Below are 144179 nucleotides of genomic sequence, written 5' to 3'. Positions count from 1 at the left end.
TAAGCGCTTACAATGTGCCAAACACTGTTCTAAGTGCTCGGGTAGATGCAGGCTACTCAGGTTGTCCCACATGGGGCTCACACTTTTAATCCCCAATTTATAGTGTAACTGAGGCAAAGATAAATTAATAGACTTGCCCAACGTCACACAGCAGACAAGTGGCGGAGGCAGGATCAGAACCCACATCCTCTGACTCCCAAGCCTGTGCTCTTTTCGCTTAGCCACACTGCTTCTCTAACCCGGGCTCCCTAAATTCCCACACCCCTATTCCAGCCAGAGCATGGGCCTGGGAGTCAGAGGTCACGGGTTCTAATCCTGGGTCTGCATATGTCTGCTGTGTGACCTTGGGCAAGTCACTTCACTTTGCTGTTCCTCAGTTACCTCATCTGTAAAATGGGGATCAAGACTGTCAGTCCCAGGTGGGACAGGGACTATGTCCAACCTGATTATCTTGTTTCTACCCCAATGCTTAGAACAGGTGCTTGGCATATAGTAAGTGCTTAACAAATACCACAATTATCATTAGTATTATCATTACGGCTGAAGTTCATGTGTCTTCCCTAAGAGGTAGCGGTCATCGGGACCAACCCTACCATCCCACTCCTAGGGCGGGCAGTGGGAAGATCCCAGACAAAGCGCTCCCTCTCATGCCCACGGCTCCCAATCCACGTCTTCCCAACCCCCAAAGCTTTGCCTCCAGTCCCTACAGCGGGGAGGAACACTGAGATAATAATAATAATGATAATGTTGGTGTTTGTTAAGCACTTACTATGTGCAGAGTACTGTTCTAAGCGCTGGGGGAGATACAGGGTGATCAGGTTGTCCCACGTGGGGCTCACAGTTTTTTAATCCCCATTTTACAGATGAGGTAACTGAGGCACAGAGGAGTTAAGTCACTTGCCCACAGTCACACAGCTGACAAGTGGCAGAGCCGGGATTCAAACCCATGACCACTGACTCCCAAGCCCGGGCTCTTTCCACTGAGCCACACTGCTTCACAGGGTGTCCTAGTGGACAGAGCACAGAAGGACCAACATTCTAATCCTGGCTCTGCCACTTGTCTGCTCTGTGTCCTTGGTCAAGTCACTTCACTTCTCTGTGTCTTAGTTACCTCATCTTCAAAATGAGGATTAAGACTCTGAGCCCCATGTGGGCCAGGAACTGTGTCCAACCTGATTACCTTTTATCTACCCCAGTGCTTAGAACAGTGCCTGGCACATTCATTCATTCATTCATATTTATTGTGCCCTTACTGTGAGCAAAGCACTGTAGGAAGAGCTTGGGAGAGTACAATATAAAAACAGACACATTCCTGCCCACAATGAACTCAAGCACTTAACAAATACCATAAAAAAAAAAAACTTGGGAAAAATCAATCATCAATTTATCAATCAATCAGTCAGACGATTCATAAAGTGATTGGTGGAGACTGCTGGCTGTCCCCTCTGCCCATGCAGCATGAAAAATCATTAGCATTCATTCTAGTTGGTATTATTTCCGAAGAGACTTTCTTCTGAAAACCTTGGGAGTAATTAACATTTCTGCCTCCCTGCATTCTCTGAAAGAGGAAACAGATCCTAATCAGGGTTTAGGAAATTCACCTTATCACAATCTACAGACACTATCCCCCAAAATAAGGACTTTTCACAGGAGCTCCTGGCTGAAAACCAAGAACCACCAAATGAGTTGGCATCCAACTCACAATCCTCAAGTATAAGAATCAAACCAGGAAATACTTATGAATTCATACTTCTGATATCCTTGCAAAAAGACAAACACCAGAAGCTGCTAAATTTCCCCCTCTGGTTGAGAGCCAGGGCAAGAAGAAAACATTCTTGTGGGTGTCAGGCTCAGGAAGAAACAACTTTTTTAGCTTTCCCTCTGAGAGGCAGAAAAGCATTCCTGGCCTAGCAGTGAGAAAAGCATGTTTAGCCAGAGATACTTTTGTGATTTCTACAGATATCCCAAATGCGAGACTATGATCTTTAACAGGGCAAAGCCCAACTGCTTTTGGAAGAAAATTTCAAGAAAGTCAAGTTTTAGCCCAAAGTAGCACAAGACAAATTTAATGATGTTGATGGTATTTGTTAAGCCCTTACTATGTGTCAAGCACTGTTAATTTAATATTTAGTGTCAATTGATTTTGATCAGGAATTGCCCTGTTCAGAAAAGATGAATGCTCTTAGAACCATGACCAGTAACCCCATCTTGGATTCCACCTTAGAGATCCTCACATAACCATGCCCATCTATTTAATAGATGTCATTTAAAGTCTTCCCATCCTTCAACTCTGCCCTTCACCCTAATATTGCTCAGTAATATGCTAGAGCAGTCCCTCTGCCACCACTCCCCACCCCCTCAAAAAATAGTGGCATTTGTTAAACCCTAGGGTGATACAAGCAAACTGGGTTGGACACAGTTCCTGTCCTACGAGGAGCTTGCAGTCTCAATCCCCATTTTACAGATGAGGTAGCTGAGGCCCAGAGAAGTGAAGTGACTTGCCCAAGGTCACATTGCAGACAAGTAGTTGAGCTGGGATTAGAACCCATGACTTCTGACTCCCTGGCCTATGCTTTATCCATTATGCCATGCTGCTTCTCCCCAGGAGCTGGGTTGGTTTTTTGTTGGTCTTTGTTTAGTGCTTACTATGTGCAAAGCACTGTACTGAGTGCTGCGGAAGACACAAGATAACCACACGTGGCTCAGGCTAAGTAGGAGGGAGAAGAGATATTTAATTCTCATTTTACAAAGAGGAAACTGAGGCACAGAGAGATTAAATGACTTGTCCAAGGTCATCAATCAGGCAAGTAGTACAGAGGTGGGATAAGTACCCAGTTCCTCTAGGCCATGTTGCTTCTTTCTTTTTAAATCGTATTTGTTAAGTTCTTATTATCTTCCAGGCCCTGTACTAAGCATTGGGGCAGATTTAGGCTAATCAGTTTGGACAGAGTCCATGTCCCAAAATGTCCCAGTCTTAATCCCCACTTTACAGATGAGGGAATTGAGCCACAGAGAAGTGAAGTGACTTGCCCAAGTTCACACAGCAGACAAGTGGAGGATCTGGGATTAAAACCCAGGTCTTTCAGATTCCCAGGCCATGCTCTATCCACTAGTCCACACTGCTTCTCTCAGTCAGGTGGGCAAGCAGCAATTTCTAATAAACCGATTTGTACATTCCAAGCACTTAGTACAGTGCTCTGCACATAGTAAGCGCTCAATAAATACTATTGAATGAATAAACAATCGTTCAGATTGTGAGCCTCCTGAGGGGCAGGGGTTCCCACTTGTTTAATTTCCATCTGTGTATTCATTCATTCATTCAATTGTATTTATTGAGCACTTACTGTGTGCAGAGCACTGTACTAAGCGCTTGGAACATACAAGTCGGCAACAGATAGAGACAACCCCTGCCCAACAACGGGCTCACAGTCTGAAAGGGGGAGATAAACAGCAAAACAAAACAGGTAGACAGGCATCAATACAATCAAAGGTTTCAGCCTTAGTATATTGCCCTGCCCACAGTAAGCCCTTAATAAATACTATTACTACAATTGCTATGATGAATTGGGCATATTTCCAAATCAGTCATTATTCATTCATGCAATCATATTTATTGAGCGCTTACTGTGTGCAGACCACTGCACTAAGCGCTTGGAAAGTACAATTCGGCAACAGATAGAGAAAATCCCTACCCAACAACAGGCTCACAGTTTAGAAGGGGGAGCAGACAAACAAAACAAGTAGACAGGCAACACTAATAATAATAATAATTATGGTATTTGTTAAGCGCTTACTATGTGCCCAGCATTGTTCTAAGCGCTGGGGTGGATACAAGGTAATCAGGTTGTCCCACATGAGGCTCACAGCTTTAATCCCCATTTGACACACGAGGTAACTGAGGCACAGAGAAATTAAGCGACTTGCCTAAGGTCACACAGGAGACAAGTGGCAGAGTCAGGATTAGAACCCATGACCTCTGTCTCCCAAGCCCCTGGTCTTTCCATTAAGCCACGCTGCTTCCCTACCATACTACCATCAAAATAAATAGAATCATAGATAAATGCACATCATTAATAAATAGATCAATAAACATGTACAAATATACACAAGTGCTATGGGGAGGGGAAGGGCGTAGAGCAGAGGGAGGGAGTAGGGGGAAAGGGGAGGGGAGGAGGGGCAGCAGGCTCAGTCTGGGAAGGCCCCCTGGAGGAGGTGAGCTCTCGGTAGGGCTTCATTAGGCACAGATGAAGCTGCAATCACATTTCCACCTCATTTTCTGCCCTAAGAGGCTGAAGTGAAAATATATAAAAAACAATGGGAGGAAATTCCCCTATCACATCGGATATGACATCCCAGACTGAGCTTCCCCTTTTCCCTCTGCTCCCCCTCTCCCCCGCTTCACCTCCCCTCAGCTAAGCCCCCTTTTCCCCCCTTTCCCTCTGCTCCTCCCCCTCTCCCTTCCCCTCCCCTCAGCATTGTGCTCGTCCGCTCAACTGTATATATTTTCATGACCCTATTTATTTTGTTAATGAGATGTACATCACCCTGATTCTATTTATTGCTATTGTTTTTGCCTGTCTCCCCCGATTAGACTGTAAGCCCGTCAAAGGGCAGGGACTGTCTCTATCTGTTGCCGATTTGTCCATTCCAAGCGCTTAGTCCAGTGCTCTGCACATAGTAAGCGCTCAATAAATACTAGTGAATGAATGAATGAATCCCTGAAGCGGGGAGTTGTGTGGTGTGAATGATGTGCTTATCGTTTTGACCACTAGAGGGCCTGTTCGCAGCAGGAATCCGAGCACTGGGGTGGCCCAAGCTAAATGCGGAAACCACAGCAATCCGTCAAACGGTGGTATTTATTGAGCGCTTACTATTCATTCATTCATTCCAATAGTATTTATTGAACGCTTACTATTCATTCATTCATTCAATAGTATTTACTGAGCGCTGACTATGTGCAGAGCACTGGACTAAGCGCTTGGAATCCACAATTCGGCAACAGATAGAGACCATCCCGGCCCAATGAAGTGTTGAAGTGAACTGAACGGCTTTGAAGATTTACCATATAAGATGTGCAGGTCACTGTTCTAAGCACTTGGGAGAGTATGATACTAGAGAAATTAGCACATTCCCCGCCATAGAGAAGCAGCGTGGCTCAGTGGAAAGAGGACGGGTTTAGGAGTCAGGGGTCATGAGTTCTAATTCCAGCTTCTCCACCAGTCAGCTGACAGTGCCTGGCATATAATTAAGCGCTTAACAAATGCCATAATTATTTTAGAGAAGCAGCCTGGCTCAATGGAAAGAGCCCGGGCTTGGGAGTCAGAAGTCATGGGTTCGAATACCGGCTCCGCCGCTTGTCAGCTGTGTGACTGTGGGCAAGTCACTTCACTTCTCAGTGCCTCAGTTACCCCATCTGTAAAATGGGAATTAAGACTGTGAGCGTCAAGTGGGACATCCTGATTACCCTGTATCTACCCCAGCGCTTAGAACAGTGCTTGGCACATAGTAAGCGCTTAACAAATACTAACATTATTATTATTATTAATGAGTTTATCATCAAGAGGGATGAGCACGGCTCCGCCACTTGTCTGCTGTGTGACCTTGGGCAACCCACCTAACGTCTCTGTGCCTCAGTTACCTCTTCTGTAAAATGGGGATTAAAACTGTGAACCCCACGTGGGACAACCTGATTACCTTGTATCTACCCCAGCGCTTAGAACAGTGCTTGTGGCACATAGTAAGTGCTTAAATACCATATAATCATCATCATCATCTTTATAATAGTGGCAGATCTCTGCCACTACTAGTTCTGTCCACTCTTCTCTGGCTACTTCTCCTTTCCCAGGATTGTGGCAGTCTCTGGTTATGGACAGAGGTTTCTCAGTGGATCCTGGGAGTGGAGTATTTGAAGGAGAGTTTATTCATTCATTCACTCATTCAATGGTATTTATTGAGTGCTGACTGTGTGCAGAGCACTGTTCTAAGTGCTTGGAAAATACCATTCAGCAATAAAGATAAACAATTCCTGCCCACGATGGGCTTATAGTCCAGAAGGGGGGAGACAGACATGGAAACAAGTAAACCGGCATCAATAGCATCAATATAAATAGAATTATATTTATATTAGAAGCAGCATGGCTCAGTGGAAAGAGCCCGGGCTTTGGAATCAGAGGTCATGGGTTCGAATCCTGACTCGGCCACTTGTCAGCTGTGTGACTTTGGGCAAGTCACTTAACTTCTCGGTGCCTCAGTTCCCTCATCTGTAAAATGGGGATTAAGACTGTGAGCCCCACGTGGGACAACCTGACTCCCCTGTGTCTACCCCAGCGCTTAGAACAGTGCTGGGCACATAGTAAGCGCTTAACAAATACCAACATTATTATTATTATTATATATATACACAACAAAACAAGGCATTAATATAAATAGAATTATAGATATATCTACATGGAAAGAGCCCGGGCTTTGGAGTCAGAGGTCATGAGTTCGAATCCCAGCTCTGCCACTTGTCAGCTGTGTGACTGTGGGCAAGTCACTTAACTTCTCTGGGCCTCAGTTACCTCATCTGTAAAATGGGGATTAAGAGTGTGAGCCCCACGTGGGACATCCTGATTCCCCTGTGTCTACCCCAGCGCTTAGAACAGTGCTCAGCACATAGTTAGCGCTTAACAAATACCAACATTATTACATAGGTATAGGTATATTTGTACATATATACACAAGTGCTGTGAGGTGGGGGGTAGAGCTAAAGGAGCGAGTAGATGGGGAGGGGAGGGGGAGTTTAGGAAAAGGGGGTCTTAGTCTGGGAAGGCCTCTTGGAGGAGGTGAGCCTTCAGTAGGGCTTTGAAGGAGGGAAGTGTGATTGTTTGGTGGATTTGAGAGTTGGTAGATAGGGGTCCTTTTGGGCACACAGTTCCTTCTTTCTCAGAAGCTACTGCCTAATGGAAAGAGCACGGCCTGGGAGGCAGAGGCCATGGGTTTTAATCCCCGCTCTACCACTTGTCTGCTGTGTGACCTTGGGCAAGTCACTTCACTTCTCTGTGCCTCAGTACCCTCATCTGCAAAATGGGGATTAAGACTGTGCACCCCTTAAGTTGCCAAACTAATTCTCTTCCCCTCTTCAAAGCCCTACTGAGAGCTCACCTCCTCCAAGAGGCCTTCCCAGACTGAGCTTCCCCTTTTCCCTCTGCTCCCTCTGCTGCCTCTCTACCCCCACCTTCACCTCCCCTCAGTTAAGCCTCCTTTTCCCCCTTTTCCCTCTGCTCCTCTTCCTCTCCCTTCCCCTCCCCTCAGCCCTGTGCTCATTTGCTCATTTGTATATATTTTTATTACCCTATTTATTTTGTTAATGAGATGTACATCCTCTTGATTCTATTTATTGCTATTGTTTTTGTCTGTCTGTCTCCCCAGATTAGACTGTAAACCCATCAATGGGCAGGGCCTGTCTCTATCTGTTGCCGATTTGTACATTCCAAGTGCTTAGTACAGTGCTCTGCACATAGTAAGCGCTCAATAAATATTATTGAATGCATTGAATGAATGAAAGGTAACCTGATTACCCCAGCTCATTGTACAGTACCTGGAACATAGTAACTTCTTAATAAATGCCATTAAAAACCAAGTACAGACCTCATGTTGGAACTACATCGAAGCAGCATTCCTGATCGTGTCTACCTATGCTGTTGCAATGTACTCTCCCAAGAGCTACGTCCAGTGCTCTGCATACAGTGAGCACCCGATAAATACCATTGATTGACTACTTGATGACATGCTTTCTTTCCTGCCAAATGACATTGGATTTATTCAGCCCCCATTAAGGGATTTCACAAATAGCATCCTAATTCCTATGTGGCAGGTAGTAGGTTTTATCAGCTACCCTGAAGCAGATTGACCCAATAGATAGAGCACAGGCCTGGGAGTCAGAAGGACCTGGGTTCTAATTCCGACTCTGCCACTTGTCTGCTGTCTCACCTAGGGTGAGTCATTTCTCAGTGCCTCAGTTATATGATCTGTAAAATGGGGATTAAGACTGTGAGCCCCATGTGGGACAGGGACTGTATCCAATCTGATTAGCTTGTAACTACCCCAGTGCTTAGTATAACGCCTGCCATACAGTAAGCACTTAACAAATACCACAATTGCTATTATTATTATTATTATTGTCATCAGCATCACCTATGGTCTACACTCAATCCGTCAACTGATCACATTCATAGAGCACTTACTGAGTACAGAGCACCAAATGGGAAAACTAGATGGGCGATGACGAGGTCCTGGAATGTAGTCAGCCCACCAGGACTGTCTCAATGCTCCCAGCAAAGCAGCTGCTTTGGGCGGGACATTTGAGAAAATTGGACAATGGCAGGATATCCCAGCAGCTGTGGAATGGGGAGACAACAGGGGACACATGCCTGCAGAGGAGGAAGAATAAACCATTTCAAAATGGAGTCAAATGCCGTTTCCGACAATGTGATGTGGCGGTGGGCTCTGGGAGAGCACTGCAGCGGATAGACCAGCCAACTGTTGTGACAGAAGTTGCTCTCAATCGGCCAACCCGGCAAATAGTATTTATGTAGCACTTACTGGGTGCAGAGCACAAGATTAAACACTTGGCAGAGTACAGTGGGCAGGTATTGTCTCTCTTGATTGCTAAATTGTACTTTCCAAGCGCTTAGTACCATGCTCCGCATACAGTGAGTGCTCAATAAATGCGATAGAATGAACAATGGAGTTCTTAAACGGAGAACCCCATCAAGAATGGGAAGAATGGGAAGCAGCATGGCCAAGTGGTTAGAGCAAGGGGCTGAGAATCAGAAGGACCTGGGCTCTAATCCCGCCTCTGCCACCTGTCTGCTGCATGGCCTTGGGCAAGTCACTTCACTGGGCTTCAGTTCCCTGAAAAAGGGGGATTATGACTGTGAACCCCAAGTGAGACAGGGGCAGTGTCCAACCTGTTTAGCTTGTATCTACCCCAGCGCTTAGAACAGTGCCTGTAAGCACTCAACAAATACCACCCTCCCACAAAGACCAGGAACCATGAGGTGGGTTTGAACACTGAAATAGGCGGGGTGGATGGTAAACCCAGTGGCACAGCCAGGATCTTTCCATTCTGGCTTGTAAACATTGTATAAGGGATTGCTGGTGCTCTTCCCAGCTGAGTTTCCAGGTCTGCACTTTCGAGGCATCATCTTTTTATCTTTTTATGGTATTTGCTAAGCGCTTACGAAATGCCAGGCACTATACCAACCTCTGGGATATATACAAACTCATGATGTTGGACATATATCCTCAGGCTCACGGTCTTAATTGCCATTTTAAAAGCACAGAGAAGTTCATTCGTGCAGTCATTCATTCAATCCTATTTATTGAGCACAGAGCACTGTACTAAGCACTTGGGAGAGAACAATATGAAAACAGATACATTCCCTGCCCATAGCAAGCTCAAACGAAGTGACTTGCCTAAGGTCATACAGCAGTCAACTGGAAGAGCCCGGATTAGAAACCCAGGTCCTCTGACTCCCAGGTCTGTGCTTTTTCATTCATTCATTCAATAGTATTTATTGAGCGCTTACTATGTGCAGAACACTGTACTAAGCACTTGGAATGTATAATCTGACAACAGATTGAGACAATCCCTGCCCAATGACAGGCTCACAGTCTAATCGGGGGAGACAGACGGACAAAAATAAGACAACATAATCACGATAAATAGAATCAAGGGGATGTACACCTCATTAACAAAATAAATAGGGTAATTAAAATAAATACAAATATATACAAGAGAGCACAGTGCTGAGTGGAAGGGAGGGGGGAGGAGCAGAGGGAAAGGGGAGGGAGCAGAGGGTGGAGGGGGAGCAGAGAGGGAGCAGAGGGAAAAGGGGAGCTCAGTCTGGGAAGGCCTCTTGGAGGAGGTGAGCTCTCCACACTGCTTTTCATTTTCAAAGATGGCTGTGCGTATGAGAGTGAGCCAGCATGTGTGTATGTTTGTGCATGTGCATGTGCACTATATTTCACATTCTCTTTTTTTTTTTAAAGATGGGGAAACTGAGAAATGAAGAGGTCAAGATTCTTGTTCATTCATTCATTCATTCATTCAACCGTATTTATTGTGCACTTACTGTGTGCAGAGCACTGTACTAAATGCTTGGAATGCACAATTTGGCAACAGAGACAATCCTGCCCAACAATGGGTTCACAGTCTAAAGGGGGGAGACAGACAACAAAACTAAACAAATAGGCATCAGTACTATCAATATACATAGAATCATAGATATATATACACATCATTAATAAAACAGAGTAGTAAATAATATATACAAATATGCACAAGTGTTGTGGGGAGAGGGAGGGGGTAGAGCAGAGGGAGGGAATAGGGGAAATGGGAGAGGAGGAGGGGCAGATGGAAAGGGAAGGCTCAGTCTGGGAAGGCCTCCTGGAGGAGGTGAGCTCTCAGTAGGGCTTCGGAGAGGGGAAGAGAGTTAGTTTGGCGGATGTGAGGAGGGAGGGCATTCCAGGTCAGTGTTAGGACGTGGGCCAGGGGTCGATGGAGGGACAAGCAGGAATGAGGCCCAATGAGGAGGTGAGCGGCAGAGGAGCAGAGTGTACAGGTTGGGCTGTAGAAGGAGAGAAGGGAGGTTAGGTAGGAGGGGCAAGGAGATGGACAGCTTTGAAGCCAAGAGTGAGGAGGCTTTGTTTCATGCGAAGGTTGATAGGCAACCACTGGAGGTTTTTGAGGAGGGGAGTGACATGCCCATATCATTTCTGTAGAAAGATAGTCCGTGCAGCAGAATGAATTATAGATTGGAATGGAGAGACAGGAGAATGGGAGATCAGAGAGGAGGCTGATGCAGTAATCCAGTCAGAATATTATGAGAGCTTGTCCTTGGGTAGAAAGGACGAGAACCTACATCTATCAAATGCAAGTCTAATCAGCTTTTCATTTTTAGACTATTATATTGCCTTGAGTATGTACTAATTAGTAAAGTCGTGCAATTCAGTACTTCTCTCACTAGTATCTGTGGGAGTACAACAATATTTAGATCACTCAATCAGTGAATGGTATCCACTAAGAGCTTACTGGGTGCAGAACACTGTCCTAAGTGCTTGGGAAAATACAGTACAATAGAGTTGGTAGACATATTGAATTGTACTTTTCCAAGCTCTTAGTACAGTGCTCTGCACACAGTAAGTGCTTAATAAATACAATTCAATGAATGATTATTCTCTGCCCACAATGGGCTTAACAGTCTAGAGTGGAGACAGACAATATAAATAATTTATGGATATATGAATAATTTACAGATATTTCCTGACTAATTAAAAAGATAGGTCTTGTTATTACAATACGTCTAAGCAGGAAGATCCAATTATCACCCTCTCAATGTTCTAAAGAAGGACACCAAGCCTCAGAGAGGTAGAGCTACTTTTCCAATGCACACAGGAATCACCGTAGAGCAGCTAATTTATTTTAGCGTCTGTCTCTTTCTCTGGACTGGAAGCTCCTTGTGAGCTGGGAACATGGCTACCAACTCCATTGTATTGTACTCTCCCAGACGCTTAGTACAGTCCTCTGAACACCATAAGCGCTCAGTAAATATCGATTGAATGATTCATTGAGTGCTAACTGTGAGTGGTGGGAAGCTGGTTATGAGACTAAATGCTTGCATAAATTCTTAATCTTGGCCTTTTGCGACTTTGGAAAAGTGAGTATGGTAGTAAGTTTGGGGATTAGAGGAAGTGTGTGTGGGATCTAACGGGGAAGGCAAAATAATAATAATAATGATAATAATTGTCATTTGTTAAGCACTATTCTGTGCCAAGCACTGTACTAAGCACTGGGGTAGATTCAAGCTAATCAGTTCCCAAGTGGGGCTCGTAGCCCAAGTAGGAGGGAGAAGAGGTATTGAATCCCCATTTTACAAAATGAGGAAACTGAGGCACAGAGAGGTTAAGTGACTCGTTCAAGGTCCTCAAGCAGGTAAGTGATGAGGTTGGGATAAGAACCCAGGTCCTCCAGGTCGTGTTGCTTCTTTTTTAAAAAAAGATATTTGTTGAGATCTTAGTAGGTGTCAGGCACTGGGCTAAGCCCGGGGATAGATACCAGATAATCACATTGGACACAGTGCCTGTTCCCCATTTTACAACTAAGATAACTGAGGCACAGAAAAATGAAGTGACTTGTCCAAGGTCACCAGCAGACAAGTGGCAGATCCGGGAATTAGAACCCAGGCCGTCTGACTCCCAAGCCCAGGCTCTTTCCAGTAGGCCACACTGCTTCCCAGGCCTGAGAGCGGCAGGTGATCGGACTCAGGGCTGAGCAAGTCCCCCCAGCTGGACCAGGGTGTTTTGTCCGGGACTAGTTAGCTGTGCACTAAGCCTTGTGCTGGAGAGAGAGCTGCCCCTTCAGACCACTGGGATGGAAGGAGCCAGGAAGAAGCATTTGGCAAGGTAGCCATCACGTGGAGGCATGGAGGCTACTGCAGTTTCCCCCCTTGGTCACAGTCCTTCCCACTGGACGGGCAAGACCTTCTGGGGTGAACAACCTGGGGTGGGGAGGGTGAGCACTGGGGAGCCTCTGGGGAGACAGGGGAAAAGGATGGATAATAATGTTCAGTCCTGGGTCCCGCACCCCCTTAGCCCAGTGCTGTTGGGAAGCATGCACGCATCCATACACACAATATCATGTTCTAGTGGAAAGAGCCTGGGTTGGGGAGTCAGAGGATCCAGATGAGAATCCCGGTTTCCCCATGTGCCTGCTGTGTGACCTTGGGTAAATCGCTTAACTTCTCTATGCCTCAGTACCCTCTCCTGTAAAATGGGAATTCAATACTTATTCTCCCTTCTTAGACTGTGAGTCCCATGTGGGACAGGGACTGTGTTCGACCTGATTTTCTCATTTACTCATTATTATAATAATAATAACAATGGCATTTGTTAAGCGCTTACTATGTACAAAACACTGTTCCAAGTGCTGGGGGGTGGAGATACAAAGTGATCAGGTTGTCCCAGTGGGGCTTACAGTCTTAGTCCCCATTTTACAGATGAGGTAACTGAGGCACAGAGAAGTTGAGGTAACTGAGGCACAGAGAAGTTAAATGACTTGCTCAAAGTCACACAGCTGACAAGCAGCAGAGCCTGGATTCGAACCCATGACCTCTGACTCCCAAGCCCGGGCTCTTTCCACTGGGCCACGCTGCTTCTCTACATAGTAAGTGCTTAACAAGTACCACAATTATTTTTATCATGGAGCTTGTCTGAGGACGCAGATAGGTTTCAACCAGTTCTTAACACTAAAAAGAACTGCTTTTTATGGTATTTGTTAAACACTGTTCTAAACACTGTGTCAAACATTGTTCTAAGGACTAGCGTTAATTAGGTCAAACAGTCCCTGTCCTACACAGGGCTCACATTCTAAGGACGAGGGATAGCAGGTATTCCCACTTTACAGTTGTGGAAACTGAGTCCCAGAGAAGTTAAGTGACTTGCCCAAGATCACACAGCAAGTAATTGGCTGAACAGGGATTAGAATCCAGGTCCTTCTGACTCCCGGACTGTGCTCTCTCCACTAATTAACTAGGACCCAGGTGGGTTTAGTGAAAGAGCTCACACTTGACCAATGCCTTCTCTCCAGTCAGGCAAAAGACTCTTCCTAAAACTATCTTAGATCCCAAAGGCCCCCTGGGTCTCAGACCCCAAAATGAGGATTAGACCAGCCCCGGGCCATGCCATAGGAGAGGCAGAGGCCACTGCAGCAGTGCAGCCCATTCGGGCCCTTTGCATCCTGCCCTGGATGTTGGTAACTGCCACCTCGGTGATTCAGTGACTTCCTGAAAGGGTGCTTCCTCTTACCCTACCAAATACAAACCAGTGAGCCTCTACCTGGAGAGTCCCATCGAGTTAATAATAATAATGCTGGTATGTGTTAAGCTCTTACTATGTGCAGAGCACTGTTCTAACTGCTGGAGTAGATACAGGGTAATCAGGTTGTCCCACATGAGGCTCACAGTTAATCCCCATTTTACAGATGAGGTAACTGAGGCACAGAGAGGTCAAGTGACTTGCCCACAGTCACACACTGACAAATGGCAGAGCTGGGATTCGAACCCATGAGTTAATAGGTCTGTGAATTCCCCAGGCCTTCCCAGACTGAGTCCCCCTTTCCCTCTGCTCCTCCCCACTCCCCTTCCCCCCCACCCTCTGCTCTTCCCCCTTCCCCTCCCCTCAGCACTGTGCCCATTTGTATATATTACCCTATTCATTTGTTAATGAGGTGTATATCTCCTTGATTCTATTTATCTTGATGATGTTGTCTTGGTTTTGTTTCGTACTGATTTGCTTTGCTGTCTTGCCCCTTTAGACTGTGAGCCCGTCATTGGGCAGGGATTGTCTCTATCTGTTGCTGAATCGTACATCCCAAGTGCTTAGTAGAGTGTTCTGCACATAGTAAGCGCTCAATAAATACTATTGAATGAATGAATGAATGAACAAAGGCTGCTCAGGCATCCTGTAGACTATAAGCTTGTCGTGGGCAGAGAATGTGTCTACCAATTCTGTTGTGTTGTACTCTCATTCATTCAATTGTATTTATTCATTCATTCAACTGTAGTTATTTGAGCTTACTGTATGTGAAGCACTGTACTAAGCACTTGGGAGAGTATAGCACAACAACAACAGGCACATTCCCAACCCACAACGAGTGCTTACTGTGTTCAGAGCACTTTACTAAGCACTTGGGAGAGTACAATGCAACAATAAACCGACACAGTCTCTGCCCACAACGACCTTACAGTCCAGATGCGAGGGAGACAGACATTGATGTAAATAAATAAATTATAAATCTGTGCATGAGTGCTGCAGGGCTGGGCGGGGGCCGGGGGGAGAACAAAGGGAGCAAGTCAGGGTGACACAGAAGGAAGTGGGAGAAGAGTAAAGGGGGGCTTAGTCTGGGAAGACCTCTTGGAGGAGATGTGCTTTCAACAAGGCTTGGAAGCTGGGGACAGTAATTGTCAAAGTTGGGGAGGGAGGGCATCCAGACCAGAGGCCGAATGTGGATGAGGCGAGACAGATGAGATCGAGGCGCAGTGAGAAGGTTAGCATTAGTGGAGTGAAGTGTGTGGGCTGGGTCATAGTAGGCGAGTAGGGAAGTGAGGTAGGAGGGGGCAAGGTGACTGAGTGCTTTAAAGCCAATGGTGAGTTTGCTTGATGTAGAGGTGGATGAGCAACCACTGGAGTTTTTTTGAGGAGTGGGGAGACATTCCCTAAACGTTTTTGAAGAAAACTGATCTGGGCAGCAGAGTGAAGTATGGACTGTGTGGAAGAAAAACCTTACAGACTCTGCACTGTGTTCAGAAAAAGGTATGTCAGAGACAAGTTTTATTACGACTAGCACTTCATCCAGCACTAGTAGGGAGAGACATTGAGCAGCAGAGATACCCTGTTAGTCAAGACCAGCTGAACTTCAAGCAGTATAGAGATTCCTTTTATCCCATTAGTACAGCATTCATAATGATCAGAACAATACAATAGGAGAAATACTTTAAGATGGAAAGCAGTGAGTTCCCGGGGCATTTTCTGTTTAGTCTTGGACCTCCTTTGATAAAGTGATAAGTAGGGCCAGGGGCTTGATTGGTTCAAAGGCATGGTTTTACCATGTTGTAATGTGCTTGACTGAGATCGAGTTTCGCTACTTAATTTGAGTCAATCATGAAACCAAGTTATTGAATCAATCATATAGACGAGTTATTTGAATTAATCAAATGGCTGGGCTTGGCTTTTAGTAAATCAACTAACCAGGTAGTTTGGCTTAACCAAACTACTGGGCTTGGCTTGACTGAATCAAGTATCCAAGCCTGGAATCACTCAACCCATCAGGCACACCTAAAGTGGTCAAGTGGGCCTAGGCAGAGGGAAAGGACAGAGAGAAAGGTGGACAAAATGCAGGACCTTGACCATTGTGTTTCCACAACAGGAGAGACAGGAGGCTGTCTCTACCCAATGCTTAGTACACTGCTCTGCACACAGTCAGCACTCAGTAAATACCATCGATTGATGTATCACTGAGACCCCTTCCAAAACTGAACATATTGATGGAAATTAAAAAAACAACAAATTCTAATAAATGAGCCCTTGAACAAAAAGCTTTAGACCTGAGCACAGTTTAATGGAATTTGTTGAAACATGTATGAAGACAACTGGAGAAAGTAGCAGGATAAAATTGGAGCAGCCCAGAAACAAAGCTCCAGTTCCCTCTCCCCAGGATATGGAAGGCTATGTTCTCAGAAACCTCCCCACCTGCCCCCCAGGTCATGCTCGTGTCTCCAGGCAGGAGGAAGCCTAGTCTTCCCACCTTCAAAACCTTCCTAAAATCCCATCTCCTCCAAGAGGTCTTCCAGGACGAAGCCCTTCCGTGTGTCACCTGTGATTGGCTGTGTATCCCTTAAGCTCTTTAGTACTCACCCCAGCTCCCAGCACTTATCTACATATCCTTATTTTTTTTCCATTTTTTCTGGTATTTGTTAAACGCTTACTATGTGCCAAGCATTGGGCTAAGATACAAGATCGATTCAAGATAATCAGACGGAACCCAATCCATGTCCCATATGGTGCTGTCTTAATCTCCACTTTGTAGATACTTTACTTTTAGTCTATATAAGTAGTATATAATATACTACAGTAGTATATACAATTAGTAGTCTATATGTTAGTCTATATATGTATTATATAATAGATATGCTATATATGCCTGTCTTAGGGTCGTACCTGGAGAGTTTCCAGTTCTCTACCACTCTCGGCTATGGAAGGGAGAGTCAAGCAGAGGCCTGTCCATTCCATTCCTAGCTTGTGAATTGGCTAGTGAGTGGAAGGCAATCTGCTATACGTCAAAACTCACCTGTGCTGGGCAACAGTGGCATGGGAGACAGTCAAGGGTGGAGACTCAGGTTTACTGTGCGGAAGGAGGCAATGGTAAACCACATCCATATTTTTACTGAGAAAACTCTACGGATCCACTACCAGAACGATTGCAGATGGAGACAGGACGTTCTGGGAAATTTGTATCCATGGTGTCGCTATGGGTCGGAGACGACTCAACACCATAAGACATTATCTATAACATATATTATTTATACTGTACTATTTCCCCTGTCCCCAATCTCTTTTCATTCATTCAATCATATTTAATAATGTTGGTATTTGTTAAGCGCTTACTATGTGCCGAGCACTGTTCTAAGCACTGGGGTAGACATAGGGGAATCAGGTTGGCTCATCTTCCTGCAGAAACGATCTGGGCATGTCACTCCCCTTCTTAAACAACTCCAGTGGTTGCCTATCGACCTCCGCTCCAAACAAAAACTCCTCACTCTAGGCTTCGGGGCTCTCCATCACCTTGCCCCTTCCTACCTCTCCTCCCTTCTCTCTTTCTACCGCCCACCCCGCACGCTCCGCTCCTCTGCCGCCCACCTCCTCGCCGTCCCTCGGTCTCGCCTATCCCGCCGTCGACCCCTGGGTCACGTCCTCCCGCAGTCCCGGAACGCCCTCCCTCCTCACCTCCGCCAAACGGATTCTCTTTCCCTCTTCAAAACCTTACTTAAAAATCACCTCCTCCAAGAGGCGTTCCCAGACTGAGCTCCTCTTCCCCCTCTACTCCCTCTGCCATCCCCCCTTTACCTCTCCGCAGCTAAAGCCTCATTTTCCCCTTTTCCCTCTGCTCCTCCACCTCTCCCTTCCCATCCCCACAGCACTGTACTCGTCCGCTCAACTGTATATATTTTCGTTACCCTATTTATTTTGTTAATGAATTGTACATCGCCTCGATTCTATTTAGTTACCATTGTTTTTACGAGATGTTCTTCCCCTTGACGCTGTTTAGTGCCATTGTTCTTGTCTGTCCGTCTCCCCCGATTAGACTGTAAGCCCGTCAAACGGCAGGGACTGTCTCTATCTGTTGCCGACTTGTTCATCCCAAGCGCTTAGTACAGTGCTCTGCACATAGTAAGCGCTCAATAAATACTATTGAATGAATGAATGAAAGGTTGTCCCACGTGGGGCTCACAGTCTTAATCCCCATTTTACAGATGAGGGAACTGAGGCACAGAGAAGTGAAGTGACTTGCCCACAGTCACACAGCCGACAAGTGGCAGAGCTGGGATTCAAACTCATGAGCCCTGACTCCAAAGCCCGTGCTCTTTCCACTGAGCCACGCTGCTTCTCTATTGAGCACTGTGTGCAGAGCACTGTACTAAGTGCTTGGGAGAGTAGGATTCAACAATAAACAGACACCTTCCCTGCCCACAACTAATTAAACAGTCTACAGCTTACAGTCTAGTCTCTTTTAATGTTTGTGTCCCCCGTAAACTGTAAACTCCTTCTGAACTTAACTCTGGTCTACCATTCGATCATATCTATTGAAAGTTTACTGTGCACCAACTCTGTCATACTGTACTCTCTTAGTAATAATAATAATTGTGGTATTTGTTAAGTACTTACTATGTGCCAAGTACTATACTAACAGCTGGGGTAGGTACAAGATTATCAAGTCCCTTATGGGGCTCACAGTCTAAGTAGGAGGGCGAGCAGGTATTGAATCCCCATTCTGCAGATGAGGGAACTGAGGTTCAGAGAAGTTAAGTGCCTTGCCCAAGATCACACAACAAGCAAATGGCAGAGCTGGGATTAGAACCCAGATCCTCTCACTCCCAGGTCCACTCTTTGCACTAGGCCAGGCTGCTTCTCCAAGTACACAGTACAGTGCACTGCTCATGGTAAGTGCTCAATCAATCAATTGTATTTATTGCGTGCTTATTATGTCCAGACACTGTACTAAGCGGTTGGGAGAGCGCAATCCAAGAGAATTAGCGTTCTCTGCCCACAATGAGTTTAAAGACTAGATGAGGAGACTGACATTAATATGAATAAAATAAATACCATTGATTAATCGATTGATCCTAGGTAGTCAGCTAGAGCCCTGCAAGGGTGGAAAATTTGGGACCCAGACTGGCTATCCAACTCAGCTCTCTGAGCTCCTGTTAGGTGGACCGGTAGCCTGCTGGACTGACAGGAACTTGGGCTCAAGCCTTGGTGCCACATCTGCATATGCAGGGCTGCTGGGATTGTAACCCCAGCAAGAATGCAGAGATTTCTCTATTGTCCTCTCCCAAGCCCTTAGTACAGTGCTCTGCCACTGTAAGCACTCAATAAGTACCACTGGTCAATTGAACGTGCACCATAGTAACCCAGCTGCCGGACTTCCTGGGGAGCACAAGCTTCGTTTGGCTCAAGGAGACCCCAAACCAGGAGCTTGGTTGGAGGGGAAAGGTAGGGACAGAGCCAAGGGTAAACAGGAATACCACACTGAGGCCACGGAGAAGGCTGGAGGAGTACAGGAAACAGAAGGTCCAATGACAAAGGACACTCATGAGATTGAAAGGCAGAAGAGAAAGCCACGAAAGGGGATTAAGGAAGGAGCAAAAAGTAGGCAAGTGGAAGCAGCATAGGTCAGTGGAAAGAGCACGGTCTTGGGAGTCAGAGGTCATGGGTTCTAATCCCAGCTGCGCCGCTTGTCAGCTGTGTGACTTTGGGCAAGTCACTTATCTGTGTCTCAGTTACCTCATCTGTAAAATGGGGATTAAGACTGTGAGCCCCACATGGGACAACCTGATCACTTGTATCCCCCCAGCGCCTAGAACAGTGCTTTGCACACAGTAAATGCTTAATAAATGCCATCATTATAAAATAGGAGAGAGAGTAGGTGCAGGGACACAGGATGTAGGTATAAGCAGAGTAATGAGATTTATTATATACTTACCTTCTGCCAGTTGCTGGGGTAAGTACGAGAGAATCAACTCAGACCCACAGCACTCAAAATTTCAGAGGCAGAAACAGGTAGAGTGCCAATATCCAGGATATTACAAGAGAATCACTTTTACTATGATAGTAGTGACAATCTTCTGGAATTGACTTCATTTTATATCACTGGAAGAATAAGCCCTTAATGAGTAATTATTTTCAAATCTCTTTTGGACTGTGTCCAACTCCATTGCTCGTATCCACCCTAACACTCAGTACAATCCCTGGCACATAGAAAGTTCATTCATTCATTCAATAGTATTTATTGAGCACTTACTATGTGCAGAGCACTGTACTAAGCGCTTGGAATGTATAGTTCGGTGCTTAACAAATACAATTATCATTATTATTTATCACTTTACTGTATACGCTGAAAAGATAGCTTTTTCTTAGCCATGGCCCGTATTATTTCCTTCCTTGGGCCCAGATGCACGATTCTGTGGCTGGGAGCAGGCAGGGATGAGAATTGGATTGTGACTATCCAGTTTGGATACATGCATTCATTCATTCAATCATAGTTATTATGCACTTACTGTGTGCAGAGCACTGTACTAAGCGCTTGGGAAGGTACAACAATAAACAGTGACATTCCCTGCCCACAACAAGCTCACAGTCTATGGAGGGGGGAGGCAGACATCAAATGGCCCATCCCTGCCACCCTCTCCCCATGCTGAAGTGATTTACGTTGCTCCCAGGACAGTCCCAAACACCAGGGAAAAAGAAAAAAACAAAAATCCCCATCCCTCCATGTCTCATGAAAAAAAAAAAGCAAACAACCATAGACATGCAAGTCCAGAGCCTGACTCAGCTATATTTCAATCAACATTATTTATGGAGCGCTTAGTGTGTGACAAGGACTGAATTAGGTGCTTGGGAGAGAACATTAGAATAGAGTTGGTAGACATGTTCCCTGCCCACACAGGGAATGGGCAAGTATAAGGATATGCACATAAATGCCATGGGACTAGGGTGACTATCAAGAGTTTAAAGGATGGTGCACAGGTAACACAGAATATGGGATGGAAAGGGGATATGAGGGCTTAGTTAGGTAAGGACTCTTGAAGATGTGATTTTAGGGCTTTTAAGGAGGGGCAGAGGTAGCCTGTCAGAGATGGAGGAGGAGAGAATTCCATGTCAGAGGCAGGATGTGGCCAAGGGGATTATGTCAAGATAGAGGAAATCAAGGTACAGCAAGTAGGTTGGAGTTAGAGGATTGAAGTGTGTAGGTTGGGTTGGAATAAGAAATAAGGTAAGGTAGGAGGGGACGAGCTGATTGAGTGCTTTAAATTCTAACTCTCAGTTGATGCAGAGATGGATGGGCAATCACTGGAGGTTCCTGAGGAGAGGGGAGGCAAAGATTCAACGTTTTATTCAGAAAAATGATCCAGGTAGTACAGTGAAGTATTGACTGGAGAGGGGAGAGACAGGAGGCAGGGAAGTAAGCAGGAAGGCTGATGCAGTAGTCAAGGAAGGATCTGATAATCAATGGCATTTATTTAGCTCTTATCGTGGGCAGAGCACTTGGGAGAGGATAATACAAAAGTTGATGGGCACATTCCCTGCCCACAAGACATTTTGTCTAGAAGGGAAGACAAACATTAAAATAAATGATATGGATATGTACCTAAGTGCTGCGGGGCTGAGGGTGGGGTGAATAGCCAGTTCTTTAAGGGTGCAGATGCAAATGCAAAGGCAATGCCAAAGGGAGAGGGTGGAGGGGAAAAGAGGGCTTAGCCAGAAAGGCTTCTTGGAGATATGATTTTAATAAGACTTTGAAGGTGGGAACAGTGGTGATCATTTATCCCTTCCCAGTCCCCTAGCACTTACATACACATCTGTATTTATATTAATGTCTGCTTCCCCTTCTAGACTGTCAGCTCGCTGTGGGCTGGAAATGTGTCTGTTACATTGTTATACTGCTCTGCCCACAGGAAGCACTCAATAAATATGATTAACAGTCAGTCGTACATGGAGGGGGAGGGAGTTCCAGGCCAGGGTGTGGACCAGGGCAAGGGGTTGGCAGCGAGAAAAATGAGATCGAGGTACAGTGAGTAAATTGGCATTAGAGGAGGGGAGTGTGCAGGTGGCGCTTGGATCAACGTGGCAGTAGCTGTGGTGGAGGTGAAGGGGCGGATTCCAGAGATGCTGCGAAAATAGAATCAACAGGATTTAGTGACAGACTGAATATGTGGGTTGAATGAGACATACGAGTTGGGGATAATGCCAAGGATGCAGGCAGGGGGAGCTGGTGATTGTCTACATGACTGGGAAAGTTTAGGATCCATTTCCTTCAACGTTTCTTGCTAGACACTTCTCAATCTTAAAGATCACTGAATGGAGGTGCCGAGCCTAAAGATATTACTCTTCCTTCCTACTTTTATCCTTTCCTTTCGCTCTCCAGTTTTAATGGTGAGTAAAAATAACACAACCAAAAATATATCCGCTTTATTTACCAATTTTCTAAATGCAAAAAAGTCATAAAAAGTAGACACAAGCAGTAAATTAATATATTGCACTGTGCACAAAAATCATGGTTTGTGGGTGAATAAACCACCTGCCCATAAAAAGCATAACAAGAAATCATTGCAGTTTCGGAACTACATAAGCTTTAACGTGGAGGCTCAGTTTAAAAATCACTTAGGTTTTTTGATAACACCAATGTAAATACATACACTTTATAAAAAAAAGTGCCAGTCTCTGTTCTTGGCACTTTGTAAACACAAAATGCTTTAAATACCTCTCTTTCCCATGACCACATGTTAAGTACACAGTTAAAAATATCAATTAGTTAAAGAAGAGGAAAGCATGCAAATGGTGATGCACTTCTTACATGCAAGCTTAAAAAAGTTCTTGAAAACAATGACTGCAATTATCCAAGGGCTGAAAATGACTTTCTGGAAGGAAGTTGGACACTTTGGGAGGAGTATTATCTTTTCACGGGACGGGAACTGCCTAATTCTGTTGTATGCGTTCATTCAATCGTATTTATTAGGTGCTTACTGTGCACAGAGCGCTTGGGATAGTACAATACAACAATAAACAGTGACAATTCCTGCCCACAACGAGGTCACAATTGGGCGTGGGGGTATTGTACTCTCTCAAGTGCTTGGCACACTGCTCTGCACACAGCACTCAATAAATACCACTGATTGATCGATTGACTTCATACCACTAGGGGAACCAGACAGAGGCGGCTAAGCCTCTCAGGTGGAAGAACGGGCAGCAAAACCCATAACATAAGTTGGCCGAGAGGCAAAGATCAAAATGTGAGTGGTCAGATGCCAGTGGAAGGGGATGGGGCAGGAAAAGAGACGACCTGCGAGAAAGCTGGGAAGTAGAATGAATGCAGCGGTGGACAAGACACCAGGGGAGCCGGGCGGGTGGTTAGGCTAATAATAATAATAATGTTGGTATTTGTTAAGCGCTTACTATGTGCAGAGCACTGTTCTAAGAGCTGGGGTAGATACAGGGTAATCAGGTTGTCCCACATGAGGCTCACAGTCTTAATCCCCATTTTACAGATGAGGTAACTGAGGCACAGAGAAGTGAAGTGACTTGCCCACAGTCCCACAGCTGACAAGTGGCGGAGCCGGAATTCGAACTCATGACCTCTGACTCCCAAGCCCGTGCTCTTTCCACTGTGCCATGCTGCTTCTCTAGGCTAGGGATGGGCCCGGTGCCATGAGGACGGGGGGATGCCTCCACCAGGGCAGGGCTGTCCCAGTGGCCCATCATTGCAGCAGTGGAAATTAACCAGAGACGCCACAGCAAGGGTTGACTGGCAAGAGGCTCGAAGCCGTGCAGCTGGGCCACCCCTGGTTTAGTTGGCTTCAACATCCACTGGGAATTGCACACCACAACACACTAAATGACTCTCCCGTGCCCTAAAAGCACTATGACTTCTCCCAAAGCTAAAGGGACAGTGTTACCACTATCGGATAGTTTTAGGCACCGGGAGATCAGGCTTCAATCTATGTGACCTAAGTCACATACGATCCTAAAGGATGGGTTTTCCTTCCTGGTGTGGTCCACTGAACTTCCTGGTCATTTAAAAGGCAGAGGGTGAATGTGGCTGAGATTTAGTGAGGTCTATGACTATTATTTACTCTAGCTTATTAATACTTTTTTCAAAAACTGGTTATTAGTTTTCACAAACAACAAACGTATCTAAGTCCAAACTGTTCTGACTAAAAAGCAACCTAGATTCACAACCTCAGTGAAGCAATAGCTGTATCTGTCCAAATCAAGACTTATTTGGAAAAAGACAAAATCTTGAACTCAGATATTGAGTGAACAAACCAAAATATCTTTGCTTTCAATTGAATAAGAGGGGAATTGCAAACCATTTTGTGGAATAATTTTTGTGGATCGACTGCTTTTTGAAATACTTCAATTTCTCCTCTTTCTGGTGAGATTTTGTCCTGAGGCTTAGTTCCTGAATGGCCTGGGTAGGAAATGTCTACAGAGTGAGGTTTTAAAAAATAAGGAAAAAAAAAGAAGAGGGAGAATAGAGCCCCAGCAGATCTTGCATAAAAGCAGGTAATTGCTCACCTCCAGACTTTACCTATTAGTGGTTTTCCACCAAGGAAATCATTTTTTTTTAAAAGCAGAGACTTCACACCTTTCCCATTTTAGTCATTCACTTCTTTCTGCATTTTTAATATACCATGGGCAGGCCCCCTTGAGGCTAAGGCTGCAATCCTGCAGGTTTCCTTAAAACTCTGCAGGCGTCATTTATTTAACAGGGCATTTGTTTTCTCAGAACTTCTTAGGTGGCTGTGGGTTAAGGGAAAGAGGGCTAAGAGGGTGGGTGGGGGGCAAAGACTGCTGTGCAGTCTATCAATCAGAAAAATACTTATACCAGTATCGGGATTGCTGGGATGGTCCTTGAAGTGGAGCAGTGGCTCCAAAAACAAAATGGTGCCCACTGTCTCAAAAAGCATTCTTTCACCACTTAATAAAACCACGAATGGGGTATGCTAGAACACAGTTTTGATGGCTACACATTAGATAGGACATAACAGAATCCACCAAGAGTATTTCTTAAGTGCTTGCGCCAGACAGAGCACAGAACTAAGAGCGTGGGAGATACAATAAAGCAGGTATTATCCCTACTCTCTAGGAGCTTACAATCTAACATGGTAAAAAAAAAAAGCTACAGGGAGAACTAGAAAAAGTACATAAGAGGACAACCACGTTGACTGGAGTGGAAGGATTGGTTGGAGCATAAAAAGAAAGAGGAAGGTTTAGGAGGGACACAGACTTCCTGGGGTGTGATTTGGTAAACAGTATGAGGAGCTATCTGACAAAGCTTGATTCTTCAAGGTTCAAAACAAATGAAAAAACACCTTTTGATGCAGTGGGGCAAAGATAAGGAACTTATTGCCATAAAGTCATAGGGACTAAAACTTATCACTGGTTCAAAAGTTTAGAAAAATTAATGGATGAGAGATCCATAACAGGCAGTTAGAAGGATACAGAAAGAAAGGTTAAGACTAAAATGGAACATCCCTAACCATTAGGATGGATACCAAGGAGGGCAGCTATCCTTCCAAGTACCTTTTACTGTCCCTGTTGGCCACACAATGTGGGGCTAAATGGACAATGGACTTCACCCAATAATGTTATTTCAACTGTGTTCTTACTGGCCTGCTTGGATTTTCCACCGGAAAAGAGCCAACACTTCCATAGCACTTACCCATGGTAGGTAGCCAGCCACTGGCTAGGCCTGCAGAGCCAAGTGACATGGAAGATTAAGACATTTTTTCCATCTGTCTGATCCATAAAGACAAACCAAAAGGAGAATTCAATCCTTCGCTTCACTGACAATCAGCACATCCCACATTAATGGAACACTCTGATTAAGAGAAAAGTCACCAGAAGGAAAAAAAAACCATCTACTCACAAACTCATTTTTGAGCCAGCATTCAAAGTAACCTTCTCACTGAATTTCGGGAAAATACATTCTGAAAGAATAAACTGATTCTAAGATGTGCTGTGTTTATGCGGAAAACTAGGGGTAGCCTGAAGTCACTAAGGCATTAAGCTCCAGAACAGCTAAAACCCTGTGAAGAAAAATGTCCTTTATCCTGTAACATAACCCTGACTTTCAGCGTCAGACTGAGACCCAAGACAAATTTCACCAACTCCAATCCACATGGTGTACATGATTAAAGAAGGCAGAACAAAATCTAATAATGACATTTTGGTGCATAATCAATCCACAGGCATGAAAATAACTTCTGATCAGTATACTTAAGCTGCAGATTCAGTCACTTGAGAGAACAGTTAGTTTCATAGTTGCACAGACACATAAATGGACATCGCTATCCAGACAGCCATGTTTTCTGATGAAATAAAAACCATTTAAAACCATTCAACACTGCACGTAAAAGGCTGGGGTGAAAATGGCATTGAGCAATAAGAAACTTGAATGGCTCAATTAGGTTGAGGTTAATCTCCTGACCACTAGGCAAAGAAGCAAATCATTTCAGGCACTAAATGGGGAGGCTGAGTTTTTAAAATTTTTTCATTAATGCCTACCAGTATTGGACAAGGACCTCTAGTGGTCTTTCCAGGCACATTAATTCCCAGGATGATCACATACGAGAGGCTGAGGATGTAGATATGCATATACATTATATCCCTCGATATTGTTAGGCTTAATGAAATCCGAAAACAGACCCATCAACAGACTCCTTCAAACATTACAAAAAATACCAGTTAACTGGAGTATCAAAATAAATGGTAGAAATTACTGTCGTAAGTGAACTCCTAAAGGAAATTTAAAAAGATTACAGACTGTCACCAGGCAAATAAAAAAGCCACCATGACTAAATTGTACTTTAATGAAATAAAAAAGAATAATTGAAGTGGTGGATTTTTCATCAGAACAATTCTACAGCACCTACTTTTTTCTCCTTTCAGTGGAAAGGCTTAGCCAAGTTGTCTGCCTTTTATTACGAGTCATTTTGGACATTTACTCAGGTTCTAACTAGTGTCATTCAATCATTAACAAGAAATACATGAAAAATCTTAACAGGACATACTGGGATTACAAAATTAGAAAGCAAATGACTTGTGAAAGCTCACATGACAAATAAAAAGGAACATTTTGAAAAATGACTCTAAAGGACCTGGCATAGTTAAAAACCAAAAGCCTTGAAAAATCTCCCACAAATCTATATTCAAATAGTAGACAATTCTTCCCCTTAGCTTTAAAGTGATTCCTACAGATAAATTACCTTTTTTCTAAAACAAAAAAAAAGTCCATTCTGTAAATGAGCATATTCATTTCATTAGAAACAAGTTTAAAAATCTTAAACTTTCATGCACTGTCTAATGTAGATCAATGCTTATTTATGCCTGGTAGCAGGGGCTACGTCTGTTCTTCATTTACACGGTTTAAGGTGTTTACATTTTTCTCTCCATCAGTTTCAATCACTTCATTCGGCTCCATCGAATGGATTTCTTCATCATACGGTGCAAAAATCTTATCTTTTGTGGTATCTTCACAGTAAATGCACTCCTTTAAGTGAACGAAAGGAATCTTAATGGATGGCATTGAAACAAACCGTAATATAGACTGTAAGCTCATTGTGGGCAGAGAATGTGTCTGTTATATTGTACTGTCCCAAGTGCTTAGTACGGTGTTCTCCACCCAGTAAGCCCTCGATATAGACGATCGATTGATAAACAGTCTAGAGAAAAAATACTTTAAACAGTATGTGACAGTTCGGGAAAAACTAAGAAAGCAATCAGTGGCATTTACTGAGGACTTAATGTATGAAGAGCACTTTGTTAAGGGCTTGGGAGAGTGCAATATAAGAGAGTTGGTAGCTTAAGGTTTAAAAAACTGCACCAGAAGCTAGTGGCCTACCCAATTTTTTATTGGCCACCTTGATGACACTAAACACCATAAATGATTTGAAAGGGAAAAGCAGGAGAAACAGCAGGAGGTACTGCAATTAACAAAGGGCCTGAGCTTCCAGTGGGTTTTGTGGCCTTCCTTTTATACTGGAGGGCATCATATAAGTAACAAGTAAAGAGATCTGGATGCCAGAGTGGATGACAAATTGAACTTCTATTATTAAAAAAACCTTCTAGATGTAAAAAAAAAAAAAAATTCCAAATTGTATGGACATGTACTAATAGAAGCATGACAGAAGTTGGGAAGTATTTTTTTCCACTAAATTCAGCCTATTAAAATAAGGATGCAAAAACGGAATATGGTGTAAAGGAGTTATGGAAAAATCGGAATGGTTCTAGAAGAGCAACAAGGATGAGTTTGGAGTCTCTCAGTAAATGTGTGTTTTTTTAATCACTCTTTTTCACGGGACAGGCTGAATACTCAGAGCTCAATAAACAGCTGTGATGGCTATGCCAAGGAGCCGTAGTAGCAGGGCCACAGTGGTCCTAATCCCAGCTCTACCACTTCTCTGCTGTGTGACCTTGGCTTGCGTCATTTCCCTTCTCTAGGCCTCTGTAAAATGTAACTGTAATCTGTAAAATGGGGATTCATTCAATCGTATTTATTGAGCTCTTACTGTGTGCAAAGCACTGTTCTAAGGACACATAATAAATAAAGAGATACATTTCCTGCCCACCACGAGCCTTATGTGGGACAAGGACTGTGTCCATCCTGATTATCTTGTATCTACCCCAGTGCTCAGTACAGCGTCTAGCCCCACAGTAAAGTGCTGAATAAATACCATAAAAAAATACCAACCCAACCATGGATTCCAAAGAATTCTAATGTTGGTATGGTGAGTTTCAAATGCCCCTCCAGCTCTGTCATTCACTACATCCATCCTCTACTCTCCTGCCAGCCCACCAGAGAGTCTCTGCCCACACCAAATGCTCAATAACTACTATTGACTGGTTCTGGTGACCTGGCAGTAGGGTGGAATTAAACACTTAGAGGCAGGAGAACGGAGCCAGCAGCACTCCCAAGAATCACTCAATATAGCCCTGGATTTATTAGTAGGCAGGCCAGCACAAGAAGCAATTTCATGGACTGGCTGCCCAAACAACAGTCTCAAAGTGGGGTGAGTTCAACTGCGCTGAGAACCATTGGTTTGGAAATGAGGCAGGGATAGCTCCCAGAGGTAAGAAAAAAGTGGCATCTAACTAGTCTTCTTTAAAAAGTTACACTGGACTGAAGTTTATGGTAGCTTTTCTTCTTTGTCAGCTTCTTTGCTTGTTCCCTTATCCCTTCTTTACGTCACCTGTCTACCTCCATCCCTCCTCCCTCTCACCACCACAACCTCAGCTACTTGCATGACATTTGTTCTCCCTAAATACAGGAAAATCTTCTTATCCATGAGTGACAGACAATGGAACAGGTTAGCCATAAATCATGACTGTGGAAATTTTAACCAGCAAGTTAACTAAAGTGGGAATTTTAATCAACCATTTTAAAATAACAAAGGTAAACTTACAGATACATTAACTGCTTTGGGCAGCCCACCCTTCTGAATCCATGAATGAACTTCGTTAAGCTCTCTCTTTTGTTCTTCTGTAAACTTGGGCTGGAATTTCTGCATTCGCTTCAATTTTTCTCTGTCTTCTTTCAAAACAGCTTCCAAGTTTCTTAAAAAAAAATCAGCAACTGTGAGTTTCTGCTGGGCTTTTTCTTTCTGTAAGGATCCATTTTATTCTCGAACTTCCATGGTTAATATGAAAAGTACAGCATTTGTCTACTTTTAAATTTAATTCTCCCCTGCCACATTCAAGAGAGCCAAAATTTAGCATGAAATTATTTCATCAACAACCTTCCAGTCCTAAGAGATGATCTATTAGTCTTCTACTCTCTCCCCGCTTTTAATATCACCCTCTCTAGACTGTAAGCTCCTCGAGGGCAGCAAATGCACTTACCAACTCTGCTATATTATACTCTTCCAAGTACTTAGTTCAGTACTCTGAACACATTAAGCATTTAATGAATACTATTTATTGAATATCAAACAGAATTTGAGCTTTCCCTTTCATATAACTTAATAAAAAGTCCAAACTTGGTATGGAGGAGGCATGATGTGAGTGCAAAATTCTATTATTATTCTTATATTGGCCCCACATCTTGATACCCTACGGGAAACAAAAACACAGCTACTGCTTCAATCACTGTGTCACTTTAATAGTCTTTCCAACAGATGTGAGCAATTTAGCCAATTTCTTACGAAAACCAGTTGCCATCCAATACTTTCTTAACTATATGGAGTTAGTCTACATTAGATAACTTTTGTGTTTTTCGATTTGTTTATCCTCCTTCTCTGCACAGGTGTGTAGAGTTACCAACCATCTATAGCTGCCCCATCACTCTCCCTGCTACCAATCCCCAGGGACCCAGCCGTGAAGGAAGGACGCTGTCCCTCCCTCAGGACACCGGTGTTCCCACAGTCCCTAGCTGCAGGCTGGGGAAGGATCTTACTAGAACATTGAGAGGGTCCCCAGAGTGTCACAGCTGTGACTTATGGAACTGCCTCTCTCAGCTCTGTGGAGCCCAGAACTGTGCAGCTACTTTCACGCTTGGCATCATCTACGTCTTTGGTCTCTCAGTAGTAGTGAGAGTATTTTTTAAGTGCTTGGTATGTGCAGAGTACTATACTAAGCGCTGGGAAAGAATTTACTGCTGGGAATTTGATCCAGCCCATCCCTTGAGGGGGGCTCACAAGCTCATTATGGGCAGGGAATGTGTCTATTAGAGTGTATTCTCCCAAGCGCTTAGTACAGTGCCCTGCACGTAGTCAGTGCTCAATAAATATGACTGACTGATAGTTGACTGACTCATAATCAAAGGACTTAGTCTGCCTTTCCTTACATGTCTGTTGTCAATGCCTCCCCTCAGTCCTTAGACTGTGAGCCCCTTTAGCCCAGGAACTCTGTCTAGATCTCATCTATGCATTTCTATCCCATAGCTTAGCACAGTGGTTCACACATTGTAAGCATTAAATAAATATTATTACTACTATTAACCCCAGGACATGGCCATAATAAGTTCCTCTAAAACATGGATTAATCGTGGATGGTTTTTTATCACAGGTTGCATTTTTCCACAGACTCACAAGAGCCTTCTCCCTCTTTCACTACTACCTTTATTTTCTTGGCTTAATTTCCCGTTTCTAATCACTCCTAGCTCTCAGTCAATGAATGGTATTTACTGAGTGCTTATTGGGTGCAGAACACTGTACCAAGCACTTGGCGGATTACTATACAACTGAGTTGGTAGACATCCCCCCTGTCCACAACGATCCTACAGTTTAGCTTACAAAGAGTTTATCCATCCCAAACTCCATATTCCCTTATTTTATGACTGTGAGACCCTGGAGGCCCATCACCCTACAGGAATTCTCATCCTCATACTTCTTCCCAGAGCTCAGTACAATGCTTGGAATACAGGAGGCATTTGACCAATTAATGAATTATCATTATCCCTACAGATATGCAAAGGAACAGTTAAGATAGTTACCTGGATGGGATCTGATAAGTCATCATAACCGTTTCATCTGCATTTGCCATTAATAACCAAATAGGATCCTGAAGAACATATTTAATGAAATGCTCACGTTCCTCTTTGTCTGTAATCATTTTTACTTTATGATTGTTCTCTGAGGAGTCAACACTTCCAAAGTATTTGCTGGTATGACTTGTCTCACTACTGCCTTTATAAATAGAAAATGTAAGAAGTGTTAAAACACAGATAAAATTCAAATGGCAAAATACACATTGAAAGTCAAAATATAAAATTAGTGGATTTTATGGTACGATTATACCTTACACTAGACTGTCCCACTTCCAAACTCTTATTTATTCTGTTCCCTGGCCTAGAACTCTCTTTTCCTCAAATTTGCCAAGCAAAAGTGCTTCCCATCTTCAAAGTCTATCCTAAAATTCACCCTCCTCCAGGAATGCTTCCTCAATGAATTCCCACAACGAGTCACATCAACTCAACAGCCATCCCTTGTATGCGATCTACCGATCAGCATGTACATGTTTACATGTATTCTACTTGGCACACAAGTGCTTTTGCTACACATTTAGGCTAGAAGGCAAAGGTAAAATTAGGAAATTAGCAAGTGAGAACCCTGGAAATAATGTGTCATATGAGAAGAAAAGGTCAGGTGTTATGTAGTGTACTCGTATATACAATGTGAATCTTCCTTAGTATGAAGTTTTACAAGAACTTTTTTCTACTAATCTACATAGCCTATTTATTTACCTCATTCTTCTTTCCATACTTTTGCTATTACCACTTAGAGCTTTGTTCCTTCTCCTCTGCTCACTACTGCCACATAATTTATGTCTGCCTCTCTCATATAGATAATAACTTCCTTGAAGTGAGAAACCAGCATGGTTAGAGAAGCAGCATGGCCTCGTTGGAAAAGCACAGGCCTGAGTTCTAATCCTGGTTCTGCCTCTTGATTGCTGGGTCACCTTGGACATGTCACTGAATGTCTCAGTGCCTCAGTTTCTTCATATGTCAAATACCCGTTTCCATCGTACTTAGACTGAGCCCCCTATGTCCAACCTGATTATCTTGTACCCACCCAGTGCTTAGTACGGTGCTTGGAATATACTAAGTGTTTAACAAATACAACAATTATTAATTATAACATGTCTTTTGCTCTTGTCTGCTCTGCATGCAGTGAACATTAAAATATTACTGATTGATCATAAACTGAAATCTCCTCCATGCCTTTGAGATTTTTTATAGAGAATGTCTGTGGTTACTGACTTTTTGTAATTATAATAATAATAATGAGGGTAATTGTTAAGCACTTACTCTGTGCCAAGCACTATTCTAAGCACTCAGGTAGAGACCGTGAGCCCATTGTTGGGCAGGGATTGTCTCTACCTGTTGCCGAATTGTAAATTCCAAGCACTTAGTACAGTGCTCTGCACACAGTAAGTGCTCAATAAATACAATTGAATGAATACAAGGTTCTCAGGGTGGACACATTCTCTGTCCCACTTGGGGCTCACAGTTTTAATCCCCATTTTACAGATAAGGTAACTGAGCTACAGAAGTGAACTGACTTTCCCAAGGTCATATCAGACAATTGGCAGAGCGGGATTAGAATCCAGGATTTTCTGGCTTCCAGTCCTATGCTCTCTCTCCACTATGCCATCACACCACGCTGCTTTTTGGTTTATAAGTAAAACTTATAAACCAAGAAGGACCTCAAAATTGGTTCATTTTTGAAGATGAATGCCATCCAATGAAAACTCTGCTTCCTGCAGCATGGTTTAATGGAAAGAGCATGGGTTGGGGAGTCAGAGGACTTGGGTTCTAATCCTGGCTCTACCATTTGTCTGCTGCCAGACCCTGGGCAAGCCACTTCTTTGTGCCTCAGTTACCTCATCTGTAAAATGGGGATTAAGACTGTGAGCCCCACATGGGACAAGCTGATTACCTTGTATCTCCCCAGTGATTACCTTGTATCTACCCCAGTGCTTAGAACAGTGCTTGGCACATAGTAAGCACTTAAATACCATTATTATTATTATTATTATTGTTTTCTACTTTGAAATAGGGAAAACATAAAGATGAATAATAGAAACTTGGTATTTGCCATCGTCCACACAATATTAAATATATCTTTTCAGCTATATACTTTTCGATGATATGCTTTTTAGATGAGGTTACTTCTCCTTCCCTTCAGACTCTAAACTTCTAAAGAGAGGGTAGGTACAGTGACAGTCAATCAATCATATTTATTGAGCACCTACTGTGCATACAGCACTGTACTAAATGTTTGGGAGAGTGCAATTATGAGACTTTGTAAACACGTTCCCAGGCCACAATGGGATATACAATCTGTAAAGCCCTTTGCACACTGTGGTCATTCATGGAAAATTGTGAATGGTGAATAAATGAATACCAATAGTAAGTAAATACAGATGTGAAGTGCATTTTGAAAGGATAATTCTTTGTCAAGCATCAGGAGTCGGTGATACCTTCTTAATGCTCATGGAAACAAAAGACAGTAGGGGACTAGGTTTTATTCTAAAACAATCCAAGAACTCAGATAATAAATCTGAGCCAGAAATGGCATTTCTACCATAAGATTCTTTTTTTTTTTTAAAATGACATTTGTTAAGCGTTTACTCCGTGGCAGTTACTGTACTAAGCACAGGAGTAGATACAAGCTGATTACGTTGGACACAGTCTATGTCCCATATGGGGCTCTCAGTCAATCCTCATTTTACAGATGAGGTAACTGAGGCACAGAGAAGTTAAAAGACTTGCCCATAGTCACCCAGCAAACAAGTGGCAGAGCTGGATTAGAAGCAGTGTGGCTCAGTGGAAAGAGCACGGGCTTTGGAGTCAGGGCTCATGAGTTCGAATCCCAGCTCTGCCACTTGTCGGCTGTGTGACTGTTGGGCAAGTCACTTAACTTCTCTGTGCCTCATATCCCTCATCTGTAAAATGGGGATTAAGACTGTGAGCCCCACGTGGGACAACCTGATTCCCCTATGTCTACCCCAGCGCTTAGAACAGTGCTCGGCACATAGTAAGCGCTTAACAAATACCAACATTATTATTATTATTATTAACCCAGTCCTTCTGACTCCAAGGCCAGTGCTCTATCCTTTACGTCACGTTGCTTCTCACCTCCCCTTATCCCAGACCACCATACCCCAATTCGGACTCCTTATTCAACTTCCCTCTTCCTTGATGCGCAAATCCATACCCTCAATTCTGTCCTTTCTGCCAAATTCAATTTCCTCCCTCTCTCCCTGTCCCTCTGCTGAACTAGGATTCTCCACTCCCCAGCCCTGGATCTCCTGTAGAGAACACTTCCTCCGCTCCTGAGCTCATGCCAAGGAAGGCTATTCTAGAAACCCCAGAACTAGGCCTATTTTTCTAGGCTTATGCCGTTGAGTCGTTTCCGACCCACAGCGACACTACGGAAACATCTCTCCCAGAACACCCCACTCTTCATCTGCAATCGTTGCAGTAGTGGATCCATACAGTTTTCTTGGTAAAAACACCAAAGTGGCTTACCATTGCCACCTTCAGTGCAGTAAACATGAGTCTCTGCCCTCGACTCTCTCCCATGCCGCTGCTGCTCAGCACGGGAGAGTTTTGACTTGTAGCAGATTGCCTTCCACTTGCTAGCCACTGCCCAAGCTAGGAATGGAATGGAGCCTTATTTTGGCTTCTTTAAATTCCGCCTCACCTGCTATAACTGCCCTACTCTCTGCTTAAAAAACACTATTTCTCCTCTCTTCCCTCTCTTATTTTTCCTCTCCTCCCCATTCCCACTTATCTCACCAACTATTCCAGACCTTTAGCTCCCTCTTGAAATCCTAATGACCAGACCTCTGTGTTCTCTCATGAAATTATCCTGTCATTTTGCTTATAAAACTGAAGCCATCAGGAGTGATATTCAAAACTTACTTCCCCAGCTCCGTCCTGCCTCCACCAATCCAATCTCAGCCTTCTCTCAAGAAATCACTCACCTGCTTTCAAACTCTACGCCCTCCATCGGTGCCTCAATCCCATCCCTTCACACCTTATAAAAATACCCATCTTCTCTCCATAACCGCAATCGCTCTCTATTTCTTCTCCTCCAATTCTCTCCTTGAGCACCCCCCCCACCCCCACCAAAACTGGCTTCTGTCCCCTTCACTCCACAAAAACTACCTTCTCAAAGGTCACAAATGATTTCCTTCTTGCCAAGTCCTAAGGCCTCCACGCCAACCTAATCCTCCATGGCCTCTCAGCTGCCTTCGACACTGTTGACCACTCCCTTCTCCTGGAAACATTATCCATCCTCAGCTTCACTGACACTGTTCTTTCCTGGTTCTCCTCTCTGGCCACTCATTCTCAGTCTCTTTCATGGGCTCGTCCTCTGCCTCACACAGTTCAGTTCTGGGTTCCCTAATATTCTCCACCTACACCCACTTCCTTGGAGAACTCATTTGCTCCCATGGCTTCAACTACCACCTCTATGGGGATGACTCCCAAATCTACATCTCCAGCCCTAATCTCTCACTCTCTCTGCACTCTTGAATTTCCTCCTGCTTTCAAGACATATATAATGGATGTCCTGCCGCCATCACCTCAAACTTAACAAGTCCAAAACAGAACTCCTTATCTTCCACTCAAACCCGGGCCTGCCCGACTTTATCACTGTAGATGACACCACCGTCCTTTCAGTTTCACTAGAATCTGGTGGTTATCCTTGACATCTCTCTCATTTAACCCACTTATAATAATCTTGGTATTTGTTAAGCGCTTACTATGTGCAGAGCACTGTTCTAAGCTCTGGGGTAGATACAGGGTGATCAGATTGTCCCACGTGGGGCTCACAGTTTTAATCCCCATTTTACAGATGAGGGAACTGAGGCTCAGAGAAGTGAAGTGACTTGCCCACAGTCACACAGCTGACAAGTGGCGGAGCCGGGATTCGAACCCCTGACCTCTGACTTCCAAGTCCGTGCTCTTTCCACTGAGCCACGCTTATTCAATCTATCACTAAATTATGTTAATTAAATCTTCACAACACTGCTAAAATCTGCCCTTCCCTCTCTAGCCAAACTGCTACCACATAAATCCAAGCACTTATATTCTCCTGGCCTGATTACTTTATCGTCCTCATTGCTGACCTCCCTGCCTGCCCAATCCAATTCATACTTCACTCAGCTGCCCAGATCACTTTTCTAAAAAAACATTCAGTTTATGTTTCCCCTCTCCTCAAGAATCTCCAGTCGTTGCCCATCCACCTCCGGATCAAGAAAACTCCTTACCCCTGGCTTTAAAGCACTCAATTACTTTGCCCGCTTCTACCTTACCTTGCTGCTCCTCTACTACCATCTAGCCGGCACACTTCTTTCCTCTAATGCTAACCTATTCACTTCACCTCATCTCATTCAGGTCCATGTCTTGCCTTTGGCCTGGAACACTCTCCCTCTTCATATCAAAAAGACAACTACTCTCCCGTTCTTCAAAGCCTCAATGGAGGCACATCTCCTCCAAGAAGCCTTCCCGCACCCTGCTACTCCACTATAACCCAGCCTATACACTTCGCTCCTCTAAAGCTAACCTACTCGCTGTACCTCCATCTTTTGTATTTTGCTACTGACCTCTCACCAACAACTAGCCTCTGGCCTGGAATGCCCTCCCTTCCTCAGAGCCAACAAACAGATTACTCTCCCCCACTGAAAAGGCTTATTGAAGGCATATCTCCTTCAAAGAGGCCTTCCCTAAGTCATCTTTTCTTTTTCTTCAACTCCCTTCTGTCACCCTGCCTTGCTCCCTTTAACCATCTACCCCTACAGCCTGTACATACATATCACAATTTGTTGATTTTTATTAATTTCTGTCTCCACCTCTAGACTGTAAGTTCATTGTGTGAAGGGAATGTACGTGTTATATTGTTACTCTCCCAATGGCTTAGCAACCCAAATCCCAGCCTGCTCAGAAGCAGCGTGTCTCAGTGGAAAGAGCACGGGCTTTGGAGTCAGAGGTCATGGGTTCAAATCCCGGCTTGGCCACTTGTCAGCTGTGTGACTTTGGGCAAGTCACTTAACTTCTCGGTGCCCCAGTTACCCCATCTGTAAAATGGGGATTAAAACTATAAGCCCCACGTGGGACAACCTGATTCCCTTGTGTCTACCCCAGCACTTAGAACAGTGCTCGGCACATAGTAAGCGCTTAATAAATACCAACATTAATAAATACCAACATTAACATATCTTTATAGTCCATTGCTTCCTTTTAGCCCTGATTTATTTTTGTGTCTGTCCCCTTTGCTGGATTTGCAGGCTCCTTGAGTTCAGGATCATGGTTGTGATTAATTCTACTGTACTCTTCTAAGTGAGCAGTCCAGTTCTCTGCACATGGAAGGAACTGAATAAATATGACTGAGTTTACCGGTTCCACTTCTAGATAGGTCACAGACATTAGATCCAGATCCCAGAGATTCAGAAGCGGCAGAAACTGCACTCCCAGTTGAAGCAGATCCAGTGCCTGAACAAACATCTTCATTCAGTAAAAGATCAAGAAAGTCACTTGGCATGGAGAGTGCATCACTGTTATGCGTATCCATTGGTGTGTCCACCTTAGAAAATAAAGAAAATGATTAAGCTTTTTTTTTTTTTTTGCAAAATCTTCAGTCAGTCCATTGTATTTATTGAGTACTTACTGTGTATACAGCACTGTACTAAGCACTTTGGCGAGAACAACTGACACATTCCCTGCCCACAACGAGCTTACAGTGTAGAGGGGGAGAGAGACATTAATATAAAGTTACAGATCTATACATAAGTGATGTGGGGCTACAGCTATCCAGAACATATTATCTTGCATCTTATTATGAAGATATTATCTTACATCTTTTATCGACCTCACTATTTTGAACAGTGCTTGGCATATAGTCAGTACTGACTAACAAATACCACTATTATGATTATTAGTATTGTTACCAAGCTGAAGCTAGAGTATTTTTCTTTATTACAATGAAAAGAAAAGAACATAAATAAATTACCCATTTTCTACAGGGAAATAAGATTTACAGCCTTCTTATACACTGCCATATTTCTAACTTTCAGTTCAAAGTGTACTCTCATTACCAACTCTGAAAATATTTGTTTTGTTCATGGGAAAAAAAATCATCTATAGGATCCCTAGGGAAGGAAGAACACAATATATCCAGTTCTCTTATACCACAAGGGTTGCATTCTTGCAAAACACTGCATTAAGGAAAACAAGTAATCCATGCATGCAGAATCCAAAGAGATTTGAATTGTTAGAAGAATGTTCTCAAATACCCTAACAAAGATCCAGCCAAAAAGTGTATTGAAAACACATGCTTTGGGTAGAGTGGACTGTACTTCCACTTCCTTGTCCCCTTCTTTTTCTCCAGCCAAGCATTCAAACCATACGTCTGCCCTAAGACATTTCTTACAGCTGTAATCTGTCCTGAAGGCTTCCACTTCGAGGGGAAAGGAGATACAGTACTCACTTTCTTGAGTGCATCTGGGAGAGAGAAGAGTCACTGTAGCTCAGCTCCTCTCAACTCCCAAAAAACTTTGGAGCTATAGGATGGAAATGGGATGGGGCTCAGCTGGCAGTTACTGCTTAGGCTTTTAATATAGGCCACCTAAATCCAAAGGCTTTTTCAAATGATGATTTTAAGCAGTGCAGTTTAGACGATAGAGCACGGGCCAGGGAATGAGAAGGACCTGGGTCCTAATCCCGGCTCCACCACTTGTCTGCTATGAGACCTTGGGTAAGTCACTTCACTTCTCTAGGCCTCAGTTACCTCATCTGCAAAATGGGGATTAAGACCGTGAGCCCCATGTGGGACATGGACTGTGTCCAACCTGAGAAGCTTGTATCTACCCATTTATTACAGTGCCTGGCACTTAGTAAGTGCTTATTAAATATCATTAAAAATAATCAAGGATTAAGTCACATTTGTATCCTAAAATTAGAATGGCACTACTACATTTAGTTGTGATCTTTTCTGGGAAAATAAACACGAATGGTTTGGGATAGTCTGCTGTGTTAAAAAATACAGCTAAATCAACTCAAAAAGTATGATTCATTCCCAACACTTGTTTACCTAAAATTACTAACTTGAACTCTAGTGGAAAGATACTTCAATAGTCATCTTCAAAGCTAGTAAGACAAAGGGGTGGATGTTCAAGATGGGATCCAAAGCCAAAAACATTGCCAACTACATAAAATCTTCTGTACTTCTTTATAGAAAAATACTTACGCTCGGAGTTTCTTTTCTTTTGCAGTCCACAAACTTTACAATTTTGTTCATCGGACCTTCACTTAAAACCCTATGTCCTGCCAACATTCCCGAAAGAGCAGCAGCTCCTTTTTCAGTAGTCCTGGGTGTTTCTTCCAACTGAAGAAGGTTTAACTGTAAAGGTGAACTGCACCTTGAATGAAATAAAGGAAGTGAGACGTGGCCTTGTTGAACAGGAGACTGTGGAGTGGTGGAGCGGGACAGGCCATCTCGTGATTCTATCCCAGGAGGCTTTTCACTTTCTGCTGGATTGAACTGAAGTGGCTGCGGGGGGAACACAGCCTCTGATGGGAAAGGAGTCGGAACAGGGAACTGAGGCTGTGCTGAGAACATCATCTGTGAAGAGAACCCAAGTTGTCCAGAGAAATCAGGCTGGCTGGAGTAAAATGACTCCGGTAAATTAGGGTTCATTTGAGGATATGTGTAATTGGGCATGACGAGTGCCAGGACTGGGGCGACAGGAGTAGCAAATTGTGGTGGCTGCATAGGAAAATTATTTTGAGAACACAGAGGTTCATTAAAACCAGTCTGGGAAGTTGACGGGGCTGGTGGCATAATTTCAGGTCCTTGTACGTTTCCTGCTGCTGAAAAAACTGGCAAAGAATATGCAGGCATAACTGATGGAAAAGGAATTGCGGGATAGCTGGCTTGAGAATTTTCTGATGGCGACCAAGCTGTTGTGTTTAGGCCTATTAGGGGAGACCTATGAGGGAGATTTGTACTTGAAATACTGCTGTCTGAGGACTCATGCGGTTTCATTCGTTTTGATTTCTGTTTGCGGTTCTTCCCATTTTTCTTCCATGATGAATCTATTCCAGAAGCACCATTTCTTAGTACACGAGTGACTAAAAAGAAAGTGAATTAAGTGAATTAGAACTGCTTTTATGATAATAAACAATCTCTTGAAAAGAAGTTATGGCAGGTCATTTCCACAAAAATACTGACAATGTGTATGAAGGAATGGATATTGGTGGTTGTTAGATTCCTTAATACGAACTCAATGTCTCATTAAAATGTACTGGATCTGAATAAAAGAGTCACTGAAGTCTGAGGAAAAGCCCAAAAATGCATAACCTTATTTGCTTCTATCCACCCCAGTGCTTACTATAGTGCCTGGCATACAGTAAGCACTTAACAAATATCATAGTTGTAATTATTATTACTATAAACAGAGAGGAAACACCATAGCACTAACTAGAGGATGGATTAATTGGGGGCTCAGGGAGCAGTTGACTGTAAGCCCCATGTGTTCCTTTTCAGACATGCTCAAACACATAATAAGTCAACAGATCCATCTCTAAGAAGATCCAAACATTTAAAAACTGAAAAACACATAATAAAGGGGAAAACGGCTGTACAAAATAAAACAATCTCAGAGCACATGATGCATGAGCATGACTCTGGACAAGTCATTTAACTTCTCTGGGCCTCAGTTTTCTCATCTGTAAAATGCGGATTAAGACTCTGAGCCCCATATGGGACATAGACAGTGTCCAAACTGATTAGCTTGTATCCTCTAAACTGAAAGTTCAGTGTGGGTGGGGAATGTGTCTATGAACTCTGTTGTATTGTACTCTCCCAAGTGCTTAGGACCGTACTGTGCACACATGAAGCTCTCAAATAGCACTGATGATGATGATGCTCTACTCCAGCTCTTAATACAGTGCCTGGCACATAGTAAGCACTTAAAGACCATTTAAAAACACACACACACACACATAAGCATGACACACACAAGTTTTCCAAGCTCTATGAAGAAAAACTCTACCTGATATGCTTAAAATAGAAACTCATTTTATTTTTTTTTTCCAGAGACCAGTGGGCACTCAATAAATATCATCATGGTAACTATGCCCGCTCTTTATCCCTATGCTATTCCCCTCCTTTCCACCCAAGTTCCATCCACTCATCTATCTCAATCTCCAATACTCAGACGGTCCACCAAATCAGACCAATTCCTTGATTAGCACCTACTCACCCCACCCTCACAGGCTTGTGTCTCTCAGAGATTTATCACAAAGTCTCCCTTCTCTCTCATAGGTTTCAGAAAGCTAAAGAAGTAAAAACCCATTAATGGAGAGTGAAGGTGAGAAACAAAGCTAAATTACTGAATTGTCTGTCAGATGGAAGCAGTTCATCTGCCAGGAAAGAGAATCACTACAGCTGGAAGGGGATTACTTTGATCAATAAACACCACTGATAGAATGATTGCTCTATCTCACAGGATGGGGAGGAAGGGCAGGGGAAAAGCCTAGCCTTGCTCTAGCACAGGGGCTTGTAAAATAATAAGAAACCTTATAAAAAGTAACTTTTTTTTTAAACTGAGAGTAGATGCATCTAGTATGGGAAAAATATATAGCTACATTCACATATAACTACTGGTCAGGCATTACTACTGACTTACCACGTTCACTTGCACGACCTTTGGACCTTTCTTGCAGGTAATAATTGCAGCGTGATTGAAAGATGTTGAATCTCTTGATTTCTTTGAATTTGTGCAAAAAACTTTGCTCCTCTTTTTGCGTATGGACTGCAAGAATTTCCTTTGTAAGCCCCAATTTCTTAAATGGTTCCTTGTCTTGGTTACCGTTACAGTTAGATGGAGGAGCAGTGAGACCGTCTAAAGGTTCTGTCCCACTAGTATCTTCTATCATTTCTGGAACAAAATGAAAAAGACATAATCATTAATAATTGTGGTGTTTGTTTTTTTTTAAAAAATGGTATTTGTTAAGTGCTTGCTCTGTGCCAGGTACTGTACTAAGTACTCGGGTAGATAAAAGAAAATCACGTTAGACACAGTCCCTGTCCCACATGGGGCTCCCAGACTAAAATGGAGGGAGAATGGGTACTGAATGCCTCTATTACAGATTAGGAAATTGAGGAAGAGTCATTAAGTGACTTGCCCAAGGTCACATGACAAGCAAGTGATGGGACTAGGATTACAACCCTTAAGAGCTCTTCAAATATTTACCACTTTATATGAGACTAATCTTTTCACGCTCTGTAATTCACAGAGAAGCAGCACAACATAGTGGATAGAGCAAGAACAGCCTGAGAAGCAAAAGGTCATGGGTTCTAATCCTGGCTCTGCCACTTGTCTGCTGTGTGACCTTGGGCTTGTCACTTTGTTTCTCTATGCCTTATTTTTCTCATCTGTAGAATGGGGATTGAGACTGTGAGCCTCATGTGGGACAGAGACTGTGTCCAATTCAATTTGTTTGTATCCACCCCAGCATTAGTACAGTGCCTGGCACATAGTAAGTGCTTAAATACCAAAATTATTATTATTACTGATTCATAAAAATACACAATCCCTCTCAGGGATAACAGTCATGTACATCTTTTATTTTTGCTTCACAGTACATTTTCAGCAAAAGGAAAAAAATAAAACAAAAACAATTACTGCATTTAGATATTGCTATTGGAAAATGTGAACCCATGAAAACATTCTAAAACAGACCACTCCCAATTAAATAAAATTAGCACTGTACCTAATTCCGGCTGCGGCTTTTTGTCCCCAACATGAACTATGGTACTACTGTAGCTGCACTGACTGGTGAAGGATGCGACGCTTCCAGCTTTGCCGGGTAAAGCCAAAGAGGTTAAGTGAGCCCCAACTCCTGGACGTCCTTTAGCTTTGGATGGCTTCAACAGAGTGGGATTTAAGTGAGCTTTCAACAACACCGTTTCCTCTTTTGAAGAGAAAATGAGGAAAAAGTTTGATGGTGAAAACTGAAAAAATGAAAGGAGCTGAATAACAAGTTCATTAAATTAAATAACTTCTGAAGCCAAATCGATAAACCTGATAGCGCACAGACTACAGTGACAAACTGAAACCTTCTCATTCTTGGAAATAACAGCTATTTGACTGTGGGAGTAAGTGTAAAGAAGGCCACCACCTCTCAAATGAAACTCAGGGAAACTTGGACAGTACAACAGTTATATCTTCAGGGAATGCCCATTATTCAAAGGGTCTTGTGATGCTTTAAATGAAATTGCTGAGTAGTAGCTATTTCTCTGAGTATCATGAGTTCTATACATGCACTACATCATTCACTCAAAGATACTCTAGAGGTCTGAAAACTTCATTCAGTTCCAGAAACTAAGGAATTAACAATAATAATAATAATGATATTTGTTAAGCGCTTACTGTGTGCCAAGCACTGTTCTAAGTGCTAGGGTAAATACAATATTATCAAGTTGTCCCACAGTCTTAATCCCCATTTTACAGATGAGGGAACAGGCATAGAGAAGTTAAGTAACTTGCCCAAAGACACACAGCTGATAAGTGGAGGAGCCGGGATTAGAACCCACAACCTCTGCCTCCCAAATCCATGTGCTCTTGCTAAACCACACTGCTTCTCAAACTATCCTTTTTAATAGGAGGAAGTACATTATGGCTTGTTATTCCAACATGACTGGCTCTTCCACCACCTTCCTCCCCATTTTACATAAAAAATGAGAGCTCAATTTTGGTATGTCAATTTAGGGGGAGCAATCACAACAGTCAATGGTATTTATTGAGTGCTATGTGCAGAGCACTGTGCTAAGCATTTGGGAGAGTCCAATTCAATTTAGCTGGTAGACACAAATCCCACTTTCAAGGAACTTACAGTGTAATGGGAGTGACAGATATTCAAACAAATTTCAGATGTTGGGGGGGAATGGTGGCAGAATATAAGGATACGTACATAAATGCTGTGGGACTAACGTAGGGTGAGAATCAAAATTCTTAAGGGTACGGACTCGTGCCCACACGATACTGATGGGAGGGCAGAGGGGTGGGAAAATGAGGGGTTAGTCCATGAAGACCAATTGGAAGGAATGTGATTTTAGCCTCTGAAGATTGGGAGAGTGGTGTTTACTAGGTAGTTTTAAATGTAAATAACCTAATAATTTCTTGTGATCACTATCTATGTGACCACACTATCTTCGATCTACATATAGACAAACATCATTTGCAAGCTTAACAGAAATCGTTATCTCTTTAAAATCCTACAGAGCAACAAATGTAATCCCCAGAATTTAGCAGACATGTAAAGGGTCAACCGTGGCTGAGCATTATACCTGTTCTCTTTCCTGATCCCAGGCATCTCTATTCCATCCATACAACTGCAGAGTCCCTGAAATGAGCCCATAATGCTACTTCCCCATTCTTGTCTCTATTTGTTGCTGAACTGTACTATCCAGGCACTTAGTACAGTGCTCAATAAATACGACTGCATGAATGAATGAAATGCCTGCTCGCTCGGTCCTTAGCTTCAAAGTATCCAGGGCAGCTACCTTTTGAATTTTATTTTTTAGACTACATGCTGCAGTGCAGAGCAACAGGCTCACCTGTACTAAAAACTTCTAGACTGTAAGCCCGCTGTGGGCAGGGATTGTCTCTCTTTAATGCTGAACTGTACTTTCCAAGCACTTAGTACAGTTCTCTGCACACTGTACGCACTCAATTAATATGACTGAATTGAATGAATGAAAACGAATTTGCTCTAATTTTATTCAAGTGGCTCGTTTTCAACTGTGACATTTATTTTCTGTGAATGAACAAGTATATTATAACTTGATCCAAGGATGGACCCACATTTCTTTTAGAATCCCAGTTCAACACCACTTTTCAGTCTCATGTACTTTTCTCATAATAATCCCTTGGCAAAATAACAAACACAAGGACAAAATCCAGAAATACCTCCAGATTGCCGCATTGCTTTAACTGTTGATTTTTGTTTCTCAGCACCAGAATTTAAAATAGCAGCACTTGGGAAGGATTCACCCTTCTTCTTCATGGTTCCAGCTACATCACAACTCTCCAAATACCTAAAGTTAAAAAAAAGAGAGAGGGAAAAGATCTCAGAGAAAAAGAAATCAACGCGGTTGAGAATTTAGTTATAAATAATAAGAGAAGTTCAACCTACCTAATGACACTATCTAAACAGCTTATTTGTTGATAGGAACACACAGGCTGGTTCTTATAAGCCAGATCTTCTGCAGTTAGATTCTTCTGCAAGTTGTTACCTAAACTGTCCTTTCCAATGACTAGGCCATCTTTTGTCCAGGAAATAGCATTACTTTGTTTTTCTATAAGGAAACAGTTACAATGATACACGGATTTAACACTTTTCATAGAAGATCATCTTCTTCATTACAGCAGTGATCAAGACGCTTTAAACATGCTCAGTCAAATGACAATTTAACATTTTAAGAAGGGCTGTTTTCATCAGTCTTTCCAATTTCTGAAGGGAAAGTGAAAATATAATTGAAACTATTATTAACAGAGAACAACATAGCATCACACTATTGCACAGAGGAGTTCATGAAGAAATACTAGAGCACATATTCAATACCCAGTTCAGCTGAACTGGACAATATGAGCTCATATTGTCAAAACACACATATATCAAAACAACTGGGCCCCATGCAACTAGGTAAAGGTTTTAAGTATTGTTTCAAAACATGGGTGTTTTATATTTTGGCACAGAGTTATTAATTTAGACAATAGGTTTTTAAAAAAGGGATTCAGTGCAATTAGAGAACTTAAACACAACCAAGGCAAAAAGTTTTAAGTCACCTTCTTTATGGCTGCTTAAAACATGAATGGGTTGGTCAAGCAATTAAATGATGTGGACAAAACTGCCCTCTTCTCGAGGCACTGTGCTAATCCCACTAGTCGGCAATTGCCATACCCCAAAATCATCCAACCGGATTTGGCCTAGACCAAGGCAGAGACTTCTCAATATTTTTAAAGGCCTCCAGGAGCAGAACAACTTCCCTTGATAGTCTGCCCCATATATTAAAAAATCTCAAGGGCCAATACATTTTTCCTTATGCACAATTTAATTTTTCTTGTTGCAATCTCAGCTCATTTCCCCATGTCCTACATTTTGGAACACTGGAGAAGCTGGTGGTCAGAATCTCCTAAATACCTCTTCAGGTATACTTATTTGAAGAAAGTCACCTCAGTCTTATCTTCTTTAAACTAAGTAATTCCAACCTGTGTAACTTTTCTCAGGTACTGGGTTCCCCAACACTTTAATTAAACTTGTTGCTTTCCTCTGGATTAGCCACCAATTCTTTGCCATGTGACAATTAACTGGTAATAATCCTCCTGTTACACCAAAACTAGTTTCAAAAATTGATAACATGATTGGAATAAATGTAGTTAAAGACCTATTCAGGAAGGTCCTTTGATAAGAGATTTAATAAGGTGCACGGACAATTAAAGACATATTTAAAACTACATTTTTGAAGCAGCGTGGCTCAGTGGAAAGAGCACGGGCTTTGGAGTCAGAGGTCATGGGTTCAAATCCCGGCTCGGACGTTTGTCAGTTGTGTGACTTTGGGCAAGTCACTTAACTTCTCGGTGCCTCAGTTACCTCATCTGTAAAATGGGGATTAAGACTGTGAGCCCCACGTGGGACAACCTGATTCCCTTGTGCCTACCCCAGCGTTTAGAACAGTGCTCGGCACATAGTAAGCGCTTAACAAATACCAACATTATTATTATTACTAAATTTCCAAAAACACAGAAACACACATGAGGGACAGGCAGATAAAAACCAGAAATGTTCAAGTGGATACAGTTAAACCATTTCCCGCTCCGTCTTCCTATCTGCCTAAGATATTTTTGCCTGATCAAAATCAACAGCACTTATTGAGCACCTATTCCCTTCAGAGCACTGTACTAAATACTACTAAATGTACTAAAAGACACAGCCCTGCCCTCAAGGAGATTTACAATCTAGCATCATTATGGAATTTACAATCTAGCATCATTATAAATCAGAGTGAGTCCTATAGTATATAAGATACATGTGCCAGTATTTCAGGAGCAGTGGGAATTTTGTGTGCATAAGGTGTGCGGTGCAGAGGGGCTAGAGTGGCAGCTGGGAGGGGATGTAAAAGAGCAGGGAAGCCCTCCTGGAGACCTGAACTCAGAAAAAGGGAAGAGCAACTTTCTGTCAGTACTGGATGGAGAGGAAGTTCTAGACAGCAGGGGAGGGCATGAATAAGTGTTCAGCAGTGGGAGAGAGAATAATAATGATTGTGGTACTTGTTGAGTGCTTACTAGTCATTCAATAGTATTTATTGAGCACTTATTATGTGCAGAGTCCTGTACTAAGCTCTTGAGCACTGTACTAAGCGCTTGACTTGTGCCAGCCATTGTACTAAGCACCGGGGTGGTTACAAGAATAATAATAATAATGTTGGTATTTGTTAAGCACTTACTATGTGCAGAGCACTGTTCTAAGCGCTGGGGTATATACAGGTGATCAGGTTGTCCCAAGTGAGGCTCACAGTTAATCCCCATTTTACAGATGAGGAAACTGAGGCACAGAGAAGTTAAGTGACTTGCCCACAGTCACAAAGCTGCCAAATGGCAGAGCCGAGATGCGAACCTATGACCTCTCTCAAGCCCGGGCTCTTTCCACTGAGCCACACTGCTTCTCAATATCAATTTGGACACACTCCCTGTCCCACATGGAGAGCGCAGTCTCAATCCCCATTTTAGAGATGAGATAACTGAGGCTCAGAGATATGAAATGACCTGTCCGAGGTCGCACAGCAGAGAAGAGGTGGAGCCGGGATTCTCCTGAGATGAAAATGAGGTACAGATGAGAGGAATGAGGTTTGTGAGTTGGGAGTATTGTGGAAGAAGAGAGGCTAAATAGGAAGGAAATAGCTGATTGAATGCCTTAAAGTTAACAGTCAGGAGTTCCTCTTTGGCGTGGAGAAGAATGAGTAGCTCCTGAAAGTTTTGCAGGATGTGCAGCACGTTTTAGAAAACCGATAGGGGCGGAGGCTGATGCAGTGATCAAGCTGGGATAAGACAATGCCGGGACCAGCAGCAGGTTGGAAAGAATGGGAGAGATTCTGGAAATGTTTTGGAGGAACAGCCAACAGGATTGGGGGAGAAGGGATGCATGAATTGAAAGAGGGGGAGGAGTCAAGGACGTTAGGGTCGGAGGCTCGAGAGATGGTAGATCATGTGTCTTGATTCTGTTGAGCTCTCTCAAGCACTCAGTACAGGTGCGGTAAGTGCCACCGATTGATTCATCTGGAACACTTTGAAAAGCTTTGAAAGACTGTGATGTGGGTGGTGAGATGCTCTCTGTGTCAAAGGGTCAAAAGCTACATAGCAGCAGCTTTGGCAACATCAACAATCAAAAATTCCTTACCTGGAGGTTTGTTCTTATGTTCTTGTTTTGCTCCAGATTCAATATAAACTTGGCCTCTGTTCGGGGTCATTTGGACATCTTTACAACTCCCTTTAAGAGTGCTCTTGGGAGAAAAACCAAAATCCCACTCAATAGGAACTCTGGCATATATTTTTCCACTGAAACAATTACATGAAAACAAGTTCTTCCCAAATATCCCAAACTGGTAGAAGTTAAAAGATTGCCCGACTAAAAAAAATTATGAATTTTTAGCCATTTTTCTCTGTTCCAAGCACAATCACCACTTTCCGTTTCATTCTAAATGTTCTCTGCCTGATTCCTATTCAGAATTTAAATATCTTCAAATTTTTCCCTTCTTTCAGCTGTAATTGGAACGGATTACTTAACCACAAATTCAAAATAATTTAGACAAAATAACAGTAACTGTCTTCACTTACTAAAAATGATTTCTTTTGGCAGAAGCAACAAGGCCTAGTGGAAAGAGCATGGGCCTGTGAGTCAGAGAACTGGGTTCTAATCCTGTTTCTGCCAAATGCTTATTGTGTGATCTTGGACAAGCCACTTCACTTAACTTCTCTGTGCCTGTTACTTCATCTGTAAAATGGGGATTCAGACTGTGAACCCCACGTGGGACAACCTGATTATCTTGTAACTACCCCACTGCTTAGAACAGTGCTTGGCACATAGTAAGCACTTAAACACCATCATTATCATTATTATTATTTTTTGTGCCTCAGTTCTTCTGTTCTCCCTCATACTTAGACTGTGAGCCTCATGAGGGACAGGGACTGTGTCCTACCTAATTAGCGCGTATCTACCCCAGCACTTAGAAGAGTGTCTGATGGAGAGTAAGCATATAACAAATACCATAAAAAAAGGTGATCTGACATATCACAGGTAGCACTGTAACTTCTTTAAAAACCACTAAGAACCACCCATGACCTTCTACATTGCATTGTGGGAAATGATTTAACAGAATTAAAAAAACCAACTACATACAAGTTTTTTCTTCTGCGGGTCTTCAGTGACATTGCCATTGCTGTCGCTGGAGGATGTCACACTCATCAAGTGCTCATGTGATCCATTACTGCCCAAGCTTCCATAGCCACTAGATCCACTGGTGTACACTGGCTTTATTGGGTTGGGGGGTGTTAAAAAAAATACAGAATAAAATGGAAGCACACTGTCATTACTAAACTTTCCAAAAAATGAAAAAAAAACCTAGCTAGAATCTCAGTTACTTGAAACTCCTGTTGCCTAAATATGCAATGTTAGTTTTCTGGTTTTATGATACATTAAATACAGTAAGCAAACAACTTAATAATCCAAATATTATGAAATGCAAGCATAGCTTCCCGTATGAGAAATTAATCACACTCCATATCTAGGAATCCAACTATTTAAACATTTTGCTAGTTCCACGGGATTCCAGAGCTGTTTTGCCACTTTAGCAATACCAAAAGACAAAATGCAAAAATACTACATCATCAAGTAAACACTACCCTTGGATTATGAGATGGAATGACAACACCATCACCACTGCCTCAAGGGAGCACTGCAAAGTCTGGATTTGGTAGGATTGCTAATCCATCACTGCCATTTAGTGACTTCTGGTATAGTTCAAATTTAAGCCTATGCCTATTGAATTTGACATTTAGTAATGTCCAGTGTTTATAAATGTCTTATTAATTTTGTTTGACCACACAAAACACTAAGGGAAATGCACAACTGTCCCTCTAGCCCCCTCCAAAACAGTAACAAACCTACCTGCAGTAACAATCTGTATATCTGTTCTGTGATTTCCTGAATGCTCGGATGAAGGGTTTTTTCTTCTGTGCAGTTATGAACAGCAAACACATCTTCATTTAAAGGGCCCCTGAATAAATATACATTCACATCTGTTAGAAGACTAATTAACTTAGGGATTCAGGAGGATAACACGTACTCTACACTACATCCTTAAGGTTGTTTGCTAATAATCACTTCAATGTATGCATCCAAAGTGGAGAAGCTCTAGCTGAAATGTTTAACCCACAGAAAGAAAATGTACTGCCTTATAGCTAACTTAAAATGGCCTACAATAACCCAAGTGTATGCAGAAGTTCTCTTTCCCTTCCTCAGATCGGGCATTATAAATAAACCACATGTAGACCGAATTGTGGACACACAAACCTCCCTGCCAATGGGATAAGGTCCAGCCCAACTGGATACTGGCCCTACATTCCTACAGGTCTGACCCCAAAATCTCAACTGAGCTAGGGCACTGAATGTAAATAAGTTTGAAGCTTTTAACAAACTCTGAAACCAATAAAGACTCAGCCCATCTTCCCAACGAATCCTCGGTTCTGCAACAACTTGGGTTATTCAGAAAAAGTTCAGCAATTTACAGAGTTCTCATTAAAAGTGATAATCCCCAAACTCAAGCCCAATACGAGAAAGGCTTGTATTTTCTATTTCAGAGAGTTTCTGCCTCAACTCAAAATTGCTGATGATTAAATGAACATTTGGCACACCACATCTAAGAGTATATCTTCTCTTCTTTGCCAAGACTGGATCACACCAATATTGACCAAGGGTGTCCAGTGTACTTACGTCCTAACTTTATGTCTTCCGATTATAAAGGAAACTTTTCTGCTCCAAGGATTGATGAAGCTGGACCAGCTGGTATCCATTGTTATATAGTTCCCATTTCGAGTGCAGAATCGGATTGGAGAATAGTCGAAAGGCTGTCCACCATACTGTAATACTGGAGGTTTTAAAATAATTCATTCCATGTTTGGAGAAAATGTAACAAGCGTTTTATTATTTAAAAAAGTAGACTATGCTGTGGATTATGGAGAGCACGGAGGTTTCCTCCCCATCACCACAGTTAATTGCTCAAATGACGAAGGCCCCAGGACATCTATGTACATCACTGACCTCATCATAACATTTCTTTTGGCATCTAGTTTTAACTAGTTTATAACATAAGTGAAATCTGTAGTTTATATAAAAAAGCTCATGCTAACCAATATCTTCAACTTTCCCCACCAAAATATTTTGCTAGATATGCAAAAGAGCGGAATAAGTTGGGGTTTCATTTCATTTTTCTTCTCTACCAGCCCTCCCATGCAGTTGTCATGAGCAATAACATTATGGTGCTCTGCATAGAGTAAATGGTCATAAATACCATAAATTGATTTATAACAAAGGGATGAGCAGAAGGGCAAAGGATTAAACAAAGGCTCAAATAAATCCTGAACTGGATAATCAACTTCTGACCGGGGTGGGTAGTAGATTCCTCCGTAAATAGGGATGAACAGATCTTGGTCCCATCACCGACATTCTGGTATCAAGAACTCGGTCAGAGGGCAGGAATGTCTCCTCTTTATTGCTGAACTGTACTTTTCAAGTACTTAGTTCAGTGCTTCGCACACATTAAATGCTCAATAAATACAACTGAATGAAAAGGAATTACTGGTAGTGCTTGTTGTGCTGTGCCATTGCAATTTTCCATCCCTGTCAGACATGGTCCTACTGGCTCACTGACTGCATTCAGTAAGGAAATGGGCTGAGATTTAGTGCTTTGCAAGGTGCCCACAATAATTTTACGAGCACAGACCACTTTCTACCCAAGTGACCGCAGCATAGTGTTGATCCTAAGCCACAGCATCACAGATCAGGAGGTAGTTGCCATGTCAGCAGCCCTGAGAAGAAAGTGATCAATGGCCTGAGCTGGCTCTTCTCTCATGGAGTGAAATAGAGGAGTGGCCAGGACCGAACATACTTCACAGGCTGCATAACCAGAAAGGCCTGTCTGTTCACCTATTTGACTTCTAAATACTTATGTCAGAGCTACGTTACAGATCAATACCATAAAACTATAAGGAGTTTGCATTGCTATGAATTACATACTTTTTTTGTGAATAGCGAGCATTAAAGGTCTGTCACTTGGGTGGAGATGAAGCAGCACAGGTGTTCCTACCAAATCCTGAGGAAGGTATCCCAAAAGAGGTACAGCTCTGAAAGTTAAGAAGACAAAGAACAGAGAGAGCGAGACTTTTACCCATTTTCCCCTAAGCTTTATTTAGCAAGTTCTATTTTAGACTGTGAGTTCTGGCTAAATAAATGAGTTCTATTTAGAAAATTAAAGCATTCATCTTCCCAATCTATACAGATAAATGGCACATCATAGGAAATCCCATTTAAATCTATGGGGGACATGTTGCCAGTTTAAGAAGGGCAGAATTTTGGAAAAAATGAGAAATTCAAGTGCTCAGTAAGGGCTTTCAATTAATCAGAAATATGAGAATCGTGTACATTACCTGAACCGATGAAATGAATATGTGACTTATATGAATGGTTTGCTCAGACGGATATACCTGAACCGATGAAATGAATATGTGACTTATATGAATGGTTTGCTCAGATGGGTATTAAAACATTTAGCAGACTGCTGTGACAAGTCTATTTCTTTATTTTTTTTTTTAAGGACAATGATGAATTCACATTCAAGGTGTAACAGTGAGGACTTTGAATTTAAGTAGACAGAAAAATTTTTAAAACAGCTCACCTTTCATCTACATCTTGGAATAAACAACTTGGTGTATGTGTAGTTGTAAAAATTCTCTTATCTGGAGGAATTCTGGGTGCTGAAAGAACAAAACACATTTTACCAATTTTTGCCCAAATATTTTTTCAAAACAGATATAAAATTCCTAAAAAAAATCACATATAAAATTCAGTTAGATGAATGATAATTATTGAAAAAACAACCAGTGTTTCTATCAAGAGGGCCTGACAGAACACATTAGAAACATGAATGAGATCTCCAGTACATTTAATTTCATATCTGACGTTATGTTTTCAAGACTATTTCACTAATCTTGGAAGTGAAATGTAAATACAAAATACATCTCTCTACAAATCTGTTTTTGCCTGTCAGCATCAGTCCACAATCTCTTTTGCCTACCATCTATTTTGCTGCAGTTGAACATTAAAACAATTTCTGCAAAACAATTTGGAAGCGCCAACCTTGGAAATGGTTGGAAAATCTACGCTGAATTGGAACACAAAGTGACCACAGTGAGAGAGACTAGCTGATGAGAAAAGCAGGTTTTAAGGGCCAGCAAGTTCCCCTGATTTGCTAGAAATAGGAAAAAAAATCCATCCTTAAAAGGAAAATAAACTAGAAATCAAGTGGGGGTTACCTTGCAAAGAGACTATCTGCAAATGGCAGAGCTAACTGCTTAAGAAGATTTCTGAGTGGTCTCAGAAATAGCAATTATGAAGCTGCATAGCTCCTTCTTCTTCCGGGACATGAGAGAGAGAGAGACTAGGTCTGAAGAAATGATTTAATGCAAAGCACTCCCCGCCCACCCCCAAGAAAAGCAAACTTCCCCCCAACCCCGAAACAGAAAACAACAAAAAACCCCTTCATCTTTGAAGAATCACTCAAAATTCCCTGATTTCCCTGGTAGCACAGGAACTAACAATAATAATAATAGTATTTGTTAAGCGCTTACTAAGTGGCAAACACTGTTCTAAGTGCTGGGGTAGATACAAGGTAATCAGGTTGTCCCATGTGGGCCTCAGTCTTAGTCCCCACTTTACAGATGACGTAACTGAGGCAAAGAGAAGTAAAGAGGCTTCCCCAAGGTCACACAGCAGACAAGTGGTGGAGCCAGGATTAGAACCGAGTCCCAGGCTCTTACAGTACTCTCCCAAGTGCTCAGGACAGTGCTCTTAACAAGCTCTATGGACTGACTGGTGTCAACCGTAAACCTCGAGAAGGCAGAGAATGTATGATTTCATTCTGATAGACTTTCCCAAATCTTAACACGGCACTCAGTAAACCTCGATAAATGTCAATGATGGATTGTTTTAGGCGGGATAACAAGAGTCTGTTAGGATTATAAATGTCTACTCCCATAAGAGTAGTTTTTGAAAACCAAACTTCTCAAATTCTGGCATTTGATCCTGGATGACAACCTCAATATAGTGTCTTGTCTCCCAAGTGCAACAGCATTTGTTGATAATTACAAAAACTCTTGACAGATTATTAGTTTATGTCACTAATTTCGAAAGAGACAAATCCCACAATGTTAAAAGAAAGATCAAAGGATGGTTTCCCCTTTTATGGGTCTCGTGGTTTACTGACTGAGGAAAAGTTACTAAGCAGAAAGGTCGGTTCCATTCCCCTGGGATCAAATATTTGGTATTTATTCAAATGGCTACCTTCATAACCAGAGTGCACCTTTTCAGCAAGCAAAACACAACAAAGCTGTTCCTCTGCAGCCTGCTTATCTTGTGCTTTGATAAGGTACGGAGTCATGCGGAATGGATGGTAGCAGATCTCATTTTCATGCTCTTTACCACCACTGTATTTGAAAAATGAAAAAAAGTGCACTATAAAAAACTTCAATATAAACAGATGTTAAATATAAATGGAGCTTCTATTTTCCCTCCTCATTTCAAGAGGGATGTGGTCCAATATAGTTTGAAAGGGAAATCTGTATCCTACCTAAACACAGGTATTTAAGTCAGGTAAGACTGGGGCTGCTCTTTTCCTAAAACATGAATTTAGGAAGTGATTGAGAAGCAAATAAAGCACTCCATCACAGACTACTCTTTCTCAACAATGAAAACACAGTTCCTCTAGACTGTAAGTTCCCCGTGGGCAGGGATACCCTGTTCTCTCTCAAGTATCTAGTACACAGTAATAATAATAATAATTATGGTACTTGTTAAGGGCTTACTATGTGCCAAGCATTGTTCTAAGCTCTGGGGTAAATACAAGTTAATTAGGTTGGAGTAAATACAAGTTAATTAGGTTGGACACAGTCCCTATCCCACACTGTGCTCAGATTCTTAATCCCCATTTTTTACAGATGAGATACCTGAAGCACAGAGAAGTTAAGTGACTTGCCCAAAGTCACCCAGCAGACAAGTGGTGGAGCCGGGATTAGAACCCTTGACTCCCAGGCCCATGCTCTATCCACTAAACCAGCACTCAAAGACCACTGATTGAAAACAAATGAATACCTAGTATAGGGGAGGTGCCTGTTGCCACATACCCAGTGGCACTCAAAAGAATGCTCTTGGGTGGGTAACTATAAATCAGGGAAAAATAAATAAATCTTTATAACAAGGGGTACATATCTCTCCCTGCCTCCATTATTCCTTCAGTTCCCCTGTAACTTCTTGAATTGAATGGTAACAATAGAGGACTAGGTCCTTCTGGGCTGTACAGAGTTGAGCCCAGGAAAATTTTTCATTATGGAAGAGTGCTGCACCTCCAGTTCAGCTTCCCCACTGCCATTCTGGGAGGGAAGGCAGGATGCCAGACACCCATTTTCTCCTCTCTAATCTCCTCTCATCCATGAGAAGCTCAGAAAATGGCTGAAGAAGCCATTTCTATTTGCTGCAAAGGAGACTGTAACTGCCATACTTTATACTACTGCCTGCTCCCATTCCTCAGCCACCTCTTTTTTGTTTTTAATGGTATTTGCTAAAGCGTTTACCATGGGACAAACACCATTCTAAGTGCTGGGATGGAGCCAAATTCATCAGGCTGGACACGGTTCCTACCCTGTGCCTTTAAGCACCACGGCATTGTGAATAGAGCAAGGGCCTGGGAGTCAGAGGTCATGGGTTCTAATCACAGATCTACCACTTGCCTGCTCTGTGACCTTGGGCAAGTCACTTCACTTCTATGAACCTCAGTTACCTCATCTGTAAAATGGGGATTGAGATTGTGAGCCCCACATGGGACGAAGGACTGTATCCAAATATTTGATATTTATTTAATGTTACCTTCATAACCAGTGTGCACATTTTAAGCAAGCAAAACACAACAAAGCTGTACAAGATTTGCTTATATCCATCCCAGCACTTAGTACAGTTCCTGGCACATAGCACTTAAATACCGTAATTATTATTATTCTCATGCCTTTATCTACATTCTCACCACTGGCTTTAAAGCACTCAATCACCTTGCCCCCTCCTACCTCACCTCACTCCTCTCCTACAACCTAGCCTGCACACTTCGTTTCTCTAATGCTAAAATTCTCACTATACCTCGATCTCGTCTATCTCACCGCTGACCTCTCACTCTCATAATAATAATAATGATTTTGGTCATTGTTAGGCACCTATTATATGTCAGGTACTGTAACTGAGCGCTGGGGTGGATGCGAGCAAACTGGGTTGGACACAGTCTTTGTCCCCCATGAAGCTCACAGCTTTAATCCCCGTTTTACAGATGAGGTAACTGAGGCCACCGTCCTGCCTCTCCCTCTTCACATCCCACAGACAATGACTCTCCCCCTCTTCAAAGCCTTACTGAAAGGCACATCTCCTCCCAGAGGCCTTCCCTGACTAAGCCCTCCTTTGCTCCTCCCCAACTCCCTTCTGCATCACCCCAACTTACTCCCTTTATTCATCCCCACTCAGCCCCGCAGCACTTACGTACATATCTATAATTTCATTTATATTAATGGCCGTCTCCCCATCTAGACTCTAAACTCGTTGTGGGAAGGGACTGCATCTGTTATATTCTTCTCTCCCAAGTGCTTGGAACAGTGCTCTACACACAGTTAGCGCTCAATCAATATGATGGACTAACTGAAGGGGGAGAAAGTACAAACAAGGCTCCAGGTGGTGGCGGGGAGTGGCAGTTCCCCTGGTGCCAAACCCGCTTTAAGCAGCACGGACCTAGGTAGATAAGCATCTGAGTGTCTGGCTCATAGGTGGGAGTAGGGAGCTGATGGATGAAGAGGTGTAAAGCAGGGGAAATTTGATCAGGGTACACTAAACACTGGCATGTTAGAAATAAATGTGCAAGGTAGTGCATTTTTGAAAGCAATTTCCAATCCTGAATCAGACAATGGAGTTTTATTTATTCTTGGAAGACGGGATACCTAAAGAATTCTTTTTGCCTCTTATGAGAGCAGTCTCACACAAAAAAATAAAATAAAAAAACTAAAATGAAGGGCCAATATAGTGGAGAGTAATTCAGAGGCCTCTTTCCGATTATTCACAGACTCTGCCCATCAGTCCTGCTCAATTTATGCATTGCTTTCTGATCCTAAAACTTTAACACTTTATCTTACCTGACACGACAGAAGAAAGATTTCTCCTCCATGCATTCTTGGGAAGAAGATTCTAAAAGAAATAGAACAAAAACCACATTTCATTCATCACAAACTACACTACAGTTTTCGCTGTTTCCACTACGCTAACTATAAAGTGAACTCATGATTACACCTTTCTTTAGATGCTTACCCACTCCTCTGCAAATACTCAATGATGGCAATCTAGAAGGTGTAGTTGAGCTATAGAACACGCTAACATCATGAGGTGCCAAGAATTCCACAAATTTGGCATTGTGAAAGGTATCTCTCTTACAGTGAAGTACTGTTGCAGCCTGATCAGAGATGTACAAAATTTTTCCAGTCACCAAGGACACTGCCACTGCAAACATATCCTAAAAATTAATAAGATTAACATAGTGACAAAGTTCAATTAACATCCCGTGCCAATGCACCCAAAAGAGTACTATTCTAAAGGGAATGGAATGGCAAATTACACTCAAAACAAGAAGCAAAGGGGAGGAACAGAATATGTACATGGCTGCAAAAGCAGTTTTTAAAATAAAAGAGTTTTGTAATATTTACATGATAAACACATAAGAACTTATTCATGAAGTCAAAGTTATGGTTATTAATTATAATCCTCAAGTACAACTCAAGAAATCCTAAGGTGAAATGTCCTTTCAATTCCTAAATTAACAAGATTTTCTGTAGTATTTTTTATTTTTGATCAATCAACCAATGGCATTTATTGGGTGCTCACTATGTGCAGAGAATTGGTACTAAATGCTTGGGAAAGTACATTAATAATGGGTTGGTAGATGTGCTCTCTGCCCACAAAGGGCTTACAGTCTACGGAGGAGATGAGACATTAAAATAACTACAGCTAGGGATAATGGCAGAGTATAAGGATATTTAGAGAGTGCTTATGGGGTTGGGGTATCAGTGTGCCTAAGAGGTAGAGTGCACAGTTGATAACGATGAGTGGGTGAATAGGAGAAATGAGAACTTAGTCTGAGAAGGCCACTCGGAGATGTATTTTAGGAGGATTTTGAAGGTGGGGAGAGTGGTGGTCAGTTGGATATGAAGGAGGATGGCGTTCCAGGCCGAAGGGACGATGTGGGGAGGGGGACAGATGAGACGAGTTATCGAGAGCAGATTGGTGTTTGAGGAGCAGAGTGTGCAGACTAGGCTGTAGGAGATCAGAGAGTTAAGGGAAGCAAGCTGATTGCCTTAAAGCGGATGTTAAAGCTGATGCTTTCTGTCTGAGGTGGAGGTGGATGGGCAACCACTGGAGTTTTGAGGAGGGAAGATATATGAACTGAATGGTTTTTCAGAAAAATGATGCGGGAAGCAGAGAAATGCTCCAATTTTACAAATCACTTACTTCTCAAGAAATATTTCCTAGTATAAAAGTATACTGCCAGCAGTGGATCAGCAAACCCATTACAATCAAGCCAGTCTTCCAATTAATAGTCAAACTGTTTTTTAAAATTACTAAATTCAAAATAAATGACTGAAACTTACCACATTTTTCATTATGTATTCGGAAGTAATATTTTCAACTTCATCCACTGTGTAAGACGACACTTCGAGGGTGGAGGGATGGTTTTCATTTGACATTAACAACTGATAATAGTCTTCATTTGCTGAATGGGAGGAACAAAGCTTTCCTTACCACATGAAAACAAACGTCAGTGAAATTCAATGTGCTAGACAGCCATTAAACTTTTGAACAAATTGAAAGTGTTCTAATTTTAAAGTGTGCCAGAGTTTCTGAGCATCAACATCCTGCTACTCTCCAAGAAGGAAGAACTGACCATGGGAAGTTTTGGAGGGAAGGAATACGAAGCAAAGAAACAGCATGGCCTAGTGGACAGAGAATGGGCTTGGGAAACAGAAGGACCTGGGTTCTAATCCTGGCTCAACCACTTATCTTCCAGGTGACCTTGGACAAGTCACTTCACTTCTCTGTCTCAGTTATCTCATCTGTAAAATGAGGGATAAGACTGTGAGCCTCATGTGGGATGTGGACTCTGTCCAACCTAATAAGCTTGTACCTATCCCAGCGCTTAATACCATGCCTGGGACAAAGAAAGTGCTTAACAAATGCTATTTAAAAAAAAAAAAGAGGGCAGAACTGGATTGCCATAGACAGTTCTCTACTGGCTCTTTTGTCCGAGCTACCCTGCAGCCACAGCTCCTCTTGGCTAGGTCCTTGCCGGGGGGTAGCTTTTCCTGCCGAACTACAATAAGACATTCCATGAACTGGACGGCGCCAGCTGGAATCCTGGCTAGCGTGGAGACCACCATAGTGGCCTTTAAGGCAATTCCCCAGTGTGACATGGCACTAGGATGTGGCTACTAAGGCTATCCTATACAGGCGCTGCACAAAGAACCGTGGCCCACATTCCGCAATGAGCTGTGTCTCTGCCTGCCTATTTGTCAGGGGCATTATGCAGAACTCTAGTGCTAGAATCCATTCCTCTGTGCAGGTTCTCAGTCCTAGGATGGTATTCTTCATCATGGCCCACAACCTGCCTCCATCCATCTTCTCTCTGGCTTCCTCCTGGTGATGATGATGATGTCATTCTTAAAGGGATCAGAGCAATGGAGATTTGTGTAATGTCACTCCTGACCTCCTCATGGAATGCTCAGTACATCAGAAACTTTCACCACTCCCACTGCCAGCATGTATAACCCCTTTACGAATATACAAATACATACAGAAATATATAGATATGGTACAGTTAACAATCACTAGCTGGTAAATTTGGGGTATTAAAAAAACCATCTGCTTTAGCCCTTTGATTCTCACCCCATCCCCTAGTAAAAACTGCGGTATTTGCTAAGCGTTTACTATGTGCAAAGCACTGTTCTAAGCAGTGGGGGATACAAGGTGATCAGGCTGTCCCACGTGTGGTTCACAGTTTTAATCCCCATTTGACAGATGAGGTAATTGAGGCACAGAGAAGTTAAGTGACTTGCCCAAGGTCACACAGCTGTCTAGCAGTGGAGCCAGGATTAGCACCCGTGACCTCTGACTCCCAGGCCTGCGTTCTTTCCACTGAGCCACACTGCTTCTCTACTTATGCACAGTACTTATGCACACCTCCATCTGTAATATATTTTAATGTCTATGTACTCTATTTTAGTGTATTCTCCCAAGCACTTTGTACAGTGCTCTTCACACAGAAGGCACCAAATATATGCCAATGACTGATTAACTGCACCAATAAGGATCACACAAGAAAAGTGAACAGTTAGATCTTTCTTCTTCAGATTAACAAAATCAATTACCCAATCACTCAGATGTAACACATTTTGTTCTTTGATTCAAAATATCACATTGTGATTTCAGAGACTATTTCTGTGTAGTTTTTTTAGTGCCCCGCAGCCTAAATGGATAAATACCTTTCACTTGTTTAATGCTTCTAAGTGCGTATTTCAATGTTGCTAAAGTGCTGGATTTGCCTTTAGTCTTCTTGTCAGGAGGGAGGTGAACTTTCAGTTCCTTCAATGTTTTTATCAATTCCTTTTGAGTTTTAGCCTTGGCCGACTGCTCACTGCTACAAAAAATAGAAAAATCAAATGTTAGGATTTACATTGGAAAAAAAGTTTTGTTCTTCTTAAAACACTCCTGTAGCTATATGATAGTTTGGAAGTTACGAAATGCCATTTTCACAAATATTCTGAAGACACCCTGCTCCTATAGCATCAATCTACTCTTTGTAACAATCTCATCCAACCCCCTCCCAACCCCTTGCCCACATCCTCTCTTCAGCCTGGTCTCCTTCTTCCTTCATATCCAACAGACCCCCACTCTCCCCACCTTCAAAATCCTCCTAAAATCACATCTTCTCAAAATGGCCTTGCCAAATTAGCTCTCAATATATGCAGACAGGTGTACTCCAGGCTATGGTCCTTAAAAATGTGGTTGTATTGTGGGCTATGTTTCCCATATATTTACCTGTTGTGAGTTAGGATGAATTTCAGAGCTAACCTTGAAGTGACAACTAAGCACCATGGGAAATTTTTCCCCTTTCCCTCTGCATCTAACCACAGGTCCTTGCCTCCTTGGTAAGATCAGTTGGGGAAGCCCTCCTTGAATCTATTTATTTGCTATTGTTTTAATGAGATGTTCTTCCCCTTGATCCTATTTATAGCCATTGTTCTTGTCTGTCTGTCTCCCCCGATCAGACTGTAAGCCCGTCCAAAGGCAGGGACTGTCTCTATCTGTTGCTGATTTGTACATTCCAAGCGCTTAGTATATTGTTCTGCACATAGTTAAGCGCTCAATAAATACTACTGAATGAATAATAATAATAATAATAATGATAGTATTTGTTAAGCACTTACTATGTGCTGGAATAAACAGAAGACAATCGGAGTGGACACTAAGTATAGGTAGTAAGGTGTAATCCCATTTTACAGATGAGGAAACTGAGGCACAAGTGTGAAGTGACTTGCCCAAAGGCACACAACAGATAATGGTGGAATAGGGATTAGAACCCAGGTCCTCTGACTCCCAAGCCTCTTTTCTACTCATTAAGGCCACATTGCAACCCTCTGAAACAGTCTGGTATGGATGAAAGTGAAGGATGAAGAAAATTGTTTAGTGGAGAGGTGCAGGGAAGTAACCAGAAGAAAATGGGCAGAAATTGGCAGATTGACTGAATGGAGCAGACAGAGACGATATCTAACAATTGAGGTTCAAGCCATTCATTCAGTCATATTTATTGAGTGCTTACTGTGTGCAGAGCACTGGATTAAGAAATAGGGAGAGTACAATATAACAATAAACAGACACATTCACACTCCCTGCCCACAACAATCCTACAGTCTAGAAAGGGGGAGGCAGACATTAATATACATAAATAAATTACAGATGTGTACAAAAGTGCTGTGGGGCTGGGAGGGGGGATGAATAAAGGAAGCAAGTCAGGTAACGCAGAAGGGAGTGGGAGAAAAGGAAGGGGGAGCTTTGTTAGGGAAGGCCTCTTGGAGATGTGACTTCAATAAGGCTTTGAGGGGAATCAGGGAGGGGGAAGAGTAACTGTCAGATTTGAGGAGAGAGGGCATTCCAGGCCAGCGATAGGATGTGGGGTAGGGGTCAGTGGCACAGGCGAGATCACTCACAGTGACAAAGTTAACATTAGAGGAGCGAAGTGTGCAGGCTTGGTTGGAGTAGGAGAGTAGCAAGGTGACGCAGGAGGGGGCAAGGTGATAGTGTGCTTTAAAACCAATGGTGAGGAGTTTCTGTATGATGAGAATGTGGATGGGCAACCACTGTAGTTTTTTGAGGAGTGGGGAACCATGTCCTGAACATTTTTGTAAATACAATAAGCCCTCAAAAAATCTCACTGAACTAATGGACTCGCAGACTACAGTCAGGGAACTGAACAAATAGACAAGGGCACAGAACAGGGAGGGGAAAAACCCAAGAACCCACAGGGCTTGGGAGACAAAGACACAAAGTGGTCGGGGTTTGGTATGCAACTCTTCCCCGTTGAGCCTTGGACCTGAACAGATCCAACCTAAAGATCAATCAGTCATATTTCTCAAGAGTTTACTGTGTGCAGAGCACTGTTCTACTCATTTGGGAGAGGACAATTTAACAGAGTTGGTAGACACTTTCCCTGGCCGCGAGTGATTCTAATCCCACTCTTGCCACTTGTCACCTTGTTACCTTGGGCAAGTCACTTAATTTCTCTGGCCTCAATTATCTAAATTGTAAAATGGGGATTAAGATTGTAAACCCCATGTGGGACAGGGACTGGGTCCAACCTGATTATCTTGTACCTACCCCAGGATTTAGTACAGTGTCTGGCACATACTAAGCACTTAAATGACATTAAAAAAAAGACAAAACAAAACAAAAAACCCCACAAGCTCAGTCTAGCAGGGAGGATATCACGGTTCTGACTTCTGTCCAGCCTGGACTCCTATTTCTTACTGAGAGGGATGAGGCAATCAAGACATTGGGAAAGCAAGCGGTTTTACACCTCACGGTTCCAATTTTGTGGGGAAAATGAACCCCATTACACTCATACACAGAGTTAGTGCCCTTGATCCAAATAAAATATGGTGAATCCCTGAAATAGGCTGTTATGAGGAATAGGCTGTTATGAGGTCTGGGAATGGGAGCCAGATTAGCCGGGAGTCTCTATTAGTGACGGACCAAATACAGTTCAATGGCTGAACAGAAATAAAGGCTAGTGATGAAGAATACTGACATTGGTGATGACACTTCATCAAAGAAGACTGCACAATTCCAAGTCTGGATAACTGACAGGATTGTGGTGTTTATGACAAAATCATCCAATTTAGGCTTAGTGACTTGTTTTTTCCAGTAATAAATACGCTCTTATAAGAACTTTAAACTTCCAAATTTGGGGAATTCTAACAAATTTTACCTGCATCCACTTGTAGACAGATTATGATCACAGTTGGCAATCATCAGTGTAAAAGCATTTGAACTACAAGGACAAGAAGCAAAGAGTACAAATTAGAGTATTCCCTCTCATACATACATATCAGGAGCTAATAATTACTGAGGGAGCATAACAGTTCAAGAAAATATGAACCTGTGCACAAATCAACCATTTCACAGATTTAACATTTATTAAAAAGCACCCAACTCTAGAGATCACTGCTATAAATGCTTTCTCACACAAATTTCTTGTATATCTGTATATGTAGACATTTACATGAAATTTTTAAACGAGTACATACATTAGAAAATTAAAAGTTCGGCAGAAATGATGTTTCTATTTTGATCACTGTGAACTACATAAGGGGAAAAAGTTCTACTGTTACACACAAAAACCATTTTGTGAGGTATTCTATTTACTTACTAATCAGAACAGACAGCAGCATCTCCAATGTCATAATTACTGTATTAGGCTGGTGTCAGGTACTCCTGAGACACTAAAAATATGTCTCATTAAAGACCATCAGAAATCAAAGCTATTGTGAACATGTATTGAATATTAAGGTGTGCTAGGGAATGAAGCCAGGGCATCTATGACACCATCCTGGGTACTGCTAATACTCCTTGCCTCTGTCACCTTTTTGGGTGTCCGGAGCAGTGGAAGAAGTGATGGGAATAAGGTGAGGAGGTGCCTGGGTCCACAATGCCACTCCACAGAACTTACCTCCAACCTAAAAAGAAACCAGAAATGGCACCAAAGAAACTTTAGTGAATTTTGCTGGCCATGTTTTCTTTACATTGTACACTCCTTTAGGTCAGGAGCTGTGTCTCACTTTAACTGCACTCTCCCAAACACTTAGAATAGTAATAAAAACTAGTGGTATGTGTTAAGCACTATGTGCTAAGGGCTACGCTAAGCACTGGGTAGACACAATCAGACCAGACTCAGTCCATGTGCCACATGTAGCTTAATGTCAGAGAGGGGAGGGAGAACAGGCACTTAGTCCCAATTTGACCAATGAGGAAAGAGAGGTGGGGAGAACTCAAGTGACTTGACCAAAGGCACATGGCAGGTAAGTAGCCTAGGTGGGCTACTTGATTCCTACTATGCCTCTTGATTCCCACTATGCCACACTGCTTAGAATGGCCCTCTCCCCACAGAAGGCAATCAAGCAATCCAGTTGATTGATTTCCCCAAATCTCTTGCTGTTGTCTCTCCTTTGCTCTGCCTGGGATACCGCTCTGGGCTGCAGAGAGGCTCCCTGGAGCCTCTGTGACCTTCATTGACCTTCCTTCCTTATTCTCCAGCTGGCAGTGTGGTGTGGAAGCCTGGGGGAGAGCGGCAAACTAGGCAGCAGGTAAATCTGGCCCTCCCCGGGCAGGATAAAAGGGAAGAGATGATTTTGGGTGGGCCCTGGTTCTACGAATTCTAGTGGAGCCAGGGCCCTCCGGGCCCTACTCTTTGAATGGAAAATTTCTGGATCTTTACATTAAAAAACACTGTTTTCAAAGCACTTGGGTGAAATAATACATTTGAAAAATCTGGAGACTTTCCATTAAAAAGCTAAATTTCATCAAAAACAAATTACCTTTCAAGAATAAAAACAATACCTTTTGTGACTGTCCAAAGTTTCAACCAGCATTGCTGAATCTTTTCCATTTTCATCAGATTCGTTTCCATGAGAATCACGCCCACTGAAATAGTTTTCATTTGCTTCATTTCCACTAAAATCATTGCCACTCGATCCACTACTCATTTCAATATCTTCTTGAAGAGCATCCTGATTTTGCCTGGGTTTCATTTGGTCATCAATGGCCAGGTTACTAGGGTCATGAGAGAGTTCTGCATATCCATTCATTTTGACGATCTCAATTTAGCTGGCACGCTGTGGGAGAAACATTGTTTTTCAAAAGTTCGTTAAGGTGTTGAGGTATCTCCTTTAGCTCATGTACAATCTCAGGATTAAGTACAACATATTTCAATGAATTGAATGGGAAAAATTGAAAGAGAATCCCAAGTCTGTATTCACAGCTGTATTCTTACACAAGATTTGCCTTCTCAAATATGTTGTGGTCTTTAAGAAAAGGAAAACATAGCCAAGTCACCTTAAAATATTGCCTCTTGAATCTCCCAATTACAAGAGGAGGACCTCACAATTTAAAAGCAAATATCAACCCGTGCTTGGGGCTTTACAATCTTAATATAAAAATTAAGGACGTTAATAAATGTTAATTCTGTTGACTGTATTTAACATAAACTTCCTTTTTAATATTACTTAATTCAATTCAGTTTCAGAAGAAATGCATATTCCAAATTTTATTCTGAGTTTTCCACCCCAAAACCCTTTAGCTGCTTTCTCAAGTCAATCAATCAATAGAATTTACTGAGTGCTTCCTGTATGCACAGCACTGTACTAAGCACCTGGGAGAGAGTACAGTACATCGGAGTTGGCAGACATGTTCCCTGCCCACAAAGAGCTTACTGTCTAGAGGGGTAGACAAACATTAAAATAAATTAAAGATATGAATATACATACTGTAGGGTTGAAGGATGGGTGACTATCAAGTTCTTAAAGAGTACAGATCCAAGTGCAAGGGCAATGCAGAAGATAGAGGGAGTTAGGGATATGAGGACTTAGTTGGAGAAGGCCTCTTGAAGATATGACTTCAATAAGACTTTGAAGGTGGTTAGAGTTGGGTTTTTTGTATTTTTTTTAATGGCATTTAAGCACTTACTACATGTCTGACACTGTATTAAGCACTGAGGTAGATACAAGATAATCAGGATGGACACAATCTATGTCCCACATAGGGTTCACTATCTCAACCTCCATTTCACAGATGAGGTAACTGAGGCAAGAGAAATCAAGTGACTTGCTCAAGGTCACAAAGCAGACAAGTGGCAGGGCCAGAATTAGGACCCAGATCATCTGGCTCCCAGGCCCTCGTTCTATCCACTAGGCCATGCTGTGTCACTGATCCTAACTCAATACAGGTACGTCTATGGGAAACATATGCACAATACAAGCACATTTTTAAGGCTCATATCATGGAATACACCTGTATTCAGAATATTGTGAAGGGTGTTGGGGTCAGGGGTTGTCAGAGAACTGGTGGAATGAAGAAGCAGGATGTAGACACCTGAGGGGGGGAGAAGCAGCATGGCGCAGTGGAAAGAGCACGGGCTTTGGAGTCAGGGCTCATGAGTTCGAATCCCAGCTCTGCCACTTGTCGGCTGTGTGACTGTGGGCAAGTCACTTAACTTCTCTGTGCCTCAGTTCCCTCATCTGTAAAATGGGGATTAAGACTGTGAGCCCCACGTGGGACAACCTGATTCCCCTATGTCTACCCCAGCGCTTAGAACAGTGCTCGGCACATAGTAAGCGCTTAACAAATACCAACATTATAATTTGAGGGTGCCATGAGATCAGGGGGTTGTTTTTTTTTTAGGATGGGGGACACTTAAGTATGTTTGAAAGCAATGGGGATGAAGGCATTGGAAAGTGAACAGCTGAAATTGGTGGTCAGGGAGGGAAGAAGGGAGGGAGAAAATCTTTTAATAAGGTTTGAAGGGATGGGGTTGGAAGTACAGGTGGAGGGGGTAGATTTTGAGAGGAGATGGGAGGTCTCTTAAGACATTGCTGGGAAAGAGGGATGAGCCAAAGAAGAGGCAGGAAGAGGAAGGTGCTGGAGAGAAGCAGGGGAGAATTTAGGGAGATCACACCTGACAGTTTCAATTTTATCAATAAAGTATGTGGCCAGGTCATTAAGGTCAAGAAAATGGGGAGGGGAAGAGGGAGGAAAGGGAGACAAGGTTTGAGGAGGAGGTTAAATGTCTAAAACAGCTGTGGCCAGTGGGCATCAGAATCAGTAAGGATGGAGAAATAATGACTCCGGGCAGATGAGAGGTCAGAATGATGATGAATTTTAGATGGATGTCAACCTCATGTCTGGATTTCCTGCCAGCAGCTCTGTGCAGCTCGTTTGTGCCCAGGAGCAGAGGAAGCAGACTATCAAGGTGATCCAGGGCTGGGGATGAGCGGTATGAGATTGGGGAAAAAAGAGGGGACCGAGGGAGTTTAGTTTAGTGGAGAAGATGCTGTTGAGGATTGTTAATTTGTGCATTAAGAGAAGGTTGTTTGGGTATGGAGACCAAATGTGGCATGTTGACTTGAGAAAACTGGAGTGGGTCAAAAGATCGGAGAAGGAACAGGACTGATTTGCAGGGACGGGTTATTTGGGAGAGAAGGCAGATGAGGAGGTTGTGGTGTTCCTATAACTATTACGGTCTCAGCTTAATCGACTGTACAATGGAGACATCTCTCACAGTATTGTGTGAAGATAAGGTTAATGTAGTTCCTAACAATGACAGTGCATTTTATATGACTAAATTGAATCTATTTCTATACTTATACATCTTACTTTCCTTGTGAAATTGAAAAATGATTTTTAAGATTTTTTCCCTCAAGTTAATATGCTTTCCCAGCATTGGAAAAGTGAAGTATGAAATTAAAGAGCATTCAGGACCACAAAACTAAGTTTTGTCCCCGATAGGCAACAGTTTCCTCTAAATATAATATACTGAACATATAAGCAGCATCACTTAGTGAAAAGAGCACGGGCTTGGGAATCTGAGGACCTGAGTTCTAATCCCAGCTCTGCCACCTGTCAACTGTGTGACTTTAGGCAAGTCACAATTTCTCTGTGCCTCAGTTACCTCATCTGTAAAATGGGGATTAAGACTGTGAGCCCACATGGAACAACCTAATAAGCCGGTATCTATCCCAGCTCTTAGAATAGTGCTTGGCACATAGTAAACACTTAACAAATGCCATCATTATATTATTATAAGCACTTGAAGAAGAAAAAGTAGTCTCCTGAATTTTTCCCAAGAGAAAAAGCTTACACAAAATTAAAACTAGGATTTGGACCAAGTACTTTGCAAGATGTTTTCTTTCAAAAATTGTATATTTAAAAAAACCCAAAAATAGTAAGGAAGGAGACAGGATGGAAAGGAGAAAATGGAGACAAAATTATTCACTGTGGAAGATGTAGCTAAATGAAATCATTCTGTACAAATGTGTGCTTGACAACTGGAAATTTGATTGTCACTTTTTTTGGTTTCAGGTTCTTGGAAACAACACTTTTTCTTATTTAAACATGTATGTCTGAGACCGTTTAATAATTGGAAAAGCAAAGGGGGATTTGGATTGGCAGTTATATTTCTTTGCAAGTAAATTCCTAAAGTTGAAAATCAATGTGCTTCAGGAATTTTTTTTTTCCTGAAATCATTAATAAAAGGATTTTCCTACTTTAAAATACGGTCTGGGCTGCACAATCTTATCAATTCAACTCAGAGACAGTCAGTGGATATAGAATTGTACCCTGTATTCCATCAAGAAGAAAATTCAGGCCAACAAACCTGAGTGAAAAAGTTACTAGTGCAGAAGACTTCTGAAGTAGCTCAATGACTTAAGATGATCTGGATCTCACAATATGCATAAAATAGCGTAAATCCAATAAGCAAGGGGGTAAGCTAGTAGCCAGAGGCAGAAAATTTAACTTCTCAGTTCAACCAGGCTGCCGTCGATTAGACTGTAAGTCCGTCAAATGGCAGGGACTGTCTCTATCTGTTGCCGACTTGTTCATTCCAAGCGCTTAGTACAGTGCTCTGCACATAGTAAGCGCTCAATAAATACTATTGAATGAATGACTGCAACCAAGAGATATTCTGAAGCTGTTCCCTTGCAGCACAAATTTGATTGGCTCAGTTGGGGAAGACTTCAAAGGCTTCTAAGGGCTGAACCCTCTAAATTCAGGCAAATTTTGGCCATAAAAATTGAGATTTTTGAGGGGGAGAGAGAGAGAGATGCTGGCTGTTAGTATGGCTAACCCCTGAACTAGCTAGAGTATCGCTAACTACTCTAGCAGTTTTTTTGGTAAAAAGTAGCTGCTCTTACTAATACCCTAGTCTGTCTTAAGTAACCGAAATACTAAAAAACTCCATTGTCACTTTTCATACAGTTTCTTATCCACACAATTTCAATAAGATTTGCAGCAAGCAGTGAGCTATTTAGCTACTTTAGCTATTTGGTCAGTTTATTTTTATTTATTAGCCACAGTAAACGTTGAACTCACACATTTTTCAGATGAGTGTCATTTGTCAAAGAGAATTTGGGGAAACAGACCCCATTAAATAACCCCAGGTTATCAGAAACAGTCAATATATTTGAGCGCTTACTATATGCCAAGCACTGTACTAAGCAATTGGGAGCATACAACAACATAAACACATTCCCTGGCCACAACGAGTTATATCATAGTCCTTTTCCTAAATTTCAAAATTTAGGCATTACAGAAAATTTAGTAATAAAGCTATAGCAAAACCCAAAATCAAATATGGAGTACAATATTCACAATCTTCAGAAAGCTGCACAAAGAAAGCTGTTTGATGAACCAGAAACTACGTCTTCTTTGTGTAGTATGCGTCTAACAATTCAGGCATGATTTTTTCCAGTGGTTCTGTATCCAAGTTAAAATTCAATCAATCAATGGTATTTATTGAGGGCTTATGTGCAGAGCACTGTACTAAGTGCTTGGGAGAGCACAATACAAAAGAGTTAGGAGATGTGGTCCCTGCCCATAAGAAACTTACAGCCTAGAAGGGATGACAGTCATTAATATAATTTGTGGATACATATATAAGTGCTTTGGGGGTGAGGGTGAGTTGAATACTAAATGGCCAAAGAGTATGGAACCAAGTGCAAACACGATATAGGAGGGAACGAGAGAGCTGGGGAAAAGCAGGCTTAATTGGGGAAGGCCACTTGGAGGAGATGTGACCACTCCAGCCACTCTAATTCATAGTGTACCAATGTGAGAGAGCTTTACTTTTAGAAACTATTTCAAATAGAATGCTAAGTGGCATGGCCAACAGAAAGAGCACAGGCCTGAGAGTCATAGGGGCTGGGTTCTAATACCTGCTCCCCCAGTTAGACTGTAATCCTCCCCCGATAAGACTGTAAGCCTCCCTCGATTAGACTGTAAGCCCGTCAATAGGCAGCGATTGTCGCTATCTGTTGCTGAATTGTACATTCCAAGCCCTTAGTACAGTGCCCTGCACATAGTAAGCGCTCAATAAATACTATTGAATGAATGAATGAACCTGCTCTGACCTTGAGCAAATCATTTAACTTCTCTGTGCCTCAGCTTCCTCCTCTGTAAAATGGGGATTCCATATTTGTTCTCCCTTCCACTTAGATTGTGAGCCCCATGTAGATTGTGTCTAATTTGATTGTTTTATATCATGTCTATCTCTTTGCCGACCCCTTGCCCATGTCCCTAAGAAATAGGAATCAAAAACCAAGAAAACCCCAAATAAGCCAAAGCATCCTGGAGATTTTACTACAACATTATCTGGAAAAAAAGTGAACCAAATAAATATAACAGAACATCTCACTACTCTTGAACTTTGCTCTTCATATTATCAATCAATGGTATTTATTGAGTGCTTACAGTGTGTGACAAGCACTAAGGCTTGGGAAGTAAAATACAAAAGAGTAGGTAGAGAATGATCGCTGTCCACTTGGAGTTTACAGACTAGAGGGTGGAGACAGATTTTAAAATAAATTCCAGATGACTATATACATAAGTGCTGTGGGACTCTGGGAGCAAAATGCTTAAGGGATCATTGACACTGTTTACAGTTTGTGCACAAGGCAATTTATGAGTAAACATTGCTAGGTTGGAACTGTCTTGCATTGCCTTTTCCCATCATGTACGCATACATCAGCGGCATCACCCTTGAATATAAGAATAAACTATACTGTCCAATGAGTTCATTCATTCATTTCAATCACATTTATTGAGTGATTACGGAGTGCACAGCACCGTACTAAGCACTTGGGAAAGCACAATGATAAACAGTGACATTCCCTGCCCATAATGAGTTTGCGGTCTGGGGGGGGGGGGGGAATATGAGTTCTGCCAAGATGCATGCATTGTATTGTACATTTTGGATGGAATACTGTTGTGGGATTCCCACAAGGCATGCCTATCTAGCTCCAGCACACAGTAAGCACTCAATAAATGCCACTGACTAATGAGGTTTCAAAAGAAAAGCCATGAGCTAGTGGAAAGAGCATAGGCATAGGAGTCAGAGCTGGGTTCTAATCCCTCCTCTGCCACCTGCCTGTTGGGTGACCTTGGGCACGTCACAACATCTCCATGCCTCACTTTTCCTCAACTGTAAAATGGGGATTCAGTAGACTGTGAGCACTCTGTGGACAGGGGCTTGGGTCCCACCCCATTACCTTGTACCTAACCCAGCATTTAGAACAGTACTGGACACATATTAAAAAAAAACAAAAAAAACCCCACAACTTTGCTCAAGCCCGTGGTATCCGGTGCAGTGTGAGTTATTGTGAATGTGAAGTACTTTTGGCACAATTAGTTATTTCCCAATTCTGAGATTGTTACTGTCACAGTCTTTTAGAGACGAATCTAAAAAGCATACCTCAATCACAGCGCTTTGATTTAAAATCAAGAGCAAAACATTTCCTGAAGTCGGGGAATAGCTACTGCTAAAAGGAGGTCATCTAGATATTAACCCGTGACTGCATGTTGGAACAAACATGTAATCTGCATTAATGAATCAATGAAAATACATTTTAAAAATTTATTCATTCAATCATATTTATTGAGAGTTTACTGAGTGCAGAGCACTATACTAAGCGTTTGGAAAGTACAGTTTGGCAACAGATAGAGACATTCCCTACCCAACAACGGGCTCACAGTCTAGAAGGGATTTAAAAATTTACTGTTTAAGAAAAGGAATGATAATTTGAGGGACCAAACCTCCTCCAAAAAAACAAATCCCTTTTGTAGTCTTCTAAACTGGAAATGTATACCAGAAAAAAGTTTGAGCTGATGAACTGGTGGAAGCACTTACCTCAGAAACCTTCAGTTTCGGTGGAGTACCATTTGCTCCTTGTTCAGAACTAAGAACTGTTCAGAGGAAGTTGTCAAACTGATTTGAAGGACTAGTCGAAACAAACAGCTGGTTGACTGGCTAAGAAGGATCAAGCTGCCCAAAAGCATTCCTCTTAGTCATTCTGTCATTATCTTATGAGAAGAATACCACCCAGTGGCATAAAAGATGCAAGACAGAACAATGACCAGAGAAGTATAGGGAGGAACGTTGCCCAAGTTAGCAGTGCTTTACTTCCATCTGTTCATCTCTGACAGAATAATTGAGCAGAATCCTTCCTATCAGTCTAGACAGTGTAACTAGACAGCAATGATTTTCTGAGGCAAATTAAAGGAAAAATGGATGATCCGCCTTGAGTCACTGATTCAAAATTGCCTACTTCAATTACGAAGTTTTTCCTAAGAAGTGAGAAACTGCACGGTGTAGTGAATAGAGCACAGGCCTGGGAGTCAGAAGGTTGTGGGTCCTAATCCCGGCTCCGCCACTTGTCTGTGTGACTTTGGGTGAGTCACTTCACTTCTTCTGTGCCTCAGTCACATCACCTGCAAAACGGGGAGTAAGACTGTGAGCCCCATGTGGGACACGGACTGTGTCCAACCTGATTATTTTTTATCTACCTAAGAGCTTAGAACGGTACTTGATATGTAGTAAGTGCTTATATAGCATCATTATTATTATTAATTTAAATATATGCAACTAAGTGCTGAGGGGTTGGGGCAAAATGCCCAAAGGTCACAAATCCAAGTGCACAGACAACACAAAAGAGAAGGAACTGGGGAAAAGAGAGCTTAACTGAGGAAGGCTGATTGCAGGATAGAAGTTAAAAGACTTTTACCTGAAACAGACTTTCAACTCTTCTCTGTGCTGGTTTCCTAGATACTTTCACACTTTTGTTTAGTTACATAAAAATGAGACTAATTGTTTGCCAGCTTGTTTCTTTGGACAGAATGTGAAAGGATTAACACTTTTTTGCTTGAAAAGAGTGCTCTAAGACAGTCTATGAAGGGAACTATAAAATATCTATTATAGGGTGGCTGAAGCAGCGTGGCTCAGGGGAAAGAGCCCGAGCTTGGGAGTCAGAGGTCATGGGTTCGAATCCCACTCCACCACTTGTCAGCTGTGTGACAGTGGGCAAGTCACTTAACTTCTCGGGGCCTAAGTTCCCTCATCTGTAAAATGGGGATTAACTGTGAGCCTCACGTGGGACAACTTGATTACCCTGTATATACCTCAGCGCTTAGAACAGTGCTCTGCATATAGTAAGCGCTTAAATACCAGCATTATTATTATTAAATTGGGTGGCTGGGGGAAAGGAGAAGTATATGCACTACAGAATAGATTATTTTAATGGTGCCCTGTTCCCATTTAAGTTTTCATTAAGAATTACAACGGTAAGAACAGTTATCAGAAACATTTTGTACATAAGCTTGAAAATCCCATCTGTCCCGGAGTTCTCCCAAATCAATTCACTTATTCCCCCCATAGCTTCCACCGCCAAATAATGGCATCCTCTTCTTCTTTCTCTACTTTGTAAGCACAGGATTCTAAGCTATTTTCATTTTGCAGTCCAGAATCTAGCACATTGTTACTACTTTATAAACCTGACAAAATTCTTAAGCATGGGAGCAAGCCTAGCTTTGTTTTTATTTTCTTTGTCAGATGTTCTTCTAATATTTCAGAAAAAAGGTTTTTGTTTAATATTCCCAAATGCCTATTTACCAATAAACCTCTAGTTTAACAACAAACCGATATGGGAGTTAACGAACCTTAAACTTCAATTCAAATTTTCTGAAGCACTGCAACTGCATGTCAATTTGGGTAGCGCCTACTGCATATTCCTCAAACTACTTTCAATTTATATTTTTATGCAGTTTTCTTATTTCTACAGAGGATATGTTTATAATTCACCTCTCATATGTAAGCTATTTATCCCTCAAAAAGAGTTTGTAAAGCTCCATTTCTGTTTATAGGCATCATAGCCCCAAAAGAAATCATGGCAAAAGAGAATCTTAAGGAGACTGACATCTTACTGATTTGAAAAATTGGCTGGACAATAAAAAGCTTTACAAAATCAAAAATGTACACTTTTTCTACCCCCACACAGAAGCCTCACTTTCAGGGAGTTGCTCAGGAAGAGGTCACCTCCTGCTATGACCTTTAATTTCAAATACTTCTGAATTACAGTAAACTTTGAATTATTCAGCTGCTGTTTATCCATGTTCAAGATTACCTGTGCCAACATTTCAGAAATCAGTCAATGGTACTTACTGAGTGACTATTGTGTGGAGGCTACTGTGTTAAGCACCTGGACAAGAACAGCAGGCATTCAGGATATTGCCCCTGCATAATAAACTGTGGTATTTAAGCACTTACCATGTGTCAAGGACTGAACTGATCCCTGGTTTAGATATGAGATCATCAGGTCAGACCTGTCCCTATTCCACAAGGGACTCACAGTCTAAAAGGGAGGAAGAGAAGGTTGATTTGAATCCCAGCTTTTTACAGATGAGGACAAGTAGGTAGAGAGAATAAGCGATTTGCCCAAGGTCACCCGACAACACATGGTGCACCTGAGATTCCAACTCAGTTCCTCTGACTCCCAGGCCTTTGCTCTTTCCTCGAGGCCACCCTGCTAAACACTGTATTCCAAGATATTTAATAATAATAATAATAATGTTGGTATTTGTTAAGCGCTATGTGCAGAGCACTGGTTCTAAGCACTGGGGGAGATACAGGGCAATCAGGTTATCCCACATGAGGTTACAGTCTTAATCCCCATTTTACAGATGAAGTAACTGAGGCACTGAGAAGTTAAGTGACTTGCCCACAGTCACACAGCTGACACGTGGCAGAGCCGGGATTCAAACCCATTACCTCTGACTCCTAAGTCTGGGCTCTTTCCACTGAGCCACGCTGCTTCTCATAAAAACATGAGTGACCATTTTTAATAATTTAGAAACCTACAGGAATTGTAGATTGCAAGGTGCTATCGATCACTGTTATGGGAAAAGTGAGTGAGAAGTACATTTTCTGCAATAGAAGTGCAACCCATGACAATATTTCTTTCCACCTCCTACCCATCTCAAGATAGAGACTTTGGGGTGGGGGGGAGGGTGGAGAGGAGGAGGGGCTGGGGAAAGCAAGCCAACGTGGGGACAAAATGAGAAGCCATAATCAGCTGGCGAGCTTGACTTGGGATGGGCAACTCATGGCAAAATCTTTCTATTTCATTCAGTTTCATTTACTGAGCCCTTACTTGTGGAGGACTGTACTAAGCACTTGAGAGAGTACAATACAACAATAAAGAGACCCGTTCAACTTGGGCACTCTGGAGCAACAGGAATCCTCCCCCCTGACCGCCCAAGCTTCCGTCACATTCGTCCGTCCACCCTCACTGGGTAGCGTGAGTGTGTGGGGGGAACCTTTGCTGGGACGAACACTATGGGTAAACTGAATCAGTTTGTTCTCAGACTGATTGGCTTATACTGTAAGTGTCAAGATGAGTGGAAAGCAAAAACAAATTACGTTGCCATAACCAAGAAGTTGGAAGCCTATAAACAAGCTTACGGAAGGACGCTCGATGACCTCGAGAACAGGGCAGTTTGGCAGTAAACAGTTCTCCACGTTCAAGAGGGGAAGACTGAAATCATCAACTTCTGGTTAAGATGTAGAGTTGAGTTACATCAACAAGCAGAAGACTGTGGAGAGATCAGTGTATATGGAGTCTGACCAGGGCACGGTTGAAGGGTTTCACCAGAAATCAGCATATTGCAAAGCTGACTTGGGACTAAAATATGCCAGGCAGACCAGATGTTTTCCACAACCTAGAGTTGAAGAAGTCAATCTACAGGCATATCCCAGAATACAGTCAGAATTTCTTCTTGGCAAACATGAATGCACTGAAAATAGTATATGACTTAGTAGTAGTAATAGCATTTACTAAGCTCTTATTATGTGCAGAGCAATGTCCTATGTGCTGGAAAAGAATACTCAGATGAAAATTAGACATGGTCCCGATCCCTTGGTGGGGAGCGGTGGTACACAATCTAATTAAATTTAATAATCATGTTAAATTGGGATTCATTCCTAAACTTCTGGGAAACTAATATAAAGTTCCTCTTTGTACTATATACTGTTGAATTAAGCATTACACTATTGTTTAATAGTTGTTCAAGGGATTCCACGGACAATAACAATGATGATGATGACTGGGTTATTTGTTAAGCACTTCCTAAGTATCAAACACTGTACTGAGGGCTCGGTTAGATACAGTATAGTCAGGTCAGATGCAGTCCCTGTCCCTCACCAGGCTCACGGTCTAAAGATAAAAGAGAGAACATGTACTGAAATTCCATTTTACAGATGAGGAAACTGGGGCACAGAGAAATTAAATGACTTGCCCAAGGTGACACAGCAGGCAAGGGTCAGAGCTGCAATTAAAACCACAACGCCCATTCCCAAATTAGCTAAATGAGGAGTTGGAGTAGGATAATGAATAGTTGCAGCAGACTGAAAAAGTAGTAGCTTCTTTTGTAACTGAGGTAAGGTTTTTCAATTTGAGTGAAGTATTTGCTCAGTTTAGAATGAAGAACAGCCTTCTCGTCTTCCGGTATCAGGCCAACTTCTGAACACCCATTTCAACTCCTCTCTCCATCCAGGCCTTAAACCATTTTTTATAAAACGGAAGCAGCATGGTTTAGTCAGAAGGACTCGGGTTCTAATCCTGGCTCCGCCACATGACTGCTGTGTGTCCTTGGGCAAATCACTTCACTGGGCCTCACTTACCTCTTCTGTAAAATGGGAATTAAGAGTGTGAGCCCCATTAGGGACAGGGAGTGTGTCCAAACTGATTAGCTTGTATCTACCCTAGGGTTTAGAAAAGTGTTTGGCACCTAGTAAACTCTTCACAAGTACCATAATTATTATTATCACTTCCCTTTAACATAGATGCAAGACTTATTAAACCCCAAATCTTTGTTGATGGTGAAGGGTCCATAATGGTTTCACGGGTTTTGGCATTAAATAGTAACAATAATAAAAATAATTGTGGTACTTGTTAAGTGCTTACTGTGTTCCAAGTTGTACTAAGCACTGTACAAGCAAATCAGGTTGGACCCAGTCCCTGTGCCACATGGGGCTCACAGTCTCAATCCTCATTTTGCAAATGAGGGAACTGAGGAGCAGAGAAGTGTAGTGACTTGCCCAAGGTCACACAGCAGACAAATGGCAGAGGCAGGATTCGAAACCCCAGCTAATGGGATTAGAAGTGGTGAAATTAGGATTAGAGAAGCAGCGTGATTTAGTAGAAAGACCATGGGTTTGGGAGTCAGAGGACATGGGTTTTAATCCTGATTCTGCCATTTGTCTGCTGTGTGACCTTGGGTGACCAATTAGCTGTTCTGTGCCTCAGTTACCTCACCTGTAAAATGGGGATTAAGACTGTGAGCCCCATGTGGGACAACCTGATTATCTTGTATCTACCCCAGCAGTTAGAACAGTGTTCAGCATATAGTAAATTTTTTGCCCATCTACTTGTTTTGTTTTGTGGTCTGTCTCCCACTTTCGAGACTGTGAGCTCGTTGTTGGGTACGGATTGTCTCTATTTGTTGCCAAATTGTACTTTCCAAGCACTTAGTACAGTGCTCTGCATGCAGTAAGCGCTCAATAAATATGATAAAAGAAACAAAAAAACAAAAAAAAACCTATGACCTGCTGATTCCTAGGCCCAGGCCCTATCCACTACACGATGGCATCTGGCAAGAGGCACTGGACTGTCGAGGTGTCAAACCCTAACATGGAATCTCTGCGTTGTCTGGGTCATGGGGTGGCTGTAACCTGGGGTTTGCCTGTACTGTCTGAATGACTCCCCAGATGGAAACTACACTACGGCATCATCGCTGACTGTAGATGGAGTGAACCTCAAGGCCTGCACACAATCATCAGATGATTTCAAAAAGCCATCATCAAAGAGTTTCGATCTAATCAATAGGGTTTATTATGCACTTACCGTGTGTGGGGCACTGAAAGTGCTTGGGAAAGCGGCCTAATGGATAGAGCACAGGCATGGGAGTCAGAAGGACTTGGGTTCTAATCCCGGCTCTGCCACTTGTCCACTGTTTGATCTTGGGCAAGTCACTTCACTTCTCTGTGCCTCCGTTCCCTCATCTGTAAAATGGGGATTAAGACTCCAAGTCCATGTGGGACTGTGCCAACCCGATTAGCTTGTAACAATAACTATCCCAGTGCTTAGTACACTGCCGGGCACATGGTAAGCGCTTAATGAGATTCATAAATATATATATACATATATATTATATATAAAATGAAGCTGGTGGACATGATCCCTGCCCAGGAGGAGCTTAGAGTCTATCAGGAGAAGACAGACATTAAAAAGTAGTAGGGTATAAGGGTAGAGAATCAGTTTGGCTTAGTGGACAGAGCCAGGGCCTGGAAGTCTGAAGGTCATGGGTTCTAATCCCGGCTCCACCGTGCCTGTATGACCTTGGGCAAGTCATTTCACTTCTCCGGGCCTCGGTTACTTCATCTGTAAAATGGGGATTAATGTGGGCCATGGAGTGTAACCAACCCGACTACTCTGTATCTACCCCAGTGCTTAAAACAGTCCTTGGCACATAGTAAGCAGTTAACAAGTACCATAATTATTATTACTGTTCATTCATTCAATCGTATTTGAGAGCTTAGTGGGCACAGAGCACTGTACTAAGTGCTTGGAAAGTACAATTCAGCAATAGAGAGAGACAATTCCTGCCCATGCCAGGTTTACAGTCTAAAAGGTACCCAAGGGCTATGGGGCTGGAGTGAATATTTAAGTGCTTAAGGGGTACACAGTCAAATGCAGAGGTGACACAGAAGGGAGGGCGATGAGATTATATTATAAAATATAATGGTATTTGTTAAGCGCTTACTATGTGCCAGGCACTGTACTAAGCGCTGGGGTAGATACAAGCAAATCAGGTGGGACACAGTCCCTGTCCCACATGAGGCCCACAGTCTCAATCCCCATTTTACAGATGAGGGAACTGAGGCACAGAGAAGTGAAGTGACTTGCCCAAGGTCACAAAGCAGACATGTGGCAGAGCTGGGATTAGAACCCATGACCTTCTGACTCCCAGTTCCGTGCTCCATCCACTACACCATGCTGCTTCTTCGCGGAAGGCCTCTTGAAGGAGATATGATTTTAGGAGGGGAAAGTGGTAGACTGTTGGATATAAAGGGGACGGATTTCAAGTTTCACAACCTCACTGTGGAAAACAAATTTCTAGTGGATCAAATATAAAACATTGGGTCCTAAGCAGGAGCAATTAGTACGAGCCTTTGCACAGAGAAAGGGCTCAATGAATACCATTTATTGATTGGTGTTTGAAAACAAAGAGTAAGTGGCCAGTTACAAATTCTCAAAGGAACATGTGTCAGTTCTTAGTTGAAGCAACAGGAGGACCTTTAAGATGAAACTGATGAATGTCAGCAAGGTGTAGATGCTCCTTTACTTGAGGATTTCCCAAACCTACTTACCTGTCGATTCAACCAGAGGAGAATTGATGGATCATGCAGTTTTCAACGACTGGCTGTACCTTAAATTCATGCCACAAAGTCAGCACATTTGCTGCCAGAATACGCTGTGGCAACATGACAATGCCCTTTCTCATCAGTATGCAAAAGAGCGACTGTCTGTGGATGGAAACAGCCTTGATGTGACCCCAGGATCGAGGTATAATTAACCGCCCAAAACATCAGTATCAGGGGATTTGCTTCAGTACGATGCAGCTTCAGGACTTTCTTAGAGAATTTTTCTAACCTGGATGCTATCATGGCGTGCGATCTTGTGGCCAGGGAATGTGTCTACCAACTCTGTTGTAGTGTACTTTCCCAAACACTTAGTTCACTGCTCCGCACACAGTAACAGCTCGAAAAATAATGACTGTATGACTGGTTGCAGAAGAAGGTGGAACAAAATTCAGCTGATTCAAGCTTAAAGTTCTGCCCAAACCCGCTGAAAAGCCTGGATTTGCTGAAGTTGATTTCACTGACATGTGTTGTTAATCTGAAGGGCAGCAAAATGTGCTCCAATGGCTGCATGTAGATGATGGTATCCAAGATGAGGACATGGGAGATAACAGTCCACATCCAGGAGCCTAAGAACGTCATGCCTTTGGACAGAGAATTATATGTGAATGAATTGATTCAGAGATCACACCTAAACTTGGGCCCGGAAGATATGGAAATTCAATGGATAAAACATTAATTTCAAGATCCATCACTTTCAACAGAAATTTATCTAAAAAAGCACGAAAGCTGAGATTCTAAATTTCACGAGATTGGGCCAGGTCATAAAAAAAAAAATTAAGCTACCATTTCAGCATGCTAACACTTAACCATAGCCTCAACAATGAGACATACTATAAAATAAATCATATCTCCACATTCCTTACCTGCTATTGTATAAAAGGTTGGCATAAGTGTACATCAGGTTCTCTCCCAGCTATCAGCATAAAGCCTGAAGTAGCTAGGTCCAGAAACTTTCAAATGCACTTAAACATTTTGCCTCCTCTTCTTCGTGTCCATTATATATTCGGCACATCTCTAAAACTACAAGAATATAAAAGAAACATGCAGCTCCAGGCCCTGGTTTCCCCTAATTGTAATCTCCATTTTCACCAGCTTTGTTTGAAAAGAGCGGAATGTTGAGGAAGGGCTATTCACTGACAGGTTAGTCCTCAAGAAAGAAATCATACCAAGAAAGGCTGTGATTTCAATCATAACCTGTACACAGTGGAAGCACCCTCCTTGGAAACAGAGAAGCAGCGTGGCCTAATGGATAGAGCACACACCTGGGAGTCAGGAGTACCTGAGTCTAATCTCCACTTCACCACTTGTCTGCTGGGTAACCTTGGGAAAGTCGCTTAACTTCTCTGTGGCTCAGTTACCTCATCTGTAAAATGGGGACTGAGACTGTGAGCCCCGTGTGGGACATGGGCTGTGTTCAACCTCATTTGCTTGGTTCTACCCCAGCGTTTAGTTCCGTGCCTGGCACATAGTAAGCACTTAAATACCATTGAAAAAATAACACATACACATAAGGAGCAAGTCTTGGGTGTTAAACAGGATATGTGCGCTGTGCTCCTTTCCATGACTGGACATTAGAAGTATGCCTTAGTTGGTGACAAATAGTTTGCATGCTGGTCCAGTCACTGGGAGAATTTTCCCCCTTCAGGGGCCACATAGGGGATTTACTGACATGGATTTCCATATCAGAAGAAATGTGTGGTGATTCTATGGCTTCAAGACTTAGGTTTAACTTTTAATGCTTATCTGCAAAAGCTTGCCAACTGTGACTATACCTTTTGTTCAGCCTCACTGGCTGCTTTAGGGATCTTGTATATGGCTGGAGGGGTGAGTCAAGAAACTAAACTGAAAGAAAAATCTATCCATTTGAAAAAAGGAGATATGGCAATCTGTAAGAGCACTGTTGAATACAACCACTGCAAAACTGAAAGATGAACTTCACAGATTTTCACCAAAATAAGAGACAACTCACCTTCATTGATCACCAGTGGCATGGATTCCAAATTCTATGGCTGTGCAGCACTTCTGCAAAAGAAAATATTTTTCACCAAGTGCTCTAATACAATAAAAGTAAGGAACTATTTGGGGCAGACCATATTAGTTTAAAAAAAAATAAACAGATCAACAGACTCATCACTAACTTTTTCCACACAAATATCCAGCTAAAATAGAGTGAAAAATCAAGGTTCAGTAATGTAAGGTAGTGGTACTAAGACAAATATGAACACAAGCTGAGTGCAGTACACATAGGCAGACATAAAGAGTATCTGTGAGCTCACTTGTTCATTAACTTAATTTAAAATCAATGAGCTGTATCTATTGAGTGCTTAGTGTGCAGAGCACTGTACTAAGCTCTTGGGAGAGTACAATATAATAATAATAATAATAATGTTGGTATTTGTTAAGCGCTTACTATGTGCCGAGCACTGTTCTAAGCGCTGGGGTAGACACAGGGGAATCAGGTTGTCCCACATGGGGCTCACAGTCTTAATCCCCATTTTACAGATGAGGTAACTGAGGCACCGAGAAGTTAAGTGACTTGCCCAAAGTCACACAGCTGACAAGTGGTAGAGCCGGGGTTCGAACCCATGACCTCTGACTCCAAAGCCTAAATAGAGCTTAAAGTCTAGGGGCAATAAAATAAATTATGGATATGTACATGAGGGCTGTGGGGCTGAGGGTGGGGTGAATCAAGGGCACAAATACAAGTTCAAGGGTGACACAGAAAGGAGAGCGAGTAGGGGAAATGATGATGATGGTATTTGTTAAGTGCTTACTATGTGCCAAGCACTGTTCTAAGCCCTAGGGTAGATACAAGGTAATCAGGTTTTCCCACATGGATCTTACAGTCTTAATCCCCATTTTACAGATGAGGTAACTGAGGCACAGAGAAGTGAAGTGTCTTGCCTAAGGTCACACGGCAGACAAGTGGCGGAGCTGGGATTAGAACCCATGTCTTCTGACTCCCAAGTCTATACTCTTGCCACTATGCCATGTTGCTTCTATCCACCCCATGATGGCTTAGTTGCGGAAGTCCTCTCGGATGAAATGTGATTTTAATAAGGCTTTAATAATGAATTACTTTGAGACCCATCAAATAACCATGATACTTTTTTCTTGGACTTGAACAATTCTTAAAGTTAAATTCTGTGATGGTCAACTTCCCCAATCAGCCAATCAATTGTATTTGTTAAGTGCATACTGTGTGCAGAGCACTGTGCTAAGCACTTGGGAGGGTACACTGTAACGAAGTTAATAAGCACGCTCCCTGCTTTCAAGGAGTCTAGAAAGCCTAAAATTTCCTGACTTGTCTGTAAATTAGCCAACAAATATTGAATAGCCACAGGAGCATATACTGAACCAGCACTTGGGAAGGAAAACTCAACCTGTTTCTAAAATCTGATGGCTACTGGTGGGATGGATGGCTTTGACTCAGGTTGTGTGGACTAGTGAATAGAGCATGGGTCTGGGAGTCAGAAGGACCAGGGGTCTAATTCCGGCTCTACGACCTGCTTTATGACCTTGGGCAAGCCACTCAATTATTTTGTGCCTAAGTTGCCTGACCTGTAAATTGGGGATTAAGACTGTGAGACCCATGTGGGACAGAGACTGTGTCCCACTTAATTATCTTGTATCTACTCCAGCACTTAGTACCGTGCCTGGCACACAATAAGTGATTAACAAATGCCATTAAAAAAGAAGGAGGAGGGAAAAAAAGCACATAGAATCCACAGGCCCAAGGCTGGTACAGCCCAAAGAGAAAACCTGAGCCTTAAGCCAGGCTCAGGTGGTCTCTGGAGGAGGAGGAGGAGGAGGAGGAGGAGGAGGAGGAGGAGGAGGAGGAGGAGGAGGAGAAGGGAGTGATAAGAGTCTTACTGCTTGCTGTTAATTTTACTGGTGCTTAACCTCTCTTCCCAAGCACTTAGTACAGCACTCTATACCCAAAAAGTGTTCAATAAAAACCTTCTCCCCACATTTACGACCCCTACTGTCCACTTCCTCTCCTCCCCCATAAAAATAATAATGATGGTATTTGTTAAGCGCTTACTATGTGCCAAGCACTGTTCTAAGCACTGGGGTAGATACAAGATAGGTGATCCCACGTGGGGCTCAAAGTCTCAATTCCCATTTTTCAGATGAGGTAACTGAGTCCCAGAGAAGTGAACTGACTTGCCCAAGGTCACAGAGCAGACAAGTGGCGGAGCCGGGATTAGAACCCACTGCACCATGCTGCTTCTCCATAATCAGTAAAAGCTTTATAGGAAGAGAGTCACGGGCAAGTAGGGGCCTTGCCTCTGGAATAACTGGGAATCTGATGGCAATGAAAGTCTGACAATTCCATTATTCATTCAGGCATCCTCTTTAAATATATAAGTGATATAATATACCGCTCTAGGGGCAGAGAATAACTGGGAATCTGATGGAAATGAAAACGTGACAATTCCATTATTCAGGCATCCTCTTTAAACATATAAGCGATATAACATACTGCTCTAGGGGCAGAGAATAACTGGAAACCTGATGGCAATGAAAATCTGACAAGTCCATTATTCAGGCATCCTCTTTAAACATGTAAGTGATATAATATACCGCTCTAGGGGTAGAGAGCACGGAAAAATTCGACTTAGTCCAGAAGGCGCGCTACCAAAACAAGCCTCTGCCGATCAGTGCATGCACTGACCACGAGAGGGTGGACAAGAGTTTTCAAAGCAAGGAGCTTGCAAATCCAAGGCCCAGCAAAATTTCAAAACAGGCATGCTCGCCTCCAGTATCATCAATTCATGACATTCCTTGGGCCCTTTAACAACGGCACTCTGTTTTGAGGCGTGGAAAAGTATACTCGGAAATCTGGTAGCTTAAATCTCAAGACATTCATAGCGCTCAAGTGCAAAAATATAGCATTTCCAAAGAACAAATCAGTGCTTACTACATGGAGAACACCGGACTAAGCACTCGGTAGACTATGACGCAACAGAGTTGGCAAACATGTTCCCTGCCCGCGGTGGATTTACAGTTTGGAGGGGAAGACAGATGAATATAAATCAATAATTTATAATATAACCCAGCAAGTGGCCAAAATCAAAAGGTTTCCAAACATTTCTAGAAAAATAGTTTAATAAATGAGTAGTCTGTTCAAAATTGTATTATTTTGGCTTATAATGCATTACTGCAAAAATGTAGAAATATAGAGGATATTGAAAAAACACGCAGGGAATGCTGAAATATTTTTTGCAACAATAATAATAACAGTATCTGTTTAGCACTTACTACGTGCCAGGCACTGCACTAAATGCTGGGGTAGGTACAAGCAAAGCAGGTTGGACACAGTTCCTGTCCCACATGGGCCTCACAGTCTTAATTCCTATTTTACAGATGGGGTCACTGAGGCACAGAAGTGAAATGGCTTGCCCAAGGTCACACAGCACACAAGTGGCAGAGCCGGGATTAGAACCCTGGTCCTTCTGACACCCAGGCCCATACTCTATCCATTAGGCCATGCTGCTTGTCTATTAAAAAAAACCCAAGCACTTTAGCAGATCTAATTCATTCTAAAAGGTAATTTTGCACCAAATGCTGGAAAAACACAGTTCTCATGGGACATTTTGACTCCCTTTTCTTTGTCAAAAAATTGAATCACTTTCCACCACTCCCTACTTTTATTTTCCCACCTGTCCTACCTTCAGTGGGAGGACACACACACACACACACACACACACACACACACGTGCACAGACTGCAGAACCTCCAGATGGGAAAGTTTACAATTTTACTTGCACCACAGGGATTAGATTTCTGGTTTAGTTCTTAGAAAATTCAAATTATTCTGTTGAAGTGGAAATCAAAAGGGTGAAGGACGAGTTTTGCCAGAAAGTTTCACTGCCAAGAAAACACTGAAGAATTGTATTACATGCTGCAACCTTACTATCACTACTGCCAAGAATTTAGGACTTTGAAACTAAGCATTTCTCCAAGTACATGGTAATATCTACAAGTAAGTCTTGCACTTTCTTATATGTCTCTGGCACTTGATGAATAACAGTCAAGAATGTAATATAAATGAAACCTGCGCTCCTTCTAGAGCTGGCTTGTTTTGGGGCTCAAGGAAAACTGTTGTTGACTTGGAGGGATACAAAAAAAAGAAAGGCATGATATTTGAGGAATTCTTAGCAACACAGTGAACCCAAACACACTCTTGTGGAAATTTTAGGCCTCTAAATGCCTAGTGGTTTGCATCTCTAAAAAAAAAAAAGTGGTATTGGTTAAACACTTACAATGTGCCAGTAAGTGCTGGGGTAGAGTCAAGCAAAGCAGTTTGGTCACAGTTTTTCTTCCACATGGGGTTCGGGCTTAATCCCCATTTTACAGATGCATTAACTGAGGCCCAGAGAAGTGAAGTAACATGTCCAAGGTCACACGGCAGACAAGTGGCAGAGCTGGGATGAGAACCCAGTTCCTCCTGCCTCCCAGGCTCATGCTCTATCCACTAGGTCACGCAGTTTGTCTAAAAAAGAAAAACCCCAACACAACCCAAACACTTTAAAGCCACCTCCACAGCTTTGTGGCCAGGGCCAGTGCTGTAGCTTGGTTGGTCTGCCCCTTGGATCCGGATGGAGTTTGGAGACAGAGCTGAGTGGGTGGTCCTATCTCCCACCCCTAATTATGGGGTTTTCGCCCTTTCCCGATCCAGGCGGGAGCAATGTTGAGCCAGGGAGGACAAGCTGTCCATTCATCTAATCTTCAGGCTGTCCACAAGGAAGGGTGGGTTGTGGCCCACCTTCACCTGCCCCGTGGCCAGAAGAGAGGCTTTGGCCAGGCCCTAAAATCTGGCGAGGGTGAAAAGCACCACTGTGGAGATTCATTCAATTCAATTGTATTTATCGAGCTCTTAAGTGCAGAGCACTGTACTAAGCCCTTGAGAGAGTATGATATAACAAGACAGACACTTTCCCTGTCCACATCAAGCTAACAGCCTAGAGAGGGAGACAGACATTCATATAAACAGAGATGTGTACAGAAGTGCTTTGGGGCTGGGGGCGGTGGGGGATGAATAAGGGGAGCAAGTCAAGGCGACACAGAAGGGATTGGGAGAAGAGGAAAGGAGGGCTTAGTCAGGAAAGGCCTCCTGAAGGAGGTGTGCCTTCAATAAGGCTTGAAGTGGGGGTGAGTAATTGTCAGATTTGAGGAAGGAGGGCATTTTGCCCCACCCCATCTTTCCCCTCTTCTAATCTCCTTCACACTCTTTCTCTCCCTTCCCTGAACCCTCTTCCCCAACCTCACCGTTTCTCTTCCCTTTCCCCCTTCTTTCCCCTCCTGATCCCTTGAAGCCCCAATCAGTTTGCCCCCACATTCAAGAGGAAAATGTGGCAACCCTGTTTTGGCACTTTTCAACCTCCTCAAGAGGACCTGCCTTCTCTTCACCCCTCCCCTTTCATTCCCCTCTCGAGAAAGAGGGAGCCTGAACTCCTAGCTCCCGCAGACCAGCTATTTTCTCTGCTCATCTGCTTAGGGGTTCATGTTTCTCAATCCATCGATGGTCTTTATCAAGCGATCACTGTGAGTTTAGCACTATTTCCAACTGCTTCAGAGGGTGCAATTCAAGAGAGTTGGTAGGCACAATCCCTGCCTCTGAGGAGCTTGCGGACTAGAAGGGGAGGCAGATATTAAATTGCAGATAGGGGAAATGGGAGAGTGTAGGGATATGTACACCAGTGCTGTGGAGCTGAGGGTGGGGTGAATATCAAGCGCCTAAAGGGGACAGATCTGAGCATATAAAAGTCCAGGCAGAAGCCACAGAGAAGCTGCGTGGCCTAGTGGAAAGAGCACAGGCCTGGGAGTCAGAGGACCTGGCTTCTAACCCTGGCTTCACCGCAATCACATTTATTGAGTGCTTACCATGTGCAGAGCACTGTACTAAGCGTGTGACCTGGGGCAAGTCACTTCCCTCCTCTGGGCCTCAGTTCCCTCATCAGCAAAATGAGCATTCAATACCTATTCTCCCTCCTACTAAGATAGTAAGTGGGGATCTGATTATCTTGTATCTACCCCAACCTGGCATATAGTAAATACTTTAATAAACGCCACAATCACCATCATTTTATAAGGGATTAGGAGACTAGGTTATTTCTATTTTTCTGAAAATGACAGGTATGTTAAGGATGCATACTCAACGTGGCTAGCATGTATATGTAGGCCTGGGCCACTGTGCCTGCACACACACTTCCCTGAGATGGTAGTTTCCACTCTGTCTCATGTCCCCATGTGTGATGGAGACAGAAGAAGCCCGTCCCCACCATCCCATATCTCTCCTTCCCGACTCCCTGCAGTCAGGTAACCGGAACAACTCACAGTGAAGCCAAGGCCTCTGATGACAAGGTACGGAGTGTAAGAAGCAGCATGGCTTAGTGGAAAGAGCAAGGGCTTGAGATCACAGGACATGGTTCTAATCCCAACTCCGCCACTCGTCTGCTGTGTGACCTTGGGCAAGCCACTTTGCTTCTCTATGCCTCAGTTACCTCATCTGTAAAAGGAGGATTAAGACTGAGTTCCATGTGGGATAACCTGTTTATCTTGTATCTGCCCCAGCGCTTAGAACATTGCTCGGCACATTGTAAGTGCTTAACAAATACCATAAGAATAATAATGATAAGCTCACCAGTTGATCCAGGTGCAAGACACCCAGCAACCACCACTCTCCCCTCACACCCGTGAGGCTACGGGGAGACAAGGCCGCAGGCCAAGAACTGCCGGAATTTTAGGAATGTTGGGGTTCTGGTGGTTGTGGCTGTTTGTCGCTCAACAGCCCCTTCTGGGGAGTGGGGAGGGGTGAGGAGCAAGAAACCAGCTCTTATGGTATTCATCTTTCTTCTGTAGTCTAGCCAACCCAACCCCAGAACTTATTCTAAGATTGTGAGCCCCTTGAAGGTCGGGGCCTTGGTCTCCTTTTGATTTGTGTATTTTTTTTTCCACCACTCAGAACAGTGCTTGGCAAAGAGTAAATACTATTACAGCTATTTAATGTCTAAAGCTGTATTTCTAAGATGGCTTACAAGCAAATTAGAAATTTGGGGAGAATCAGCATGGTTTAGTGGATAGCGCACAGGCTTGGGAGTCAGAGGATGTGGGTTTTAATCCCAGCTCTGCCACCTGTCTGCTGTGACCTTGGGCAAGCCACCTAACTTCTCTGTGCCTCAGTTACCTCATCTGTAAAATGAGAATTGTGTGAGCCCCTCGTGGGACAACCTGATTACCTTGTATCTAGGCCAACGCTTAGAACAGTGCTTGGCACATAGTAAACGCTTAACAAATACCATAATTATTATTATTATTACAGGGCTCGGAAGAGTCTAAACTCTCAAATGAATCAATCCATCGATCCGTGGTACTTACTGAATGCTTATAGTGTGCAGAGCACTGTACTAAGAGCTTGGATAAAGTACAACACAACAGATGTTCGAAGTCTACAGGGAGGCTCTTGGTGTGCCTCCAAACTCTGTCACAGTGTCCTCTCCCAAGCACTTACAGTACAATGCTCTGCACACCATAAACGCTCGATAAATACGATTAACTGGGGGAAGACGGGCAAGTGCTTGGCACATAGTAAAAGCTTAAATGCCATCATTATTATTAAAAATAAATTACAAATAGGGGAAATAGAATACAAGGATCTTTACTTAACTATTGTGAGGTGGGAATGAATTTCAGAGTGCTTCAACAGTACAGAGCCAAGTGCCCAGTCAATGCAGAGGAAGGGGCAGGTAGGGGATGTAAAGGGCTTTGTCTGGGAAGGTCTCTTGGAGGAGATGTGGTTTTAGGACCTGGGAAACGGGTGTCTGTTCAGCAGGAGGCTGGAGGCTCAGCACAGTGCACTACCAGGAAAGGACTGGGGAAGAGATCCCAACAGAGGAGCTGCTGTCGGCTTCACGAGGTCGACTGGCTTGACAGTAAAAAAAACAAACTTCAGTTCTTCTAAACTCAATTGTACACTCTATCGCCACTGACCAAAAGATTGTCCAAGTCTGATAAACATTAATGAGGAAGTGGCAGCAGCATCTGAGTGCCCTTAAGTACACTATTGCCAAATACATAATGATGATTTACCCAGAATCAGTGAATTGAGAAGCAGCATGCCACAGTGGATAGAATGCAGGCCTAGGAGTTCTAATCAGTTCATGTCACGGGTTCTAATCCCAGATTTGCCACTTGCCTGCTGTGTGACCTAGGGCAAGCCACTTCACTTCTCTGGCCTTCATTTACCTCATCTGCAAAATGGGGATTGAGACTGTGGGCCCCACGTGAGACAGACACTGTGTCCAACCCAATTTGCTTGTATCCACCCCAGCGCTTAGTACAGTGCCTGGCACATAGAGCTTATATACCATAATTACTATTATTATTATTATTAATATGGAGGGGCAAGGGAACTGACTGCAAACACATTTTACTCCCAAGCACTTAGTACAGTGCTCTGTACACAGGGCTCAATAAAAACATTTGATTACCAAATTCTAACAGCTCCCAAGGAAACAAATAGCAATATCTATAAACCAAAACTGAGGCTCAAAGAAATTAGTAACAGTATTTAATGAGCGCTTATTCCATGCAAACTCTGAGGATTTGGGAGAATACAATCAGGTAGACATGATCTGTGCTGTCGAGATGCTTATGAATCTCAAAGGCCAGAGTTGAAAAATAAACGCTGGATGACAAACCTTGAAATATTCCTGTATATTAAGATGAACTGCAAATATCTACAAAGCCACCACAGTCTAAAGACTCAAAGGTCAATCCCCTCAAGATAAAGGAGCACTTTGGAGACTTCGACTGAAATCCTGCTATCAACAGGAGATACGACTTTATCCCACACTAACCAGGCCACCACGGAATCCTTGCAACACTTGACAAGGTGAGGAAATCTGTTAAAGATGAATCCCAGTTAGGCATGGAGAGCTAACACAATTATTCTGAAATCTTCAAATGGAAAAGAGAAGAATTTGCACCAGTCCTATGTTTTTCTCTCAAGAATCTGGAGTGATGAAATTCCATGAGCCCTGAGATGTTGCAATTAAAATTTCCATAAGCAAATCTGAGAAGTAAAAATTGATCATATTATGTCACTGTGGGTAAAACCATTATTAGGGAACTCAACAGGCAAGCTTTGTAGTGTTTGAAAAAAACAATTTATACTACCTTTTTTAAACCTCACCTAATGGGATAATAATAATAATATTTATTAATAATAATGTCATTTAAGCACTTACTATGGGTCAAGCACTGTTCTAAGCACTGGGGGAGATACAAATTTATCAGGTTGTGCCAGATGGGGCTCTCTCTCAATCCCCATTTTCCAGTCTCAATCCCCATTTTCCAGATGAAGTAACTGAGGCACAGAGAAGTTGCCCAAAGACATAGCTGACAAGTGGCAAATCCGGGATTAGAACCCATGACCTCTGACTCCCAAGCCCATGCTCTTTCCACTAAAACATGCTGCTTCTAATATTTGCAGTATTTATGAAGTGCTTACTATGTGTCAAACACTAAATTAAGCACTGGGGTAATCAGGTCCCATGAGGGGCTCACAGTCTATATAGGAGAGAGATCAGGTATTGAACCCCCAGTTTGTAGGAGGGAACTGAGGCCCAGAAAAGTTAAGTAACTTGTCCAAGATCACAGAGTGGACCAGTGATGGAGTCAGAATTAGAACCCAGGTCCCGACTCCCAGACCCAAACTCTTTCCATTAGACTATTCTGCTTCTCTCACTGTACTGACTAAAAAGGCAGAAGTACATATGACTATGGAAATCTATTATCATCCATCGGTCCGCGACATTTGGAAGTCTCTTGTAGCCTGCAAATAAACTCTCTCTTCTTTCCCCTGTGCTTAGCACAGCGCAAGGGCTTACAGTGAGACGATCTTGGCTGCACTGGTACAACTGACAAGCTTTCCGTTAAATCTAGTGCTCACGTGCCTAGTGGATGAAGGTAAATTGTATAAAATTACTCAGATCCAATCCAAGATTACGATTACCCTGTCTTCGCTGCAGCAGCACCAAATGTTTAAAATCCATGTCAATCACTCACTCGTATTTGAGCGCCTGTGTGCAGAGAGCACAATACTACATGCTTGGGAGAGAACAGTATAACAGAACTGATACCCTTCTAGCCCACAGGGAGCTTGTCCTTTAAGGAGATTTTCAGACACCTCCTCAGTCTTTACCACTGAGGCCCTAAGATAATTACGATCATATCTGACCAACTTGAGGTCAGCCTTCTGGTGTACTGTCTTCAGTGCTTAGAACAGAGCTCTGCCCACAAGTCCCTCTAAAAACTAATGACTGTAGAGCACTTTTTGACAGGTGTCAATCAGAGGGCTCCGTGAGCAGACCAGCTGCACGAGTAGGAAGCATCAAATGAGCCCAAGTGAAGACGATTAACATGATGGGCTAGGTAGACTAAGATTCTCCAAAAAATGAGCACTTATCAATACCCAAGAAGAAGTTTAGCCTAATGGATAGAGCACCCATCCCAGCTCCACCACTTGTCTGCTGTGTGACCTTAAGCAGGTCACTTCACTTCTCTACACCTCAGATGTAAAATGGGAATTAAGACTGTGAGCCCTCTGTGGAACAGGGATCGTGTCCAACCCGATTAACTTGTACCTACCCCAGCACTTAGCATGGTGTTTGGCACAGAGTAAGCACTTACAAACCTTATATAAAACAAAACACACAAAAAAAAACACTGAACATTTCCTATTACGGAAGTTATCTTCCAGCAGAGATCAATAACAATAATAGTAATAATAACTATGGTCTTTGTTTAGCTTTTTCTAAGCACAAGTGCCATTCTAAGCACTGGGGATTAAGTTCATCAGTTAGAAATAGTCCCTGCCCCATACAGGAGGTAGCACCGAATCTCCATTTTAAAGTTTAAGAAACTAAGACACAGCCAAGTCTGGTCTAAGGGCACAGGGCGGGCAAGTGGAAGTGTCGAGATTAGAATCTAGATCCTCTAACTCCCAGGCTGGTGCTCTTTTCACTAGGCACACTGCTTTCTGCAGTGAAGGAATACGTCAACACCATTTACATGCAATTGTCGCCTATAGTAATCTGGGAAAACGTTTATGATCCAAAGCAAAAGTAATTTAGAATTCAGGATCGCTCATGCCAGGAAATATGTGCATATGCTACAACCCAACCAAATCTTTTCCCTGCCTGGCCTCATCAACTATGCTTGATCCTGTGATAAGATTATCTTAAAAGCCATCTTTTTAACTTCTTTATTGAGAACAGAGCTGATTCACAATTACAAATTTTCCATTCTCTCTTCCCTACCTTCTGGGCATTTCACTATTCAGTGACACAGGCAGAAATCCCTGGTCAGAAAGAGAAAGCCATGGAATGAAATTAGAAAACTTTGCAACTCCAAGTAGCTCTTGCTCACACTCTCCCTTCTGCCTGAAACGCTCTCCCCTCTCCTCAGCCAGCAGCCCGCTGCTCTCCCCATTTTCAAAGCCCTTCTGAAATCATATCTCCTCCAGTTCTTTTCTGATTAACCTCTCCATCCTCCATCCCCCAGAGCCACTTCAGCATTTGAGTCATCTAAGCCCCTGGGTACTCCTACCTCCCCCATCCCTCATCCCCACATTGCACTTCCAGGCACACGTTATGTTCTATTGTAGTAGTATGGAGTGTAATTATTAGACATCAACTATGAAAAGAACACGGTATCAAGCAACGGGGAAAGACTACAGGGTGAAAATTCAACAGAGTCCCTGGCTCTCAAGGGGCTCGCGTGCTAAGGCTATAAGAAGGGGAGAGAGGGCCGGCGACAGGCATATGAGGAGAAAAACGAACCCCTAAAACAGCATGAGATAAGGACAAGCACACAGAGTAAAAACCAAAAGCCACAGGATCCTGGGGCCGGAAGGGCAAGATTTCAGGCACCTCGTGGGTCAGCGTCCAAGAGTTTCATCCCAACATGCAGTCAGGGACCGCTCCCATAGCCATCGTCAACGGTTTCACATTGTTATGAAAGACAACCCCAAACAACAGCCGGCCACAGGCTTCCCGACACACCCCACGGTTTTTGTAAGGGAAGAGTATTCGGCTGCTTTGCTCCTTCCCGCTGGGGTGATTTAAGGCAAGACAGGTGGGAATGGAAGTTCCGAAAGGATGCTGGGCTTCCCCCTTTCTGCGGTTTATTTTGGAGTCTGTCCCCTTTCCTAGACTGGAAGATCCTTGAAGGCAGAGACATGTCTCCTAGCTCTCTTTCACTCTCCCAAGCACTTAGTACAATGCTCAATACTCAGCACACTACTGATTTATTATTGATCTGAACTAAGCCTGGGAGTCAGAGGACCCTAGTTCTAAATCCAGCTCTGCCACTTGCCTGCTGTGTGACCTTGGGAAAGTCACTCACCTTCTTTGTACCTCAGTTTCCTCATCTGTAAAAGAGGGATTCGATCAACACCCGTTCACCCTCTCCTCTAGACTCTATGCCCCATGTGGTTCAGCAATTACGTCAGACCAGATGGACTATATCTACCCGACATAGTAAGCACTTAACAAATGTCACTATTCCCGTTATCTTTATTAGGACCTGGAAAAATAAATCATGTACTGTACTTAGACCACGGTACTAAGAGTACAGTAGAATAAGTAGACATGATCCCTGTCCTCAGAGAGTGCCAACAATTATGTCTCGTTGAAACACAACTGAATTCTTTCCTCTAAAACCCAATGGTGCTACTATTTTACAAAACAGTTGCAGCAGCTGTGCTGACCATTCACTTTTTCCATAGATGCCAATTCTCTAAGGCATTGCTGCAGTAGACTTCATGAAGAGGTGCAAAATGGCATGCCTTTACGGATTCCAAAACAGTTAGAGCTGTACAATTTCAACCACCGAAAGGCCTCTTCCTAACTCCTGGCAATTCCAAGGTCACGATGAACTATAGATCAGCGGGGAGAGTGTCGCCGGCTCTCTGGGGAAAGGGTTACAAGGCAAGGGTGGCCCTACGTTGCGGGAAGGGCCTCTCAGAGGACCTCCTTCCAGATTTCCAAGGCCTTTCTAAAAGAAGACTGTGTTCCATATGAACTCCTCTGGGACTTTTTCCTTTTTCTAGAATCTTGGGGGGGGACAGGGAGGGGGCACCGGGGAAAAAGGCATAGTCACCTCAATCCTAATAAGGAACTGGCAAACTAAAAACTGGGGTGCCAAATCCCTTCTCTTTACCTCCCCAAGGGTGTACCCCAAGCCCCATGTCAATCTTGGGGTACTGCAAGAGGGGGATTTTTAGTATCACCTTGACACTGAATTATGGCAGGTGGGTATACTTTGCTGCAGGTCGCATACCCGCTGGTGTATTTTCATCATGCCTCCACCTGGAGAAACTTTCCTATTCTGCCATGTAAATAAACAAAGTATCACCATGGTTACCGTTAAGTAACAGGAAAATATTACCACTAACACGCAAGATGGAAAAAAAGACATTCCCTATTGTTTAATGTAAAGTTTTCATTTTTCCAAGCCTGAATTCCCTAATAGTAAGAGCTTGGTAAGCATACCCCTTAAAAAAACAATACTGTCTTTGACCACGTATTTTGACAAGTGAAAAGGGCCAAGAACTGAGGTTTTTCAATGCTCTCTCTAGGGCACATGCTATTTTTCCAACATTAATCAGTCAGAAAGTCAAATTATAGGTGGGTAAGACTTTGTAATTCAAATGTTACACACTTGTGCCGTTGGGGTAACACACACACCAATTAATCTGAGGAAAGCTAACTATATTAGAAGTAGACTCTTTATGGCAACCATGAAAATAAGAGATCTGTTTAGAAACTAAATCAAAGCTTCTGGTTTGCTTATATAACTTCATTACTGATAAACTCCTAAGACCCTGGAGAAAGTTTGCTTTCTTTTGTTTCTCTCCCAATTCATTCAGAAGGCAAAGGTTTGCTGCTGAACAGGGCCCTATTAAAATGAGTTTTGTTTCTGTTCTGAAGGACTTATTTATGGGCCACTTCCATTTAAACACCCTAACATTCAGACACGCAAATTCAAGCATTGCTTCTCCTAAACTTTTAATGCAGCCAAGTATATTGCGCAGTAAACTCTCAGTAAATACGACTGAATGAATGAATAAGCAAAACCCATACTTCAGGATACAGGACGTATTACAAGAAACTTAAACCACACAGATAACTACAAGATAATCGATGACACTCCTTAAGACTTTGCTACTTTACATATTTTTTTAATGGCATCTGTTAAGCACTTACTTTGCTTCAAGAACTGTCCCACTTGGGATTAACAGGCTAAATAGAAGGGAGGAGGATTTAATCCTCATTTTACTGATGTGGAAACTGAGGTTCAGAGAAGTAACCTGCCCAAGGTCACACAGCAGACGAGCGTCGGATCCGAAATTAGAGGCCAGACCTTCCCACTTCCAGGCCTGTGCTCTTTCCATAGGCCACGCTGCTTGTATCAGGAAACTCATTTCCTAATAAAGCCTTGATTGGGAAGATGGACAAACGATGGTACACTTACAGATCGACATCGCACAATTCTACAACAAAACCCAGTGCACTTGTTTCCTCAACCCATAAAATCACCTATTTGGGGAGCACAATTCACCTCTGACAAAACTCTGGTTACAGGGGTTCTTAAAGGTTGAAACCCTATTAAAAGAAGCTGAGCCTGGGAGTCAGAAAACCTGGGTTCTAATTGTGGCTCCACCACTTCGTGGCTCAGTGGAAAGAGCACGGGCTTTGGAGTCAGAGGTCATGGGTTCGAATCCCAGCTCGGCCACTTGTCAGCTGTGTGACTGTGGGCAAGTCACTTAACTTCTCTGCGCCTCAGTTCCCTCATCTGTAAAATGGGGATTAAGACTGTGAGCCCCACGTGGGACAACCTGATTCCCCTGTGTCTACCCCAGCGCTTAGAACAGTGCTCTGCACATAGTATGCGCTTAACAAATACCAACATTATTATAGAGAAGCAGCGTGGCTCAGTGGAAAGAGCACGGGCTTTGGAGTCAGAGGTCATGGGTTTGAATCCCGGCTCGGCCACTTGTCAGCTGTGTGACTTTGGGCAAGTCACTTAACTTCTCGGTGCCTCAGTTATCTCATCTGTAAAATGGGGATTAAGACTGTGAGCCCCACGTGGGACAACCTAAATGCCCTGTGTCTACCCCAGCGCTTAGAACAGTGCTCGGCACATAGTAAGCGCTTAACAAATACCAACATTATTATTATTATTACTTGCCTGCTCTCTGACCAAGGGCAAGTCATTTAACTCCTCTGGGCTTTAGTTTCCTCGTATTCTCACAGGTTGACTCACCCGTGGTTTAGTGGAAGGAGCATGGGTTTGGGAGTCAGAGGGCGTGGGTTCTAATTCCAGCTCCGCCACTTATCAGCTGTGTGATTTGGGGCAAGTCACTCACTTCTCTGTGCCTCAGTGCCCTCTTCTGTAAAACAAGGATGAAGACTGTGAGCCCCACGTGGGACAATCATCTGATTACCTTGTATCTACGCCAGCGTTTAGAACAGCACCTGGCACATAGTAAACGCTTAACCAACACCATCATTATTATTCCATGCTTGTTATCTCTCCCCCTTAAACTAAAAGCCTCCGTATAAGGCCTGTATCTGATCTCACTATATTGGAGCCTTCTCTGATGGAACTTCTCATTTCCCCCTCCTAAATCTCCCAATCTTCTACCTGCTACTTGGGTCTGTAGCCCCTAAGCATTGGGATATTCACCGCCCCCGCCCCAACCTTGTCATTTAGAGAAGCTGCATGGCTTAGCGGAAAGAGCCGGGGCTTGGGAGTCAAAGGTCGTGGGTTCTAATCCCAGCTCTGCCCCTTGTCACCTTTGGGCAAGTCACTTAACTTCTCTGTGCCTCAGTGACCTCATCTGTAAAATGGGGATGAAGACTGTGAGCCCCACGTGGGACAACCTTATTACTTTGTATCTACCCCAGCGCTTAGAACTATGCTTGGCACATAGTAAGTGCTTAACAAATACCACAATTATTATTATTATTTTAACATCCATCTCCCCTCCTGGACTGTAAACGCTTTGTGGACAGAGCATGCTCTAAAGCACAAGCAACGTGGCTCAGTGGAAAGAGCACGGGCTTGGGAGTCAGAGGTCACGGGTTCTAATCCCGGCTCCGCCGCCAGTCAGCTGTGTGACCTTGGGCAAGTCACTTAACTTCTCTGTGCCTCAGTTACCTCATCTGTCAAATGGGGATTAAAAAACTGTGAGTCCCACGTGGGACAACCTGATCACCTTGTATCCCCCCGCGCTTAGAACAGTGCTTTGCACAGAGTAAGCGCTTAACAAATACCACAATTCACTTTCCCAAGGGCTTAATCCAGCAGACTGCACACAGTAAGCGCTCAATCAATCCCCTTGCCTGAATGACTACTACCGACTCCGGTGCGTTGACCGACAGCGACTCCGAAACTTGGCCCATGGTAAGCGGTTTGGACAAAGATCATCTAAGAGTTTTAAAAAAAAAACACACACACAGAACACATCCCCGGGATTTAACGCAATGGCAGCCAAGAAGCTTTAGTGTTCATCTTTCCTGAGTAGCGCTGGGCTTGGATTGTGAAACTCCGGGTCCATTTTTTTTCCCCCCTAGACTATCAGTTTACAGAGTAAATACAGTAAAGCGAGGAATTACGTCGTATAAAGGAGGATTAGTAATCACTCGCATAAAGCTGAACTTGGAGTAAATATATATATATATATACATATTTTGCTTTCGCTGAATTTCCTTATGAAGCGCCATAGGGTGGCTAAGGTGTCTCTGGCTACGCACACACAGACACACACACAGCGTGCAGAGAGGGGATGGGGGTGGGGGGTCCTGGAGGTCCGCGCCCCCGCAGGTCGGGCCTTTTGGCAGGAGGCTGCGCCCACCCGAACCCGCCCCTCCCCTTGCCCCCTCCTCCTCCTTCCCCCTCCCTCTGCTCTCCCTCTCCCCTTCCTCCCACCCCTTCCCCCTCCTCTTGCCCCCACCCCCTCCTCTTGCCCCCCTCCCCTTCCTCCCACCCCCTCCTCTTGCCCCCCTCCCCTTCCTCCCACCCCCTCCCCTTCCTCCCACCCCCTCCTCTTGCCCCCCTCCCCTTCCTCCCACCCCCTCCTCTTGCCCCCCTCCCCTTCCTCCCACCCCCTCCTCTTCCTGCCCCCCCTTCCCTTCCTCCACCCCCTCCTCTTGCCCCCCTCCCCTTCCTCGCACCCCCTCCTCTTCCTCCCCCCCTCTTCCTTCCACCCCCTCCTCTTGCCCCCTCCCCTTCTTCCCACCCCCTCTTGCTCCCACCCCCTCCTCTTGCCCCCTCCCCTCCCCTCGCACCCCCTCTTGCCCCCTGCCCTCCCCTCCCCCTCCTCTTGTCCTCTCCCCTCCCTCCCACCCCTCCCTCCCCTGCCCCCTCTCCCCTCCTCTCGTTCCCTTCCTTCCCCCTGCCCGGGGCGGTGGTCAGGATGAGCAGGCGTTGGCCGCGGGGGAGGGGCGAGCGGTGAAAGCGGGTGGGAGGTCGGCAGGCCGGGGGTGGGGGGGAATCCCCCAGCCCCCAACCAGCCCGGGAAAACGCACCCCGCTCACACCCTCCCCTTCCTCCTCCTCCTCCGGCTGGGCCGTCGCTCGCTCGCACTCTGACACACACACACACACACACACACACACACACAGACCCCCAGACCCCCTTTTTCTGTCGGGCCGTTGCATAAGGCGGGAAGGGGGGGGGGGGCCCACAAGGGGCGCTGCCAGTTTAGCCCAGCCCAGCTCCGGCGCGGGAGGACGGCGGGATCGGATCCCGTTCCGTTCCGTTCCATCCCATCCCATCCCATCCCATCCCATCCCATCCCATCCCGCTCCCCCTTGCCCTCGCTTACCGTCGTCGCCCGCGCCCAGCTCCCCGCCCGGACCCCGCGCCCGCCTTCACATAGCGAAAAACGTGAGCGCCCCCGGCGGCCCCGCCCCCGACGCGCCTCATTGGCCGCCCCCCGCCTCATCTGCATACCCGCCCGGGCCCTGCCCTCCCATTGGCCGCCCCTCCTCCTCATCTGCATACCCTCCGGAGGGGCGCCCTCCCATTGGCCGCCCCTCCGCCTCATCTGCATACCCGCCCGGGGGCCGCCCTCCCATTGGCCGGACCCCGCGTCGGGGCCTTTACATAAGGCGCACATGGAACACCATGTTCCCCGCCGTCGGACGGTCGATGAGAGCGACGTGGCCGCCCCCCTTCCTCCCCCCCCCCGGGTCTCCCGCGGTGGTTCCTTCCATTTCCGCTCCCCCCCGCCTCTTCCCATTCAACAGAACGAAGCCGCCCCCTAAGGAGGTCGCTGAGTGGCGCATTCCATTCGGGGGGCGGGGGGGAACCGTGGAAGACGGAGAGCCGGGCTTCGGCCGCCAGTCGGAGCTGGGGTTCCGCGGGACTCGCCCCGCCTATACCCGATTATTACTCCATTGATTCCATTCATAATCTGCATGAATCTATAATTCCATTTATTTCTATCGATGCTCTTGATGCCCGTCTATCTCTTTTGCTTTGTTTTCTTGTCGGTCTCTCCCCCCTCCCCCTCCCCGCCCCCGACTGTGAGCCCGGTGTAGGGCATTCATTCAATAGTATTCATTCATTCATTCAATGGTATTCATTCATTTAATCAATGGTGTTCATTCATTCAATGGTATTCATTCATTCAATAGTATTCATTCATCAATGGTATTCATTCATTCATTCATTTAGTGGTATTCATTCAATGATATTCATTCATGCAATGGTATTCATTCAATGGTATTCATTCATTCATTCATTGGTATTCATTCAACGGTATTCATTCATGCAATGGTATTCATTCAATGGTATTCATTCATTCATTCATTGGTATTCATTCAACGGTATTCATTCATGCAATGGTATTCATTCAATGGTATTCATTCATTCATTCAATGGTATTCATTCATGCAATGGTATTCATTCAATGGTATTCATTCATTCAATGGTATTCATTCATTCATTCATTCAATGATATTCATTCATTCATTCAATGGTATTCATACATTCATTCATTCATTCAATGGCATTCATTCATTCAATAGGACTTATTGAGCGCTTACTATGTGCAGAGCACTGGACTAAGCACTTGGGGTTTCTCCCCCGATTAGACTGTGAGCCCGTCAATAGGCAGGGATTGTCTCTATCTGTGGCTGAATTGTCCATTCCAAGTGCTTAGTACAGTGCTTTGCACATAGTAAGCGCTCAATAAATACGATTGACTGACTGAATGAATGAGTGAGTGTACAGTTCGGCAACAGAGAGAGACCATCCCTGTCCATTCATTCATTCAATCGTATTTGTTGAGCGCTTCCTGTGTGCGGAGCACTGCACTGAGCGCTTGGAAAGGACAGTTCGGCAACAGATAGAGACAGTCCCTGCCCATTCATTCACTCATTCAATCTCATTAATTCAACGCTTACTGTGTGCAGCACACTGTACTAAGCGCTTGGAAAGTATAATTCAGCCATAGAGGTAATCCCTGCCCATTCCTTCATTCATTCAATCGTATTTATTGAGCTCTTACTGTGTGTACAGCACTGTACTAACCGCTTGGAATCCACAATACGGCAACAGAGACAATCCCTGCCCATTCATTTAAAGTATTTATTGAGCGCTTACTGTGTATAGAACACTGTATTGAGCTCTTGGAAAGTACAATTTGGCAACAAATAGAGACAATCCCTGCCCAGTGGGCTCACAGTCTAGAAAGGGGGAGACAGACAATATAATAATAATGTTGATATTTGTTAAGCGCTTAGTACAGTGTGCTGCACACAGACAACAAAACAAGTGGACAGAAATCAATAGATTGTCTCTAGCTGTTGCCGAATTGTACTTTCCAAGTGCTTAGTTCAGTGCTCTGCACACGGGAAGTGCTCAATAAATATGATTGAATGGATAGAATTCCCAGAAAATAGCGCACAAATGCAACACTCATTTCCTCCCGGTTTTGAAGCTCGCAACCCTCTCGGTCGGACTGGGCTACCTTCATTCCATCATATTTATTGGGCCCTTACTGTGTGCAGAGCACTGCAGCGTGGCTCAGTGGAAAAAGCCCGAGTTTGGGAGTCAGAGGTCATGGGTTCTAATCCCAGCTCTGCCACTTGTCACCTGTGTGACTGTGGGCAAGTCACTTCACTTCTCTGTGCCTCAGTTACCACATCTGCAAAATGGGGATGAAGACTGTGAGCCTCATGTGGGACAACCTGATGACCCTGTATCTACCCCAGTGCTTAGAACAGTGCTCTGCACATAGTAAGCGCTTAACACACACCAACATTATTACTAAGCGCTTGGGACAGTACAATTTATCAACAAAGAGAGCAGGCATCACCTTCCAGGAAAAGCCAGAGACAGAACCCTGTCCCCGAGAAAATTCAGGTTTGCATTTTTCTGTTTCTAAAGAGGAGCGGTCATTCCTACCATCCGGTGTCCCGGCTTCAAACTTGTTCCTACATTAACATAGTCGTTCCGGGCCAGAGCCCCGTTTAAAGCCTCCTCCTTGCTCTTGAAAGAGGAAAACGGGTCAAGAAGGCAGGAAATAAGAAGCATTATTATAGTATTTGTTAAGCGCTTACTATGTGTCAAGCACTGTTCTAAGCACTGGGATAAATAATAATAATGTTGGCGCTTACTATGCACCAACCACTGTTCTAAGCACGGGGGGAGATACAGGGTGATCAGGTTGTCCCACGTGGAGTGCACACTCTTCATCCCCATTGTACAGATGAGGGAACTGAGGCCCAGAGAAGTGAAGTGACTTGGCCAAGGTCACAAAGCTGACAAGTAGCAGAGGCGGAATTAGAACCCACGACCTCTGACTCCCAAGCCCGGTCTCTTGCCACTAAACCACGCTGCTTCATAAGGTAATCACGTAATCGGGTTGTCCCACGTGAGGCTCACACTTTTAAGAACACTGGAGAATTGTGAAGGGGGGCAAAGCACAGTTTAAGTTCATTCATTCATTCATTCAATCCTATTTATTGAGCGCTTACTGTGTGCAGAACACTGTACTAAGCACTTGGAATGTACAATTCTGCAACAGACAGGGACAATCCCTGCCCAACAACGGGCTCACCGTCTAAAAGGGGGAGACAGATAGCAAAACAAAACAAGTAGTCAGGCATTAATACCATCAAGATAAATAGAATCATAGATATATGCACATCATTAATAAAATAAGGGTAATAAATAATATATACAAATATGCACAAGTGCTGTGGGGAGGGGAAGGGGGCAGAGCAGAGGGAGGGAGTAGGGGGAATGGGGAGGGGAGGAGGAGCAGAGGGAAAGGGAGACCTCAGTCTGGGAAGGCCTCATTAATGTTAATGTGAAGTTAACAATTCACCTTCCAAATCGCAGCACATGCCCTTCTATTATTATTATTATATTGGTGTTTGCTAAACCCTTACTATGTGCCAAGCACCGTTCTAAGCACTGGGGTAGATGCAGGGTTGTCCCACGAGAGGCTCACAGTCTTAATCCCCGCTTTGCTGATAAGGTAATTGAGGCCCAGAGAAGTGAAGTGACTTGCTCAAGGTCACACAGCCAACAAGTGGCAGAGTCGGGATTAGAATCCATGACCTCTGACTCCCAAGCCCGGGCTCTTGCCACTAAGCCACGCTGCTTCCCTTTTCCCAGGATACAATAGAAAATTAATACGCTGTGGGTATGATATAAATCATGAGGGTAATCCAGCTGTTGAATCAGCATGGGGTGGTGGATAGAGCATGGGCCTGGGAGTCAGGAGGTCATGGGTTATAATAATTATAATAATTATGGTATTTTATGAAGCACTTACTATGTGCCAGGCACAGTACAAAGCATTGGGATGGACACAAGGTAATCGGGTTGGGTTCTAATGTCGCTTCACCACTTATCTGTTGTGTGACCTTGGGCAAGTCACTTAACTTCTCTGTGCCTCAGTTACCTCATCTATCAAATGGGGTGGAGACTGTGAGCCCCACATGGGACAAGGACTGGGTCCAACCTGATTTGCTTGTGTCCACCCCAGCACTTAGTACAGTGCTCGGCACATAGTAAGTGCTTAACAAATGCCAAAATTATTATTATTATTAAAGTAGCCATCCACTCTAGTAATTTAAATGTCATAAAGTAATTTAAATCCTTTAACCAATAGGTTTTTCTCACAGTTTACACAGATCAGCTAAAGTCTATCAGGGAAGGGTCATCCAAATATCATCTTTTGGCCAGTAATTTTTATTTATACATGTTCTGATTGACCTACTAGATATGGGCTATCAGATTTCCCTAGAATTATGTGTACTTGAATTATAAATTTTGCTGCCATGGCTTTTTGAAAAATGTTTGCTTTATGGCTTGTGGTGATTTCTTGGATCTTATTATCAATAAAAAAAGCTTTTCTTCCTGGAAGATTTCATTGACTGTAATATTCATCCATGGATATGTGCGTGAAAACTAATGTGAGACTCTCAATCCTGACCACGCTGTGCACGCCCAAAGAATTTCTCGGGTAACGCCTGTAGTAATAATAATAATTATTATGGCATTCATTAAGTGCTTATGTGCTAAGCACAGGGAGAGATGAAGGTAAGATCATACTCAGTTCTTTTGCCAGATGGGATTCACAATATAGAAAGTAAAAAGAATAGGGACTTTATACTTTCATTAATTCAATCCATAGCATTTATTGAGGGTTTACTGTGTGCAGAGAATGTACTAAGTGCTTGGAAAGAACAATTCAGCAATAGAGAGAGATAAAACCCTGCCCACACTGGACTTAGAGTCTAGAAGGAGGAAGACAGACATCAAAAAGTAAACAGACATCAATATATACCCATTTTACAGAAGAGGAAAAACGAGGCCTACTACATCACTGCTTCACTCCACTGGCGCTGAGAACAATAATAATAATAATAATGATGGTATTTGTTAAGTGCTTACTATGAGCCAAGCACTGTTCTAAGTGCTGGGGTAGATACAAGGTTATCAGGTTGTCCCACATGGGGCTCACAGTCTTAATCCTTATTTTACAGATGAGATAACTGAGGCACAGAGAAGTTAAGTGACTTGCCCAAAGTCACACAGCACAAAAGTGGCAGATCCTGGATTAGAACCCATGTCCTCTGACTCCCAAGCCTGTGCTCTTTCCACTAAGCCACGGAACCTTCATATGAAACAAAAACTCACTCTTGGCTTCAAAGCTGTCCATCACCTTGCCCCCTCCTACCTCACCTCCCTTCTCTCCTTCTACAGCCCACCCCGCACACTCCTCTTCTCTGCCCCTAACCTCATGGTCCCTCGTTTGCGCCTGTCCCGCCGTCGACCCCTGGCCCACGTCCTACCGCTGACCTGGAATGCCCTCCCTCCTCACCTCCGCCAAACTCTCTTCCTCCTTTCAAAGCCCTACTGAGAGCTCACCTCCTCCAGGAGGCCTTCCCAGACTGAGCCCTCCCTTTCCCTCTGCCCTTCTTCTCTTCCCCATTCCCCCTACTCCCTCCCTCTGCTCTTTCCCCCCTCACCTCTCCACAGCACTAGTGCATATTTGTATATATTATTTCTCTATTTTATTAATAATATGTATACATCTATGATTCTATTCATCTTGATGGCTTTGATACCTGACTACTTGTTTTGTTTTTGTTATCTGTCTCCCCCGTTTAGACCGGGAGCCCGTTGTTGGGCAGGGATTGTCTCTATCTGTTGCTGAATTGTACATTCCAAACGCTTAGTACATTGCTTTGCACATAGTAAGTGCTCAATAAATACTATTGAATGAATGAATGAATAGTAAGCACTTAATCAATACGACTGAATGAATGAATTAACCAAGCACATACCCAATCAGCCATCTTGTAATTAAGTAGAATGAGCTTTTCGGGGCAGCTAAATGTGCATGGTAATTTCCAAAGTCCTTATCTATGGCAAAGTCCAAGGAGCTCTAGCCCTTCCTCCCCATCCAAATGGCCCCCATGCTGATCTAGTCTATCAGGTCCCTTGGAGATCTCCCTGACTCCACTGTTGCTCGCTACACAGTATCGGGGGAAATGTCCATTGTTCTCGTTACTGGAAATTGGGATTTGAGTTTCCTATTCCCAGAGGGCAGTTGAGATAGTGCCTCGGAGCCCCCTGCAGATGGCTTCATTCTCCAAGACCTTACTGTTTAGCTGTCTCGATGGACTGGGGTCCGTGTTTAGAGGGAACGTTCGCAGAGTTATTAGGTAATTTGGGAACGAGAACGTGTCCATTTGCCATTGGCTAGCAGAAAAATCCTTTTTCTTCTCAGAAAAATACCACTGACTTTCATCACTTCCTCTGCCTCCAGTTGTTCCCTTTCCAGTGCATACTTTACTCTGCTGCACAGTTCCTTTTCTAAAACATTCTTCCACACACAGTAAGCCCTCGATAAATACAATTGATTAACTGATTGGTTGATTGATCTCCTCACTCCACAAAAACCTGAAGTAGTTGCCCATTCCTCTTCACATTAAAGAGAATCTCCTGACCATCATCTTTATGGCACTCCACTGGCTTTTTCCTTATTTATCCATTGTCTTCTTCCACGCTGCTCTAGCTTGCGATCCTCAGTCCTCTCAAGCCAACCTTCTCACTGTGGCTCGTTCTCATCTTTTTCACACAAACCTCCTGCTCACACCTGACTTCTCCTTGACCTCTGCTCGCCTCGTCTTCAAAGCCGTTCCGAAATCACGTCTCTTCTAGGAGGCCTTCCCTGATTAATCTCTCATCTCCACATCCTTTTTCTTCCCACTACTGCCGCATCAGTACTTCCACCTCACATAAACCCTTGGATACTTACAGAGTACTTATGTTTATATCATTAAACTCCATTTCTTGTATCTGAACTATTTTAGAGTTTATAAGCTCTAAATGCATAATACAGTGTTCCGTGCAGAGAAAGCACTAGGTAAATACTAATGATTAATTGATTGCTAGACACAAGCTTTCAGAAAAAGGGAGAGGAAAGAGTCTGAAAGGGTCTGTCCTGTCCTGACTTGCTGTCTCTATTCACCCTCCACCCCCAACCCCACAGCACTTATGTACATATCTGTAATTTATTTATAATAATGTCTGTCTCTCCCTCTACCCTGTAAGCTCATTATGGGCAGTGAATGTGCATGCTATACTGTTGTCTTGTAATCTCTCAAGTACAATGCCCTACGCACAATAAGCACTGAATAAATACTACTGATCGACTGATTTATTAGGATCCGAATGGGAGCTCTACCTAAGGCTTACTGAGTATGGCTGGGAGCAGGATCATTCAATAGTATTTATTGAGCGCTTACTATGTGCAGAGCACTGTACTAAGCGCTTGGAATGTACAAATCGGTAACAGATAGAGACAGTCCCTGCCCTCTGACAGGCTTACAGTCTAATCGGGGGAGACAGACAAACAAGAACAATGGCAATAAATAGGTTCAAGGGGATGAACATCTCATTAAAACAGTAGCAAGTAAATGGAATCAAGCAAATAAATGGAATCATGGAAATGGAAATGGAATCACCAGCCAAGCAATGGCTAGCAAATGATATTTTACTCTGGAAAATTTTCTTGACAGGAATACAAGTGGAAATTCAGTTCACTTCCCTCTGCCCCTCCAAGAGAACTCTGGGATTTTAGCTCCACCCCGAATAATTTTTTGTTTTAATTATTTATGTATTTACTTCTGATTCCAAGCACTTAGTACAGTGCTCTGCACATAGTAAGCGCTCAATAAATACGAATGAATGAATGAATGAATGAATGAATGAATGAATGAATGAATGAAATACAGTGAATCAATCCCTTTGCCAGTTAGGAAATGTAGTTTCTCCTGTCCTTCCCTACAATTCCCTTGCCAACCTCCAATGAGCCCTCTGATTGACATCAAACAGCTTTTACCAAAGACCATCTGTAGTATAATCAGCAGAAACTAATTCATTCATTCATTCAGTTGTATTTATTGAGCGCTTATTGTGTGCGGAGCACTGTACTTAGAGCTTGGAATGTACAATTGGGCAACAGATAGAGACAATCCCTGCCCAACAACGGACCCACAGTCTAGGAGGAGACAGACAGCAGAACAAGTCACAGCTGGATGTGAGCTTGCAGGATATCAAAAGACAATGTGTCTAGAATTCTGCTCTCTCCAAGCCTGCTGTGATCCATATATCTGTGAAATCCCTCTGCCACACTATGCTATAGGATATGATATAGAAGCAACAAGGAGTAATGGATAGAGTAAGGGGCTGGGAGTCAGAAGGACATGGGTTCTAATCTTGGCTCTGCCACTTGTCAGCTGTGGGACCCTGGGCAAATCACTTCACTTCTCTGAGCCTCAGTTACCTCATCTGTATAATGGGGATTGAGAAGCCTCAGTTACCTCATCTGTATAATGGGGATTGAGACTGTGAGTCCCTGAGGAACAGGAACTGAATCCAACCTAATTTGCTTGCATTGACCCCAGCGCTTAGTACAATGCCTGGCACATAGGAAACACTTAACAAATACCACAATTATTATTATGATTTAAATTGAAACAATTTAAATTTAAATCTTGGTGGACATCTCTCTCTCCCTATAAACTGTGCTCTGCACACAGTAGACATTTAATAAACATGATTGATAGATTGAGATTATTTCTCTTCATTCATTCATTCAATTGTATTTATTGAGCACTTACTGTGTGCAGAACATTGTTCCAAGTGCTTGGGAGAGTACGATAATTTGTTTGGCAGGCAAAAGATGGTGCTTCTGATCACTGCATGGTGCCTGGTGCATTCCCTTATCGGCAGTTGCTGTTGAGTTTGTCAATCCCATGCTGTCCAGTGCCTTTCTACTAGGTGTGAGTAATGCTTCCAGTTCTGACATTAAATCACAGGGAAAATGTCTGCCAGCTCTCTTGTATCGTACTCCCCCAAGTGCTATGAATAGCGTTCTGCACATAGTAAGCACTCAACAAATACCACTGATGATAATGTTGATGAGTTTCCCTGAATATTTATAGAAATATTCATTTTCTTCATAACAGCTCACCATAGAAACAGTGTGGCTTAGTGGAAAGACCACAGGCTTGGGAGTCAGAGGTCTTGGGTTCTAATCCCAGCTCTGCTACTTGTCAGCTATGTGACTTTTGGGCAAGTCACTTAACTTCTCTGTGCCTCAGTTACCTCATCTGTAAAATGGGGATTAAGACTGTGAGCCCCAAGTGGGACAACCTGATTACCTTGTATCTACCCCAACTCTTAGAACAGTGCTTGGCACATAGTAAGCACTTAACAAATACCATCATCATCATCATTGTGGACCCTTATGTGTTTTATACTGTGGCAAAGCCTTTTTCTTTCAGGGGCAGGTTTAGCATCGTCAGGCTGTCGCTTCAGTCCATCAACAGTATTTATTCAGTATCTACACTGTGCAGAGCACAGTTTTAAGTACCTGGCACAGTCAAGTTAATTATGCATAATTATTCCTTGCCCTTAAGGAGCTACAATCGAACAGGAGAGACAGTCACTAAAACAATTTTTAGATAGGAGGACAGAAAAGGTGATATATACACGTGTTAGCATTTAAGTTAATATGGTAGGTAAGAAGGCTTCCTAAGGGAGTGGGGGATCTGTAAAATGAGAGGAGAAAGGGACGTAGACCTGAGCCTTGAGGAACACACACGTTGAGGAACTGGGAGGGGGAGGCAGAGAAAGAGCCAGCCAAATAATATGAGAAGAACTGGTCACAGAGGTGAAAGGAAGGAGTCAGTTGTACCTAGGTCAGATAGTGTTTCTAGGAGAAGAAATTCTTCGGGGCCCTAAGCAGGTTAGGAGTTGAGTAGGATTGGGATAGAAGAGAGTGTATTATGCCTGTAATCAGATTTGGGGGGAGCCGATATTAGTGATTGATTGCACATTCAGTCAATCACTGGAGAAGCAGTGTGGTCTGTTGGAAAGAGTCCAAGCCTGGGATTCGGGGGACCTGGGTTCTACTTCTAGCTCTGCTGCTTATCTTCTGGGTGACCTTGGGCAAGTCACATCACTTCTCTCTTCCCTCAGTTCCTTCACCTGCAAAATGGGAATTCAATACCTGTTTTCTCTTCTACTTAGTCTGTGAGCCACATGTGGGACCTGATTATCTTGTATCTATCCAAGAACTATCCAAGCATAGTGCTTGGAACATAATAAGCACTTAATTATTATTATTATCATTTTTATCTTGTATTACAGCAGCACTTAGTACAGTGCCCAACACATAATCAGCACTTAAAAATACCACAGTTATTATTATTTTCAACCCCCAGTAGATGATGCTATGAAGAAATTAGACCTCTCCCAAAGGAGTTATATACAGTACTTATCTCTGTTGGCTAGTCCTGCTTAGTTTTTTTTCTAAATCTTATTTGTTAATCAGTGGTATTTACTGAGTGCAAGTAAATTATTTCTAATACTGAGTGTATTTTCTGAGTACAACAGAAATAGCGGACATGTTCCCTGCTTATAATGAGAGCTCACTATGAGTCAGGCACTGTATTAAGTGCTGGGAGAGATACAAGAAAATCATGTAGGACACAGTCTCTTTCCCACATGGGGCTCACAGTCTTAATCCCCATTTTACAGATGAGGGACCGGAGGCACAGAGAAGTTAAATGACTGGCCCTAGGTCACAGAGCAGACCAGAGGCAGAGCCGGGAATAGAACCCAGGTCCTCTGACTCCCAGGCCCACACTCTTTCCACTAGGCTGCATTGCTTCTACATCTCCGGGAAGCCTAAGCACTAGAGGGGTTCATCTCTTTATGTCTTGTCTTAGGCTGTAGAGTCACCTCCGACCCATAGTGACACCACGGAAGCATCTCTCCCAGAGCACCCCACCTCCACCTGCAATCGTTCTGGTAGAGTATATCCCACAGTTGACCCCTGGGTCACGTCCTCCCGCGGTCCTGGAATGCCCTCCCTCCTCACCTCCGCCAAACTAATTCTCTTCCCCTCTTCAAAACCCTACTTCAAGCTCACCTCTTCCAAGAGGCCTTCCCAGACTGAGCTCCCCCTTTCCCTCTGTTCCCTCTACCCCCCCTTCACCTCTCCGCAGCTAAACCCTCTTCTCCCCCCTTTCCCTCTGCTCCTCCTCCTCTCCCGTCCCATCCCCTCAGCAATGTACTCATCCACTCAACTATATATATCTTCATTACCCTATTTATTTTGTTAATGAGATATACATCACCTTGATTCTATTTATTTGCTATTGTTTTAATGAGATGTTCTTCCCCTTGATTCTATTTATTGCCATTGTTCTTGTCTGTCTGTCCCCCCTGATTAGACTGTAAGCCCATGAAAAGGCAGGGACTGTCTCTATCTGTTACCGATTTGTATATTCCAAGTGCTTAGTACAGTGCTCTGCACATAGTAAGCGCTCAATAAATACTATTGAATGAATGAATGGAGTATCCATAGAGTTTTCTTGGTAAAAATATGGAAGTGGTTTATCATTGGTGCCTCCTTCTGCGCAGTAAATAGTAATAATAATAATAATAATAATAATAACGGTATTTGTTAAGCACTTTCTATGTGCCAAGCACTGTTCTAAGCGCTGGAATAAATAGAAGGTAATTAGGTTGTCCCATGTGGGGCTCACAGTCTTGATCCCCATTTTACCGATGAGGAAACTGAGGCCCAGAGAAGTTAAGTGGCTCACCCAAGTTCACACAGCAGACAAGTGGCAGAGCCGACATTAGAACCCACGTCTTCTGACTCTTTCTACTAAGCCACACTGTTTCTCTAAACTTGAGTCTCTGCCCTCAACTCTCTCCCATGCCGCTGCTGTCCAGCACATGTGAGTTAGACGGTGGATGTTTGCTCATCATGCAGAATTCTGCTATTTATATGAGCTGATGGTTCCTTTCTTACTATTAGTGGGAGATTAGTAGTTTCGTGGCCTGGAAACAAACGACCTGTTTTGCAGCTGAAGTTTTGCAGAGGGGTATAAAGAGCAGAACTTTCTGCAGCTCCAATATTTCCCTTCTTAAAGCTCTCCCTTTCTGGTTGAACCTGAGCTCTTTTTGGGAAGTGGGCAGTTAAGAGTGAAACTATGAGGATGGCAGCTAACTAGTGTTGGTCTTTATGGCCACCTTCTTTTCTCCCTTCCCTTCGATCAATGAAGCAAATGTATTTATTGAGAGTTTACTGTGTGCAGAGAACTCTACTAACTGCTTGGGAGGGTACAGTGCAACAATAAAACAGGCACATTCCCTGTCCACCACAATCTTACAGATTAGAGGGGGAGAGGCTGGGGGCTACCCAACAGCACTCTTTCAGAGAATGGAGTCAGATAGGTCCATCGCTTCAGCCACAGTTTTGGGGAGGGGGCCAGTTAGAAATAGGAGCCCCTTCAAATGAGGTGTGATCATGACCCATCCTTAGAGAAGCAGCATGGCCTAGTGGATAGAGGACCTGGGTTCTAATCATGGCTCCGCCACTTGTCTGCTGTGTGATCTGGGGCAACTCACCTAACTTCTCTGTGCCTCAGTTCCCTCATCTGTAAAATGGGGATTAAGACTGTCATCCCTATGTGGTACAGGGACTGTGTCCATCCCGATTATCTTGTATCTACCCCAGTACTTAGAACTCACTCTCCAACAGTTTCCTTCCCTCCGCCTTCAAACATGCCCATGTCTCCCCCATCCTAAAAAAACCCTCTCTCAACCCCACTGCCCCTTCCAGTTATCACCCTATCTCCCTCCTACCCTTCCTTTCCAAACTCCTAGAATGAGTCATCTACATGCTGTCTCGAATTCCTCAACTCCAACTCTCTCCTGGACCATTTCTAGTCTGGCTTCCGAGACCTCCCCTCCACCAAAACTGCCCTCTCAAAGGTCACCCATGACCTCCTTCTTGCCAAATCCAACGGCTCCTACTCTATCCTAATCCTCCTCGACCTCTCAGTTGCCTTTGACACTGTCAACCATCCCCTTCTCCTCAACAGATTATCCAAGCTTGGCTTCACGGACTCCGTCCTCTCCTGGTTTTCATCTTATCTCTCTGGCCATTCATTCGCAGTCTCCTTCTCAGATTCCTCCTGCCCCTCCCATCCCCTAACTGTAGGGGTTCCTCAAGGGTCAATTCTTGGTCCCCTTCTCTTCTCCATCTATACTCACTCCCGTGGTGAACTCATTCCCTCCTACGGCTTCAACTATCGTCTGAATGCAGATGACACCCAAATCTACATCTCCTCCCCTGTTCTCTCTCCCTCCCTCCAGGTTTATATCTCCTCCTGCCTTCAGGACATCTCCACCTGGATGTCTGCCTGCCACCTAAAACTCAATAGGTCCAAGACTGAGCTCCTTATCTTCCCTCCTAAACCCTGTTGTCTCCCTGACTTTCCCGTCACTGTGGATGGCACTACCATCCTTCTCTTCTCACAAGCCCGCAACCTTGGTGTCATCCTTTACTCTGCTCTCTCATTCACCCCACACATCCAATCTGTCACCAAAACCTGCCGGTCTCACCTTCACAACATTGCCAAGATCCGCCCTATCCTCTCCATCCAAACTGCTACCTTGCTGGTACAATCTTTCATCATATCCTGACTGGATTATTGCTTCAGCCTCCTCTCTGACCTCCCATACTCCTGTCTCTCCCCTGGACATGTCGCTGCCCTCCTCAAAAACCTCCAGTGGTTGCCTATCAACCTTTGCATGAAGCAAAAACTCCTCACTCTTGGCTTCAAAGCTATCACCTTGCTCCCTCCTACCTCACCTCCCTTTTCTCCTTCTAAAGCCCACCCCGTACGCTCTGGACCTCTGCTGCTAACCTCCTCACTGTGCCTCGTTCTCACCTGTCCTGCTGTCGACCCCTGGCCCACGTCCTACCACTAACCTGGAATGCCCTCCCTCCTCACATCTGCCAAACTAATTCTCTTCCCCTCTTCAAAGCCTTACTGAGAGCTCACCTCCTCCAGGAGGCCTTCTTAGACTGAGCTCTCCTTTTCCCTCTGCTTCTCCTCCCCTCCCCATTCCCCCCTTTCCCCTACTCCCTCCCTCTGCTCTACCCCCTTCCCCTCCCCACAGCACTTGTGTATATTTGTATATATTATTTATTACTCTATTTTATTAATGATGTGTATTTATCTATGATTCTATTTATCTATTTTGATGGTATTGATGCCTGACTACTTGTTTTGTTATGTTTTGCTGTCTGTCTCCCCTTTTAGACTGTGAGCTTGTTGCTGGGCAGGGATTGTCTCTATCTGTTGCTGAATTGTACATTGCAAGCATTTAGTACAGTGCTCTGCACACAGTAAGCTCTCAATAAATAAGATTGATTGAATGAATGAATGAATGAATGAATGAACACTGCCTGGCATATAATAAGCTCTTAATAAATATTATCATTGTTATTACTATTATTATTTTCCTTTGGGTCCCCTGTTTCCTAAAAGTATCTCTGCCTGGTTGTAATGGGCTCCTTGACCTAGAAATTCTAAAATTCTGCTCCTATCAGTTTTTCTCCAAGTATGAGTCATTTAAACCCTTAGAAAGTGTTCTTATTTGGCAATATTAGGGAGTGGCTGCTTAGTTCAAGCAAACAGATTTTGTGACTGAACTCAACATTTCAATGAATACCATTCTTTGATGGATTTGTTAAATCTCTAACTTTATCTGTTACTCTAGGAATATTCACCAGACAATGCTCTTTCTCTTCAGAAATTAGATGGGGCTGGAGTGGACAGGATTTTAACTAGACCCTTTGATGATAATCGTAATAACTGTGGTACTTGTTAAGCACTTACTATGTCCCAGGCACTGTACCAAGCACAAGAAACATAATCTGGTTGAACACAGTCCCTGTCTCACATGGAGCTCACAGTCTTAATCTTAATTTTGCAGATGAGGAATCTAAGGCCCAGAGAAGTGAAGTGACTTTCCTAGGATCACACAGCAGATCAATGGCAGAGCCAGGATTCAAATCCAGGCCCTATGATTCCTAGGCCCGTGCTCTTTCCACTAGACCATTTGTTAAGAGCTTACTATGTGTCAAAAATTGTTCTAAGCTCTGGGGTAAATGTGCCTTAATTAGGTTGAACACAGTCCCTATCCCGCATGAGGCTCACAGTCTAAATAGGAGAAAGAACAGGAGATCTGAGGCACAGAGAAGTCAAGTGACTTACCCAAGGTCACACAGCAAGCAACCAGGATTAGAACCCAGGTCCTCTGACTCCCAGGCCTGTGCTCTTTCCACTAGGCCATGCTGCCCTTCCCTCCCGCATCCTTGGCTCTTTGGACATCAGCTGCATCCCCTTCCCCATCAATTCCCATGGGGGGGTCTTTACTGCTGTTTGTGTGTGGACGTCACCACCAGCTTCATGTCTGGCTCTCAGTCCTTCATTTCTTTCCCTCTCTGGGTGTCTCTGGCAATGAGTTGGGCCTCCTTTCCGCCTCTCTTTTCTAGCCCCCTGGGGAAGGTCTGCCTCTCCGGTTCTGGTGCAATTTCTGGATACATCTCTAAAGCCCTCTGACCGCAGACTTAAATCTTTGGTTCTGGGTACAGTTCTCCTTCTGGCTTCTAAAAACCTTGCCTTAAATTCACTCCCTCGCCACCCTATCCCTTTGCTACAAATCAAAAGTTGACATTTGTGCCCAAAACAACCTAAATTTGGGCAGCTACAAGTTGAACTGTTAAGTTTCCACATAAATTGAGTTCTTTTGGGCCCAGAAAGAGGGCTAATATGTCCTTAAGTGCTCTCCCCTTCTAAGAACTCGTAAATGAAAGATAACAGTGTCAAACTGTAACTGGAGCCCAGATGGAGGTGCAGAAGGAAGCCTTGTTTAGGACAACAGTGGAGTAAGATGATAGGCCTGGTGACTAGATGGAAAAGATGAAATGTAACCAGTCAGGCAAGGTAACTTGGTGATCCATGTCAGCATTCTTGGGGGAGGGTTCTAAAAGGGTACAAAGAGTTCATGACTGAAAAAAAATTTCGTATTTCTGATTGGAACCATCCCAGCGAATGCTGGGTTAGTGCTGATTTGCCCCACAAAGGTTTAAGGCAAAACTAGATATTCAAAAATGGATCCAAGCTCACTGTGGGCAGGGAATGAGTCTCTTATATTGTTATATTGTCCTCTCCAAAGCATTATATTGTCCTCTCCCAAGCACTTAGTACAGTGCTCTGCATAAAGTAAGCACCCAATAAATACTATTGATTGACTGACTGCCTGACCTGTCCCATCTCAGTCCCATTCTTTGTTGAACTTTGCAAGGCAATTGGTCCATCGTGAGCAGGGTGTATATCTGCTAATTCCATTGTATCATGCTCTCCTAAGCTCTTAATGCAGTGTTCTGCACATTGTTAAAGCTCAATAAATATGATTGATTGGCTAACTCATTCATTCATTCATTCATTCATTCATTCAATTGTATTTATTGAGAGCTTACTATACACAGGCACTGTACTAAGTGCTTGGAAAGTACAGTTTAGCAACAAATAGAGACAATCCCTGCCCAACAATAGTCTCACAGTCTAGAAGGGTGGAGACTGACATCAAAACAAGTAAACAGGCATCAATAGCATAAATATAAATAAGTAGAATTGTAGATATAAATGCATCATTCATAAAGTAAATAGAATAATATGTACATATATACACAACTGCTGTGAGGCAGGGAGGGGGGTAGAGCAGAGGGAGCTAGTAGAGGTGATGGAGAGGGGAGGAGGAGCAGAGGTAAAGGGGGACTCAGTCTGAGAAGTCCTCCTGGAGGAGGTGAGCTTTCTGTAGGGCTTCGAAGTGGGGAGCGCTTTGAATGCTCAGGGTGCTCTGTTTCAATATATGCATTCTTAATACTGGTGTAGAGTCTGAGAGAAGCAGGTTTTGGATCAGGGAATGTAGGGCAAAATGCAAACCAAAATATGCTTGTGCTTTTTCTCCTCTAATAATAATAATAATGTTGGTATTTGTTAAGCGCTTACTATGTGCTGAGCACTGTTCTAAGCGCTGGGTAGACATAGGGGAAGCAGGTTGTCCCACGTGGGGCTCACAGTCTTAATCCCCATTTTACAAATGAGGGAACTGAGGCACAGAGAAGTTAAGTGACTTGCCCACAGTCACACAGCCGACAAGTGGCAGAGCTGGGATTCGAACTCATGAGTCCTGATTCCAGGGCCCGTGAACTTTCCACTGAGCCACGCTGCTTCTCTTGGATAAATGCTTGGATTGCCATGGTTGCAGTTTGGATGGAGAGGAATATAGGGAGGATTTTGGTGATGTGAAAGTTGTCCAAGGTGCTTCCCTACCAACTTGGGGATACACCCAATATTGTTTGAAATCTTATTCTAGGTTGTAACCACTCCGTAACAGAACCACTTTGGATCACAGCCTGTGTTGGTTAATGCCTTGCCTCATGTATGAGCCTGATCATACCAATAGATAAGCGATCCAGGTAATTAAGTCCCTAAATACAGTGAGAGTAAAGAATCAACAATGAATGGATCTAGAAAGAAGCCCTGCCCATAGTCTATATGTTTGCTTTTCAAGATGTGAAGAGACCCCCCCAAGGAGATAACCAAATAACTGTTGAACTGGAGGGTTACTATGGTGTTACTGTGCACCAAGGACTGTGGTAAATGCTAGGGTAGACTAGGATATACCAGATATACCAGATTCAGATAAACCAGACCAGTCACAATCCGGGACCCATAAAGGCTCATAACCTAGGCGGGGGTAGAACAATAAAAAAAACCCCACAAAAAGCAACAGAGGCAACAAATCAAGACGTCAATGTCAGACATTTGAATTAGGTTTGGGGAGGTGAGAGGAGGTCTCGGAAGTCATTAACTCTCCTTCAGAGTCATTCATCATCCAGTGGGGGCCATGCTGAACTTCAACAATGCAATCCAACATTGCAAGACGCCCAAACTGATGACGAAATTCTGTTTTCTCTTCTAGCAGCTAAATTCTTCAGATCAAAAGGTTTGGCAGTAATTTTCAAGACAGCAGATGAAGAAGACCTTAAAGGAGAGAGTGGAAGGGGCTTGAAGTGGAAAGAAGGATGTCGTTTAAACCTGTATTAAACACATTTTTTTCACTGACTGAAAAGCTACTACCACAGCAGAGTAAGCTTCTACTTCTTCAGCTTCCTGCAAGGATTAATTATCACTTTACGACTACTCGCTGTGTTCCTGTCCTGATGCTATGCTATGAATTTCTTTAAACAAAGTGTAAGCATTTAATGATGCTTAGCATTACAGTATATGGCTCATAAAATGAAATTCTACCTTTCCAGAGCTTCTGGAACAGACTTTAATTTGTAACAAATAAGAGGACAGGTGACAAACTAATAAGGGATAGGCAACATATGGTGCATGAACTATATAGGGTGCTTGGAACCAACTGCGTTTTTTGAGCAGAAACATCCATTCTGTGCAGCCAAAGCCATCAGCTTCACCTCTACAACTTTGGGGGCAGGAAGTAGCCCGTAAGCTCCTTGTGGGCAGGGAACACTACTACCAATTCTGTTGTGCTCTCCCAAGCACTTAGCACAGTGCTCTGCAATCAGTCAGTGTATTTATTGAGTACTTACTGTATGCAGAGCACTGTGATAAGCACTAGGGAGAATACAATAGAACAGAACTGGTAGGCCCATTCCCTGCTCACAGGAGGAAAGACCCATTCCCTGCCTACAAAGGGAAAGGGAGACAGACATTAAAGTAATAATAATAATAACGGTGTTAATAATAATAATAATAACTGTGGTAATAATAATAATAATTGTGGTATTTGTTAATAATGTTGGTATTTGTTACGCACTTACTATGTGCAGAGCACTGTTCTAAGCGCTGGGGTAGATACAAGGTAATCGGATTGTCCCACATGAGGCTCACAGTCTTAATCCCCATTTTACAGATGAGGGAACTGAGGCACAGAGAAGGCACACAGTCATACAGCTGACAAGTGGCAGAGCTGGGATTCGAACTCATGACCTCTGACTCCTAAGCCCAGGCTCTTTCCACTGAGCCATGCTGCTTTGTTAAGCGCTTACTATGTGCCAGGAACCGTACTAAGCACTGAGGGGAAACAAGAAAATCTAGTATAGTGCTCCACACTCAGTAAGCACTCAATAAATATGATTGAATGAATGAATGAATGAGGTAGGTACAGTCCCTATCCCATGTGGGGCTCACACTCTCGATCCCATTTTACAAATGAGGCAACCGAGGCTTAGAGAAGTGAAGTGACTTGCCCAATGTCACGTGGCAGACAAGTGGCAGAGCTGGAATTATTCATTCATTCAATAGTATTTATTGAGCACTTACTATGTGCAGAGCACTATACTAAGCTCTTGGAATGTACAAATCGGTAACAGATAGAGACAGTCCCTGCCCTTTGATGGGCTGACAGTCTAATCGGGTGAGACAGACAGACGAGAACAATGGCAATAAATAGAATCAAGGGGATGAACATCTCATTAAAACAATAGCAAATAAATAGAATCAAGGTGATGTACATTTCATTAACAAAATAATAAACAAACAGACAATCAAAAAACAAAATAGAACCCAAATCCTTTTGACTCCCAGGCCCGTGCTCTAACTTACGGATATGTACATAAGTGTTCCAAGTGCTCAATAAATACCTTTGATTGATTGAGTGAAGTAGCTGACCTGCCCCGCATCTTTGAGTTGACACCGAGATGGGGGCTCCACTCTGAGAGTGACGGTGGCTGGTTGCACACTGCACACTGAACAGGGAAGCCTTGGAGTAGGAGGTGAAAGCAGGCCTTTGGCTGGGCACTGTGCAGAGGGGAGAAGAGAACCAAAATTTCCATCCCAGCCCATGCACACCAGGTTGGGAGCAAACATTTAAGCAGTGGCAATAGTGCAGGAGGAGGAGGATGAATAATAATTGTGGTATTCATTAAGTACATACTATGTGCCAAGCACTGAACTAGCAAGGGGTTAGATACAAATTAATCAGGTTGGACACAGTCACTGTCCCCTCTCAGACTCACAGTCTGAGAGGAAGGGAGATTGGGTATTTCATCCTCATTTTACAGATGAGGTAACTGAGGCACAGAGAAGTTGTGACTTGCCCCAAATCATACAGCTGACGAATGGCAGAGCTGGGATTAATGTTGGTATTTGTTGGTATTTGTTAAGCGCTCACTATGTGCCGAGCACTGTTCTAAGCACTGGGGTAGACACAGGGGAATCAGGTTGTCCCACGTGGGGCTCACCGTCTTAATCCCCATTTTACAGATGAGGGAACTGAGGCACAGAGAAGTTAAGTGACTTGCCCACAGTCACTCTGCTGACAAGTGGCCGAGCCGGGATTCGAACCCATGACTTCTGACTCCAAAGCCCGTGCTCTTTCCACTGAGCCACGCTGCTTCTCAACCAGCGTGAGAACCCAGGTCCTCGGATGCCCAATCCATGCTCCTTCCTCTAGAACATGCTGCTTCTCTCTCTCTCTCTCTCTATCATCATTTTCATAAATCATTAATGATACTTGAGTGCTTACTGAATACAGAGCCCTGTACTAAGCACTTGGGAGAGTACAACAGAGCTGATAGACGTGCTCCCTGCCCGCAACAAGCTTATAGTGTAGAGGGAAAGACAGACATAACTATAATAGAAGTAGCATGACTTAGTGGAAAGAGCACAGGCTTGGGAGTCAGAAGTCATGAGTTCTAATCCTGGATCTGCCATTTGTCAGCAGTTTGACTTTGGGCACATCACTTAGCTTCTCTGGGCCTCAGTTACCTCATCTGTAAAATGGGGATTAAGACTGTCAGCCCCACCTGGGACAACCTGATAACCTTATATCTAACCCAGCACTTAGAACAATGCTTGGCACATAGTAAGCATTTAACAAATACCATTACTATTATTATTTTAAATAATTTATAACATCTAATTCATAGGTATGAACATAAGTGTTGTTGATCCAATATCAAATGCCCAGAGGTCACAGATCCAAGTATATAGATGAACAGAAGGGAGAAGGAGCCAGGGAAAAGAAGGCTTAATTGGGGAAGGCCTCTGGAAGGAGATGTGACTTTAATAATAAAGCTTTGAAGGAAGGAGAAATGGTTGTCTGACATACACAGAAGGAGAGTCGCTCAGTCAATCGGTGGAGAAGCAGCCTGGCAATAACAGATGGAGCACGGCCCTGGGAGTCAGAAGATCATGTGTTCTAATTCTGGCTCCTCTACTTGTGTGACCTTGGGAAAGTCACTTCACTTCTCTGGGCCTCAGTTACTTCATGTGTAAAATGGGGACAGAGATGGTAAGCCCCTTCAGTTATCACCCCATCTCCTTCCTACATGCCTCTCCAAACTCCTTGAGAAAATTGTCTACACCTGCTGTCTCAAATTCCTCTCCTCCAATTCTCTCCTTGACCTGCTCCGATCTGGCTTCCATCCCCTTCACTCCACAGAAACCACCCTCTCAAAGGTGACCAGTGATCTCCTTCTTGCCAAATACAATGGTCTCTACTCCATCCTCCCCTCCTCGACCTGTCAGCTGCCTTCAACACTGCAGACCACACCTTTCTCCTAGAAACGTTATCTAACCTTGGCTTCACTGGCTCTGTCCTCTCCTGTTCTCCTCTTATCTCTCTGGCCTTTCATTCTCAGTTTCATTTGCAGGTTCCTCCTCTGCCTTCCATCCAATAACTGCGGGAGTCCCTCAAGGTTCAGGTCTTAGTCCCCTTCTATTCTCCATTTACACCCACTCCCTTGGAGAACTCATTCACTCCCATGGCTTCAACTACCACCTCTATGCAGATAGCACCCGAACCTACATCTCCAGCCCTGATCTCTTTCCCTGTCTCCAGTCTCACATCTCTTCCTGCTTCCAAGACATCTCTACTTGGATGTTCTCCTCTCACCTCAAACTTAACATAAACCAAAAAAGAGCTCATTATCTTCCCCCCAAAACTCCTTCCTCCCCTTGACTTTCCCATCACTTTGAACAGCATCACCTTCCTTCCTGTCTCACAAGCCCATAACCTTGGCATTATCCTTGAGAACTCTGTCATTCATCCATTCAATCATATTTATTAAATGCTTAATGTGTACTGAGCACTGTACTAAGCGCTTGGAAAAGTACAATACAGCAGTAAACAGTGACAATCCCTTCCCACAATGAGTTCAGAGTTTGGACTGGGGGAAGATAGAAATGGATGAAAATAAACAGATATCAATAAAAATAAATTAAATTACAGATATGTACATAAATGCTATGGGGCTGGAAGTGGGGAAAGAGTAAAAGGATCAAGTCAGGGTGACACAGAAGGATGAGGAAAAGTGGGGCTTAGTCTGGGAAAGCCTCTTGGAGATGTTCCTTAAATAAGACTTTGAAGAGGAGAAGAGTTATTGTCAGATGGATTTGAGAGAGGAGGGCATTTCCAGGAGAAGGGCAGGGAGTGGGCCAGGGGTTGGCAGTTAGACAGCCGAGATTGAGGCACAGTGAGAAGCTTAGCATCGGAAGAATGAAGTATGCAGGCTGAGTTGTAGAAGGAGAGAAGTGAGTTGGAGTAGGAGGGGGCAAGGTGATAGAATTCTTAAAAGCCAATGGTGAGGAGTTTTTGTTTGATATGGAGGTGAATAGGAAACCACTAGAGATTTTTGAGGAGGGGAATGACATTCCCTGAACGTGTCTGTAGAAAGATGATCCAGACAGTGGAGTGAAGTATGAACTGGAGAGGGGAGAGGAAGGAGGTTAGGAGGTCACTAACGAGGCTGATATGGTAATGTAGGCTGGATAGGATGAGTGTTTGTATTGACATGGTAGCATGAACTGGAGAGGGGAGAGGAAGGAGGTTAGGAGGTCACTAACGAGGCTGATATGGTAATGTAGGCTGGATAGGATGAGTGTTTGTATTAACATGGTAGCAGTTTGGTTGGAGAGGAAGGGTCAGATTTTAGCTATGTTGTGAAGGTGGGACCGACAGCATTTGGTGACGGATTGAATATATGGCTAGAGTGAGAGAAAGGAGTCAAAGATAATGCCAAGGTTAAAGGTTTGTGAGATGGGAAAGATGGTGGTGCCATTTACAGTGACGGGAAAGTCAGGGGGAGGACAGGGCTTGGGTGGGAAGATAAGGAGCTCTGTTTTACGAGATGTTCTTCCCCTTGACGCTGTTTAGTGCCATTGTTCTTGTCTGTCCGTCTCCCCCGATTAGACTGTAAGCCCGTCAAACGGCAGGGACTGTCTCTATCTGTTGCCGACTTGTTCATCCCAAGCGCTTAGTACAGTGCTCTGCACATAGTAAGCGCTCAATAAATACTATTGAATGAATGAATGAATGTTTAGACTGTGAACCCGTCATTGAGCAGGGATTGTCTCTATCTGTTGCCGAACTGTATATTCCAAGCGCTTAGTACAGTGCTCTGAACATAGTAAGCACTCAATAAATACTTCTGAATGAATGTTTTGGACATGTTAAGTTAGAGGTGACAGAAGGACATCCAAGTAGAGATGTCGTGAAGGCAGGAGGAGATATGAGACTGGAAAGAGGGAGAGAGATAAGGGGAGCAGATGAAGGTTTGAAGGGAGTGAGTTTAGATGGAGAATAGAAGGCAATCGAGAACTGAACCTTGAGGGACTCCCACAGTTAGGGAATGGAAGGCAGAGGAGAAGCTTGCAAAGGAGACTAAGAATGAATGGCCAGAGAGATAAGATGAGAACCCGGAGAGGCCAGTCAGTGAAGCCAAGGTTGGATAACGTTTCCAGGAGAAGCAGGTGGTCCACAGTATCGAAGACAGCTGAGAGGTCAAGGAGGATTAGGATCGAGTAAAGGCTGTTGGATTTGGCAAGAAGGAGATTCATTCATTCATTCAATTGTATTTATTTGGCACTTACTGTGTGCAGAGCACTGTATTAAGCATTTGGAAAGTACAATTCAGCATCAAACAGAGATGATCCCTACCCAACAACAGGCTCACAGTCTAGAAGGGGGAGACAGACAACAAAACAAAACAAGTAGACAGGCATCAATAGGGTCAATATAAATAAATAGAATTATAGATATATACACATCATTAATAAAATGAATAGAATTATAAAATAATAAATATGTACATATATACACAAGTGTTGTGTAACACGGAGAGGGGTAGAGCTAAGTGGGGCTTTGAAGGGGGGAAGTGTGCTAGTTTGGTATATGTGAGAAGGGAGGGCATTCCAGGCCAGGGGCAGGATGTGGGCCAGGGGCGATGGCAGGACAGGTGAGGATGAGGCACAGTGAGGAGGTTAGTGGCAGAGGAACTGAGCTAATGGGCTGGGCTGTAGAAGGAGAGAAGGGAGGTGAGGTAGGAGGGGGCAAGGTGATGGAGAGCTTTGAAGCCAGTAATGAGGAGTTTTTGCTTGATTCAAAGGTTGATAGACAACCACTGGAAATTTTTGAGGCGGGGGGTGACATTCCCATGACCTTTGAGAGGGCAGTTTCTGTTGAGTTAAGAGGTTGGAAGCCAGATTGGAGGGGGTCAAGGAAGAGAATTGGAGGAGAGGAATTTGAGACAGCTGGTGTACATATTGAATCCATCACTAAATCCCTTTGAGCCTCACCTTCACAACATAATTAAAATCTGCCCTTTCTTCTCCATCCGAAGTGCTACCACTTTAATGCAAGCACATATCTTATCCCTCCTTGATTATTCTATCAGCCTCCTTGTTGACCTCCAGCCTCCTGTCTCTCCCCATTCCAGTCCACACTTTGCTCTGCTGCCTGAATCGTTTTTCTACAAAAACGTTTAAGACATGTCACCCGCTCCTCAAAACACTCCAGTAGATGCCCATCCGTCTTCGTATCAAACAAAAATTCCTCACAATTGGCTTTAAAGCACTCCACTACCTTGTCCCCTCCTACCTCACATCTCCTTCTACAATCCAGCCCAAACACTTCACTCCTCTAGTGCTAACTTTTTCCAAAATGCCTCCATCTCACCTGTTTCACCGTTGACCCCAGCCCACATCCTGTTTCTGGCCCAGAACCACCTTTCTCCTCAAATTCAACACATAATTATTCTCCCCTTCCTTCAAAGCTTTATGAAGGCACTTCTCTTCCAAGAGCCCTTCCCAAATAAAGCCTCCCTTTTCTCTTCTCCCACTCACTTTTGCATCACCCTGATTTGTTCCCTTTGCTCTTCCTCCCTCCCAGCCTCTCAGGACTTATGTATATATCTTTAATTTTATTTATTAGTATTCATATCTGTCTACCTGCCTCTAGACTGGAAGCTCATCGTGGGCAAGGAATGTGCCTGTTTATTGTTGTACTATACTCTTCCAAGTGCTTAGTACAGGGTACTGCACACAGAAATTGCTCAATAAATATGAATGAATGAATGAATGAAATGAATGGCAGGCCCATATCTGACCCAATATGCTTTTATTTACCCCAGTGCTTAATAGTGTCTGGCACATAGTAAGCACTTGACAAATGCCAGAATGATTAATTATTAATTGGATTTATTGAGGACTTACTGTATACAGAGCACTGTACTAAGTATTTGGAACAGTACGATACAAGAAAAGAGCAGACACATTCCCTGCCCATAATGAGCTTACTGTCTAGTGGGTAATCAGACATTAATATAAATAAATACATTACACACGTGTACATAAGTGCTGTGGTGTGGGGAGGGAGGATGAATAAAGGGAGCAACTCAGGGCAAAGCAGAAAGGAGTGGGAGAAGAAGAAAAGGGGGGCTTAGTCGAGGAAGACCTCTTGGAGGACATGTGCCTTTAATAAGGATTTGAAACTGGGGAGAGTAATTGTCTGTCAGATATGAGGAGGGAGGGTGTTTCAGGCCAGAAGCAGGATGTGAGCAAGGAGTCGGTGGCAAGATAGACAAGATGGAGGTGCAGTGAGAAGGTTGGCACTAGAGGAGTGAAGTGTGCAAACTGGGTTGTAGTAGGAGAATAGTGAGATAAGGTAGAAGGTGGCAAGGTGGTGAAGTTGCTTTAAAGCAAATGGTAAGGAGTTTCTGTTTGATTTGGAAGTGGATGAGCAATCACTGGAATTTACTGAAACATGTCCTGAACATTTTTTGTAGAAAAATGATCTAGGCAGCAGAATGAAGTATAGATTGGAATGGGGAGAGACAGGAGTCAGAGAGGTCAGCAAGGGGACTGATAGAGTAATAAGGCAGGGTAAGATAAGTGGTTGTATTAACATGGTAGCAGTTTGGATGGAGAGGAAAGCTTGGATTTTAACAGTGTTATGAAGGTGGACTGACAGGATTTAGTGATGGATTGAATATGTGGGTTGAATAATAATAATAATGCTGGTATTTCTTAAGTGCTTGCTATGTGCCAAGCACTATACTAAGTGCTAGGGTAGATACAAAGTAATTAGGTTGTCCACTTGGGGCTCACAGTCTTAATCCCCATTTTACAGATGAGGTAACTGAGACACGGAGAAATAAAGTGATTTGCCCAAAGTCACACAGATGACAAATAACGGAGCCAAGATTAGAACCCATGACCTCTGACTCCTAAACCTGTGCTCTTTCCACTAAGCTACGCTACTTCTTGAGAGTGAGTGAGAGTAAGGACTCAAGTATAACACCAAGGTTACAGAATTGTGAGGCAGGAAGGATGGTAGTGCTGCCTATAGTGATGGGAAAGTGATGGGGAGTACCAGATGGGAAGATAAGGAGTTCTATTTTGACTTGTAAAGTCTGAGGTAATGGGAGGACATCCAAGTAGAGATGTCTTGAAGGCAGGAGGAAATATGAAACTGCAGAGAGGGAGAGAGATTGGGGCTGGAGATTTAGATTTGGGTATCTTCTGCATAGAGGTGATAGTTGAAGCCAGTTGACTGAATGAGTTCTCCAAAGGAGTGGGTGTAGCTGGAAAATAGAAGGGGACCCAGAACTGAACCTTGAGGGACGCCTCAAAAGACACTGAGAATGAGTGGCCAGAGAGATATGAGGAGAAGCAGGAGACCACAGTGTCAGTGAAGCCGAGATTAGACAGTGTTTCCAGAAGAAGGGGTCCACACTGTCAAAGGCAGCTGAGAGGTCGAGGAGGATTAGGATGGACTAGAGTTCACTGTATTTGACAAAAAGGAGATCACTGGTGACCTTTGAGAGGGAAGTCCCTGGGAAGTGAAGGGGATGGAAGCCAGATTCGATAGGGTCAAGGAGAGACTTGGAGAAGAGGCATTTGAGACAGTGGGTATAGACAACTTGCTCAAGGAGGATGGAGAGAAATGGTAGGAGGGAGATGAGGCGGTAATTCGAGGGAGCTGTGGAGTCAAGGGAAGGGTTTTTTAGGATGGGGGAGATGTGGGCATGATTGAAAACAGTTCAGAAGAAGCCATTAAAGAGCAAACAGTTGAAAATGGCAGTTAGGCAGGGAAGAAGGGAGGGGGCAAATATTTGAATAAGTATGAAAGAATGGAGTCAGATGCGCAGGTGGAGGGGGTGATTTTTGAGAGTAGACGGGGTATCTCCTCTAGAGATACTGCTGGAAAAGCTGGGAGAGTTGAGGAATGGGTAGGAGTGGGGAGAGATTGGGGAAGAGCAGGAGAGATTTTAGGGAGATAGTGCTAAAAGTGATGATATTTATTTTCTCAATAAAGTAGGTAGCCCGGTCATCAAGGGCAAGAGAAGAGGGAGGAGGGGAACAGGGGGTTTGAGGAGGGAGTTAAAAATCTGGAAAAACTGGCAAGGGCAATGGGCATGAGTGTCAGTAAAGATGGAGAAATAATTTTTCTGGTCAGAGGAGAGGGCAGAGTTAAAGTGAGCAAGGATAAACTTGAAGTGGATGAAGTCTGCGTGATACCTAGATTTCCACCATCAGTGCTCTGTGGCTCATGCACAAGAGCGAAGGAGGCGAATTATGGAGGTGATCCAGGGAGAGGGAGTCCCAGGCTAGAGAGAGGATGTGGGAAAGGGGTCAGCAGTGAGATAGATGAGATCAGGGCACAGCGAGCAAGCTGGCACTAGAAGAGCAAGATGTGTAGGCTGGGCTGAAGTAGATCAGTGAGCAAAATTAGGAGGGGGAGAGTTGATTGAGTGCCTTAAGCCTGAGAATAAGGAGATTCTGTTTAATGTGAAAGTTACTGAGCCACTACTGGAGGTTCTTGAGTGTGGAGACTAGGACTGAATTTTTCTTAGAAAAATGGCAGCTGAGTGAAGTATGGACCAGAGTGGGGAGGAGACTGGAGGGTCTCAAGTCAACAAGGAGGCTGATAAAGTAGTCAAGATAGGATAGGATACATGCTTGGATCGGCATAGTAGCAGTTTGGATGGAGAGGAAAGGGCTTATTTTAACAGTGTTGTGAAGGTTGAATCAAGAGGGTTTGGTGACAGAATAAATATGTGGTTTGAATGAGTGAGATTAGTGTAGGACAGCACCAAGATTATGGGCTTGTGAAACAGGGAGGATGGTGGTGCTGTCTACAGTGATGGGAAAGTCAAGGGGAGGGATAGGGTTGCAGTGGGAATATGAGGCGTTCTGCTTTATGTTAAGTTTGAGTTGTCCAAGTAGGGTTGTCCCGAAGGCAGGAGGAAATACCAGACTGCAGAGTAGGAGAGAGATCAAGAGATGTTGATTTGGGAATCATCTGCTTAGAGGTGGTCACCCTCCATCTCTCTGGTTAGTAGGGTAGGAAAAATAGGGAATTGGAAAGTGCTGATCATTACAAAAATCCCACCTCCCCTCCCTCGACCCCAATCAGCCAACTAATTTCTGCTGGTGCTAATACAGAAAGAGAATTTATTATGGAATTGGTCCCAAAGTAAACTGCTCCATGAAGCAGTTTCTGGAGAAACCAGATATCGGTGGAACTGTCACCTCATCCTGATTGTAGAAGGGAGCAGAGCTGACCTCTGAGCTGCCTGGAGCAGCTGACTGGGAGAAGGGGAAGAGTGTCTGTTTCAGAGATGGTCAGTGGCAGCCCACTGTGGAGTGGGGACTAGGGCAAGAGAGCTAGATGAGTCTAGCTCATCTCTCTTATTTCAAAGAGATAAAGGCTGTTTTTACAGTTTATAGTTTCTAGGTCCATCCACTCCAACTGTATGAACACTTCTTGAGATAAAAAACACACCCACAGACACTCACTTTCTCTCTTTTTTTCCACTTAATTCTTCTCCTTAGCCCCTTTTTCTCATCCTTCCCTTTCTCTGTCTTTTCTTTCTTTCCCTCTCCTTTTTCTCTCCCCTCTTTTTCTCCCTCTCTTTTGTCTTTACCCACCTCTCTAAATCCTACTGGAAAATGACAATATTAGCTTTAATTCCTCTTATTATTTCATAATTACAATAAATCCATGTTAATGTGTATTAAAAATTTCATGATGGGCTCTTTGTGCACCAAATGGGAGAGAAACAGTGTAGTTTAGTGGTTAGAGCATGGGCCTGGAAGCCAGAAGGACCTTCTAATCCTGGCTCTGCCACATGTCTGCTGTGTGACCTTGGGCAAATCACTTAGCTTCTCTGGACCTTAGTTACCTCATCTGTAAAATGGGGATTAAGAGTGTGAGCCCCATGTGGTACAGAGACTGTGTCCAACCTGATCAACTTAGTAAGTGCTTAACATATACCATAATAATTATTATTTCATTTTGTGTGGCACTTATGTGCACAAAATTATCACTGAACCCCAGTCTATGGCTTGGTCTATGAGAAGCAGCTTGGTCTAGTAGAAGGACCACGGGTATGGGAGTAAGAGATCCTTGGTTCTAATCCTGGTTCCACCACTTACCTGCAGTGTGACCTTGGGAAGTCTCTTTACTTCTCTATACCTCAGTTCCCTCATCTGCAAAATAGGGATTCAATTCCTGTTCTCCCTCCTACTTCAACTGTGAGCCTCATGTGGAATCCCATGATCTTAAATTTACCCCAAGAGTTTAGTACAGTGGGTGGCACATAGTAGGTGCTTAGCAAATACTGAAATCATTATTATTATTATTATTATTGGAATGGAATCAGATTCTATTTCTTTAATGGTTACAGTGTGTTTGGTTGTATTATAGGGTAATGACTGTGCTTGGCTTTGATTGTATTCGGGCTGATGATGCATTATAATGGGGTCTCCCATGGAACTTTATGTTTTTATGGTATTTGTTAAGTGCTTATTATGTGCCAGGCACTGTTCTAAGTGACAGATGAGCCTCAGACTGGTCACAAAACTTTGGGGTTAGAGGTTAATTCATTGCCACTCACACTCTTTCATTCCTGCCGTTCATATTCATTCATTCATTCTTTCAATCGTATTTATTGAGCTCTTATTGTGTGCACAGCACAGTACCAAGCGCTAGGAAAGTACAATTCAGCAACAAATAACGATGATCTCTGCCCACATCGGGCATATTCCTACTGGGATAGTAGGTGAAACAAGCAATTTTGGGGGCGGTTTATATGTTTGTTTATTTGTTTTTTACTGGTATTTGTTACATGCTTAATTTGTGCCAGGTACTGTACTAAGCGCTGGAGTAGATACAAGCTTATCATGTTGGACACAGTCCCTGTCCCACATGGGGGTTCCAGTCTTAATCCCAATTTTACAGATGTGGTAACTGAGGCACAGAGAAGTTATGTGACTAGTCCAAGGCCACCCAGCAGATTAGTGGTGGAGCCAGGATTAGAACCCAGATTTTTCTGACTCTCAGGCCCTTACTCTATCTACTAGGCCATGCTGCTTCTCTAGTTGTTGCTAGCTGCTGCTGCTGCTGCTCTAACATCGTTAAATTGTTCACCATTGTTGTTAAAATGCATTGCATGATATCATTAGTCATTTAGTCATAGAGCATTTTTTTCTAAAACTTTCAAGAATTTTCAGATTTCCAAAGTCTTCAGTTTTTTCTGGATGAACCCCAGCTAACAGTGTGTACTCAGTTGACCTTTTTTACTTTTCGATGCTGAAATAAAAGGGATAGTTTACATTGTAATCATTATTATCAAATGTTGTCGCTTCATTTCCAATTCAAAGCAACTCTATGGATATATTTTCTCCAGAGCATCCTATCTTCTGCCATAATTTGTAACCTTGAAAAAGGTTCTTCCATTATTGTTGTTATGGTTTTCATCCATCTACTTGCTGGTCTGTCTCTTCCTCAATTTCCCTGGACTTTTCCTAGCATTAGTATCTCCTCCAGAGAATTAATCCTCCTGAAGATGTTTCCAAAATATGCTAATCTAAGTCTAGTCATTTGGCCTTCCAAAGCCCACATTGGTTTAATTTTCTCCAAACTCATTTGTTTCGTTTTTTGGGTAATCCATGGTATTCGCAAAAGCCTTCTGCATCACCACATTTCAAAAGAAGAGATGCTCTTTCTATCCTGTTTTTTCGCTGCCAGCTTCGGGAGCCATATGTTGTCACTGGAAACACTTTAGGATTGAGATTTGTATTTTTGTGGCAATTGTTACATCAGCACATTTCATAATTTTTTCCAGGCTCTTCATAGCAAATCTTCATAAAATTTATTGCTAATTTTAATTAGGAAATGTTACATAAGAAAGGACCAGATTTCCAAACTTTCTGTTAAGTTGGAAGAATTTGCATCAGTGTTGGAAATTTATCCTATAGAATTTCTCATTTCTTTCTAGGACATTAAAGAAGCAAGAACTATTATACAACAGCCAAGGATCACTCCATCATGTAGTGGAGTTGTGGTGGTTTGAGTACATATCCTGAAATATGTGGGAAGCATTCCATTAAGCCACACTGCTTCCCGTACTTAGGCTATGAGCCTGATAAGGGGTAGGGTTAGGGTTATTTTGCATCTGCCCAGCATTTAGTACAGTATTTGGCTTATAATAAGCACAGTAAATCCTTTAGACTGTAAGTTCATTATGGTAGGGAACATGTCTTACCAACTCTGATGTATTGTACTCTCCCAAGCTCTTAGTACAGTGCTCTGCACAAAGTAAGTACTCAATAAATACCATTGATTGATTGATTGATTGACTTACATTTTCTTTTCACTATTATAACTGTTATCATTATTGTCATTATTATTACTATTATTACTACTACTTTGGCGCCAAACAAAAAATGATATTGGACAACTTCCAAGCTGTGAAACATTTCAGAGGTTCACCTCTAACACAATCACCATTTTTTTGGTCAAGATTGTCAAGGAAGGAAAACTAGATGCTTCTGAAATTCACATACGATTTATAAATTCTGAACCAAAGGGACCATCATTTTGGAAGTTTACAGAAAATGAAGAGTGTAATGATAGTGTTTTTTTCTCTGACAAAATAATCCAACAAACCAATTAAACATAGTTGTTAACACGCAGGGCAAGATGTATTTAGTCATGCAGTCTTAAAGCACTTTTTTCTAAAACTTTCAAGAATTTTACAGAAGTTTGCAGCCCATTTTAGCTGGGAGAATTTGTATCAACATTGGAAATATATCTTATAGAAGCAGCATGGTCTACTGGATAAAAGCACAGGCCCGAGAGTCAGAAGCACCTGCGTTCTAATTCCTTCTCCACTGCTTGTCTGCTGTGGGACCTTGGCCAAGTTACTTAACTTCTCTGGGCCTCAGTTACCTTTTCTGTAAGATGGGGATTAAAACTATAAACCTCATGTGGAACAGGGACTGTGTCAAATCTGATTAACTTTTATCTACCCCAGAGCTTAGTACAATGCTTGATACATAGTAAGCACTTAACAAATATCTTAAAAAAAAACAGTCTGCAGCTATTAAAATCACTTTGGCCAGTTCTCTTTCCAGCAAACTCCCCTCCCTACAAACCATCTCGTCCATATCAATGACCTTAGTAGTAGTGGATAGATTTATCTTTCAGCACCTGGCTGAAAGATGAATGAAAAAGAAAATTCTGGTTTCTAAGACCCTGACATTTGACATCTTCAGGTTTCCAAAGTTTTCAGTTCTTTCAGGATGAACCCCACCAACTATCATGTACCCAGTTGACCTTTTCTTTTACTTTTACATGCTGAAATGAAAACCATGGTTTACTTTATAAATAGGAAATAATATTTACTCTTGTTATATAAGAAAGGACTAGGTTTTCAAACTTCCTGTTCATAATGACTTTCAAAAGATAATTGCCTCTGAGTCCCGATGAGAGAGTTGAGCAAGTCAACAGTGTTGTTTTTATTGGGGAGGGGAAAGGACTGCTTCTTGATATGATTTCTGGTCTGAAACATGAATAATCAAAACACAACATGGGAGACTTGCAAACATCCAGCACCCATTCATTCATTCCTACTTATTAAGAGTTTATTGTGTGCAGAGCCCTATACTAAGTGCTTGGGAGTGTACAATGAAACAGACACATTCCCTGGCCACAACGAGCTTACAGTCTTGAAGAGGGTGGGGGAAATCTGATGACCATTGATCAGAACATATTTTTATATCAGTCAAATAAAAACTGGATCTCCCATTCTTCACAGGCACTCACATACGTGGACCACCCTTTGACCAAATGGGAGGGGCGGGTGCAGCATGTCCTCAAGGGACAGAAGGTTTGGAGCCAGTTTTTCATTTTCGAGAATCCAAGATACAGTTTTGACAGTATGCCTGACCTCAGATTGTGAGGGTCTGTGACCTTCTGTCACCTCTAAACTGTAAGATTGTTGTGATCAGGGAATTTATCTGATTACTGTTATACTGTACTCTTCCAAGTGCTTAGTACAGTGCTCTGCACACAATAAGTGCTCAATATATATTATTGGCTGACTGATGCTATCCTCTGGCCAGGAGGCTTAAAGGACAGTTGAATCCTTCTGGGGAAAATCAGAAAAGCCCAGTTTTTTATGGTATTTGGTAAGTGCTTAGTATATGTCGGGCAGTATACACAGTCCATGTCCCAAATGAGGCTCACAGTCTTAATCCCCCTTTTACAGATGAGGGAGCTGAAGCCCACTGAAGTGAAATGACTTCTCCAAGGTCACACTGGAGACAAGTGGCAGAGCAGGGATTAGAACCCAAGTCCTTCTGACTCCAAGGCCTGGGCTCTATCCAATAGGCCACACTGCTTCACTGAAGTGGCAGGGCAGAGTCTTGAAGACTCACTCCTGGTTTGTTTAGGGGAGTTATTTTAAGCTACTTGGCCTTGTAGCCTCTAGTTTGTAAGCTCCTTGTGGGCAGGGAGTTTGTCTACCAACTCTGTTGCATTGTACTCTCCCAACCCCTCAGTAGAGTGCTCTGCACATGACAAGCACTATAAATACTATTGATGGGGTGTGGAATTTTATTATTGTTCCAGTGGTTAGTACAGTGCCTGACACATAGTAAGCGCTTAACAAATGTCATATATATATATACTTTTTTTTTTAAGGGTGTTTCAGGGAGCTGGGGTTTGAACGCTGGCAGTGCTTCTGGAAGATTTCTTCTTGGGCTCTGTTAGATGCAGAATTGCCCTAAACCGTCATCTCCTCTGTGTAAAAGAATGACTTCTTCCACCTTTTGTGCTCAATGATTCTTCCCGTAGTTCCCCCCGTTCCTTCCAGAGGGAATGTGGACATTCAGCCAGGATCTGTGGGAGGAAGCTCTGCTTGAACCCTGCTATTTGAGGCAGCAATCAGGGACCTCTAAGGGGTAAATTTACCTAAAAGAGGAAGCAAGTGATCAGAAACCATCCTCTCCCCAAAGTCATCAAGAGGAATTTATTTCCATTTACAGCTCTGCTCTACTTCAGCTGAAAAAGTACCATTGCAAGGCATAGGACTTCAGCACTGGGTCCTCGGAGTAAAGAAGTTTTCAGGAGTCTGTTCCTTTGGGGTTGGAGACTGAGTGAGCTCCAGGCATTCATCATCCCTGGTACAAATCAAGCACTTCTAGATTGTGAACTAGCTGTTGGGTAGGGATTGTCTCTGTTACAAAATTGTACTTTCCAAGCACTTAGTACAGTGCACTGCACACTTTAAGCACTCAATCAATACAATTGAATGAATGCATGAATGAATATTCCATTTATGGTTAGAGTAGGGCTTGCCAGAAATTTAAGAAAGGGAGTACAACTTAGGTGGGGTAAAAGTTTAGTGGTACAGGAATCACAAGAAGGTGGATGCAATTGGAGGAAGATGTATGTTGAAAAAGAATATGAAGGTTTTTTATGGTATTTGTTAAGAGCTTACTATGTGTCAGGCACTGTCTACGCAATGGGGGGGTGTTGGGGGGGTTTAGAATAGAGCACCCGAAGCCCCTGTAACATAAAGCTTTACCATGGATCACTGGAAGGAAATGGAAGACAAAGTGGCATGGATTCTTATTCAATTTAATATTCCGAACTCCTCTATCATTAAATTCTTATCTTTCAGGATGTATTTTTTACAGTATTTCTTACTACGTGCCAGGAATCGAAATAAGTTCTGGGGTAGACACAAGCTAATCAGGTTGGATACAGTCCTTATCCCACTGTGGGCTCTCAGTCTTGATTGCCATTTTTCCAGATGAGATAACTGAGGCCCAGAGAAGTGAAGCGACTTGCCCAAGATCACACAGCAGACAAGCAGGGGCACTGGCATTAGAACCCAAGTCCTTTTGACTCTCGGGCCCATTCTATATCCACTAAGCAGTGGGGCTTCTCTGTCCTTCTCCATCCTTTCCTATCTTTCCTTGCTACTCTCCTACTACAACCCAGCCCACATACTTCATTCCTCTAATGCTAACCTTCTCACCGTACCTCCATCTTGTCTATCTCATCAGTGACCTCTTGTCCATATGCTACCTCTGGCCTGGAATGCCCTCTCTCCTCATATAGACAGATACTTGCTCTCCCTCACTTAAAAGCCGTATGGAAGGCACATCTCCTCCAGAAACCTTCTGGGGCTAAGCCCTCGTCTCCTCTTCTCTCACTCCCTTCTGTGTCACCCTGACTTGCTCCCTTCATTCATCCTCTTTCCCATACCCACAGCACATGTGTAAATATCTGTTAATTAATTAATTAATTAATTTTTATATTAATATCTGTCTCCCTCTCTAGACTGGGAGCTTGCCATAGGCAGAGAATGTATCTGTTTGCTGTGGTATTGAACTCTCCAAAGAACTTATTACAATGCTTTGCATACAGTCAGTGCCTAATAAATACAACTGAATGAATGAATGAATGAATGAATGAATGAATCCTTTTATCCCTATCATTCTGTATATGTGACAGAATATGTTAGTTAATGCAGAGCATATATATTTAAAGTCAAGAAGGTTCTTAAAATCATTATTCCAGTTATTTTGAAAGTATCATCCTATTTAAGGAACAAGTGTGCCAACTCTATTGTGTTGTCCTCTCCCAAGCATTTAGTACAGTGCTCTGCACACAGTAAGTGCTCAATAAATACCTTTGATTGATTTGCAATAAAAAAATTTTACAGTAATACAATATAACTAACAAAATATCCATCTGAGAGTTGTGGTTTCCAAATCCCTTTACTTTTTCTCCATTTAAAGTTAAACGTGGGGAGTTCTCTGTTACAGTGAATTGAAATAAGGAAATACAAGGCATACTGATGCCAAAGAAACATTCAGTGACTTTCAGTGCAGTTTCTGGCTCCAGGCACTTTTATCTGTGGGAGCTTTCAGAATGTTGTTTTGTTTGGGGATTGCATATTGGTTTCCTAGACAATTTTTGACACACCTATTATTTTGATTGGTTGAAAGCAATGGGATCATTCATTTCTGAAATGATTCATTCCACATAATGAAAAGTGGTGCTTTCAAAGCATTGCCAATAATACAGTTTGAACCTCATTTAAGTTGGTCTTATGTGTATGCCTATTTATACGTATACTTATATATGCACATATATGAAGATATGAAAAAAACAAGTTGAATGATATCAAAATCACAGTATATACTTATATCACCTTCATTCACCTCACTGAATTTTTGTTATCTTCCAATATTTCAGTGGCATTTATTGAACATTTACTGGGTGCAGTCCTCTGTTCGAAGACCTTGGGAGAGTATAGGATAATAGAGTCGGTAGACATGCTCCCTGCTTAGTCTAGAGGGGTAGACAGACATTAAAATAAATTACAGATAAGGGAAATGGGAGAGTCTGGGGATATGTCGGTAAGTGCTGTGGGGATGAGAGATGGGTAAATAACAGGTGATTAACAGGAAGGATTGCAGATGGAGGTGGGGTGTTCTGGGAGAGAAGTGTCCTTGGTGTCGCTGTGGGTCAGATAATGTTGGTATTTGTTAAGCGCTTACTATGTGCCGAGCACTGTTCTAAGCACTGGGGTAGATACAGGGTAATCAAGTTGTCCCACGTGAGGCTCACAGTCTTCAATCCCATTTTACAGATGAGGGAACTGAGGCACCTAGAAGTTAAGTGACTTGCCCACAGTCACACAGCTGACAAGCGGCGGAGCAGGGATTAGAACCCATGACTTCTGACTCCTAAGCCCGTGATCTTTCCACTGAGCCACGCTGCTTCTCTAGCCACGCTGCTTCTCTAGCTCTGACTATGTCAGAGATGACTCGACAGCATAAGACAAGACAAGAGTTATAGATACAAGCACACAGATGATTCAGAAGGGACGGCTCAGCCAGGCAAGGCCTCTTAGAGTAGATTTGATCTTTATGGGGGGCTTCAAAGAGGGGGAGAGCTGAAATCTATTGGATATGAAGGGTTGTGAAGGAGTTCAGATCAGAGGAAGAATGTGGGTAAGGGGTCAGAGGCAAGAGGGGAGAGACTGAGGTACAGCGAGTAGGTTGGCATGAGGCGAGTGAGCTTGCAGGCTGGGTTGTAGAAGTGCTCTGCACATAGTAAGAGCTTAACAAATACCAACATTATTATTAGTAGGAGATCAGCAAGGAAAGGTAGGTGGGGGAGAACTAAATGTGTGCCTGTAGGTGATAGTAAGGAGTTTCTGTTAGATGCAAAGGTTGGATGGGCAACCATTGGAAGATTTTAAGGAATGGGGAGGCCTTTTCTGGGTGTTATTTTAGAAAAATGATCCAAGCAGCAGAGTGAAGTAAGGACTGGATTGGAGAGGGGAGAGGAGGCAGGGAGCTGGTGCAGTAGTCAATGTGGGATAAGTTAAGTATTATCCCTGAATTTGGGCAAGTGGGGCATTCTAGTTAAACAAAAATTTTGTCCAAATAAGAGGCAGGGCTACCCAGGAGTCACCCAGTATGGGACACTGCAGAAAAGTTATTCTGTCCTCCCTGCTAGTATATCCTGCATTTCAGTTCACTATATAGAGTTATTTGGATATCCTGCTAATAGCCATTCTCACCTGTCCCATCCACTGAGGCTGTGTTAATCAGCCAGTTGATCAATAGTATTTTTGAGTGCTTACAGTGAGCAGAGCACTGTACTAAGCACTTGGGAAAGTACAATTCTCTTTCCACAAAGAGAAGCAGAGTGACCTAGTAGAAAAAGCATGGGCCTGGGAGTCAGAAGGTCATGGGTTCTAATCCCGGCTCCGCCACTTGTCTGTTGTGAGACCGTGGACAAGTCACTTAACTTTTCTATGCCTCAGTTACCTCATCTGCAAAATGGGGATTGAGACGGTGAGCCTTATGTGGGACATGGACTGTGTCCAACCCGAATGGCTTGAAATAATAGTAGTATTAATTATGTTACTTGTAAAGTGCTTACTATGTACCAAACACTGATCTAAGCGCTGGGGTAGATACATGTTAATCAGATTGGACACAGTCCCTGTTCCACACTTTTAATCCCCATTTTACAGATGAGTTATCCACCCCAGTGCTTAGAACATTGTCTCGCACACAGGAAGCGCTTAGCAAAACACAGTTATTATCATTAAAGAGCTTACAGTCTACAGAAGGAGACAGATATTTAAATATGTTACAGATTGGTATGAAGATTGAGTTCAGTTTTGGCAAACTCAATGCTTTCCAGGGCTTTTACCTGTCTTGCCATTTGGTATGGAGTATGGTTTGCTTTTGACAGTCATCAATTCTCCTGAAGATTTGAATATGCCTTCTTTGGTAGATGCAGGTCTCGCAATCATATACAGCTTTGTAGTTCCATCTTTCAACATTGGCAGCCTCCTAAAATATATTTCTGGACCCTCGCCTTGTGATGGATGAAAATATTCAATTGTCTGAAGGGTCACACAGCAGACAAGTGGCAGTCAGGATTAGTTCCCACATCCTCTGACTCCCAAGCCCGTGCTCTTTCCACTAGGCTGAGCAGGAATCTCATTCATTCATTCACACAATTGTATTTATTGAGTACTTACAGTGTGCAGAGCAATGTACTAAGCACTTGGAAAGTACAACTCAGCAACAGAGACACTCCCTACCCATCAACGGGCTCACAGTCTAGAAGGGGGAGACAGAAAACAAAACAAAACAAGTAGACAGGCATCAATACCATCAAAATAGATAAATAGAATCATAGATATATACACATCATTAATAAAATAGACTAATAAATATGTTCAAATATATACCAGTGCTGTGGGGAGGGGAAGGAGGTAGAGCAGAGGGAAGGAGTAGGGGCAGTGAGGAAGGGAGGAGGAGTAGAGGGAAAGGGAGGGCTTAGTCTGGGAAGGCCTCCTGGAGGAGGTGAGCTCTCAGTAGGGCTTTGAAGAGGGGAAAAGAGATAGTTTGGTGGATGTGAGGAGGGAGGACATTTTGGGCCAGAGGTAGGATGTTAGCAGCAGAGGAGCAGAATCCCAGGCCTGTGCTCATTCCACTAGATCTCACTGCTTCTCTCAATGTAAGTTACTGCAACACTACTTTCTAGGACCTTACTTTCTTGGAGCTCGTAAATGCCAACACTGTCTTCAGTGATCAGCCAGTCCAATGTATTTATTGAGCACTTACTGTGTGCAGAGCATTGTACTAAGCATGTGGTAGAATATAACAATATAATGGACACATTCCCTGCCCAAAAGGAGCTTACAGTCTAGAGGGGGAGACAGACATCAATATAAATAAATTACAGATATGTACATAAGTGCTTTGGAGCTGGGAGGGGGCAACGAATAAAGAGAGCAAGTCAGGGTGATGCAAAAGGGGGTGGGAGAAGAGGAAAGGAGGGTTTAGTCAGGGAAGACCTCTTGGAGGCCTCTTGATCAAGAACGGTGATGAGGTTACCTACATACTTTTAGTATTTTAAGCACACTGGTTCCTAAGGTACATGCCCTTAGTAAGCCTGGCCCATTTCTTCCAGCAAACGCTCTCAGAACACTTCCACTGTCACTTCTTCTCATTTGATCTCAAATGATAGAGATATCATTTATATCAATATCAAATATTGAGATATCAAATATCTCAAATGATAGAGAAGCAGCGTGGCTCAGTGGAAAGAGCACGGGCTTTGGAGTCAGAGGTCATGGGTTCAAATCCCGGCTTGGCCATTTGTCAGCTGTGTGACTTTGGGCAAGTCACTTAACTTCTCGGTGCCTCAGTTACCTCATCTGTAAAATGGGGATGAAGACTGTGAGCCCCACATGGGACAACCTGATTCCCCTGTGTCTACCCCAGCGCTTAGAACAGTGCTCGGCACATAGTAAGCGCTTAACAAATACCAACATTATTATTCTTCTCCTATTCTCTCTTCTCCCACTCCCTTCCGCATTTCCCTAACTTGCTCCCTTTATTCATCCCCCCTCCCAGCCCCACAGCACTTATGCATTTTTCTTGATATCTCTCTCCCTGTCTAGACTGTAAGCTCGCTGTGGGCTGGGAAAGGGTCTGTTTTCTGTTATATGGTACTCTCCCAAGCGCTTAGTACAATGCTCTGCACAACAGTAAGTGCTCAATAAATGATTGAATGAATGAATGAATTGGATGGATAAATGAATGAACATGTTACAGGCAGCCAATCTCCATACCCATCTGTGGGATCCCTCCCAGTAAGTGATTACAACTCTTCAGCAGTTTTGCTTTCCCTCTAGGCTGTAAGCATGTTATATGCAGGAAATGTGCCTACTCACTCTGTTATATTGTACTTTTCCAAGTGCTTAATACAGTGCTTTGCACAGAGTAAGCGCTCAATAAATACCACTGATTGATGAATGATAATAATAGTTACAGTATTTGTTAAGCATTTACTAGGTGCCAGGCCCTGTACTAAGTTCTGGGGTAGATTCAAGTTTATCAGCTTCGACACAATCCCTGTCCACAGTCTTAATCCCCATTTTCAGATGAGATAACTGAGGCACAGAGAAGTGAAGTAACTTGCTCAGGGTCACACAGACGATGAGTGGTGGAGCCAGGATTAGAACCCGGGTTCTTGTGATGCCTAGGCCACGCAGCTTTTGCATAGATCGATTTTCTTCATCTACCTGTCCTCACAGAGAGAGGACTCATCTGTCCTAAGCACCCTTCTCCTCTCCTTGTACTGCTCAGCTTCTTGCCTCTCCCCGACCCCAATCTCCCAGAGCATCTTGATGGAGTACCTCCATAAGGAATGGCAGATGGCTTCCGTCTTGAGACTAGAGTTCCAAGAACCTGTGTGAGATTAGAATCCTAGTGGCTTGCACAGATCCCCTCACACTCTCTCATCCGTAACAGTCTTGTTCCGGTTTGGGCTCAGGGAGCACCAAGCTAGGTGGAGGGGCGGAGCGCACCTTATTGCAAAGTACTCGTGAAGTCCCTTCACTTCTCTGGGCCTTAGTTACCTCATCCCTAAAGTGGGGATTAAGATTGTGAGCCCCCCGTGGGGTAGGGGAATGTATCCAACCTGCGTAACTCGTTCTTACTTCAGTGCTTAGTACAATGCCAGGCACATAATAAGTGTTTAGCAAATACCATAAAAAGAAGGCTTCACCCACATAGACCAATTATAGGCCGAGCCAAGACAAGAACCTGAGTCACCTGATTCCCAGAGAGATATTCTTTACCTAGGACAAACTGTCAGCCTCCAGTGGTTTGTCAGGATACTAGATCAGCCAACACCAGGCCCACAAATAGTGTTGAAGAGAGTGTCGGTCCCAGAAACCGTTACGTCATTTCTGCCGCACTCACAGAGAATTTTACCGTCTAGTACTTCTTTGGGTTTTCATGAAATACTGTTTCGATATACTGAGAATTTGCCTCTCGCCGAATAATCTCATTTGCAGAACTGTGGATGGAATATTTCCTCACGAAAATCAACACGATCAGGTCTGAGCTCCCCAAAGTCACCCCTCCGCCTCTCCCCTCCCCCCCAACAACCCCCTCCCCTACTTTCCCATCCTTCCCTGCAGTATCCTCAGAGGAGATCTCCTCCCTCCTCGCAAGTGCCACCCCCTCCACCTGCGCCTCGGACCCCATTCCCTCTCACCTTCTTAAAACCATCGCCCCTGCCCTCCTCCCTTCCTTAACTTCTATTTTTAACCACTCAATCTCCAAGGGCTCCTTCCCCTCTGCCTTCAAACACGCCCACGTCTCCCCCATCCTAAAAAAACCCGCTCTTGACCCCACTTCCCCCTCCAGTTATCGTCCTATCTCCCTACTACCCTTCCTTTCCAAAATCTTAGAACGAGTCGTCTACAATCGATGCCTAGAATTCCTTAACTCCCATTCTCTCCTAGACCCCCTCCAATCTGGCTTCCGTCCCCTCCACTCTACCGAGACTGCTCTCTCTAAGGTCACCCATGACCTCCTTCTTGCCAAATCCAATGGCTCCTACTCCATTCTGATCCTCCTTGACCTCTCTGCTGCCTTTGACACTGTCGACCATCCCCTCCTCCTCCATACCTTATCTCACCTTGGCTTCACGGACTCTGTCCTCTCCTGGTTCTCCTCTTACCTCTCTGGCCGATCATTCTCGGTCTCCTACGCTGGAGCCTCCTCCCCCTCCCATCCTTTAACTGTTGGAGTTCCTCAAGGGTCAGTTCTTGGCCCTCTTCTGTTCTCCATTTACACTCACTCCCTCGGTGAACTCATCCGCTCTCACGGCTTTGACTACCATCTCTACGCAGATGACACGCAGATCTACATCTCCGCCCCTGTCCTCTCCCCCTCCCTTCAGGCTCGCATCTCCTCCTGCCTCCGGGACGTCTCCACCTGGATGTCGGCCCGCCACCTAAAACTCAACATGAGCAAGACTGAGCTCCTCATCTTCCCTCCCAAGCCCGGTCCGCTCCCAGACTTCTCCATCACCGTGGATGGCACGACCATCCTTCCCGTCCCGCAGGCCCGCAATCTCGGTGTCATCCTTGACTCGTCCCTCTCGTTCACCCCACACATCCTATCCGTTACCAAGACCTGCCGGTTTCACCTCTACAATATCGCCAAGATCCGCCCTTTCCTCTCCACCCAAACGGCTACCTTACTATTACGGGCTCTCGTTATATCCCGGCTAGACTACTGTGTCAGCCTTCTCTCTGACCTCCCTTCCTCCTCTCTCGCCCCGCTCCGGTCTATTCTTCACTCCGCTGCCCGG

The 144179-nt window shown here is 43.4% G+C and overlaps 1 protein-coding gene across 5 annotated transcripts; it reads right to left on the bottom strand.

The window, feature by feature from the left end:
- Positions 1-26658: 26658 nt before the first annotated feature.
- Positions 26659-100807, bottom strand: PER2 (period circadian regulator 2). Of its 5 annotated transcripts, none has more exons than XM_039912790.1 (25): positions 100771-100807; positions 82837-82889; positions 65903-66177; positions 65016-65022; positions 64275-64337; positions 61273-61427; positions 59386-59507; positions 58052-58253; positions 57880-57931; positions 55004-55146; positions 53340-53418; positions 52682-52788; positions 51380-51533; positions 50555-50663; positions 49787-49918; positions 48788-48890; positions 45527-45689; positions 45301-45428; positions 43103-43303; positions 42016-42267; positions 39573-40456; positions 37724-37910; positions 31310-31502; positions 29283-29433; positions 26659-27370 (listed from the first exon to the last, which is right to left on the bottom strand). In XM_039912790.1, exons 3-25 carry the CDS (start codon positions 66024-66026, stop codon positions 27221-27223), a joined length of 3861 nt encoding a protein of 1286 aa, XP_039768724.1. In that variant the 5' UTR covers positions 66027-66177; positions 82837-82889; positions 100771-100807; the 3' UTR covers positions 26659-27220. The 5 variants fall into 5 exon arrangements, with proteins under 5 accessions (XP_039768724.1, XP_007669911.2, XP_016083745.2 ...); XM_007671721.4 differs by lacking the exon at positions 65016-65022 and adding an exon at positions 81731-81887 and having other exon boundaries at positions 100771-100806; XM_016228259.3 differs by lacking the exon at positions 65016-65022.
- Positions 100808-144179: the final 43372 nt, after the last annotated feature.

The sequence above is a fragment of the Ornithorhynchus anatinus genome, chromosome 1 (assembly GCF_004115215.2).
Source record: "Ornithorhynchus anatinus isolate Pmale09 chromosome 1, mOrnAna1.pri.v4, whole genome shotgun sequence".
Taxonomy (NCBI): Eukaryota; Metazoa; Chordata; class Mammalia; order Monotremata; family Ornithorhynchidae; genus Ornithorhynchus; species Ornithorhynchus anatinus.
This window is presented reverse-complemented; position numbering and strand designations above follow the sequence as displayed.

What these genes read in the sequence shown, in the direction of transcription:
- PER2 (XM_016228259.3), bottom strand. Translation starts at nt 66,150, where the DNA reads ATGAATGGATATGCAGAACTCTCTCATGACCCTAGTAACCTGGCCATT. An exon ending in GGAAGACATAAAGTTAGGAC is followed by an intron (nt 50,664 to 51,379) that starts GTAAGTACACTG and finishes ATATTTATTCAG; the next exon opens with GGGCCCTTTAAATGAAGATG. An exon ending in TGTTTAGATAGTGTCATTAG is followed by an intron (nt 45,429 to 45,526) that starts GTAGGTTGAACT and finishes TTTTAACTTTAG; the next exon opens with GTATTTGGAGAGTTGTGATG.